The 107049-nt window shown below is 50.7% G+C and overlaps 1 protein-coding gene across 1 annotated transcript; it reads right to left on the bottom strand.

The window, feature by feature from the left end:
- Positions 1-36863: 36863 nt before the first annotated feature.
- LOC140394556 (uncharacterized) lies at positions 36864-96128 on the bottom strand. Its single transcript, XM_072481915.1, has 18 exons — positions 96027-96128; positions 95775-95928; positions 93796-93913; positions 91991-92109; positions 91267-91466; positions 88891-89010; positions 87715-87859; positions 86570-86668; positions 86341-86469; positions 72718-72857; positions 70731-70893; positions 64203-64320; positions 59604-59722; positions 55292-55491; positions 51310-51432; positions 46254-46398; positions 41062-41160; positions 36864-37145 (listed from the first exon to the last, which is right to left on the bottom strand). The coding sequence occupies exons 1-18, from the start codon at positions 96080-96082 to the stop codon at positions 36978-36980; spliced, it is 2415 nt and encodes an 804-aa protein (XP_072338016.1). The 5' UTR covers positions 96083-96128; the 3' UTR covers positions 36864-36977.
- Between the last annotated feature and the right edge of the window lie 10921 nt (positions 96129-107049).

Here is a 107049-nt window from a genome sequence, read left to right as displayed (position 1 = left end):
CATCATGAAAGGGATTATGTCGGCCCCCCCATTTTGTTTTCTCAATAACCGAGGACTGCAAACAGGTATCATAAAAACTAAACAATAAAAATAAAATCATTAACACATGCCTTCTCTGTGATTGAAATCGATTCTATAACTTCAAATATCCTGTCATTCGGCTCCTTGACCTTTGTGGTCATAACCACCCAAAGATATCTATAATTATCCACACGGGAGCTGAATGAAAATACTTAACAGAGCAGCTAATATCTCCCAGAATGCATTGGCCTTGCTCTGCCATGTCCCAGAATGCTACATAAGATGCTCAAGGGGGGAAAATTGTGTCAACCATCAACCTGGCAGGTTGATGCCCACACGCTTTGTGCAGAAAGTTCTGCTCTGCGAACACTACTTTGTAAAGTTCATCAAAGAATACGAGTCAACGACAAGGGGCTGGATTTTCCGCTCCTGCGTCTAAGTGCTGACGCCAACCGAGGATCCGTGGAGTTCCGCGACGGAAAAAGTCGGCGCCACACCCACACCGATTCCGCTACAGGTGAGGGGCTAGCACTGGCACCGCGCTGAGCACCCACGGAACATGCAAAAAACGGTGGGAGAATCGGCGGGTCCGTGCTGGACACGCGCAGGGCCCGTGCTGGACACGCGCAGGGCCGGTGCTGGACACGCGCAGGGCCCGTGCTGGACACGCGCAGGGCCCGTGCTGGACACGCGCAGAGCCCGTGCTGGACACGCGCAGGGCTGGCAAGCTGCAGCCGTGTGTCCACTTACACTTCCCACACACGCACCGATTGCGCCCGAAAAGGTGGCACCGGTTGTGCTGGACCGCATACCCGGCCCCACAGCCCACCTCCTGGCCACCCCCCACTACTCCCCACAGCCCCGGCAGAAGCCCTGTGGCCACTGGCATGACTGTTGCCGACGTATGGCGGTGCTGGACACTGTCCATACGCCCTCTCTCTATTGCCCACCACGCCAGGCTCACGACTGTTGCGACCACACTTGGCCCGCGCCGTCGGGAACTCTGCCCATCGGAGGCAGAGCATCGTGGGTGGGCCTGATAGTTAAATGCGAACCAGTCGCAACTACAATGAAACTGATTTGGAGGGGGATGAGCATCGCGAGCCGACGTTAAACCAGCACCTGCCGTGAATTCGGCGGGGATAGCTATTCTCCGCCCGATCGCCGGTCCCAATTTCGGCGTCGGGCAATGGAGAATCCGGCCCGAGGATTCGCTCTTAAACTCAGTGCGATTCATCCCTTTTATAGACGGACTCGCTCAGCCTTGGATCCAATTGCATTTTTGATCCCAGTTTATTGCAATACCTTACAAAACATTCCAAACATCCCTCACCTTTCAAATAGATAAACAGTGGGCCGAAAATCCACAAGCACAATCTGTGCATATGCCAGGATGTGCCTAGTCATCACTTCCTGTGCTAATCCCACCAGATAATGAGGGATGAGCAGTGAAGACTCTGATTGGTGGGCTCTTATACCACCAGAGGCATTAGGGAGCTAGAAAGATCATGGCGAGAAGCTGAGAAGGTGGAACCCCTGACCCTCACCTCCTTCCCTTTAAGTAGAGGCCAGAAAGCTTTAAAAACTTTCAAATCTTCAGGGATTCAGGCCAAGCCTCAGGCATTGATGCCCCAGGTAGGCCCCACATCTGATTGCCAGGCTACCCCTGATTTTATCCAGTTCTGCTCGGCCAGGGGTGAGAATCTTTGACCTGAGGATCCTGGCCCTGACCAATCCCCCACCCCACCGCTGATGCCACAGTCCTCACTTGGGATAGATGGTGTTATATCACTCTTTGGTAATAAATCGTTACTCTTTGCTTCGCAATCCAGAACGGTCTGATGGTGTGATTATAAATAAACCACCAATCTCTAACTTGAAGCAAAACTGATTTATTGAACAATTATTGATTAATATTGAGTTTGCAGACTCCACAGAACTATAACTAGTAATCAAGTAATCTATATTGAAGTAATAACTAATTTAAACTACATATGCTGCCTTAACTATGCTGTGATCTATCTCTCTTACACTCTGCTATCTAGACTCTCCTGGTTAGAACTACCCAAGATCCTCTGAGTTCTCATATTTATAGTGGGAACTAGTGGTGCCCTCTGGTGGTTGTGTTACACAGAGATGTAATAACTAACCCTTTACTTGTCTACATATATACATATCATTACAGATGATAATTCCCAAACCATTCTTCCATGGTGCTGTTGGAGTTGTAATAGAGACAACCTGCTGAATTTTAGCCCATCCTTTCTATTGTCTATATTAAATCGTCGGTCGCACTGGCAGCACAGTAGCACAGTGGTTAGCACAGTTGCTTCACAGCTCCAGGGTCCCAGGTTCGATTCCCAGTTTGGGTCACTGCCTGTGCAGAGTCTGCACACCCTCCCCGTGTGTGCGTGGGTTTCCTCCGGGTGCTCCGGTTTCCTCCTCCAGTCCAAAGACCTGCAGGTTAGGTGGATTGGCCATGGTAAATTTCCCTTAGTGTCCAAAAAGGTCAGGTGGGGTTACTGGGTTACGGGGATAGGTTAGAAGTGTGGGTTTAAATGGGGTGCTCTTTCCAAGAGCCGGATGGCCTCCTTCTGCACTGTAAATTCTATGACTTTACAATAATAATTACATTTTCTATTGCTTGTAATGCTTTTTCGAATGTTCTATGGTCACGATAAGTGTGACATTCATGCAGAAGCCCCTGTATATAAAATGTACTGTTCACTAATTTCAATTGTATCCTATCTGCTTAATTTACTTCAAAGAGTATATTGGGTTTATTTGATCAATAACATTTATTATAGGTCAGTGAAGTTTCCATTTAAGCTTTTCTGTGCAGCGTGAATTTCTTTAATCTTTCCCCATAACTCATTCTCTTTGAAATGGGCAAGTGGCAAATTAGCGACCTGCCAATAGTGATCTACCTGAGAAGATAACGCTTTCAGAAAAGTAGGTAAATGTCTGAACAACTTTCATTATTCCTGAAGGTTTTACTGCTGAACACAAGGGCAACTTATTTGAAAATTGACCATTTTACAGGAAACAAACCTTACTGAGTGGTCACACCATAATTGGTGAGGGTGACGGTCATCGGTTCAAAATCTATTGTGGAAGTTGAGTGCGTGATCCCTGGGCTGAAACGGCAGTGCATTCCTGAGAGACTGCCGTACCTCACGAATGTTGGTCAGCTGTGAGAATCCCCGATCACCTCTTCAGATGGATGCCAAAGATCCAATGGCACTATTTTGTTACGATTAGCAACGTTCATCCCCTAAATGGTTGTGGCAAAAGACATAGGGCTGGATTCTCTGATTTTGTGGCTATGTCTGGAGGATCTTTGGCGTTTTACGTGGGAAAAAACGGTGAGGCCTCCGCACCAATCCTCCAACCAGGCATGGCGTTACCAATATAAACAACCAGAGAATGGCCGGGTCCGTGGCTTCGCATGCGCACGGCGGCGACCTGCAGCGGTCGTGCCAGACAACATGGCACTGGCCGTACACGGATTCGACCGGCCAGATAGTGCCCCCCTGGGCACCCCCTCACCACCCCTGAGCCACCCCACACCAGTCCCCCCAGCCCTCGCCCACGCCCCACACCCCGGCCAGCAGGACGGCTCCCGCCCGACTGTTTGCTGCGCTGGACACTGTCCGCAGTCGCCCCGTCGCGTTCCTGACCGCTGAGGTTACATGTCAACCGCACGGTCGGGAACTCGGCCCAGCGGGGATGGAGTATCGGGGCACCGTCCTGAGGCCGTCCCAACGGCGTGTGGTGTAGGCCTCGATCCCGCTGTCTTGGAGGGGGCGGAGCATCCAAAAAAAGGCACCGCCCACGATTCGGTCGCTAACAGAGATTTTCCGCCCGATTGCCAATTATAGTGTGGGGGTGGGCCGGCCGGTCACAGGACCTCGCTATCGGGCTGCCCACTCACAACGAGCCGGTAACTGGATTTCCCGGGAATCCCTCATATTCCATGCTGTGCATAAATTTGCATTGCAAGGAATATTGAATTTCGCGCTGGTTTGTGTATGGGTGGGGGGGAGGGGGGGGGGTAGGTCTGAAAGGGGGGGGGGGGGGTGGAAAGATCGGAGCAGCCAGACAAAATGGCGCCCCGATCTGCGAGGAGCCTTTGCTGCTGGGCCCACCAGCCGGAAACGACTCCTGTCCGGCCTTGGCTGAGAGAAACTCCCCGAGACCAAAAACAAATGACAGATTGCCGTTGAATAGCGAGGTGATTCTTGCTGCTGCTGCTGCCAATAAACACCCCGTTAAACAAAACCCGACATAGATTTTTTTTCCATTTAAATCGCGTTGCATGTTTATCCAACTGCAAGTTAAGGGCATCAAAACCTGTTCCCAAATCTACAGCTGAGGATGACATCTCGGCGAGTTATCAAAAGAGAAGGTTGCTGCGGATCAGTTTTAAACCTCTTGCATGCTCTACATTTCTAAGGTGCCAGAATTCCTTTAAGAATTAGTCCACATCTCAAAGCGCTGCCAATGATTGGTCACGTGGATATTCATTTCAAATTCTATAATAATCATAGATTCAAACACTAGGGGCAGGTTTCTCTCAGCCCGGGGCCGGGCCGGAGAATCGCCGCGACCGGCGGAAATCACGCCACGCCGCCCCGATGACAGGACGCGATTCCCAACCGAGCGGAGAATCGGCGCCATTGCGCGGCGCCGGCTGGGGATGGGCCGAGCGGCCGTACCGAAAAACCTGAGTCCCACCGGCGCCGTTCTAACCTGGTCTTACCCAGCGAGACCTCAGCGTGGAAGGGTCTGGGGGCGGCCTGTGTGGGGGGGGGGAGGGGGTGTCCGACCCCGTGGGGGGGGCCTCCGCTGTGGCCTGGCCCGCGATCGGGGCCCACCGGTCGGCGGGCCAGCCTCTCAGGCTGGGGGCCTCCTTTGTTCCGCGCCGGCCTATGTCACCCTACGCCATGTTGTGTCGGGGCCGGTGCGGAGAAGGGAGACACCGCACATGCGCGGAAATCGCGCCGGTCCCGCCCACATGCACCGACCCGCGGCGCCCACCTGATGCTGGTTCGGCAGCTGGAGCTGCGTGGGTCGCTCCAGGGCCGTGCTGGCCCCCTGTAGGGGACAAATTGCTGATCCTGAGGCCGTGTTTACGCCGTCAAGAAACACGACGGCGTTTACGACGGCCTCAACACTTAGCCTCAGGATCAGAGAATCCCGCCCTAGAAATCCTAATAATTGTATTTATTGTGCTCTCGCTTCTTATTCCTTCTATCATCACTTGTTAAATAATGGCAAAAGGAAAAAAAAAATGTTTCTTTTTTATCTTAATGCGCGCAGCATGCAAAACAAAATGGATGGGTTGATAGCACAAATGAAAATAAATGTGTGTGATCTGATAGCCTTTACAAAGACATGATGGGTTGCAAGGTGGCCAAGGCTGGGACCTAAATATTAAAGGATATTTGACATTTCGAAAGAGCAAGTAGATAGGAAAAGGTGGCGGGGTAATTCTGTTAATTAAGGATGAATTTAGTACAGGAATGAGAAATTATCTTAATTCAGAAGATCAAGATGTAGAATCAGTCTGGGCAAAGATAAGGAATAGCAAAGGTGAGAAGCCATTTGTGGGAATCGTATATAGGTCGTATTACCGTGGCTGTACTGCAGTACATTCTAGTGTTGACCGTTGAACAGGCTATTTTAGTCCTGGCAATGAGCAATGAGACAGAATTAATTAATGACTTATAGTAAGTGCCCTCTAGGCAACAGTGATCATAACATGAGAGCATTGCACATTCAGCTTGAGGGTGAGAAATGTGAGTTTAAGATTGGTGTTTCAAACTTATCTTAAGATAATTGCACGGGTATGAAGATAGAATTGGCTGAGGTGAACTTGGAAAACCGGTTGAAAGGGCAGGCAGGAGAAAAGAAGTGGCAGATGTTTGATGAGATATTTCAGAACTCTCAGCAAAGATGTGTTCCATTGAGAGGGAAAGATTCTTTGGAAAAGATGTACCATCTGTGGCAAGCTAAGGAGATTAAGGATTGTATCCAATTCCAGGTCATCCTGCCTCTCATAAAGAGAAGAGACCTCACGCAAGGACACCTGCCACCTTCTCCAGAATCATTCACATTGCTGCTTTGGATGTATTGAGGCACCCATCTCTGGTATTTATATGAAGTATTTGACAAAATAATAAGCAAGGTCAATAAAGGGGAACCTTTGAATGTGATGTACTTGGTTTTCCAAAGGTATTTGATAAGGTCCCACATCAATGCTTACTGCACAAAATAAGGGCTCATGGCATAGGGGGGTCACCTATTAGCACGGATAGAGGGTTTGTTAGCCTCAGGAATCAGCACTGGCACTTCAAATTTTACAGTCTATACCTGTGACTTGGCTGAAAGGGCCAAATGCATGGTAGCTAAATTTGTCAATTACAACAAAATAGTCAGGAAGGTAAGTTGTCGAGGAGGCACAATGGACTGGAATTTCAACTGCGAGGTGGGAAGGAGGAGTCGGGAAATTTCCCAGCTCAGAGCGCCCTTATCAGGAGTAAATGCCTACCAACGTGGGTTTCCATTTCAATGGCAGCCAAGGCTTGTTAAAAGGCCTACCTCGGTGATTTGGGTCATAGTCCCAGTTGTAGTAAAATAGAGTAGAATAAAAAACTGCCCTGTAGCCCACACTCCTCACACGCTACTCACCGTCTTAGACACTCCCACGCCCAATTCCTGCAAACTCATGGCCCTTCACCCATCTCCAACAGCCTATCATATCTGCCTTGTCAACTCATGCCCTTCTACTCACCTCCATGATCCGCCCACACGCTGTATGCCAACCTATGCCCTTGCACCCACCCGCAATGGCCCCTCATACCCTCCATGCCAACCAAAGGCACTTTCATGTCTATTGACCCAGTATACTTACAGAACCAATGAACCCTATAGGAGCAACTGTGTGTGTGAAAAAGCCGTAAAAAGTCATTCATTCATAATTTTCTCAACAAAACTTCTTTTACCCTAGGTTTCAATAATCCAGACATGTAGGGCGTGATTCTCCCCCCCCCCCCCATGCCGGGTGGGAGAATCACCGGGGTGCCGCGCAAATCGCGCCACGCCGCCTCGACACCCGCACCCGATTCTCCCACCCCTCCCAAACCAGCGGCGCGCGATTCGCGCCGGGCCGCTCGGAGAATCGGCGCAAACGGCGAGCGGCGATTCTCTGGCCCGAATGGGCCGAGCGGCCACTACGACACAACAGGTTCCCGCTGGTGCCGTCCATCCCTGGTCGCTACCGGCGGGAACTCTGCGGGAACGCTGGGGATGGGGGCGGCCTGTGGGGGAGGGAGGGAGGGCCTCCGATAGGGTCGGTGGGCCGGCCTCTCCCCCCCCGGGGCCTACCTCCTTCCACGCGCGGCCCCAGAACACCGGCGCCATGTTGGTGAGGGAACAACGCGTGTAAGAAGTTCCCCGCACATGCGCAGGATGGAGCGGCCCAACTGCTCGTGCGCGGGTTGGCGCAGCGCCCATTTGCCGCCGCGTAAGGAGGCTGGAGCGGCATGAACCGCTCCAGTGCCATGCTGGCCCCCTGTGGGGGCCAGAATAGGTCGTGCTCGGGTCCTGTTCGCCCCATCGTGAAACGCGACGGCGTTCACGACGGCGCGAGCACTTAGCCCCGGGAGCGGAGAATCCCGTCCGCAATGTATCGGTAACAGAAATTACAAGCACATTGTACAATTGACGAAATTGATACAAGAAAAAGAATTAATCAAGCAACAATAATAATAATTTTTATTGTCACAAGTAGGCTTACATTAACACTGCAATGAAGTTACTGTGAAAAACCCCTAGTCGCCACATTCCGGCGCCTGTTCGGGTACATGGAGGGAGAATTCAGAATGTCTAATTCACCCAACAAGCACGTCTTTCGGGACTTGTGGGAGGAAACCAGAGCACCCGGAGGAAACCCACGCAGACACGGGGAGAACGTGCAGACTCCACACAGACAGTGACCCAAGCCGGGGATTGAACCTGGGATCCTGGCGCTGTGAAGCCACAGTGCTAACCACTGAGCTACCCTGCCGCCCACAAACTCCGTGAGCCTGGCGGTTTCTCTTGAACACATTCATAATGCTCCATTCTGCATTCTTGGCGGAGAGCCCAGGCATCCTTTAGTCTGTTGAAACGGTTTCACTCAAAGGAACCTAGGGCGTCATCATAGCATTGGGAAGTAATCTTTATTGGATCATGAATTGCAGAATTATTCCGGGTGCTACTGACGTGATCGCAATTTCAGGTTAAAATGCAATTTATAAAATAGCTTATAGAAACATAGGAAATAGGAGCAGGAGCAAGCCCAGCCCCCACTGCCATTCAGCAGTATGATGGTTGATCCCCTATCTCAGTTCCATACTCCTGCACTCTCCCCATCGCCCCATAGCCTCCCCGGCAGAGAATTCCACCGGTTCCCCCCTACTGTCTCCGCAACCTCTCCCCCCCTCCGAGTGAAAAGGTTTTTCCTCATCTAGCTAAGTGGCCAACCCCATCTCGTGCGACTGTGACCCCCTTGTTCTGGACCCCTCCACCCCACCCCAGCCAGAGGAAAGGTCATCCGGTGTCCTCACATTATCAATGTTTACCATGCATACATATCTAGACAATTTTATGTTGAGATTTGCTGATTATAAAAAATTAAAAATAGCTACGACATTCAAAATATATATATAACCGATTGTCACTCTCTAATGGTTCTTTGTGACTAATTACTGACTCACTTAGTGGGTGTTGCATTGATGATAGTTTCTGATATTTTCTGAGATATTGGGCGGAATCTTTCCAAAAATTGACAAACTTTCCTGGCGAGAAAAACGGAGAGAATCGGGATTTCACGTGGAATCTTGAGCCCCTTCGAAAAAAAAGGTGAGTGGGCATAATTAACGCCGCCACTCTGGCGAGGCGGGGTCCCTTAGAGGTAGCAACCAGCTGCAACCAGACCAGGGCATCAACTTTAAAGGGCGTTTGAACTAGCGGTGCAGGAGAACGGCCCCAGGTCACATCTCAGAGGCCTCGGGGCTCTCCACCCCCCCCTTCCTGACAGTCATCGCTAGCAGATCCCACTCCCATGTCTGCTCTCACCCCCTGCCCATCACACATATATGCACCCATCCCCCCCAAGGGGGCTCCTGGCACAGGTTGGCCCAGTGCTAACCTGGATTCCAAAACCAGATCACACCGGAGAGAATCACTTTTTTTGATTCATAAGAACATAAGAACTAGGAGCAGGAATAGGCCATCTGGCCCCTCGAGCCTGCTCCACCATTCAATGAGATCATGGCTGATCTTTTGTGGACTCAGCTCCACTTTCCGGCCTGAACATCATCACCCTTAATCCCTTTATTCTTCAAAAAACTACCTATCTTTATCTTAAAAACATTTAATGAAGGAGCATCTACTGCTTCACTGGGCAAGGAATTCCATAGATTCACAACTCTTTGGGTGAAGAATTTCCTCCTAAGATCAGTCCCAAATCTACTTCCCCTTATTTTGAGGCTATGCCCCCTAATTCTGCTCTAACCCACCAGTGGAAACAACCTGCCCGCAACTATCCTATCTATTCCCTTCATAATTTTATACGTTTCTATAAGATCCCTCCGCATCCTTCTAAATTCCAACGAGTACAGTCCCAGTCTACTCAACCTCTCCTCGTAATCCAACCCCTTCAGCTCTGGGATTAACCTAGTGAATCTCCTCTGCACACCCTCCAGTGCCAGTACGTCCTTTCTCAAGTAAGGAGACCAGAACTGAACACAATACTCCAGGTGTGGCCTCACTAACACCTTATACAATTGCAGCAGAACCTCCCTAGTCTTAAACTCCATCCCTCTAGCAATGAAGGACAAAATTCCATTTGCCTTCTTAACCACCTGTTGCACCTGTAAGCCAACTTTTTGTGACTCATGCACTAGCACACCCAGGTCTCTCTGCACAGCAACATGTTTCAATATTTTATCATTTAAATAATAATCCCTTTTGCTATTATTCCTACCAAAATGGATAACCTCACATTTGTCAACATTGTATTATATCTGCCAGACCCTAGCCCATTCACTTAACCTATCCAAATCCCTCTGCAGACTTCCGGTATCCTCTGCACTTTTTGCTTTACCACTCATCTTAATGTCGTCTGCAAACTTGGACACATTGCACTTGGTCCCCAACTCCAAATCATCTATGTAAATTGTGAACAACTGCGGGCCCAACACTGATCCCTGAGGGACACCACTAGCTGCTGATTGCCAACCAGAGAAACACCCATTAATCCCCACTCTTTGCTTTCTATTAATTAACCAATCCTCTATCCATGCGACTACTTTCCCCTTAATGCCATGCATCTTTATCTTATGCAGCAACCTTTTGTGTGGCACCTTGTCAAAGGCTTTCTGGAAATTCAGATATACCACATCCATTGGCTCCCCGTTATCTACCACACTGGTAATGCCCTCAAAAAATTCCATTCAATTAGTTAGGCACGACCTGCCCTTTGTGAACCCATGCTGCGTCTGCCCAATGGGACAATTTCCATCCAGATGCCTCGCTATTTCTTCCTCGATGATAGATTCCAGTTGTCATATGAGAGTACTTTTAAGACATGGATGTTTAAGCAATGTACCTTTCAGAAACCAGTGATGGCAGAGAGTGGGTGGAGCTGAGGTCAGGTCAGCCATTTTGCAGTTTAATTTTGCAGGTTTTTAGTTTCAGTTTAAAAAACAGTGTGTGTGTGTCTGTGTGTTTCCAGTGAGCTGCAAGTTTTGAAAAGAGCTGAGTGGGTGTCTGTGTTTTGCAGGGAACTGGATAGCTGCCATGAAAGACTATTCCCTTGCCTATCCTTCAGTGGGCCAACCCTTTCCCTAGTCAGGGAAAGGGTTGGCCCACTGAAGGATAGGCAAGGGAATCTATGTGTGGAGCCAGAGGAAATGGGCGAGGTACTAAATGAATACTTTGCATCAGTATTCACCAAAGTGAAGGAAATGGTAGATGTTGAGTCTGGAGAAGGGTATGTAGATAGCCTGGGTCACATTGAGATCCAAAAAGACGAGGTGTTGGGCGTCTTAAAAAATATTAAGGTAGATAAGTCCCCAGGGCCTGATGGGATCTACCCCAGAATACTGAAGGAGGCTGGAGAGGAAATTGCAGAGGCCTTGACAGAAATCTTTGGATCCTCACTGTCTTCAGGTGATGTCTCGGAGGACTGGAGAATAGCCAATGTTGTTCCTCTGTTTAAGAAGGGTAGCAAGGATAATCCATGGAACTACAGGCCGGTGAGCCTTACATCAGTGGTAGGGAAATTACTGGAGAGAATTCCTCGAGACAGGATCTACTCCCATTTGGAAGCAAATGGACGTATTAGTGAGAGGCAGCATGGTTTTGTGAAGGGGAGGTCGTGTCTCACTAACTTGATAGAGTTTTTCGAGGAGGTCACAAAGATGATTGATGCCAGTAGGGCAGTGGATGTTGTCTATATGGACTTCAGTAAGGCTTTTGACAAGGTCCCTCATGGTAGACTAGTACAAAAGGTGAAGTCACACGGGATCAGCGGTGAGCTGGCAAGGTGGATACAGGACTGGCTAGGTCATAGAAGGCAGAGAGTAGCAATGGAAGGATGCTTTTCTAATTGGAGGGCTGTGACCAGTGGTGTTCCACAGGGATCAGTGCTGGGACCTTTGCTGTTTGTCGTATATATAAATGATTTGGAGGAACATGTAACTGGTCTGATTAGTAAGTTTGGAGACGACACAAAGGTTGGTGGAATTGCGGATAGCGATGAGGACTGTCAGAGGATACAGCAGGATTTAGATTGTTTGGAGACTTGGGCGGAGAGATGGCAGATGGAGTTTAATCCAGACAAATGTGAGGCAATGCATTTTGGAAGGTCTAATGCAGGTAGAGCATATACAGTGAATGGTAGAACCCTCAAGAGTATTGAAAGTCAGAGAGATCTAGTACAGGTCCACAGGTCACTGAAAGGGGAAACACAGGTGGAGAAGGTAGTCAAGAAGGTATACGGCATGCTTGCCTTCATTGGCCGGGGCATTGAGTATAAGAATTGGCAAGTCATGTTGCAGCTGTATAGAACTTTAGTTCGGCCACACTTGGAGTATAGTGTTCAATTCTGGTCGCCACACTACCAGAAGGATGTGGAGGCTTTAGAGAGGGTGCAGAAGAGACCTCTGTGGGGTCGGAGAATGGCCGTTGGCCGCCGTGAATCCCGCCCCCGCCGGTTGCCGAAGTCTCCGAAGGTAGAAAAGTCGGCGGGGCGTTAATGTCGCCGCTGACGGAGAATGGCACGGGTCTGCGCAAGGCAGCCGATTTTCGGCCTGCTGATATTCTCCCATCCGGATGGGCCGAAGTCCCGACGACGTGATGACCGTTCACGTCAACGTAAATTAAACCTCCTTTTCATCGGCGTGACCCTGTGCCGACCAGCGTGGAGGTGAGTGACGGCCTGGGGGTTGGCTCTGGGCAGGCGATGGCGAGGCCGCAGTCTGAATGTGTGAGGAGAGGTGTGTCTCGGGTTTTGTGTGTGTGTGTGTGTGGCGGGGGGGTGGTGGTTAGAGTGGGCTGGGCTCCGGGGGAGTGCCGGGAGGGGGCTCCGTGCCGGGGAGGGTATGGGGGGTCCGTGCCGGGGAGGAGGTTGGGGGTTCCGTACCGGGGAGGAGGTGGGGGGGGGGGGGTCCGTGCCGGGGATGAGGTTGGGGGGGTCCGTGCCGGGGAGGAGGTTGGGGGGGGGTCCATACCGGGGAGGCGGATGGGGGATCCGTGCCGGGGAGGAGGTTGGGGTGCGTGCCGGGGAGGAGGTTGTGGGGGGGGGGTCCGTGCCGGGGAGGGGGATGGGGGGTCCGTGCCGGGGAGGAGGTTGGGGTCCGTACCGGGGAGGAGGTTGGGGGGGGTCCGTGCCGGGGAGGGGGATGGGGGTCCGTGCCGGGGAGGAGGTTGGGGGGGGGGGTCCGTGCCGGGGAGGGGGATGGGGGGTCCGTGCCGGGGAGGAGGTTGGGGGTTCCGTACCGGGGAGGAGGTGGGGGGGGGTCCGTGCCGGGGATGAGGTTGGGGGGGTCCGTGCCGGGGAGGAGGTTGGGGGGGGGGGTCCATACCGGGGAGGCGGATGGGGGATCCGTGCTGGGGAGGAGGTTGGGGTGCGTGCCGGGGAGGAGGTTGGTGGGGGGGTCCGTGCCGGGGAGGGGGATGGGGGGTCCGTGCCGGGGAGGAGGTTAGGGTCCGTACCGGGGAGGAGGTTGGGGGGGGGGTCCGTGCCGGGGAGGGGGATGGGGGGTCCGTGCCGGGGAGGAGGTTGGGGTCCGTGCCGGGGAGGAGGTTGGGGGGGTCCATGCCGGGGAGGAGGTGGGGGAGGGTCCGTGCCAAGGAGGAGGTTGGGGGGGTCCGTGCCGGGGAGGGGGATGGGGGGTCCGTGCCAGGGAGGAGGTTGGGGGGGTCCGTGCCGGGGAGGAGGTTGGGGGGGGGGTCCGTGCCGGGGAGGGGGATGGGGGGTCCGTGCCGGGGAGGAGGTTGGGGTCCGTGCCGTGGAGGAGGTTGGGGGGGGGGTCCGTGCCGGGGAGGAGGATGGGGGGTCCGTGCCGGGGAGGAGGTTGGGGTCCGTACCGAGGAGGAGGTTGGGGGGGGGTCCGTGCCGGGGAGGGGGATGGTGGGTCAGTGCCGGGGAGGAGGTTGGGGTCCGTGCTGGGGAGGAGGTTGGGGTGGTCCATGCCGGGGAGGAGGTGGGGGTGGTCCGTGCCGGGGAGGAGGTTGGGGGGGTCCGTGCCGGGGAAGAGGTTGGGGGGGGTCACGGCCGGGGAGGGGGATGGGGGGTCAGTGCCGGGGAGGAGGTTGGGGTCCGTGCCGGGGAGGAGGTTGGGGGGGGGGTCCGTGCCGGGGAGGGGGATGGGGGGTCCGTGCCGGGGAGGAGGTTGGGGTCCATGCCGGGGAGGAGGTTGGGGGGGGGGTCCGTGCTGGGGAGGGGGATGGGAGGTCCGTGCCGGGTAGGAGGTTGGGGTCCGTGCCGGAGAGGAGGTTGGCGGTGGTCCGTGCCGGGGAGGAGGTTGGGGGGGTCTGTGCCGGGGAGGGGGAAGGGGTGTCCGTGCCGGGGAGGAGGTTGGGGGGTCCGTACCGGGGAGGAGGTTGGGGGGGGGGGGGGGTCAGTGCCGGGGAGGGGGATGGGGGGTCCATGCCGGGGAGGAGGTTGGGGTCCGTGCCGGGGAGGAGGTTGGGGGGGGGGGGTCCGTGCCGGGGAGGGGGATGGGGGGTCCGTGCTGGGGAGGAGGTTGGGGGGGGGGGGTCCGTGCCAGGGAGGAGGTTGGGGGGGGGGGTCCGTGCCGGGGAGGGGGATGCGAGGGCAAGTGAGTTGGTCCACCTGGCCAGGTGCCAGCCTCCAACAGTTGGACCCATGCGGTCCATGCCACCTGGCTGGGGGGAGGAGGGGATATGGGCAATGATGACATGTCGTCGTTCCCCTCCCCCCCACCAGGCCGTCATGTTTTCTGATCATCCATCAATGTTGGCCGCCGTGGCGGCAGCCGCTAATGTCTATGTTGCCCTGGATGAGGAGGAGGAGGAGGAGGAGGAGAAGGAGCGTGCCAGAGAGGCGGCGCAGGCTGCCGCAGAGGGACAGGCGGCAGCCGCCCAGGCTGGAGGGACACCTGACTTTTCTCCTTGAAGTAGCGTCTGGGAGATTAATCTTTCCTCTCTGGAGATTCCAAACAATCCTGGGTGATTTCTAACACTAAACAGGACAGATGTGTAAGATTTCACAGTGAAATTAAATGCCATCCTTTATGTGCCAAGCATTTTGATCCCAATCTGCACGCACCCGAGCTTGTCCCTCGCCGATAGTGAAAGTCTTGAACAAATTGATTTGTGTTAATGTTTGGCGCCGGTTCGCTCGATGACAGTGCAGATTGCCTCGGTCGGAGATGGCGATTGAAGACGGAAACCAATCCAACTTCAATGACTGAAAATAGCTTCAAAGGCAGCAAAGATCAGGAAGAAATGATCATCTGCCCAAGTCTGAAGGAATTCGGGAAAAGTTTGAAAAAGCTAGAATGTGCTACAAATTGGGGGCAAAAAAATGTCCAGATGCCGGTGCTCTGGGCCGGCAGCTCCTGGTTAAGCTTTGAAATGTTTAAAAAGTCTCAGTTTGGTAAATTAAAAATGATTTACGGCAAGTAGCTACAACCCAATAAGGATGGCCTGGGGTAATTTAGGCCTAACCTTGCAGCCGTTCACGGCTGCGGAATCTTCCGGACCTGCCAACGCCACCCCACTGCCAAGGGTTTCCCAGCGGCGAGAGGGGCGTTCACCAGGAGATCCCGTTGACAGTGGAGAGACCGGAAGATCCCACCATCGGCTAATGGTGTGCCGTCTCCCACCGCCGCGAAGCACGCAGTGGGTTGCCCGGTAAATCCCGTCATTAATGTCTGTACATTCCAGAGGCAAGTGGATGTTCAGGCATTGAGTATATTCAACGGGGAGACCGATTGACTTCTGGAGGCTAAGGGAACCGAGGGATATGCAGATTTGGCAGGAAAGTGGTTGAGGCCAGGAATCAGCCACTATCTTATTGAATAGCGTATCAGGCACAAGGTGCCATCTGCCCTACCGCTGCTTAGATTGTTTGGGCTGGATTCTACGATCCTGCGACTAAGTGCTGATGACAACGGACGATCCGTGGTGTTTCACGCGCCACACCCGCGCCGATTCCGCTACCGGCGAGGGGCTAGCACCGGCTCCACGTGAAACACACGTGGAACACGCGAAACGTGATGGGGGAAACGGCGGGTCCCTGCTGGACACGCGCAGGGCTGACAAGCTGCAGCCGCGCGTACGCCTACACCCCCCCACACACGCACCGACCGCACTGGAAAAGGTGGAATGCATACCCGTCCACCTCGACCCCAAAAATACACCTCCTGGCCACGCCCCCCCCCCCCGCGCCCTGGCACAAGCCCCCCGCCCCCCCCCAGCCAGCGGCACGCCTCTCGCGGAGTGTGGTGGTGCTGGACACTGTCCGCACGCCCTCTCTCTCTCTCCGCAGCCGCCACGCCAGGCTCATGACTGGTGAGGCCACACGTGGCCCGCGCCATCGGGATCTTGGCCCATCGGAGGCGGAGCATCAGCACCAAATCGTTAGGCCACAATTAAGGAAAAATTGATCTGTTTGATCCGGACCAATATGTCAAAAGGGTTTGATACATTTTCGCTACCAATGAAACAACGGCAGACGAGGAACAGAAAGTGACGTTACTTACTGTTTGTGGCCCACAAACATGCAACCAATTGCGAAACGTAACGGCCACTGATTCCCCGTTTTGTCCAGGTGCAGGGCCAGTTTTGCTGTCATGGAAGTCCACGAATCCTGCCACAGCATCAATGCAGTCTCAGGAAAGGAGAATCCAGCCAATGACCTTCACTTAATTTAAAAGCCTGTGACATCTCCCTCCCACCCTGAACCCCTGACCCCCCGACCCTTGGGCAAAGGTTCCTCCACTGCAGTTTCTCAGTATGCGACCTAATTGTTAAACACCTCTTTTGGTTGGTGAGCTCAGTTGGCTACATGACGACAGTGAGGTGTACAACAGCTTGGCTTCAATCCTTGTCCTGACTGAGGTCGTTCATACTGACTGTGGTGGTTCCCTGCCTTGCCCACTCTGAATGGGGAGTGGAGCCGTCGAAAAGGCTTGAGGATCAATATCACCTTTCACCAGTTGCCACTGGTCACCCTGGCCAGGCAGCTTCCCCACAAACAACGACACCAGCAACCCTCACCCTGAGTGGGCCGTGTGAAGGGACAGGTCCCATGACGCCTGATCACTCGTCTTCCTTCTAGACCCACTGACCAGGCTTTTAATATATATATTTTTGAAGTTACAAATGGAATTTGCTATCCCGGGAGAGGGGGCCACTTAATAAAACTGAGGCCGCGTTTCTTCGTTGCGAGTCCGCTCCTCTACCGCTGCTAGCGAGGACGGAGAATTCGGCGCTCACCGAAAACTCCCATTCACTGCAGTGGGACCGAAGAATCCTGTTGCCGTGAACGGACAGAGAATCCTGCTTCCGGGAACGGACGGAGAATCCCGCTGCCGGGAACGGACGGAGAATCCGGCTGCCGGGAAGGAACAGAGAATCCCGCTTCCGGGAACGGATGGAGAATCCCGATGCCGTGGGACCGGAGAATCCCGCTGCCGGGAACGGACGGAGAATCCCGCTGATGTGAACGGATTGAGAATCCCGCTGCCGGGGAACGGACGGAGAATCCCGCTAGAGTGAACGGACGGAGAATCCCACTGCCGTGAACGGACGGAGAATCCCGCTGCCGGGAACGGACGGAGAATCCCGCTGGAGTGAACGGACGGAGAATCCCGATGCCGTGAACGGATGGAGAATCCCAATGCCGTGGGACCGGACGGAGAATCCCGCTGATGTGAACGGATTGAGAATCCCGCTGCCGGGGAACGGACGGAGAATCCCGCTAGAGTGAACGGACGGAGAATCCCACTGCCGTGAACGGACGGCTAATCCCACTGCCGGAACGGACAGAGAATCCCGCTGCCAGGAACGGACAGAGAATCCCGCTGGAGTGAACGGACGGAGAATCCCGATGCCGTGAACGGATGGAGAATCCCAATGCCGTGGGACCGGAGAATCCCACTGCCGAGAATGGACGGAGAATCCAGCTGCCGAGAACGGACGGAGAATCCCGCTGCCGGGAGCGGACGGAGAATCCCACTGGAGTGAACGGACGGAGAATCCCGATGCCGTGAACGGATGGAGAATCCCAATGCCGTGGGACCGGAGAATCCCACTGCCGAGAATGGACGGAGAATCCAGCTGCCGGGAACGGACGGAGAATCCCGCTGCCGTGAACGGACAGAGAATCCCGCTGCCGAGAACGGACGGAGAATCCCGCTGCCGGGAACGGACGGAGAATCCCGCTGCCGGGAACGGACAGAGAATCCCGCTGCCGAGAACGGACAGAGAATCCCGCTGCCGGGAACGGACGGAGAATCCCGCTGCCGTGAACGGACGGATAATCCCGCTGCCGGGAACGGACGGAGAATCCCACTGCCGGGAAGGGACGGAGAATCCCACTGGAGTGAACGGACGGAGAATCCCGATGCCGTGAACGGATGGAGAATCCCAATGCCGTGGGACCGGAGAATCCCACTGCTGTGAACGGACGGAGAATCCCGCTGCCGAGAACGGATTGAGAATCCCGCTGCCGGGAGCGGATTGAGAATCCCGCTGCCGGAAGCGGACGGAGAATCCCACTGATGTGAACGGAGTGAGAATCCCGCTGGAGTGAAGGGACGGAGAATCCCGCTGGAGTGAACGGACGGAGAATCCCGCTGGAGTGAACGGACGGAGAATCCCGCTGCCGAGAACGGATTGAGAATCCCGCTGCCGGGAGCGGATTGAGAATCCCGCTGCCGGAAGCGGACGGAGAATCCCACTGATGTGAACGGATTGAGAATCCCACTGCCGGGGAACGGACGGAGAATCCCGCTGGAGTGAACGGACGGAGAATCCCGCTGGAGTGAACGGACGGAGAATCCCGCTGCCGGGAACGGACGGAGAATCCCGCTGGAGTGAACGGACGGAGAATCCCGCTGCCAGGAACGGACGGAGAATCCCGCTGCCGGGAACGGACGGAGAATCCCGCTGCCGTGAACGGACAGAGAATCCCGCTGCCGAGAACGGACGGAGAATCCCGCTGCCGGGAACGGACGGAGAATCCCGCTGCCGGGAACGGACAGAGAATCCAGCTGCCGAGAACGGACAGAGAATCCCGCTGCCGGGAACGGACGGAGAATCCCGCTGCCGTGAACGGACGGAGAATCCCGCTGCCGGGAACGGACGGAGAATCCCACTGCCGGGAAGGGACGGAGAATCCCGCTGGAGTGAACGGACGGAGAATCCCGATGCCGTGAACGGATGGAGAATCCCAATGCCGTGGGACCGGAGAATCCCGCTGCCGGGAACGGACGGAGAATCCCGCTGGAGTGAACGGACGGAGAATCCCGATGCCATGAACGGATGGAGAATCCCAATGCCGTGGGACCGGAGAATCCCACTGCCGAGAATGGACGGAGAATCCCACGGCCGAGAACGGACGGAGAATCCCGATGCCGTGAACGGATGGAGAATCCCAATGCCGTGGGACCGGAGAATCCCACTGCCGTGAACGGACGGAGAATCCCGCTGCCGAGAACGGATTGAGAATCCCGCTGCCGGGAGCGGATTGAGAATCCCGCTGCCGGAAGCGGACGGAGAATCCCACTGATGTGAACGGATTGAGAATCCCGCTGCCGGGGAACGGACGGAGAATCCCGCTGGAGTGAAGGGACGGAGAATCCCGCTGGAGTGAACGGACGGAGAATCCCGCTGGAGTGAACGGACGGAGAATCCCGCTGCCGAGAACGGATTGAGAATCCCGCTGCCGGGAGCGGATTGAGAATCCCGCTGCCGGAAGCGGACGGAGAATCCCACTGATGTGAACGGATTGAGAATCCCACTGCCGGGGAACGGACGGAGAATCCCGCTGGAGTGAACGGACGGAGAATCCCGCTGGAGTGAACGGACGGAGAATCCCGCTGCCGGGAACGGACGGAGAATCCCGCTGGAGTGAACGGACGGAGAATCCCGCTGCCAGGAACGGACGGAGAATCCCGCTGCCGGGAACGGACGGAGAATCCCGCTGCCGTGAACGGACAGAGAATCCCGCTGCCGAGAACGGACGGAGAATCCCGCTGCCGGGAACGGACGGAGAATCCCGCTGCCGGGAACGGACAGAGAATCCCGCTGCTGAGAACGGACAGAGAATCCCGCTGCCGGGAACGGACGGAGAATCCCGCTGCCGTGAACGGACGGAGAATCCCGCTGCCGGGAACGGACGGAGAATCCCACTGCCGGGAAGGGACGGAGAATCCCGCTGGAGTGAACGGACGGAGAATCCCGATGCCGTGAACGGATGGAGAATCCCAATGCCATGGGACCGGAGAATCCCGCTGCCGGGAACGGACGGAGAATCCCGCTGGAGTGAACGGACGGAGAATCCCGATGCCGTGAACGGATGGAGAATCCCAATGCCGTGGGACCGGAGAATCCCACTGCCGAGAATGGACGGAGAATCCCACGGCCGAGAACGGACGGAGAATCCCGCTGCCGTGAACGGACGGAGAATCCCGATGCCGTGAACGGATGGAGAATCCCAATGCCGTGGGACCGGAGAATCCCACTGCCGTGAACGGACGGAGAATCCCGCTGCCGAGAACGGATTGAGAATCCCGCTGCCGGGAGCGGATTGAGAATCCCGCTGCCGGAAGCGGACGGAGAATCCCACTGATGTGAACGTATTGAGAATCCCGCTGCCGGGGAACGGACGGAGAATCCCGCTGGAGTGAACGGACGGAGAATCCCGCTGGAGTGAACGGACGGAGAATCCCGCTGCCGGGAACGGACGGAGAATCCCGCTGGAGTGAACGGACGGAGAATCCCGCTGCCAGGAACGGACGGAGAATCCCGCTGCCGGGAACGGACGGAGAATCCCGCTGCCGAGAACGGACGGAGAATCCCGCTGCCGGGAACGGACGGAGAATCCCGCTGCCGGGAACGGACAGAGAATCCCGCTGCCGAGAACGGACAGAGAATCCCGTTGCCGGGAACGGACGGAGAATCCCGCTGCCGTGAACGGACGGAGAATCCCGCTGCCGGGAACGGACGGAGAATCCCACTGCCGGGAAGGGACGGAGAATCCCGCTGCCGGGGAACGGACGGAGAATCCCACTGGAGTGAACGGACGGAGAATCCCGATGCCGTGAACGGATGGAGAATCCCAATGCCGTGGGACCGGAGAATCCCACTGCCGAGAATGGACGGAGAATCCAGCTGCCGGGAACGGACGGAGAATCCCGCTGCCGTGAACGGACAGAGAATCCCGCTGCCGAGAACGGACGGAGAATCCCGCTGCCGGGAACGGACGGAGAATCCCGCTGCCGGGAACGGACAGAGAATCCCGCTGCCGAGAACGGACAGAGAATCCCGCTGCCGGGAACGGACGGAGAATCCCGCTGCCGTGAACGGACGGATAATCCCGCTGCCGGGAACGGACGGAGAATCCCACTGCCGGGAAGGGACGGAGAATCCCACTGGAGTGAACGGACGGAGAATCCCGATGCCGTGAACGGATGGAGAATCCCAATGCCGTGGGACCGGAGAATCCCACTGCCGTGAACGGACGGAGAATCCCGCTGCCGAGAACGGATTGAGAATCCCGCTGCCGGGAGCGGATTGAGAATCCCGCTGCCGGAAGCGGACGGAGAATCCCACTGATGTGAACGGATTGAGAATCCCGCTGGAGTGAAGGGACGGAGAATCCCGCTGGAGTGAACGGACGGAGAATCCCGCTGGAGTGAACGGACGGAGAATCCCGCTGCCGAGAACGGATTGAGAATCCCGCTGCCGGGAGCGGATTGAGAATCCCGCTGCCGGAAGCGGACGGAGAATCCCACTGATGTGAACGGATTGAGAATCCCACTGCCGGGGAACGGACGGAGAATCCCGCTGGAGTGAACGGACGGAGAATCCCGCTGGAGTGAACGGACGGAGAATCCCGCTGCCGGGAACGGACGGAGAATCCCGCTGGAGTGAACGGACGGAGAATCCCGCTGCCAGGAACGGACGGAGAATCCCGCTGCCGGGAACGGACGGAGAATCCCGCTGCCGTGAACGGACAGAGAATCCCGCTGCCGAGAACGGACGGAGAATCCCGCTGCCGGGAACGGACGGAGAATCCCGCTGCCGGGAACGGACAGAGAATCCCGCTGCCGAGAACGGACAGAGAATCCCGCTGCCGGGAACGGACGGAGAATCCCGCTGCCGTGAACGGACGGAGAATCCCGCTGCCGGGAACGGACGGAGAATCCCACTGCCGGGAAGGGACGGAGAATCCCGCTGGAGTGAACGGACGGAGAATCCCGATGCCGTGAACGGATGGAGAATCCCAATGCCGTGGGACCGGAGAATCCCGCTGCCGGGAACGGACGGAGAATCCCGCTGGAGTGAACGGACGGAGAATCCCGATGCCGTGAACGGATGGAGAATCCCAATGCCGTGGGACCGGAGAATCCCACTGCCGAGAATGGACGGAGAATCCCACGGCCGAGAACGGACGGAGAATCCCGATGCCGTGAACGGATGGAGAATCCCAATGCCGTGGGACCGGAGAATCCCACTGCCGTGAACGGACGGAGAATCCCGCTGCCGAGAACGGATTGAGAATCCCGCTGCCGGGAGCGGATTGAGAATCCCGCTGCCGGAAGCGGACGGAGAATCCCACTGATGTGAACGGATTGAGAATCCCGCTGCCGGGGAACGGACGGAGAATCCCGCTGGAGTGAAGGGACGGAGAATCCCGCTGGAGTGAACGGACGGAGAATCCCGCTGGAGTGAACGGACGGAGAATCCCGCTGCCGAGAACGGATTGAGAATCCCGCTGCCGGGAGCGGATTGAGAATCCCGCTGCCGGAAGCGGACGGAGAATCCCACTGATGTGAACGGATTGAGAATCCCACTGCCGGGGAACGGACGGAGAATCCCGCTGGAGTGAACGGACGGAGAATCCCGCTGGAGTGAACGGACGGAGAATCCCGCTGCCGGGAACGGACGGAGAATCCCGCTGGAGTGAACGGACGGAGAATCCCGCTGCCAGGAACGGACGGAGAATCCCGCTGCCGGGAACGGACGGAGAATCCCGCTGCCGTGAACGGACAGAGAATCCCGCTGCCGAGAACGGACGGAGAATCCCGCTGCCGGGAACGGACGGAGAATCCCGCTGCCGGGAACGGACAGAGAATCCCGCTGCTGAGAACGGACAGAGAATCCCGCTGCCGGGAACGGACGGAGAATCCCGCTGCCGTGAACGGACGGAGAATCCCGCTGCCGGGAACGGACGGAGAATCCCACTGCCGGGAAGGGACGGAGAATCCCGCTGGAGTGAACGGACGGAGAATCCCGATGCCGTGAACGGATGGAGAATCCCAATGCCATGGGACCGGAGAATCCCGCTGCCGGGAACGGACGGAGAATCCCGCTGGAGTGAACGGACGGAGAATCCCGATGCCGTGAACGGATGGAGAATCCCAATGCCGTGGGACCGGAGAATCCCACTGCCGAGAATGGACGGAGAATCCCACGGCCGAGAACGGACGGAGAATCCCGCTGCCGTGAACGGACGGAGAATCCCGATGCCGTGAACGGATGGAGAATCCCAATGCCGTGGGACCGGAGAATCCCACTGCCGTGAACGGACGGAGAATCCCGCTGCCGAGAACGGATTGAGAATCCCGCTGCCGGGAGCGGATTGAGAATCCCGCTGCCGGAAGCGGACGGAGAATCCCACTGATGTGAACGTATTGAGAATCCCGCTGCCGGGGAACGGACGGAGAATCCCGCTGGAGTGAACGGACGGAGAATCCCGCTGGAGTGAACGGACGGAGAATCCCGCTGCCGGGAACGGACGGAGAATCCCGCTGGAGTGAACGGACGGAGAATCCCGCTGCCAGGAACGGACGGAGAATCCCGCTGCCGGGAACGGACGGAGAATCCCGCTGCCGAGAACGGACGGAGAATCCCGCTGCCGGGAACGGACGGAGAATCCCGCTGCCGGGAACGGACAGAGAATCCCGCTGCCGAGAACGGACAGAGAATCCCGTTGCCGGGAACGGACGGAGAATCCCGCTGCCGTGAACGGACGGAGAATCCCGCTGCCGGGAACGGACGGAGAATCCCACTGCCGGGAAGGGACGGAGAATCCCGCTGCCGGGGAACGGACGGAGAATCCCGCTGCCGGGGAACGGACGGAGAATCCCGCTGCCGGGAACGGACGGAGAATCCCGCTGCCGGGGAACGGACGGAGAATCCCGCTGCCGGGAACGGACGGAGAATCCCGCTGCCGGGAACGGACGGAGAATCCCGCTGCCGTGAACGGACGGAGAATCCCACTGCCGTGAACGGACGGAGAATCCCGCTGCCGTGAACGGACGGAGAATCCCACTGCCGGGAAGGGACGGAGAATCCCACTGCCGGGAACGGACGGAGAATCCCGCTGCCGGGAAGGGAAGGAGAATCCCGCTGCCGGGAACGGACGGAGAATCCCGCTGCCGGGAACGGACAGAGAATCCCACTGCCGGGAACAGACGGAGAATCCCGCTGGTGTGAACGGACAGAGAATCCCACTGCCGGGAACGGACGGAGAATCCCGCTGGTGTGAACGGACAGAGAATCCCACTGCCGGGAACGGACGGAGAATCCCGCTGGTGTGAACGGACAGAGAATCCCACTGCCGGGAAAAGACGGAGAATCCCGCTGCCGGGAACGGACAGAGAATCCCACTGCCGGGAACAGACGGAGAATCCCGCTGCCGGGAACGGACAGAGAATCCCACTGCCGGGAACAGACGGAGAATCCCGCTGCCGGGAACGGACAGAGAATCCCACTGCCGGGAACAGACGGAGAATCCCGCTGGTGTGAACGGACAGAGAATCCCACTGCCGGGAACAGACGGAGAATCCCGCTGCTGGGAACGGACGGAGAATCCCGCTGGTGTGAACGGACAGAGAATCCCACTGCCGGGAACAGACGGAGAATCCCGCTGCCGGGAACGGACGGAGAATCCCACTGCCGTGAACGGACGGAGAATCCCGCTGCTGGGAACGGACGGAGAATCCCGCTGCCGTGAACGGACGGAGAATCCCGCTGCTGGGAACGGACAGAGAATCCCGCTGCCGGGAACGGACGGAGAATCCCGCTGCCGGGAACGGACAGAGAATCCCGCTGGTGTGAACGGACGGAGAATCCCACTGCCGGGAACGGATGGAGAATCCCGCTGGTGTGAACGGACAGAGAATCCCGCTGCCGGGAACGGACGGAGACTCCCGGTGTCGGGGGCGGAGAATGGCGGAGCGGGCCTCTGGCAATGGCCCCAGGTAGGTGCTGCTCGGCGTACTCTCTGGGAACGCCTGCTTTTCGGGGCCCACAGAGTCGGGGAATGGGCGCCGGTCCCGATTCCTTGCGGGAAAATGGATTTTCCGCCACCGCGCCGGCCGCCATTTCAGCGTCGGGGTGTGGAGAATCCAGCCCGTGGTCTTTTATGCTAGGAAACCCGCCGTCAAAAGGTCGCAGATTCACAGCCCTCCAGGGGGCTGGCAGGCAGCAGCCAAGGAGCTCACAGCTCCAGCTGCTGATATGGCCCCCCGCACTTCCGGGTCAGAGGCTGCGTATGCGCACGGCGGCGGCCTCCAGCGGCCACGTTCTTCTCCATGGCGGACTTGGGCCACCAAAATAGTGCCCCCGATCGGCCGCTCCGCGCCCTGTACCGCCCGGCCACATTGCCCCCAGTCCCGAATGAGGCCCCCCTGCCTCCGACCGCCTCCCCCCTCCAGCCACCCCCCCCCCCCCCCGCCCCCTCCCCTCTCCCCCCCACCCCCCGACTGAGTGCGGTCCCCGAACGGCAGGGCCAGATTGGATCCATGCCATCGGGAATTCGGCCGGTCGGGGACGGAGAATAGCGGAGCGGGCCTCAGACAATGACCTTGGGCGTCATTCTCCGCCGGTGGGGGTCTCCGTTTTGGCGGCGCCCGGGGGTTTCCCGACGGCGTGGGGCTGCCCCACAATGGGAAACCCCATTGAGCGGCCGGTGTTACGGAGACTCCCGCCGGCCGGTCGGGGCAGAAATGTGGCGGGGCGGAATGGAGAATTTCGCCCCTGAAGCGATGGATACTCGGCGCGGTGTACTCCCCCCGAGTATGCTGCTTTTCGGGCGGCGGAGAATAGCGGAACCGGCACCGGTCTCGATTTCATGCGGGTAAGCGGATTCTCTGGCCCCGTCGCTGAACGCGATTTCGGTGTCGGGGTGCAGAGAATCCAGCCGCAGCCACCCTCTGGTGAATTTACAATTTGTACCTGTTGTGCAGCCAATAAATGGATGCACAGTTACTGACTCAGTGGGCGGGATTCTCCGACCCCCTGCTGGGGGCTGTCGTGGATCCTGCCCCTGCCGGTTGCCGAACTCTCCAGCACCGGATATTCGGCGGGGGCGGGAATCGCGCCGCGCCCGTTGGCGGCCCCCACCCCGCGAAGTCCCGCCGCTAAAATGCCTGTCCCACCGGTGTAGATTAAACCACCTACCTTACCGGCGGGACAAGGCGGTGCGGGCAGGCTCCGGGGTCCTGGGGGTGGGCGCGGGGCGATCTGACCCAGAGGGGTGCCCCCATGGTGGCCTGGCCCGCGATCGGGGCCCACTGATCCGCGGGCGGGCCTGTGCCGTGGGGGCACTCTTTCCCTTCCGCCTTCGCCACGGTCTCCACCATGGCGGAGGCGGAAGAGACTCCCTCCACTGCGCATGCGCGGGAATGCTGTCAGTGGCCGCTAACATCCCGCGCATGCGCCGCCCGGAGATGTCATTTCTGCGCCAGCTGGCGGGGCAACAAAGGCCTTTTCCGCCAGCTGGCGGGGCGGAAATTCGTCCAGCGTCGGCCTAGCCCCTTAAGGTTGGGGCTCGGCCCCCAAAGATGCGGAGCATTACGCATCTTTGGGGCGGCGCGATGCCCGACTGATTTGCGCCGTTTTGGGCGCCAGTCGGCTGATACCAGAGAATTCCGCCCACTATCTCTTCAGCAGTTTTTGTGCTGAGGAATAGCTTATAGCTAAATCTTTTTCAGTGAGGAAGAATTTAAAACCATGACCTCTCGAGGTTTGTGCTTTCAGAAATCTCAGGTAGCTCACGGGGGTATATATTTAATTGCTATTTGACAGTTTCTCATCGACTGGAATTTAACACATGAGTAACTTTATTCGGTGTTATCCAATTTCCATTGTCGCTTGAGCTATGATACATTCAGCACATGAACATATTTCCACCTTGAGTCATTTATTGCACAATCTTATGAATTCAGAGAGACTTCCCCTTTCTGGCCCCAGTTTAAAGGTTCACATCTTTAGCGTTACGTTTTGACTTGCGTGACTAAAATTCTAAGTGGCAGAAACCTGGTTGTCTGATTTTCACGTGGCTCAGTTGTGTTCCAGGCACCCATCTAGCTATTCACTCTTCTCTTCGTCATTGCTTGGAAAACATTTTAACAAAATATTCTTACAAAGACAGTAACATTTTGACAGTGTTACCGGACCCTGGGGATTTAATCATAATTTTTTCAGTGTGTCTTTTTACAGTACTGTCTACTCTCATGCCCCTTATTGGCACGTCGACTGTGTGTGCATCAAAAATGATTATGTACCGCGTGGATGAGGGTCTTTCTTATGTTTATAAATGGGACCATTTAAAATATAGTCAGATGTGTTTTTCTGATTGGTTCGACACTGCAGTACCAAGGTAAGGAGCCCATCCAGGGCCGAGAATCGCCGGGGGTGGGGGGGGGGCATAGAGCGGCCCTCTGACTGGCGCTGCGCCAACCGCACCAGCGCCAATGGCGCCGATTCTACTCTCCGAAGAATTGGTGGACCGGCGTCGTGGCGGCGTGGCGCGATTCGCGCCGGTCCCGCCGATTCTCTGGCCTGGCCCCGGGATGAGAGAATCCCACCCAAGGTTCTGGCTCTCAATCCAAATGCTCGTCAGAACTCCCCGTTGTAGCGAGAGATTGGGACGCCGTTTCTAAATGGCGTCCCAATCTCTGGGACCCCGAAAAACCAGCAGAGGCTGGTTTAGCACACTGGGCTAAATCGCTGGCTTTTAAAGCAGTCCGAGGCAGGCCAGCAGCACGGTTCAATTCCCGTACCAGCCTCCCCGAACAGGCGCCGGAATGTGGCGACTAGGGGCTTTTCACGGTAACTTCATTGAAGCCTACTTGTGACAATAAGCGATTTTCAAATGTCCCCGACCACCCCCCCAACCTGAACACAGGTGGCACTGCCAGGGAGCCAGACTGGCACTGCCAGGGTACCCAGGTGGCACAGCAGTGCCAGGGCACCACCCTGCCCAAAGGGCATGCAGCTGGGGCCCTCCAATCCCCTGGGAGACCCCCACAAGTGTTGTTCTGTCTGGTCCCGTTTATGGAGACCAGTACCAACGTGCTTGCCCGAGGTCCCCGAGGCGAAGGGATTGACTCCCAAAGCCTCAGGTACCTCCGGAATCTGCACATTAGAGTGAGGCTTTCTGCCTCGCTCTAATATGCAGATTTGCCAATAACTGACCCCGCCGATTGTGGGCGGGATTCTCCTTGCAACGTCTCACGGCTTTCACTGGCCACGCCGAGCTGCTTTTCCGGCTGACCGTGGCCGGACGATCGCATCCACAATCTTCATCCCGAGACCTGATTCCATCCCTTTAGCCCAATCTTTCCCCAGAAACCCAAACTCCTCACCCCATGGCCAATCTCCCTGCAAGACTGGACCTCCGCCAATATCCCAATCTCTCATCTCTGAAACACAATCCCCCCCCGTTGTCCTCAAGTCAAAGTACCTTCCACCCAGAAACATGATCACCCCTCCCCCAAGACTGGATCTCCCTCCAGGACACAAGCCCCCCCGCGCCCCCAAGACCTGATCTCCATCCTGAGACCCAATCTCCTCCCTGAGATCCCATCCGCCCTGCCCCCCACCCCGAGGCCTGATCTCCCACTTCTTTGAGACCCCCATCTCCTCAATCCTATTCTCTCCCTGGCGGCAAACCAACTTGATGTTAATGAGGCCCCAGTCCTAATGCAAGGTCCTCTCAGAGCTCAGCATCCCGGCTCGAGGCCAAATGCTATGCCTCCTCCACCCGAATCCAAGTGCCCAGAAGTGAGCACACCCAAATTCCTAGTTCTTGGAGTTTTGAAATCCTGAAATGTTTGTTCTCTTCTTCTCGCATTTCATCGATCTACGGCTACTTCAGCAACAAAGAAAGTGAACTGGATCGAGTGGGTTGCTAACCACGTGGATATTTGTTCGTTAAGTAGGTCCATGTCATGTTAACTGCTAGACTTCTAGAGCTGACTAAAGAGGCGTGTTATGGGTCAGGGTTTAGAGAACCCGAAAGCGTATCATGGAGTTCACCTGACCCACAACTTTTAATAGATTGTGGTATGGGGAGCACACGCCTCACTCTACAGGTGTGGGACAGCAGAAATGGACAAGTATTTTTAAAAACAAAACAATGTTTATTCTATGAACTCAAGTTAACCTTTCCAAAACAAACAGTGAACATCTTAGCAACCAGTAAATCAAATACACCCCCCAAAGAATACAACACTAAGTAATCTGTAGGCTGTTCTTTTAACATCCAATAAACTTAACAAACCTCCAAACAGGAGCACACCAGGGTTTACATTCAAGACTGAAAACATTTTACTTCTTCTGAATTCACCAAATGATCCATAGATAGTCTTTGGATGGCAGAGATCAACGGCAGTGCAGCTCACAGACATACCCAAGCTTTTCTCAAACTGAAACTAAAAAAGCAGAAGTGGAGCTCAGCTCCACCCACACTCTGACATCACTCCAGTAACATGAGCAGCTCCATTTCTCAAAGGTACATTTCTTAAACACCCATTTCTTAAAGGGTGCTCTCACATGACAGGCGCAACAACTTGCATTAATATAGTGCCGTTCACAACCTCCTGATGTCCCAAAGCGCTTCACTGGCTATGAAGCTTTAAAGATCTAATGCACGGCCGTCGCCATAAATTGTTGAAGATTTGATTTTGGACTGCTTAAAAAAAGGGAAAGAAATCTACCTTGGAAACCTGAAGGTGTTGGGCTGCAGCATTAGGAAGAAATAGATGCAGCAGCTGACTTTCAGGGAAGGATCAGAGTGGAGATATAGCAACTGTGACCATTGAGTGGAAATATTGAAAGCCACAGCTGTGCAGTCCGTCTGCGCAAAGAAGGCGCCATCAAACTCACTAAATAATGACAAATACGAATTAGACAGCAAAAGTAGGCGGACTTAAACCGGTTCAGCTTATACTTTTAAAAGAATGGTGCTAATAATAAAGATAAAGTCATGGGTTCAATCCCATGCTGGCCAGCTGCTCTGCCTGGACAATACTTTGCTTTCAGGTACTTGGCAAAAGTACCAGAGAAGAGCTGAGGAGAATATTTCTTCCACGGAATGTTATTCTGTTCCGGAATGTACTATCTGAAAGGACGGTGGTGACAGATTCACCAAGAACCTTCAAACAGGCAGTTGGGTAAATATCTTGAAAAAGAGGCAAAAATTGCAGGCCTGTGGCGGAAGAGCAAGGGGTTCAAGTTGATTGGATAACTCTTTCAAAGAGCTAGCATAGACACATGATGGACCGAATGCCCTCCGCCTGTACTTTATCATTGGAAGCATAAGCAGTTGGTGTGCACTCAGGGAAAACGCAGCAGTATTTCGTTCTTGAAAATGATTTAACTTGATGAGCACAGGCGGTTCATTCCCATGAATAAAGAAAGGGTGAATCCAGAGCAGAGAGGCATCAGAAATAGGAGTTGGAGTTGGCCATTTGGCCTCTCGAGCCTGCTCTGTCATTCAAGAAGATCCAGACCGATCTTCCACCTCTTCCCTTTCCTGCCCCAATTCACAGACCACTGATCCCCCAAGGGACCCCCCAAAAACTCATTGATTTCCGTGCTCAATAACAAGAAAATACTGTGTAAAATTTAGAAGTGTGATTGGACGATGGACGGGATTTTCCAGCCGCACCCACTGCCAGGATTGCCTGGTCCCGCTGAAAGCCAATGGACCGTTGATTGCCTGGGCCGCTGAATCTCCTGTGGCGGGTCCCACCACGATGAGATTGGAAGATCCCAGCCTGTGGGTGAGGTAAGCAGGAGGAAGAATGGGAACCATGGATTTTGGTGATTAAAAATTAAGATTAAGAGGCTGGCTGTTGGGCTGGAAAGCCTGCGGTTGAAGGCCTCAGCAGGAGAACAGCAATTTTGGAATGAGGTATGGAGAGGCAGAGATCCCTGGGGAGGGTTCAAGAGCCCATGGATTGGTGCGGAATGTCTGGGCAGGTTCAAGAGATCACGGGTTGGGCGGAGATCATGGGAGGACATTGATGAAGTTGGGTGTTGGGGGGTGTGGTATTATCATAACTGTCAGCAGTACAAGGGTTGATGTAGTACCATGAATAGCCACTAGAGGGAGCTGCAGCGACAACCATATAAAGCAGTGATGCTAGACCTCAGGGGAGGGGTGTATGCAAGAGACGGCTAGTGAAGGTCAGAAGAGCGGGTAGTGTGAGAAGGTTAGATTATAGTTTATACCAGTATTGAAATTAACAGTAGATGAGTGTAGTTAGATGTTATTGATCAATTCTGTATTCTAAGTGCCGAAACCCAGTTTAGTAGTGTAAATAAAATCATAGCTTTGTTTAAGTAAAAGCCATACCTTGGCCTTTGTGGAACACTACGCCTACCATCCTAAATAAGCAACATAAAGAACATCACAGGGGGAAGGTTAGCAGTCACAAGGGAGATAGTGAAGGAAGGGCTGAAGAGCTTAAGCGATCAGGGATATTGGCAGGGAGTTTGCCTGGTGGTAAAGGGATGGGATCACAGGAAGGATTGATTAGAGATTGGGACGTGATTGATTGTTGTGGGGATAGATCACAGGGAGGTTTGGAAAATTGGTGAAAATTGGTGATCAGGAGGGAAATTATGGGGCGGGGGAATAAAGAGGTTACAGGTTGGGGGAGATCGGGAGAATGTGTGTGGAGGGTTTTGGGGTGTAAGGGGAGGACAATCAGGGATTTGGAATCAGGGAGCTTTGGATTGCAGGAAAGGAGAGAGTGAAATGAAATGAAAATGAATGAAAATCGCTTATTGTCACAAGTAGGCTTCAAACGAAGTTACTGTGAAAAGCCCCTAGTCGCCACATTCCGGCGCCTGTTTGGGGAGGCCGGTACGGGAATTGAACCATGCTGCTGGCCTGCCTTGCTCTGCTTTAAAAGCCAGCTATTTAGCCCTGTGCTAGAATCATAGGGAGGGAAGGAGGTCTATAAAATAATGAGGAGCATCGATAAGGTAGATGGTCGACATCTTTTCCCAAAGGTAGAGGAGTCTAGAATTAGAGGGCATAGGTTTAAGGTGAGAGGAGAGAGATACAAAAGAGACAGAGGGGAAAGTTCTTCACACAGAGGGAGGTGAGTATCTGGAAAGGGCTGCCAGAGGCAGTGGTAGAGGTGGGTACAATTTGTTCCTTTACAAAACGGTCAGACAGTTACCTGGGCAGGGTGGGTATAGAGGGATATGGGCTAACTGTGGGCAAGTGGGACTAGCTTAGTGATAGAAACTGGGCGGCATGGACCAGCTGGGCCGAAGGGCCTGTTTCCAGGCTGTAAACATCTATGACTCCTAAAAGCAAGTGTAGCATCACGACCACAAGACAAGTTCAAGACCAGCGATCGCTACCAGACGGACGAGCCCAGCAAAAACGAAGTCACTCTATGAGGTTAGCTTGAGGTGTGGGGAAAGCAATTCTGGAAAGGCATCTGGATCCAGTCTTTCTCACCTTCCTTCAGCCGTTGGGTTATCTGACTTCTGGAGGCATCAGACCTTGGACAACCACAGCACGGCTCAAAGTGTTTCACAGGCAATGAAGTGCTTTTGAATTTAGTGAATGTCAAGAAATGTAACATCCAATTTTGTGCAAAGCAGGGTCCCATTTCCCCAGCCTACCTCTACCCTCTTAAAGTCTTAAGATTTGTATCATGTACAAATTTCAGAACTTCCCCCATTCTGAGCCTCTCTGATCTCCCCCATTTCTGACCCCCAATCTCTCCATTCCCAATCTCCCTGATCTCCTCCATTCCCAGCACTGCACCACCCCGCCCCCACTGCAATCTCCAGCACTCTCTGGTTCCCTCGGATGTCCCCCCGTCCCCCCTTGTAGCCATCTGGGATGGCCACTTACAAAGGACCCTGAGAAATATGGCCACCTGCAAAGGACCGTGGGAACTATGGTCAACCCAGGACTCAGACGCTCAGAGCTTATGTATATTGGCAACTCAGATAACTAGACGCTACCGAAACACCCAGCTACTTTGCATCCTAATGGCCCATTTCCCCAGAACAAAAGACCTGTACTCAGGTAATAGATACAGAAACAGACTCATCGGTGCCACTCCCTTTGCTCAGGGAGCCCAAACAGCCAAGGTCAATGACCGCTCAGGACACACCCCGCCATCAAGACACCCGCCCCTTTATTGGCCAAAATCCAAGGCAGTAATCGAAGCCTGCCGAATTATTGGGTCCAAAGCTAAGGACCGCCCAAAAGAGCTCAAAACCCCAGAATGATAAAGACAGACACTGCCATGTGTTCAGTCTCTCTTGGCCCCGACCTACGCCTAAAACCAAGTGTAGCATCACGACCACAAGACAAGTTCAAGACCAGCGATCACTACCAGACGGATGAGCCCAGCAAAAACGAAGTCACTTCTCCAGGGCCAGCCACGCAAAATCCGAACAAAGGCCTTGTTCCTCTGCATAAAGCCGGGTGGCTGAAGTCAAGTACAGGTTGTTGTAGTGTTAGGTGTAATTTAGCTTGTAGTGTTTTATGTTGCCTGTTAAAGTAATTCTTGTGTGTAAATAAACTATCATTGAACTTGAACTAACTAACTGGTTGTTTGGTCTTTGATCGTTATCTGGGAAAACCTTGTGGTGGTATCATTTGATACCTGGCGATTCTGAAAAGCAATATCATCGTTAATAACTGTCATATCAGTATCCAGTTAAAAAGAGCAACATTATTGGCGTCTCCGGTGCGAATTGGCAACACCCCCACTCCCGACTCTCTAATCCCGCCAATCCCTGAAAGGCCCCTGCCCAAGACTCCACCACTCCAATTCCCATCCCATTCTCCCCCTACCCCCAACTCTTGATCCTCCCGTCATCAGACCCGCCCTCTCCCCTCCTCCCATGTTTCGGGACCCTGATTCCCAAGTCCATGGCCCACATTCACTGGCTCCAACGCCTGACCTCGGACTCTCTCCTGGCCATTACAGGCACAAAAATACAAGGTACATCAAGCTGGAGATGCCTCCTTCCAGTTTCTGTCTCATTATTAATCATATCTTTGTATGATTTAACATGAATAAGCACAAAAAAGGACGATAGATTCTTGTGGTCAATGTACAATGTGTTATTCAACAGCATTATCTTTTCTCAGTGAGGGTTAGCCCTGACTATGCAGCAGTTTGTCTAATAAATGATACACACAGCTGTGACAAGATAACACTGGTGTTAACATATGGCCCTAAAACAGATAACCCGCTAATGTGCCTGGCAGAGTTCCATGCACACAGTGAAAGAAGATACTTTAATTGAAGGAAGAGATGATAAACAAATAAAACAATCATGAAGACACTCAGAAGCATCATTCACACAATGAAGCTTTTAATTTAACCCCAAGGAAACCAAGAGCTCCTGTTTTTGGAGCTTGCGACCCTTGCAGAGTGCAGTTTAAAACATTGAAACATTAGTCAAGGGACCAAGGACAATAACCGTGGACGTGGAAGGGGTCAAATTATTACGTGCAATATTAGCATACTCCTTCCACTTCCCTTTCGAACAGAAGCATTTGAAGAAATAACAGATAAAGAGGTGTTAACAAATATTTTCTTAGTGCTCCCACTTTATTCCAGTCCATTTGTGTGGGAGATGCTCTTGAATTTAAAGGTTTTGATAAGTTCAGTCCACATCATGACCCCAGAGGAATTAGGTGGCACCTATTCTTTATCCTCTTTACCCTTAGCCCAAAAAAAGAATGATGTGGAGATGCCGGCGTTGGACTGGGGTGAGCACAGTAAAAAGTCTTACAACACCAGGTTAAAGTCCAACAGGTTTGTTTCAAATCACTAGCTTTCGGAGCGCTGCTCCTTCCTCAGGTGAATGAAGAGGTATGTTCCAGAAACATATATATAGACAAATTCAAAGATGCCAGACAATGCTTGGAATACGAGCAGGTGATTAAATCTTTACAGATCCAGAGATGGGGTAACCCCAGGTTAAAGAGGTGTGAATTGTGTCAAAAAGATAATGGTAAGAGATTAAATCAAATTACCATATTGTGAATTTCCTAATGGTAGTCTATGGTTAGACACTTTCATCTTATGGTCCAACTGCTTGTAATACAATTATAACACTACTTATTATATCAGTTGATACTTTTTAAATATAAAATAGCAATTAAATTATTGGTGCGCAGAAACCCCCACAATTATTTTTGAAATAATAGAAAGGTATTAGGAGTTAGCAGAATGCTATAATTAAATCCTATAATTCGGAAAAGCCCATGATTATCATCATTATCAAGTGTAAAAGTTCCCTTTGTCTTCCCATTTGTGCTGTACTGTCATTAGAGATTTTGTTGTACACTTCTAGATTCCTCTCCCAATCAGCCTCCTATTCCCTTTTTGTGTCGCCACAGTCATCCTGAATTAAACTCCTGCTAAATTTTACTGCTGCCAATTTCTCAAGTCTTTCCGTCTCACAATCTCTGCCCTCAGATGCGTCTCTGTGGTGCACTGCTCCCATAACCGGCCACCTGTATGCTTAACAGTGCTCTGCCCCAGGATCCCAACACAAAGTCGTGCGGCCCCTCTTGAAAATAGTGCAAGTTAAACAACCGAGGACATAACTGACGTGACTCAAATTGCACCTCCTTATTTGAACCAAGGTCATTTCTTCCGATTGCCTACCCCATCCCACCTACTCTGGCTCTCCATCTGACATTGTTATTCACGAGAGTTTGAATATGATGATGAACCAAATCTCTGGAAGACCAATTGTGATGTGATAAGACAGTGAATTAATAAAGGGCGGCAGGGTGGCACAGTGGTTAGCACTGTGGCTTCACAGCGCCAGGGTCCCGAGTTCGATTCCTGGCCTGGGTCACTGTCTGTGCGGAGTCTGCACGTTCTCCCCGTGCCTGCGTGGGTTTCCTCCGGGTGCTCCGGTTTCTTCCCACAAGTCCCGAAAGACCTGCTTGTTAGGTGAATTGGACATTCTGAATTCTCCCTCAGTGTTCCCGAACAGGCGCCGGAATGAGGCGACTGGGGGATTTTCACAGTAACTTCATCGCAGTGTTAACGTAAGCCTACTTGTGACAATAAAGATTATTATTATAAAGTAGTTATGGAAACAGGTCCACGTAATGTTGATCCGTGATTTTAGCCACGAGCACATGACGGCTCAATGCACAACAGCAACAAGATTTATATGAACGGGTTTCCATAAAATTATTAGGAAAACCATTTGCTGTCGCTGGAGCGTTGTGATGCACTGCCGACCAGGCTGTGAAAGGTCCAGAGAAAAATCTTGTTGTGTGGGAGGTAGTTGCAACGAAGAGAATCCCCATTTATTCTGATTTATCCTTTAAAGGGCAGCTTGATCCAGATTTGTGGCCATGAGAGTGTTCGAATGAAATTCAAAGATGATTGCTTGACATTTTAGTTTTAAATTCTCAACTTAGTAAATTAAAATCATCCTGAGGGAAGGAGGTGACTGATCCGTGAATTTAGAATTTCTGAATGTGATGTGTGGATTGATGGCAAAGGAATGTTGCTGTTTTCTAAATTGGGAGTGGGAGGTTATTTTAAACGTGCATCGTCACTGGACTCTCTGTCACAAATGTGAGCACAGTTGTGAGCGATTGTCTGTGCCCTGAAATGTTTTTAAACAAATTCCTTTAAAAGAAAACCCAGAAGGATATCAAAAACCACCGTGAGATTTCTCAGCTGTGGTTCAGAACAATAGCAATGTGGCAAAACATTGACAGAAGGTTTCAGTTTTGAATATTAAAGCTTGAACAACCTCCCCTCCCCCCCCCCCCCAACACAAGCATTTTTAATATTGCATTAGAAGTGATGACACAGATTAAATGTTTTAGCAATGTTCTAACTAACTGCAATCCATCCATCCGTCTGAACCTTTACACCGGGACATCACGGAATGGATTTAGCCAGCCCCACTCGATTGTTTCCTCTGTCGAAAACAGCATAGTAATAGCCGATGAAGACATCGCCCAGGATCCAGAGCGGCCCAGCAGGGGGAGGGAGGTCCATGCCTTGGAATCCACTGCTGCAATAAACTCGCCCCCATTCATCCTGTTCCTATAAGAGGGATACAGTGGGTTAATAACAACTATTTCAATCAGAGAGGATTTTGCATTCATAAAGCCCGTCCAAGATCTTAGGAAGTAAGCTGCTTCATCAATGACCGGCCATCCATCATAAGGTCAGAAGTGGGGTGTTTGCAGATGACTGCACAATGTTCAGCACCATTCGTGACTCTTGAGAAAATGAAGCAGTCCATGTCCAAGTACAACAAGACCTGGACAATATACAGGCTGACAAGTGGCAAGTTACATTCGTGCCACACAAGTGTCAGGCAATGACCATCTCCTACAAGAGAGGATCTAACCATCGCCCCTTGACATTCAATGACATTACCATCGCTGAATCCCCCACATTCAACATCCTGGGGGATACCATTGATCATAAACTGAACTGGATTAGCCACATTAATATTGTGGCTACCAGGGCAGATCAAAGGCTAGGAATCCTACAAGTAACTCACCTCCTGACCCCCCCAAAGCCTGTCAACCATCTACAAGGCACAAGTCAGGAGTGCAAAGGAATACTCTCCACTTGCCTTGATGAGCGCAGCTCCAACAACTTTCAAGAAGCTCGATGCCATCCAGGACAAAGCAGCCCCGCTTGATTGCTCCCCCTCCACAAACATTCAAACCCACCATCACCGACGAACAGTGGTAGCCATGTGTACCATCTACAAGATGCACTGCAGTAACTCACCAAGGTTCCTTCGACAGCACCTTCCAAACCCACAACCACTACCATCTAGAAGGACAAGAGCAGCAGATACCTGGGAACCCCACCACCTGGAGGTTCCCACCCAAGTGTCTCACCATCCCGACTTGGAAATATATCGCCGTTCCTTCATTGTCGCTGGGTCAAAATCCTGGAACTCCCTCCCTAACAGCACTGTGGGTGTACCTACATCTGAAGGACTGCAGCAGTTCAAGAAGGCAACTCACCACCACCTTCTGAAGGGCAACTAGGGATGGGCAATAAATGCTGGCCTAACCAGCGACACCCACATCCCATAAATGAATTAAAAAACTAATGCAGTATTCTTTTCTGGAAGTAGGTCACTGCTGCGAAGTAGGCAACGCAGCAGTCAATTTGTGCACAGTGAGATCCCACAAGCAGCATTCAGCATCTGCGAATAGTGGTGTAGATTGAGCGATAGGTATTGGTCGGCACACCAGGAGAACGCCCCTGATTTTCCTCAAAATAATGCCTTGGAATTATTTTACATCTACCCGAATGGGCCTCTGTTTCAGGTTTAATCTGAAAGAAAGCCCTTCCGATAGTGCAGCAGTCTGTTGGCACTGCACTGGGTTGTCAGCCTAGATCATGTGTTCAAGACCTGGAGGGGACCTGAACTCCATAAGCCTCCAGAGTTGTTGGCTTGAGTTATGTCATGATATCCACATCAGCATATCATGGTGCAATCACACACACACTGATGGACAGGCAGTTGGACCAACCAGCACACACACAACATCGCAGCCAATCACCAGTGAGAGCTCACGCACTATAAAACAGGGAGCACCACAGTTCCCGCTCATTCTACCAGGAGATAGCTCAGAGCACAGAGCTCACAGCGTGACACTCAGACATAGACCATGTGCTGAGTGCCTCACTAAGATAGTGATAGGGCTGGGTCCACAGGTTAGCTGGTGAAGCACGTACCCAAGCCAGCAGTTAGTTGTTACTGTTGATTAGACAATAAAACAGAGTTGTACCATCTACAGCCGTGTTGGATCATTTGTGCATCAGAACACACAACACGACAAGTTAGTCCCATTCTGACGTGAGGTTTTTCTTTCATTTGTGACGTGATTTGACTTGGACAAAATTGATTTGCCGACATTTCTCAGTTTAAAGTATGTTTTTCAACCAGGGCATGATGCTGATTGGTGCCTCGGCAGGATGCATGATGTATGTAATCCAGCACACGCATGGTGTATGTAATCCAGCACACGCATGATGTATATAATCCAGCACACACTTTGCTCTTTTCCTTCCTGATCCAACCCATTGCTGCAGGTGATTGGCTACTTCAGAAACTGGCCTTCCAGATCCACTCAGTCATTGGTTGAGCTACTTGTCATTTAGGGGCGGCCTAAGAGCCAGGCTTCCCATTCCCTCCTTCCTCACTGACTTCACGGGTGGAGCAGTCTCCTTGTTGGCATCAGTGGAAACACACAGAGGTCGAGGACGTAACTCCAACCCATGAGACAAAGGAAGAGTTTCTGCCCATCTTCCACCAGCATACATTGTCCACCCCGAAGCCTGAACACAAAAACTTCCCATGGCTGCCCCCAACCTGACCCTATGACTTCCCTGGCCCTTCAGTGTTCAGCCCTGGCATGAGCTTTCTTTGGCCACGTGCCTGAACAGCAGAGGTGGAATGGGGCAGGGAGGAGGGATAGGGGAGAGTGACAGGGAGAGGAACAGAGGAGAGTGACGGGGAGCAGGAGAAGGGATGACAGGGAGAGGGAGAGGGGAGAAGAGAGAGGAACAGGGGAGAGTGGCAGGGGAGCAGGAGAAGGGAGTAACAGGGAGAAGAGGAAGAGCGAAGAGGAAGGGCAAGGGAGAGGGAGAGGCAGAGAAATATGGATTGTTTGAGGGGTGGGGAGAGGGGAACAGGGAGAGAGGCAGGGAGAGACACAGGAGAGAGGACAGGGATGGGGGGGGGGGCAGAGAGGGGAGTGAACAAGAAGTGAGAGGGCAGGGGAGCAGAACATCAGCACACAGGAGTGTTAGCTCAGCATTGTTACATCTATAACATATGGTAACTGCATTGAATGCTGAAACATTGAGGCACTTTGTGAATTGCTTTGCACGTAACACTTGTATTGCTCTGGCAAGTTATAACACAATTATGTCATTGGCAAAAGTTACATCATTTGTCAGAAGACTTCTGGAAGTTTAGCCACAAAGGGAACAAAAACTTCTGACTCAACAGCAAGACAGCTACCACCTAGTCACAGCTGACACCATAACAAACAAGACATGACTGTCATTGGAAACCGTCAGTCATATACAACTTGCAGGCAGTAAAAGATTTATTTATACAAGAGAACAAGGATGAAAGAAATGTACAGCACAGGAACAGGCCATTCGGCCCTCCAAGCCCGTGCTGACCATGCTGCCCGACTAAACTACAATCTTCTACACTTCCTGGGTCCGTATCCCTCTATTCCCACCCTATTCATGTATTTGTCAAGATGCCCCTTAAATGTTACTATCGTAACATTTAATGTTGCACTATATTTTCTGTTATTTCCTATTATTGCCGATTTTTGAATCTGTGATGTAAGTGGTCTAATGGTACTCTGATAATGTGCAATTTTGCATGTCACATGCTAAGAATACGCAAAGGTCACTTCACCCAATTTGCAGCCCACATGATTTTTCACCATTAGCGGGCGAGGGCTGAAAGTTGGGTTTGCTGATCTCAGCACTGGCGTTCCAGACATGCGCTCTTGCCCTGAGAAACTGTACGTTTGGAATAGTCAATCGAAATTGAATCCGAAATCCAGTGCTGTCAATATTTCAGCCAACCACGGTAGCACAGTGGTTAGCATTGTTGCTTCACCGCGCCAGGATCGCGGGTTCGATTCCCGGCTTGGGTCACTGGCTGTGCGGAGTCTGCACGTTCTCCCTGTGTCTGCGTGGGTTTCCTCCGGGCGCTCCGGTTTCCTCCCACAAGTCCCAAAAGACGTGCTGTTAGGTGAATTGGACATTCTCGATTCTCCCTCATTGTACCCGAACAGGCGCCGGAATGTGTCGACTAGGGGCTTTTCACAGTAACTTTATTGCAGTGTTAATATAAGCCTACTTGTGACAATAAAGATTATTATTATAAAACAGTTCCATTCTACTTTTCTGTTGCGTCAAATAGTTCTTTCTTTTTATAAAGTAAATTGCCAAATACCTGAAGTGTGTAGGCCTGAGGAGGAAGAACATACTCGACTCCTCCTATAGTGAATGTCACGTCAGGCATGCTGGAAAGATAGCCACAATCGATGGAGTACTGTAAATAAAAACACAACTGTGTCCAGTTACTGAATGAGCAACTTGGGCAGGAATAAGTGCCTATGAACCTCTGAGTCCATGCCTCACTTTAATATCACAGGCAAGCAAGGCATTTTAAACAATACTCTGATCTATATGAAAGCGCCAGCAGAATTGCTCACCCCGTGGAGAATGCAGGTGGTTTGTTTGAGGATGTAGGGCCAGGTACACCAAGTGCCCAGGTAAAGGCGAGCAAGTGAGTGAAGGAGCAGGAACAGCTATGTGTTGCCACCTATGTCCTCTTGAATGTTATGAAAGTCCGCAGAGTGGTGATCCCGGGCAGTCATATCATTCTGCTGTTGTTACTCAGTGAGAAAAGACACCAAAATGTTGGTCCAGTGTATCAGTCATCTGTTTGATACATTAATGAGGCAACTATTGACCAATACTGCAGCAGGCCCCTTTGCTAACCCGGGAAGTGGCACAGATTAATGAGTTGGTGGCTAGTGGCATATGAACATACAAAGGTACAAACATACAAAGTAGGAACAGGGTTAGCCCATCCGGCCCCTCAAGCCTGCTCCAGAATTCAATAAGATCATGGCTGATTGTAACCTCAATCCCACATTGCCACCTACCCTCGATAATCATCCACCCCCTTGTTAATCAAAAATCAATCTGGCTCTGCCTTAAAAGTATTGAAAGACTCTCTTCCACCGCCATTCGAGGAAGAGAGTTCCAAAGACTCACAACCCTCTGAGAGGAGAAATGTCTCCTCGTCTCTGTTTTAAATGTGCCGCCCCTTATTTTAAACAGCGACCAGGGCGACATTATCCCTGGTGCGGAGGTTGGTTATAAGTATTCTGCCTGCAGACTCCAGGGATGGCTCTGTTGATTCCTTTGCCAGTGACATAAAGCTTGCAACGGCAGTGACCTTGGCTATAGCCCGATGATGTGTTAAGACCCGCGGTTAGAGTTGCTGGCATAATGGTGCCTTTTACCGCATCCCATCACTTTGAACAAAATCACATAAATGTGACTCCCACAGCTTGGAATAACTTATAGTTGGAAAAAAATGGTTTACAAAAAAATCCCGACCAGAATTCTCTGGTCGTCGGGATTCTCTTTTCCCGCTGGCAGCACAACCTCCCCCGAGGAATTCCCGGTGGCGTGGGATGGCATCAATAGAAACTCCCATTGATACGCAGCGGGAGTAGAGAATCTCGCCGCAAGTGAGCGGCACAGCGCTGGGGGTCTGGAGAATCTCGCCCATAGTTTAAAATACTTCCTGCCCTTTAACTGATTGTTTTTAACTGGGCAGATTTATCCCTGGATGGGAACGTGCAGGGGAAATATGGGATATTGACGGAAGCATCCCCACTCATTTAGAATTTTAATATCTGATGAAATTGATTTGAACAACAGGCGATGTCACTGGGGAAAACAAATTTGGGATTTTGCGTGGGTGCGCAAAGTGAGTTTGGAGCCGGCAATTTCAGAACTCACAAATTTGCAGCTCTCCTTACCTGGCACTTCTATCAGCTGAAAGATTTGCCCTCACATTACTGAGTCACCAGTGCCTCCTGGAGATCCACTCAACTGAAGACATGGGTTTGTATTACTTTGTAATGACTTTTGTAAGAATATATCTATTTGTGGCTTCACGTAACTTTAACAGAAAAGGCAGGATTTGTTCAAAGCGTGCTGGATCAGAATGATTTTTCAGAAGGAATTTTAATTGCAGCTTAGATGAGGTGGAGCATTTTTTTGCAATAAAGATTGGAAAGGATAAGGCATCAAGAATGCACGCAATAAGGGATAACAGCTTATAAACTGAACAGAAGCAATTCAGTCAACTGAATAAATGATAACTTATCCGCATTTGTCCTGATAGTGAAATATATAAGAATGGAACTCACGGAAGCTCAGTGGGAACTTTACTCTCCATGTGACATGCAGTGAATGGCTTTAAATAAGTACTGTTTATGATTCCAGGGCCTCTTTACACACAAGTTTCTTGACTTTGGGGTTGCTTGTACTGCTGTATGCAGTCTTAAGATGGATATTTACATAGAATCATAGAACTATCGAGCACAAAAGAAAGCCTTTCAGCTTGTTCTGTCTCAGGTCTACAGCACAGAAAAAACCCTACGGTCCATCGTGTCTGCACCGGACAAAATCAACCACCTAACTATTCTTATTCCCATTTTTCAGCACTTGGCCCACAGCCTTGTATGACTTGATATTGCAAGTGCACATCTAAATACTTCTTAAATGTTCTGAGTGTCTCTGTCTCCACCACCCTTTCAGGCAGCGAGTTCCAGACTCCCCTCTGGGTGAAAAATGTTTTTCCTCACATCCCCTCTAAACCTCCTGCCTCTTACCTCAAATAAGTGCCCCCTGGTCATTGACCCCTCCATCAAGGGGAAAAGTTTCTTCCTGTCTACTCTATCTATGCCCCTCCGTTTTATACATCTCAATTGTGTCTTAATCCCGCCACCCCCCCCTCCCTCAGTCTCCTCTGCTCCAAGGAAAACAACCCCAGCCTATGCAACCTCTCTTCATGACTAAAACTCTCCAGCCCAGGCAACATCCTGGTCAATCTCCTCTGCGCCCTTTCCAGTGCGACCACATCCCTCCTACAATGTGGATTCCAGAACTGCACACAACACTCGAGCTGTGGCCTGACCATCATTTTATACAGTTCCAGCATGGCCTCCCTGCCCGTAAACTCTATGGGCAGGGGAGTCTGGCCTCCCAGCCGTGTGTTTCACGGTGGCAGGAGGCAGCACTGTTCACTGGCATCCTCTGCTGCCGGCGGCAGTGTATCCCCCGCCTGCGGGTTTCCCATTGTTGTGGGATGGCCTTAATGATAATTCCCATTGACAGCGGCGTGAGCAGCGATTCCCGCTGCCTGCGAATGGCGTGATGTCTCCCACTGTCGAGAGACACCCGGCTGGGTATCCGAAGAATCCCGGCCTCTATGACCTAGAATATTGAGCTGCCAAACCTGCCCCTCTCTCAGTAGCAGCAACGCCCGCATACCCCCAGGTTTTAATTGGCGCCCCCAGCTCATCTGCTTTGTTCGCCTGTCCTGGCTCTTTATCAAACTTTCAAATTAACCCCACTCCCCTGTTCTGTTCCCTTGTTTTCCCCTCAGCCCATTGCAAAACTATAACAGCTCACTGTGTAAATAGGCTGGGATTGTCCGCTCTCAATCCATCCCGTATCCGCTGCCAGCGAGGACGGAGAACTTGGCTCTCAGGCAAAATTCCAATCACGGCAGCGGGAACGGAGAATCCTGGCCATAGCCTTCTCTGGAAGAAATCTCATTTTGAAATTATTTTTCAAACAATAACGGATTAATCGTCGGGCAAATTACTGTCTCTCGCATTTTTAATCCGTCAGGGAAAGGTGAAGGATTTGTGTTATTTCCCCGACAGTTTGGTGTAGGTGGTAAAGCATCAGTCTGAAATGCTTTCACTAGACTCTGGGGTGGTCCCGGCGGATTGGAAATTAGCAAACGTGACACCACTGTTTAAAAAAGGAGGTAGGCAGAAAGCGGGTAATTATAGGCCAGTGAGCTTACGTTCGGTAGTAGGGAAGATGCTGGAATCTATCATCGAGGAAGAAATAGCGAGGCATCTGGATGGAAATTGTCCCTTTGGGCAGACGCAGCATGAGTTCATAAAGGGCAGGTTGTGCCTTACTAATTTAGTGGAATTTTTTGAGGCCATTACCAGTGCGGTAGATAACGGGGAGCCAATGGATGTGGTATATCTGAATTTCCAGAAAGCCTTTGACAAGGTGCCACACAAAAGGTTGCTGCATAAGATAAAGATGCATGGCATTAAGGGGAAAGCCGTAGCATGGATAGAGGATTGGTTAATTAATAGAAAGCAAAGAGTGGTGATTAATGGGTGTTTCTCTGGTTGGCAATCAGTAGCTAGTGGTGTCCCTCAGGGATCAGTGTTGGGCCTACAATTGTTCACAATTTACACAGATGATTTGGAGTTGGGGACCAAAGGCAATGTGTCCAAGTTTGCAGACGACAGTAAGATGAATGGTAAAGCAAAAAGTGCAGAGGATACCTGAAGTCTGCAGAGGGATTTGGATAGGCTAAGTGAATGGGCTAGGGTCTGGCAGATGGGATACAATGTTGAAAAATGTGAGGTTATCCATTTTGGTAGGAATAACAGCAAAAGGGATTATTATTTAAATGATAAAATATTAAAACATGCTGCTGTGAAGAGAGACCTGGGTGTGCTAGTGCATGAGTCGCAAAAAGTTGGTTTACAGTTGCAACAGGTGATTAAGGAGGCGAATGGAATTTTGTCCTTCATTGCTAGAGGGATGGAGTTTAAGACTCAGGAGGTTATGCTGCAATTGTATAAGGTATTAGTGAGGCCACACCTGGAGTATTGTGTTCAGTTTTGGTCTCCTTACTTGAGAAAGGACATACTGGCACTGGAGGGTGTGCAGAGGAGATTCACTAGGTTAATCCCAGACCTGAAGGGGTTGGATGACGAGGAGAGGTTGAGTAGACTGGGACTGTACTCGTTGGAATTTAGAAGGATGAGGGGGGATCTTATAGAAACATATACAATTATGAAGGGAATAGATAGGATAGATGTGGGCAGATTGTTTCCACTGGCGGGTGAAAGCAGAACTATGGGAGCATAGCCTCAAATTAAGGGGAAGTAGATTTAGGACTGAGCTTAGGAGGAACTTCTTCACCCAAAGGGTTGTGAATCTATGGAATTCCTTGCCCAGTGAAGCAGTTGAGGCTCCTTCATTAAATGTTCCCGTACCAGCCTCCCCGAACAGGCACTGGAATGTGGCGACTAGGGGCTTTTCACAGTAACTTCATTTGAAGTCTACTTGTGACAATAAGCGATTTTCAAATGTTTTTAAGATAAAGATAGATAGATTTTTGAAGAATAAAGGGATTAAGGGTTATGGTGTTTGGGCCGGAAAGTGGAGCTGAGTCCACAAAAGATCAGCCATGATCTCATTGAATGGCGGAGCAGGCTCGAGGGGCCAGGTGGCCTACTCCTGCTCCTAGTTCTTATGTTGTTATGTTCTTATTAGATCAGATTGTTTTCTACATACCATTCCATCTCTGCTGGAGGCTGCACCGATGAGGTGCTGGAGCGCATCAATATCCTTGGTCGGCCCAGTGAGGAGAGATGTGCCAGTGTCCACAATGGCTTTGCATCCATTTTCACAGAAAGCAACAGTTCCACCAACCTTCACACTGAAAACGTAAGAAGATCAGAAAGAGGAACAGGAATAGGCCACGCACCGACTCAAGCCCATTCCGCCAGTCAGTAAGATCGTAACTGATCTTTTCCCTCACCTTCCCTGTCCTGCCCTATCCCCATATCTCTGAATTCACCTAGAGTCTAAAATTCTATCGATCTCAGTGTTGAATATGCTCAACAACTAATCCTCTGGACTCGGAAATTCCAAAGATTCATATCACCCTCGCAGTGGACAGATTTATCCTCATCCCATATGAACATATGAACATACAAATTAGAACACACAAACATGGATGATCTGGTTGTAACCTCAACCCCACATTCCCCCGGATAACCTTTCACCCCCTTGTGAATCAAGAATCTATCCACCTCTGCCTTAAAAATGTTCAAAGGCTCTGTTTCCACTGCCTTTTGGGGAAGAGTTCCAGAGACTCACCACCCCCTGAGAGAAAACAATTCTCCTCATCTCTGTCTTCGTTGAGCCACCTCTTATTTTTAAACAGTGACACCCCCCCCCACCAGTTCTAGATTCTCCAACACGAGGAAACATCCTCTGCACATCCACCCTGTCAATCCCCCTCAGGATCTTAAAGGTTTCAATCAAACCTCTTCTTATTTTTCTAAACTCTAGTGGATACAATCTCAATCTCTCTAACCTTTCCTCATAAGCCAGCCTCTACCGATAAGACATTCCTGGTATTAGTCTAGTAAACCTTCTCTGAACTGCTTCTGACATGTTTACATCTTTCCTTAAATAAGGAGACCAAGACTGTACACAATACTCCAGATGTGGTTTCACAAGTGACCAACACAACTGAAGCATAACCCCTATACTTTTGTAATCAATTTCCCTCACAATAAACAATAACATTTTATTAGCTTTCCTAATTACTTGATGTATCTGTATACCAGCCTTTTGTGATTCCTGCACTAGGACACCCAGATCCCTCTGCACCTTAGAGCTCGGCAATCTCTCACCATTTAAATAGAACATAGAACATTACAGCGCAGTACAGGCCCTTTGGCCCTCGATGTTCCACCGACCTGTGAAACCACTCTAAAGCCCATCTACACTATTCCATTATCATCCATATGTCTATCCAATGACCATTTAAATGTCCTTAATGTTGGCGAGTCCACTACTGTTGCAGGCAGGGCATTCCACTCCCTTACTACTCTCTGAGTAAAGAACCTACCTCTGACATCTGTCCTATATCTATCTCCCCTCAATTTAAAGCTATGTCCCCTCGTGCTAGCGATCACCATCCGAGGAAAAAGGCTCTCACTGTCCACCCTATCCAATCCTCTGATCATCTTGTATGCCTCAATTAAGTCACCTCTTAACCTTCTTCTCTCTAACGAAAACAGCCTTAAGTCCCTCAGCCTTTCCTCATAAGATCTTCCCTCCATACCAGGCAACATTCTGGTAAATCTCCTCTGCACCCTTTCCAATGCTTCCACATCCTTCCTACAATGCGGCGACCAGAAATGCACGCAATACTCCAAATGCACGCACCAGAGTTTTGTACAGCTGCAACATGACCTCATGGCTCCGAAACTCAATCCCTCTGCCAATAAAAGCTAACACACCGTACGCCTTCTTAACAACCCTATCAACCTGGGTGGCAACTTTCAGGGATCTATGTACATGGACACCGAGATCTCTCTGCTCATCCACACTACCAAGAATCTTACCATTAGCCCAGTACTCTGTCTTCCTGTTACTCCTTCCAAAATTAATCACCTCACGCTTTTCTGCATTAAACTCCATTTGCCACCTCTCAGCCCTGCTCTGCAGCTTATCTATGTCCCTCTGTAACCTGTAACATCCTTCCGCACTGTCCACAACTCCACCGACTTTAGAGTCATCTGCAAATTTACTCACCCATCCTTCTGCGCCCTTCTCCAGGTCATTTATAAAAATGACAAACAGCAGTGGCCCCAAAACAAAAGATAATAACGCTTCTTTTCTATTCTCCTGCCAAAATGAACAATTTCACATTTTCCATCATTTTACTCCATTTGCCAGATTTCTGCCCATTCATTTAACCTGTAGCCTCCAAATGTCCTCTTCGTAATTTACTTTCCTACTTATTTTTGTGGCGTCAGCAAATTTAGCAACCAGACGTTCAATGCTAAAGGCTGACCCCTTATGGGTGGGATTTTCTCAGCCCGGGCCCGGGCCGAAGAATCACCGCGACCGGCGTGAATCGCGCCACGCTGCCCCGATGCCGGTACGCGATTCTCCGCAGAGTGAAGACTCGGCGCGGCGCCGGCTGGAGGCCGCTCTACGGGGCCACCCCCAGCGATTCTCGGACCGGGATGGGCCAAGCAGCCACAACAAAACACCCGAGTCCCGCCGGCGCCGTTCACACCTGCTCTCAGCCAGCGGTACCTTGGTATGGAAGGGTCCGGGGGCGGTCTGTGGGGGAGGGGAGGGGGGTCTGACCCCGGGGGGGGGGAATCTCCGTTCTTCCGCACCAACCCATGTAGCCCAACGCCATGTTGCGTCGGGGCCCGCGTGGACAATAGAGTCACTGCGCATGCACGCGTTGGCGCCGGAGCCACTGCGCATGTGCGGACCCCGCAGTGCCCAGTTGACACCGGGATCAGCAGCTGGAGCGGCGTGAACCGTTCCAGTACCGTGCTGGCCCCCTGTAGGAGCCAGAATTGCTGATCCTGAGGCCATGTTGACACCATCGGGAAACGCGACGGCGTTTCCAACAGCGTCAACACTTAGCCTCAGGATCACAGAATCCCGCCCTATCGCTCCTGGATCCAAACTCTTCAGCCGAGGAGAAACAGCCTCTCAGCATCTACCCCCGTCAAACTCAGTCAGTATTTTATTTGCATCAATTAAGTCACCTCTCATCCCTATGAACGCCAGAGCAGAGAGATCCATTCTAGCCAATTGCTCTCATCCCAGATGGCACATGGTAATTGGGCAATTTCCTAGCATTTAGAATGTTTTATCAGTGGGTGAATTTTCAAAGGTACAGAGGAAACTTTTGAGTTTCCTTCTGTAATTACCTAATTTACATGCGGTTGCATAATTTACAGCCTAATTGTTTTGTTCTCTGAACTCTTAAGTGCCTGACTGAAAAGAATTGAACTCTGCCCTGATGCCAGGAGAGCGAGACTGGTCACGGTGATCGGTTTGACCTGCAGATCAAATGTTCGCTGTAACCTCCTGATCAATGGAGACGGTTCCCCACTTGAACTGTCACTCGGTGAGGAACCACACTTTCAACAGTTGTTTACGTCTCACCATCATCTCTCAGTCTTCTCCCCTCAAAGACAAATCAACCTCGTTCTCCCCGCTATAGTCCCTAACCAACATGAAGCAGAATTCAGTTTAAAGCACCTCTGAGCAGCTGTTATGGACGAGCCGATCAGTAAACTGTACAACCCCTTATTTAGCCTTTGTCTATTTTCTGCAAAATCTCTTTTTGAGTGATTAAAATGGGTAGCACAGCGGCTAGCACTGTTGCTTCACAGCGCCAGGGTCCCAGGTTCGATTCCCGGCTCGGGTCACTGTCTGTGCGGAGTCTGCACGTTCTCCCCGTGTCTGCGTGGGTTTCCTCTGGGTGCTCCGGTTTCCTCCCACAAGTCCCGAAAGACGTGCTTGTTAGGTGAATTGGGCATTCTGGATTCTCCCTCTGTGTACCCGAACAGGCGCCGGAGTGTGGCGACTAGGGGCTTTTTAGGGTAGCTTCATTGCAGTGTTAATGTGACACTAATAAAGATTCTTTATTTATTTAATAGGATTGATTTTTGGCAGAGGTTCGTCATCAGGATCTTCGAATGGTCGTTTAAGAAAAATCCTCGTGATCAAGTTTCCTCCGCGGCCACAGAACGTCAAGGGTTGTAGAGCCCTCTGTTTGTTTTAGGAAGCAGTTTTTATAACATCTTTAGATAAAAGGCGAGGTTGGTGTCTGGTCGCTGATGACCATTCCTGGGCCCTGGGAGGGTGTGTTTGATAGGCTGAATGCTGTTTTCTTGTTCGGAAATATTTCTTATATTTATCAGATAACAGTTTGGATCTTATCACCCTCATTATGATGAGAATTGCGCAAGACTTTGTGGCTACTATCCCCTGCAGCCCATGTCAAATCGCAGATCCTGCACGGGAGATAATATGAACAGCACTGTAATAACCTCCAATTGGCATTATTGGTTGGCCAATTGGAGTATGAGCTCCCTCAATGATAGCTCATTGAGGGGGCCCATATAAGCACCTGTGTAGGCTTTGTGAGGCAGTCTTAAGTTGACTGGAATGCTAGCAGCACTGTTGGGAGCTGCTCTTGTATAGAAGTTATTGCAAATAAATACTGGTGTGGTGACGGTACCCCTGCCTCCTGTGGATCATTACAAGCACAAAATCAGGCCATTCAGTCCAGCAGGTCTATGAGCAAACTCCCACCTTACTTAAATTCACCCGGCCTGTTGAAATAACCTTCTATCCCTTTCCTACTCGTGCAATTAGCTAATTTCCCCTTAAATACGCCACTGCTATTCACCTCAAGTTACCACGTGGAATTTCTGCTTTCCTCTAATCTTGGTCAGTTTTCTAACAGCTCGATTTTCTAATCGTGAATTCCTGTAGAAATGTAGGAACTGACTTCTTAACCTGTCACGTGAAGGCCCTTCTGAGAAAGTCTCTCTTTACTATCTTGCTTGATTCAAAGATCAATCTGTGGCTGGCCGTTCATCTCACTGTTTTCGCCACCACACGCCCGTCCCCCACCTCCCCCAAGCCCACCACGGGGAGTTTCCTGTCTCACGCCAAAGTGCTATTGAAGGGTTGATCCGCAGGAGGCATGCTTTGACCGCCATCTAATGGTTGGGCGAAATACTACACTTGACAGTGCCCCACTTGACAGGGTCAGCTCGCCCAGGGTTACCTATCTAACTGGATTTGCCAGTAGCTCTGAGCGGTCACAGGGATCCAGTGCAGTTCGCCAGTGAAGTGCGAAGTATCGAATCCGCCAAAAATGATTTCGCTCCCGACCTCATCATTTGGATTCCTGCAAAACAAAGCCAGAAGAGAACCTGTTGGCCTTTGGTCAAAGTAAAATACGGTTTGGTTTCTGCAGAATAAAACGCTCCAGAAGTGGCAGCAGGATGCAATACAAAACAATTAGTTTAAAAAAAAAGCATAGCTCAAGGGTTCATCTGTTGAAGATCGTGATGAAATTGTAAACTTGTCCATTAGACTCGACACTGGGGATTGTCCCCTCTCTCTCCTGTTACGTGGTCTGCCGGTGAAGGCAGTTGAATGAGTTTGGTCATCTTAATGTGATCGGCTCCTCTGCACTGTGAAAGCATTGGGCAAAACGCTTGTACTCCCCAGGGCTATTGGAGAGGAAGGTCACAGGAACTCTGAGGCAGGCCACGGGGTCCAGGATTCTGAAGGAGAGTCAACGAGGTGGGATTCTGAAAGCCCAGGAACATTGGAGTTTGGCTCAAGGTCACCAAACGCTATGATGTGAATCCAAAGATTTGCCAGCTCGGAGATGGTGTGGGACAGTGGGAGGTGAGTGGGAAACCCCAAGGAAGACTCGGGAAGGGGTTTTGAGGTGCATTGGGGTTTGCTGGGACCGGGTAGCGTAGGGAAGGAGCCCTGTTGACTGAAGAAGTCAACCGATAGTCCTTCCAAAGTGTTTTGGAAAAAAAGACAAGGTAACGATTTAACCACCACGGCGTGCCCAGCGCGGATCTGGGCAGGCCGGTTAAATAGCGGGAGAGGCCAAAATCGAGACTCACGCCGGCCCGCTCCCGATGGTGAGTTCCGGACATCGCCCAAGTGCGATGAGCATATCATTAACCCACATTTGCATTAATTTCCATCTCATCAGCAAGATTGAAGTCGAATGCAACGGCCTCCCGGGAATTGACTAGCTCCCCAGCGACATATCACGAGGGCGTTGTTTAGTACTCCTTTTTAAAAACTTGAAGCTGGCGCAATGGCTGCTCAGGAGAACTGAGGAGGTGAGCAGCCAATTCCATTTTCTGGCGACAGCTGAAGGGCACCGGAGCTGATGCCTGGAACGGGCACCGTTTAGTACTGGTCCACAATGGTCAGCTCCGCAGTGTTGAAAGAATTTCTGGGCGCTGAGCATGGTGGCACTCTGGCCCTCCAGCTGACGCCTGGGCAACTTGGCACTGCCGCCCGGGCAAATAACAGCTGACACAAACGGGACACTTTTTTGGGGCGTTAAATCACGCCCTCTAGGTTGGGTTTGACCCAGGTGAAACTCCCCAGGGCCCCACAAAATGACTAAGTGAGGTTGAATAGTGATGTTGATATCCCCCAAACGTGGACAAGAAACACGCTCCCAAACTCACCCAAAATGACACTTAAATCTTTTGGTTGAATTGCGGGAGAGTCGAAAATCGGAGCGGCTAATAAAACCTTAACGTGACATTGTGAGGCACAAAAGACAACTGAATAGATCAATCTAATGATTTGAATATGAAATTTGCAACTTTGTTTTTCTTTAGTGCAGAAGGAGGCCATTCGGCCCATGGAGTCTGCACCAGCCCTTAGAAAGAGCACCCTACTTAAGCCTATCCCTATCCCTGTAACCCAGTAACCGCACCTATCCTTGCGAACACTAAGGGACAATTTATCGTGGCCAATCCACCTAACCTGCACATCTTTGGACTGTGGGAGGAAACCGGAGCACCCGGAGGAAACCCACGCTGACACGGGGAGAACGTGCAGACTCCGCACAGACAGTGACCCGAGGCTGGAATTGAACCCGGGTCCCTGGACCACTGTGCCACCCTCATTTGGGTAATTTGCTTAAACCTTAATTATGGACATTTGTTACTGAGCAAAATTAACAGCTGAAAAATGTGCAAGAACGTAATGAACACAAACAATACTGTTTGATCACAGTGAGAGGTGATATAGGGAAATCCATTGTAATTGGAGATGTGGAATCCTATGAGGGAGAGAGGTTGAAACTAAAAAGATTGAGAGAAATATAACAGCAGGAAGTGTGGTTCGAGAACGAAAGCAGATAAAACATCTTTATCATGGATATGGTTTACTATTTTCAATCATTGTCGTGACTGATCATGTGAGAAAGAAAGGCTTATAATTATATCACGATTTTGACGATCACAGGACGTCTAAAAGCACTTTATCGCCCATAAAGTACATTAAAAGTGTCATCACAGTTTAATATAGGAAAGACAGCAGTCAACTTGCATACACTAAGTTCCCATAAACCGTAATGTGAAAATGATCAGATAATCTGTTTTCGTCATGTTAATTGAGGGATAAATATTGGCCAAGACACGAGGGATAACGCCCCTGCTTTTAGGAACATATGAATTTGGGGTGGCACAGTGGGTAGCACTGCTGCCTCACAGCTCCAGGGTCCCGGGTTCAATTACGGCCTCGGGCGACTGTCTGTATGGAGTTTGCACTTTCTCCCCGTGTCAGCATTGGTTTCCTCCAGTTTCCTCTCACAGTGCAAAGATATGGCAGGTTACGTGGATTGGCCATGCTAAATTCCCCCTTTGTGTCCAAAGATGTTAGGTGAGATGGGGCTATGGGGTTATGGGGGATAGGGTGGGGTAGTGGGCCTAGGTGAGGTGCTCTTTCAGTGGGTCAGTGCAGACTCGATGGGCTGAATGGCCACTTTCTACACTGTAAGATTTCTATGACTCTCTGAACAGGTTTACGGCCATTCAGCCCATCGAGCCTGCTCTGCCATTCAATACGATCGTGGTGGATCAGACAGTTCAATGCCTTTTACACTCACTATCCCATAACCCTTCATATATTGTCAATCAGAAATCTATCAATCTCTGCTTTAAACATACTCAGCTTCCACAGACTTCTTCAATTTAGTGCCGTAGCTTTTTCTCCATCCACCCGAGCAGACAGGTGGGGCTTCAGTTTAACCTCTCATCCTGTACGCCTGTAGTACTGTGTCAGTGTCAGCCTTACATTCTGTGTTCACACCCTGGAGTGGGACTTGACCCCAGAACCTGGGTCTTAGAGGAAAGGGTTCCCCCCGAGCGAGCCACAACTGATTCCACACATGCAAATTGTCCCAGTGTAATATTAATTTCTGGGTGTTGTCACGGTAATTCTTTGCACAGTTTATTTTAATTGCAGAGCAACATCCCTCTGAAATACCTCATCGTTGACTCTTAAATGTGTACACCTGGCCATTTCCAGCAAGACTACCCCAGAGTGATCACCAACGGATTGCTTCGGCTTTCCCCTTTGTTCCCTGGACCAGTTGCATTGAAGTCAATTCCCAAACATTCTACTCACAAAACACAGCCCAGGAAACAAACCCAGGAGATTCCCGATTTGCTTAAGGTCTTGGTTACACCCTGTGCCCAGTTGAACTCGACCTTCACTGGGCAGTTGTTGGGGTGGGGGAGCTGCGGGGGTTGGCAATGCTGGCAGTGGTGGGGAAAGGAAAGAAAGATTTATACAGTGTCATTCATGACCTCAGGAAGCCCCAAAGTGCTTTCCAGCCAATGGAGCAGATTTTTTTGGGTCGCATTGGCATGCAATTTCAGTCACCTTTCAAACATTCCCACAGGATTGTGACATATTTTAGTTTAAACAGAAGGGAGAGGGGATATTGAAAACAGGAATACGTAATAATGGATTGATTTTGGTCCACAAATGTCAAAATTGGTATTGATGGAAGGATTAATATTCCGGGCTGCATTAACCAAATGTTTAAACATGTTCTATTGAATTGGAACTTATGAGTAAAATTCCAAATATTCTAATCTAGAATGTTGTGTGCTACACGTCGTGTCAAAGAAAGGGAACCTTTATCTCAAAGATATGCATTCCAAATATTTAATCTAACTTCTTATAAGGGCTCCGAGATAACGCCCCACCTGCTGAGGTACACCGAGAAGAGGGGTAGGTCCAGCAAGCCCTGTGTCATCATGTTGTCAAACACAGGTGTGGCATCTGCTGCTGCAATGGAAGGGTAGGCCAGTCCCAGAATGCCATCAAACGGGGAGTACAAAAATGCAGTGCCAGGCTCTGTCACACTCTCACCGAATTTCTGGTTCGCAACGGATATACCTTCAACCTGAGGAAGGAATAACAATTATTTAGGGTCATCTCTGAACACACGGCACCCCAAAGAACTTTGCAGCCAATTAAGTACTTCTGAAGAGTAGTGACTGTTGTAGCGTCGGAAACACTTTGGCCAATTTTCAGACTATAAGCTCCCACAAACGTCAATGAGATAACAATTCGGGCCAAAATCCTGCAAATCCATTCCTAACGGTTTTGTGTGGCCGGAATGTTTTGCTGCGGGTTTCCCAACGGCGAGTGGTGTGTTCGACGGGAAACCCTGTTGACAAAGGCGGGACCAGAAGTCCCCACCTCCGGCCAATGGCGAAACATGCGACAGGTTTCTCAGAAAGTCTCGCCCTGAGTCTTCCTCCAACCATGGACTACAGCGGTTCAAGAAGTTAGCTCATCACCACCTTCTCCAGGGCATTTAATGATGGGTGATAAATGCTGCCCTAAACAGTGACACATCCCATGAAGAGATATAGGTCGAGGGATAAATAATTGCCAGAACACTGACGTTAACTCCCTGCTTTTCATTGAACTAGTGCCACGGGAGGCTTTGTTTCCACACCTCTACTGAAAGAACGCACCTCCGGCAATGCCGCACTCCCTCAGTACTGCACTGAAACATGAGCTAATGGGCAGAATTCTCTGCTCCTGCCAGCAGAGGGAATTGTCGTGGGCAGAAGCAATTAATTTGGAAAATATCCTCTTTCCCGACGACGGGATAAACTGATGGGATTTTTCTCACCCGAATTTCAAGGCGGATTAAAGGTGAATTGAGCTTCCCACGAACAATATTGGGAACCCCATTTGCATTCATTAGCATCTCATGCGTGCTCATTAAAAGGTGACCTCACCAGAATTAAACTCCCCCCCCCCCCCTCCACATTAAGTTGCTCACCAGCACGGATTTAGAAAGCTCAGTTTAGAAAGGTTTATCGAGTTTCCGGGGTGGTGGAGACAAGCGGAAAAGTCGTTGTATGAAGCTCCTTGTAGATGTCTCTCCTCACCCTGGCCCAGGAGAGATTTCTCCATGCTCATTCGTGTACTAATGGGAGAACACCCACCTCTGGCCTTCCAAGATATCCTTTTCCTGGAAGTGGGCTGCCTTCTCTAGCCGGAGGCCAGGTGAACGACTTAGCACTTGCCTGCTCGCTTTGAGATGGAGGGAAAACTAATGGGCATGCTCACTTAAAGTATCACTTCAATTCATTCACACATCCACTGGGGCGTCGCTGATGCAGGCAGCAGTCAACCCTGCCTACGGAAAGGCTCTCATCCTGATGTGGAGAAGAGGGGTTGGCACAGGGCCAGGGGGAGCAAGGGGCTGAGCAGCAAGAGGCAGGAGGGCCTCTGTAAAATCTGTAGGCAATGGACTGTCATGATATGCAAACATGCAACCAATGAACACTCAGAATAGGACACAACCAATGGGCAGTCAGGACACTCAGAGGTGGCATCACCACAAGGAGGCATGACATAAACACTATAAAAGGGATGAGGCACTCACACCCTGCCTCTTTCCACAGACAGACATCGAGAGAGTTAGACAGGGTTGATCAGCAGCATCACACCCCAGCACGTGGCTTAGAGCAAGCTGCTACAGTTAGACGGAGTTACTACAGTTAGATTAGCAGAGAGTCGAACTCATTTGAGAACTGTGTTAATAATTCAATAAACACAGTGAACTCATTTCAGAGTCGGGAGCATCCTTTAGTTAAGACTGCCTCAAGTAGCAGCCTGTGTTATCCGAAGCAGCATAACACAACATGGCCCACTGCAATGGTGAGCATTGGCCCAACTGCAGGTGTATTGCCGGTGGTGTTGTTACCTAGGGACGAGGGAAAGGCAAAGTCGGAACCGCCCTCATCTGTCCTGGGATGTGGTTGCTCAGATTCGCAAGCTCCTCTGTATGAACTGTAGTCGTAGGACGGCACGGTGGCACAGTGGTTAGCACTGTTGCCTCACAACTCCAGGGACCCGGGTTCAAGTCCGGCCTCGGGAGACTGTGTGGAGTTTGCACGTTCTCCCCGTGTCTGCGTGGGTTTCCTCCGGGTGCTCCGGTTTCCTCCCACAGTCCAAAGATGTGCAAGTTAGGTGGATTGGCCGTGATAAATTACCCTTTAGTGCCAAAAGGGTAGGGGGAGTTACGGGGATAGGGTGGAGGCGTGGGCTCTTTCCAAGGACCGGTGCTGACTCGATGGACTAAATGGTCTCTTTTTGCACTGGAAATTCTATGATTCTATGATTCTGAAGCGATGTGAAGCTCTTGATGTACATTAAGTGACTGCTATCCAGTTCCCCTTTAAATATGTCGCCAGGACTTTCAACACCAGAGGTAATGGCAAAGGCGGCAACTTCCTTCCTGACCGGGCACAAAACCTGCTGAGCTCCTCACTGATGCACAATTAATTCGCGGAAAAGCAAAAGATCGTACGTGTTCACCGTCCCCCACCCTCGCCCAGTGGGAACCACGCCAAATTTCCCAACGACAATCAGACTTAGGGTGGGGCTTTAATGCCCCTCCCACCAGCAGGATCTTCCAGTCCTACCGAGGTCAATGGGGGGTTAAATGGATCGTTGCATTTGCTACCGTCAAATTTTCCGTTCCGCCCGCGGCGATTCCTGCCGCGCGGGGGCCTGTAAAATCCCTGCCATGGTGTTAACATCTCAGGTCAATAACCTACCGTATCGACTAATTAAAGCCCCAAAAGCAATTTTCTCTTGAACCTTCTGGGTTATACTAACTTGATCTACTGGTCCTAATAAATATAACGGGCGGGATTCGCAGTTGCCTGCGCCGTTATCATAATCGGTGTTCGGGCGGAGACTCCCTTCCATCGCCCAAAATCGGGGGCAGCGCCGGTTTGACACCAGTCTTCGGGTCACCGCACCCTCCAAAAATGCAGTTGGAAAGGCGTTGGCTCATCATCAGAAGCCCCTACCCTGGTGCTCCGTCCCCAATGGGCCAAGTTCCCGATGGCACGGAACATTTATGCTATTTTTTTCCATTGACCGCGCGAGGCAGCTGCAGATGGTGTCCAGCGCTGCCACAATCGGGGGGGGGGCCGAGCCGTTGGCCGGGGGGAGGAGCGTGCAGCTTCGGCGAGGACTGGGGGGACTGGTCGGGGGGGGGGGGGGGGGTCCAGGGTGGCAAGGGGGGCTACTGGGAGTCATTACTCGGCAGGCTGGCTCCGCGTGCGGCTGGTGCCATGTTGCACGGCGCAGCCGCCGCAAGCCGCTGCCATGCGTGTGCCCGGCCACAGACCAGGCCATTCTCCAGTCGTGGGAGCCGGGAGCTTTACCCAGCATTGCTGCTAGCCCCCCGGAATCGGTGCAGCTGCTGTGCCGTTTTTTCTGGCATAAAACACCACTGTTCCCACGCCGGCGTAAGCTCTTAGTCTCAAAATCAGAGAATCTCGCCCAATGTTTCTCAAGCAATATCATGCAAGCACTGTACCCCTCACCAGGGGCCAAATTCTCCGGAAACGGCGCGATGTCCGCTGACTGGCGCCCAAAACGGCGCAAATCAGTCGGGCATCGTGCCGCCCCAAAGGTGCGGAAGGTTCCGCATCTTTGGGGGCCGAGCCCCAACCTTAAGGGGCTAGGTCGGCGCCGGACGAATTTCCGCCCCGCCAGCTGGTGGAAAAGGCCTTTGGTGCCCCGCCAGCTGGCGCGGAAATGACATCTCCGGGCGGCGCATGCGCGGGAGCGTTAGCGGCCGCTGACGGCATTCCCGCGCATGCGCATTGGAGGGAGTCTCTTCTGCCTCCGCCATGGTGGAGACCGTGGCGGAGGCGGAAGGGAAAGAGTGCCCCCAGGACCCCGGAGCCCGCCTGCGCCGCCTTGTCCCGCCGGTAAGGTAGGTGGTTTAATCTACGCCGGCGGGACAGGCATTTTAGCGGCGGACTTCGGCCCATCCGGGCCGGAAAATCGCGGGGGGGCCCGCCAACCGGCGCGGCGTGATTCCCGCCCCCGCCGAATATCCGGTGCCGGAGAATTCGGCAACCGGCGGGGGCGGGATTCACGCCAGCCCCCGGCGATTCTCCAACCCGGCGGGGGGTCGGAGAATCTCGCCCCATATTTCAGATTCCTCTGTAGAAGAACACAAAAGCTCACCATTACTGTGTCGATTCCAATTATCCCTGTCAGGCTCCCTGTTCCGTAATGGATTGAGAAGGGGCGCCCGTCCCTTGTGTAAGTCGAAGATTTATCCGGAATAAACTTGTCATGGTCTTCTGTAAACGAGAACAACCTTCGCACTCAGGCACAGTTGTAGGTAACAATCTGATCATTTTAACCCACCTCATTTAATATTTCCGCTAATACAATTTTTACATCCCTTACAAAGGAAAAGTTTACATTCCCTGTTGGTATGATATGGTGCGATTAACCCTCATTATCATAGAATTTACATTGCTACAACATCTGTATTCCTTGATAAATAAATCAGTGCACAGGTTTTTGGAAGGCTAAGAAGAGAGGGCAAGTTTGGATCCCGAAATGGCAGATTTATTTTGAGGAGATTCCAGATCTCCGGAGTAGGGACCTGGCAGTGAATGTTACTGATTTGGTTTGCGCACTATCCAACTTCACAGGGTCCCTTGCTCATTTTGCTATGGCCACAGTTTGGATAGTTGCAAGGTTGGAAGATAGATAGCTAAGAGTGATGGTGGTTAGAGAGGTGGCAGATTAGAATCCAGATGCCAGTGGAGGGCAGTGATGTGGGTGCTGTTGGGTTGGATTTGCCGGCTAATCCCAGCGGCGGGATAATAAATCATAGAATCCTGACAGTGCAGAAGGAGGCCATTCGGCCCATAGAGTCTGCACCGATACCTAGGCCCAAGCCCCCACTCTTATCCCCGCCCCCCATCTAACATTTTGGGCAATATTATCATGGCCAATTCACCTAACCTCCACATCTTTGGACTGTGGGAGGAAACCGGAACACCCGGAGGAAACCCACGCAGACACGGGGAGAGCGTAGAAACTCCACAGACAGTTACCCGAGGTCAGAATTGAACCTGGGTCCCTGGCGCTGTGAGGCAGCAGTGCTAACCACTGTGCCGCCGTGCCGCCTATCCAACTCTGCTGAAAGCCAATGGACCTTTGACTTGCCACCACACCCCGCAGTGCGTCCCATGATGGCAAGGCCAGAAAATCCTTCTGATCTTTATGAATGATTTGGAGGATGTAATATTGTCAGAGGTGTCTATGTTAGCCAATGACACTAAACTAGGTGCAATTACGAATGATAAATCCCTGACAAACTCAAACATTTCACAGCCAATGAGCTATGAAGTCAAAGAAGGGGCAGGGTGTGGGTGGACAGGATTTAGATCTGGCATCTTGAACTCTGAGCTGGAGGTGGAACTAACAATTTGGCATCACCCACTGATATTCCCATTAATCCCTCATCCCAACCATAATCTGATGAATTTGCAAGATACAGGTGTACAGTACATTTCAGTGGTGGTAGAACAACCCACAGGAGTGTTTCAGGCAACTACCAAGGGGCTTGAACTCCTGACAAATATCTGACACATCCATTATGAAGTTGTCTTCACAGAGAGGGGCTGATTGGCTCTCGACCCAGCTGGACCTCCTGACTCTGCTGCCAAGCAGATGGGTACTTTGCATTTTGCCGATGCCCACCCACCCTGCCGCACCCATCCATCGCGTTTCACCAGTTGTGCCAGCGCTGCTTTGAGCCCTCACCTACAACTGTGTGAATTGTCTGATCACAGAAAAACAGACAGAATCAGGCACTTATCTCCTGGACGCACGCACATTCCATCCCATCATTGTGTTCAAGGTTTTTGAGGCCTCTATGTTTAATCCTTACAATAGCTTAGCCTCCAAAAATAACAAGAACTAGGTTCACCCCAATATCCCCTCTAGTACATATGTGGAAACAGACAGAAACGTGCATATTATAAGTGAACGATAACCTGGAGTATCTAAAAGGAGTACCTATCTGAACAGGAATTTTGGAGATTAATCTGGGCCCAGCAAGATTCCTAGAAATGGCTGGAAATCCTACTCAGCATGGTCCATTTTTGAGGAGGACAGAACTGGGGTTGGGCTGGGTTTGTGCATGTGCAGTTCCAGCTGTCTCCACTGAAGTGGGATTTTGGTAGGTCAAGAGTGTGAACAATCGTGCGCAGGTAAGAAACATCAGGTAAGAGCAGCTCTGAGCTTGGTGGATTCATTTGTATAACCAAGGGTACAACTTTGGAGAGGTACGTTACCCCTTTGGATCTGATCTAAGGCCAACTTTGCAAGAGGCAAGGCACCCTTTGGGGGAGGTTATGCACCCTTTAGGATTGTTAAAAGTAAACATGATTTTTGCACAAAAGGTGAATGCACTCAAAGCTGTCAAAGAACTGTCAAGCTATCAAGCAACTGACCAGGTGTCAAAAACTGTCAATCTGTCAAAGAACTGTCAAAAGTAGGTGAGTCGGGCAGCACTGTGGAGCAGTGGTTAGCACTGCTGCCTCAAGGTGCTGAGGACCCGGGTTCAATCCCGGCCCCAGTCACTGTCCGTGTAGAGTTTGCACATTTTTCCCGTGTCTGCGTGGCTCTGACCCCTACAACCCAAAAAGATGTGCAGGGTAGGTGGACTGGCCACACTAAATTGCCCCTTAATTGCAAACAGTGAATTGGGTACCCTAAATTTATTTTTGAAAAAGTAGGTGAGTTGGTATGAAGCGGTTAAGAACAAAGGGTGGTGGGCGGGGTTCTCAATTGATATGAGTTGGCACTAAATTGGCATACAGGTTATATAAGACCATGGGGTTGTAGTGCATAAGAGGGGCCACGGAGGCTGGATAGAGGGGCATGGGTTAGCGCAGAGGGATGAAGGGGCTATGAGGGTAGGTAGGGGCAAGAGGTGGCATGTTGATAGATTACAGGTTTATTGATTTACAAATGGCTTCATTGATTTATTTGGGACCTTTAAGAATTGATGCAGTATAATTTTTAAATTCAGTACTTAGACAGAAAATGGAATATCCACAAAGCCAAAGTCATGATTTCAGATAGAAATTTGAGAACTGCTGGTCAAAGCCAATATTGTTTCAAAAGACTCTTTCAGAAGGCCTTTGTAATGAATATGTCATTCTTCCACAATACTTTTCGGAATAAAAATGTATCAAAAGCAAGGTTAATGCAAGCACCTTCTCTGTGTAGAAATGGCACACATGGCAGATGCATGTAGACATTTTGATGAACATTGGTCAATTTTAAGTAATGACCAATGCCTGGATAACAAATCATGTTATGAGTGACAGACAGTTGATTGAATAAATCAGAAAGCCTCAGCTGAGAATTAGAAGCAATGAAACTAAGGTAAGGGGCTAAAACCAGATAAGGATTCCCTGAAGAATGTGATCGGTATGACTGATTAGATACAAGAGTTTTAGCCGTCCGAGATCCTTGATGCATTCGTGAAAATTACTTTTAAAAAGGCCTTTTGTTGAAATGACTTTTAATTTGTAAATCTGGAGTCACTTTTATCTTGAAGTTTTTTTGCTTTCACTCCTCAGTATCTCAAGGACATTTCAATGTACTAACAGAAAGTTTGGCGATGTAATTTTGTGCAAATGTACCAAATGAATTCTTGAAGAAATAAAGAGTGCTTTATACTCCTATTCAACCTGAGGCCTTGGCCGGGATTCTTCGACCCTGCGCCGGGTCGGAAAATTCCCGGGGGGGGGGGAGGCGCGATTCCCACCCTATGCTCCAGCACCATTTTTCGGGTGGGGGCGGGATTCCCAGCACGCCGGTCGAGGACTGTTGACAGCGCCACCACCCACCCCCCGCCGATTCTCCGGGCCCGACGGGCCGAGCGCCGTCCATTTTTGGCCAGTCCCGCCGGCGTGAATTATTCACCTCACGCACGATGGGCCCTGGCAGGTGAGTGTCCGGGGGTGGTCCTCGGGGGGGATCCGACCCAGGGGGGGGCCCCCACGGTGGCCTGGCCAGCGATCGGTGCCTACCGATCTGCAGGTGGGCTTGTTCCGTGGGGGACTTCTTTCCTCCGTGCTGGGCTCCTGTAGAGCTCCACCATATTGCCCGGGGGCCGGCGCGGAGAAGAGAACACCCGCGCATGCGTGGAAATACGCCGGCCGGTCCGCGCATGCGCGAGATCACGCCGGCCTTTCCACGCATGCACGAACTTGCGACAGCCCTTCACGCCGGCTGGAGTGACGCCAACGACTCCGGCGGCAACCTAGCCCCCTGGAAAGGTGAGAATTACTCACCTTTGGGGGCCACTGACGCCGGAGTCGTTGCCACCGTTTTCCCACCGGCGTGGGGATATAGCCCCATTTTCAGAGAATCCCGCCCCTGATCTATGAGCGAGAGATGAGGGGAATATTACATATGGGCTGCGTTGGATGGAAAGAGCATCGGAAGAATATGGGGAGGGCGGTGAGTGTGTTGAGGGCTGGGGGGTTGTTTTATGTTTTATTCTTTTTTAAAAGTTTAATTCAACACAGTGTCGAAGCACAGGAGCTGGAGCGGCTGGTCTCCACAACTGTGAGGCTGCAACACTCGATCTGGGAGTGGTGGGCCTGCCTTCTAATCCAGCCAAGCCTCTCCCGTCCCGCCCCCAACACAGATCAAAACTCCGACACTGGGCCCCCATTTTTAAAGGAATTCTCCCACCTCTGCACACCCAACCTGGGAGACTCCCGCAAATCTGGTTATACTTACTGCATGCTCTGCTGTAGCAATAAGCTGAAGGTACCCATAAATTGGAGGAACCAGTGTCAAATACAACTGTGAAATTCTGTGGAGGGGTGCCAATGAAAATCTCCCCTCCGTATTGAGCCTGTTCAGAAACATGAAGAATGATATGAATGTAGGTGTCACCAGATTGCAGCGCAGTCAATGTCTATCCAACGAAATCCTTACTGACCCACCTGCAATGACACACAAGATGCTCCAATTTATAAACTTTGAACAACTTAGAGTGTAAATCTTTTCCCATTAAATTCCATCCATGCAAAATAAATATTTTCCCGGCACTCTGTTGAAATCCCGAGGAAAACCTTGCTGAAGCCTCGTTAAAGTGAGGCTCTACGAGATCATTCATTGCAACAAGCTGATGTTAACGCGGTGGAAAGGTGTGGAATCGGACTTGCGGGGGCCAACCTTGGAAACATGCGGCACAGGACATTTTAATCTCTGAAAGCTTTAATGAGTTGTATCATCAGCAGATGGGAATCAAAACCAGGAGGGGGCACGGGGTGGGGATGGGGGGGCCTGGGGGTGTGGGAGGTGGGGTGCGGGTGCGGCATGAATGACAAATGCTTTCATGTGGAATGGCGAAGCACTCCTGTTCCATCTGGTCCACAAGTAACCATTATTTAGATCAGGCATTGTCAAACCGGGAGTGCGACCCACGGGTGGGTCGCGGAGCCATCCGTCGCGGCGCTCCCGATCGCGCAAACCTGTGCGCAACAGCCATAGCAGCCGGCTTTCAAAATGGCCGCACCGCGCATGCGTGCCAGATCATCAGCGCGCATGCGCAAAACTATGCGCATGCGCACCAATGATCGGCCACGCATGCACAGTACGGCCGCTTTTCTTTAAACGGTCGCAGCTTTTTGTTTTACAAGTTCGGGGGGGGGTTTTATTCATTTATTTTATTTATTACATTTTTTTTTTTCATTTATTTTATTCATTTTGTTTTTTTTTACAAGTTCGGGGCGGTTTTATTTGATAAAATTTTACAGGAAAAAAATGCAGAACTTTGGACAGATGGAGACTTCATACTGTCCGACATCTGAAGGTTTCACCTTCACCCAACAGGTTCCATTGGAGGAGCGAGTACGAGGGACCCAAAACCATTTCCTCCATTTTTGTCGGCAGCAAACAAGGTAAGAGAAAATCATGGGTCGCGCAGGTCGGCCGGCGTGGGTCGCGAAGGTAGGCCAGTGTGGGTCGCGCAGGTCGGCCGGCGTGGGTCGCGCAGGTCGGCCGGCGTGGGTCGCGAAGGTCGGCCGGGTTGGGTCCCGAAGGTCGGCCGGCTTGGGTCGCGCAGGTCGGCCGGCGTGGGTCGCGCAGGTCGGCCGGCGTGGGTCGCGCAGGTCGGCCGGCGTGGGTCAAGAAGGTCGGCCGGGTTGGGTCCCGAAGGTCGGCCGGGTTGGGTCGCGAAGGTCGGCCGGGTTGGGTCCCGAAGGTCGGCCGGTGTGGGTCGCGAAGGTCAGTCGGCGTGGGTCGCGAAGGTCAGTCGGCGTGGGTCGCGAAGGTCGGCCGGGTTGGGTCACGAAGGTCGGCCGGGTTGGGTCGCGAAGGTCGGCCGGGTTGGGTCCCGAAGGTCGGCCGGTGTGGGTCGCGAAGGTCGGCCGGCGTGGGTCGCGCAGGTCGGCCGGGTTGGGTCGCGAAGGTCGGCCGGGTTGGGTCACGAAGGTCGGCCGGGTTGGGTCCCGAAGGTCGGCCGGGTTGGGTCCCGAAGGTCGGCCGGTGTGGGTCGCGAAGGTCGGCCGGCGTGGGTCGCGCAGGTCGGCCGGGTTGGGTCGCGAAGGTCGGCCGGGTTGGGTCCTGAAGGTCGGCCGGGTTGGGTCGCGAAGGTCGGCCGGGTTGGGTCCCGAAGGTCGGCCGGCGTGGGTCGCGAAGGTCGGCCGGGTTGGGTCGCGAAGGTCGGCCGGCGTGGGTCGCGAAGGTCGGTCGCCGTGGGTCGCGAAGGTCAGCCGGGTTGGGTCCCGAAGGTCGGCCGGCGTGGGTCGCGAAGGTCGGCCGGGTTGGGTCGCGAAGGTCGGCCGGCGTGGGTCGCGAAGGTCGGTCGCCGTGGGTCGCGAAGGTCAGCCGGGTTGGGTCCCGAAGGTCGGCCGGCGTGGGTCGCGAAGGTCGGCCGGGTTGGGTCGCGAAGGTCGGCCGGCGTGGGTCGCGAAGGTCGGTCGCCGTGGTTCGCGAAGGTCAGCCGGGTTGGGCCCCGAAGGTCGGTCGCCGTGGGTCGCGAAGGTCGGTCGCCGTGGGTCGCGAAGGTCGGCCAGCGTGGGTCGCGAAAGTCGGCCGGGTTGGGTCCCGAAGGTCGGCCGGCGTGGGTCGCGAAGGTCGGCCGGCGTGGGTCGCGAAGGTCGGCCGGCGTGGGTCGCGAAGGTCGGCCGGGTTGGGTCCCGAAGGTCGGCCGGGTTGGGTCGTGAAGGTCGGCCGGCGTGGGTCGCGAAGGTCGGCCGGCGTGGGTCGCGAAGGTCGGCCGGCGTGGGTCGCGAAGGTCGGCCGGCGTGGGTCGCGAAGGTCGGCCGGCGTGGGTCGCGAAGGTCGGCCGGGTTGGGTCCCGAAGGTCGGCCGGGTTGGGTCGTGAAGGTCGGCCGGGTTGGGTCCCGAAGGTCGGCCGGCATGGGTCGCTCAGGTCGGCCGGGTTGGGTCGCGAAGGTCGGCCGGGTTGGGTCGTGAAGGTCGGCCGGGTTGGGTCGCGAAGGTCGGCCGGGTTGGGTCCCGAAGGTCGGCCGGGTTGGGTCGTGAAGGTCGGCCGGGTTGGGTCCCGAAGGTCGGCCGGGTTGGGTCGCGAAGGTCGGCCGGCGTGGGTCGCGAAGGTCGGCCGGGTTGGGTCCCGAAGGTCGGCCGGGTTGGGTCGCGAAGGTCGGCCGGCGTGGGTCGCGAAGGTCGGCCGGGTTGGGTCCCGAAGGTCGGCCGGGTTGGGTCGCGAAGGTCGGCCGGCGTGGGTCGCGAAGGTCGGCCGGGTTGGGTCCCGAAGGTCGGCCGGGTTGGGTCCCGAAGGTCGGCCGGGTTGGGTCGTGAAGGTCGGCCGGCGTGGGTCGCGAAGGTCGGCCGGCGTGGGTCGCGAAGGTCGGTCGGGTTGGGTCGCGAAGGTCGGCCGGCGTGGGTCGCGAAGGTCGGCCGGGTTGGGTCCCGAAGGTCGGCCGGGTTGGGTCGCGAAGGTCGGCCGGGTTGGGTCGCGAAGGTCGGCCGGGTTGGGTCGCGAAGGTCGGCCGGGTTGGGTCGCGAAGGTCGGCCGGGTTGGGTCGTGAAGGTCGGCCGGGTTGGGTCCCGAAGGTCGGCCGGGTTGGGTCGCGAAGGTCGGCCGGCGTGGGTCGCGAAGGTCGGCCGGGTTGGGTCGCGAAGGTCGGCCGGGTTGGGTCGCGAAGGTCGGCCGGCGTGGGTCGCGAAGGTCGGCCGGGTTGGGTCCCGAAGGTCGGCCGGGTTGGGTCGCGAAGGTCGGCCGGCGTGGGTCGCGAAGGTCGGCCGGGTTGGGTCCCGAAGGTCGGCCGGGTTGGGTCGCGAAGGTCGGCCGGCGTGGGTCGCGAAGGTCGGCCGGGTTGGGTCGCGAAGGTCGGCCGGGTTGGGTCGCGAAGGTCGGCCGGCGTGGGTCGCGAAGGTCGGCCGGGTTGGGTCCCGAAGGTCGGCCGGGTTGGGTCCCGAAGGTCGGCCGGGTTGGGTCGTGAAGGTCGGCCGGCGTGGGTCGCGAAGGTCGGCCGGCGTGGGTCGCGAAGGTCGGTCGGGTTGGGTCCCGAAGGTCGGCCGGGTTGGGTCGCGAAGGTCGGCCGGGTTGGGTCGCGAAGGTCGGCCGGGTTGGGTCGCGAAGGTCGGCCGGGTTGGGTCCCGAAGGTCGGCCGGGTTGGGTCCCGAAGGTCGGCCGGCGTGGGTCGCGAAGGTCGGCCGGCGTGGGTCGCGAAGGTCGGCCGGGTTGGGTCCCGAAGGTCGGTCGCCGTGGGTCGCGCAGGTCGGCCGGCGTGGGTCGCGAAGGTCGGTCGCCGTGGGTCGCGAAGGTCAGCCGGCGTGGGTCGCGAAGGTTGGCCGGTTGGTAAAAATGGGTCCCCGGAAAAAACGTTTGAAGAACACTGATTTAGATCCTTCCTCCAGAGAATGTTGCAGACGGGCCCCAAACTGTATATGCCGTGGTCACGCTCACAGGTAAAATGGCATTCCATCTCCCTCACAGTGATGGCCTAGATGCTGTTTCTGTTTTTTAATTATGTTTTTGTAACAAAAGGCTTGTGAGAGGGAGCACTGTGCCCTCTCTGTTACTTACCCTTTGCTACAGACTGCTGGTCCTCCAAAACTGGAAGGCAGCTGTTTGAACCACTTCTTCAGCACCAATCTGCTGCCCTTAAATGTACAGTTGGGCCTGTCTCATGCCTGCAGCCTCATGCCCTAGCAGTGACACCCGGGCAACCTGGCAGTGCCTACCTAACACTGCCAAGGTGCCAGGGTGGCACTGCCAGGTCTTCAGGGACAATTCCAGGCTGGCAGAGTGCCCTGGTGCCAGGTTGGCACTGTCAGGGATGGGGCCTTATCAGGTTGGGGAGGGGGTCAAAAATGGCAGGGGAGGGGAGGGGTGCTGAAAGGGATGGGGAAAAGATTGGGGAAGCCAGGCAGAATGGTGCCTTGATCTGCAAGGAGAGTTTCCCGCTGGGCCCGCCAGCAGGGAATGACTCAAGTGAGGCCTGGGCGGAAAGAAACTCCCCGAGGCCAAAAATAAACAGCGGGATGTTCCCCGGCACTGCGGTCACAGGGAAACACCCCGCTAAACACACCCAAAACCAGACAAAGATTTATTGCCGTTGTATCGCGCCCAGTTGTCTCAAAGTAAAGTGAAGATGCATCGACTGTAACATGTCCTGAAAGACAAATAAATCAGTAAGAGCGATATTGGTTTCAGAGAATCTGCCAGTGAAGAAATCCAGGTAATTAAAAAAATTCAATTTGGTTAACATGCCAAATAGAGTCGGGGCAAATTGTCAATAACCTTAAATCTTTTCGCCGCAGACTATACCAAGCCTCTTGCTTTATGAACACACCTCTGACAGAGCCAGTCAGCTTGTGGCAAGTTGGTAAATTCTGCTCCCATTGAGCAACTAGGAATAATTTTCAGCTTTTCGGGGCTGGACAGCATAACCCTTGACCAATGTCCCTGATCGGGTGTTGGGAATTATGGCACAGGCTGCTTGATATCCATACAAAGGATCTAGAATAGCGTTTATTTGACATGTATTTGCCTAATAACTATTTTGCTTTGTACTGACAGAGATGGTGTGGTAAGTCTGAGTGCTACACATACCACCATCTTCCTGAATAAACTAAGATACATCCCTTCAGTCCCAACGCACATCAGGTCTCATTGACCACAAGACCATAAGACATAGGAGCAGAATTAGGCCACTCGGCCCATCGGGTCTGCTCCGCCATTCAATATTTTCTCATCCCCATTCTCCTGTCTTCTCATAACCCCTGATCCCCTTATTAATCACGAACCTATCTATCTCTGTCTTAAAGACACTCAGTGATTTGGCCTCCACAGCCTTCTGCGGCAAAGAGTTCCACAGATTCACCACCCTCTGACTGAAGAAATTCCTCCTCATCTCAGTTTCGAAGGATCATCCCTTTACTCTGAGATTGTGCCCTCTGGTTCTAGTTTTTCCTACAACTGGAAACATTCTCTCCATGTCCATTCTATCCAGGCCTTGCAGTATCCTGTAAGTTTCAATAAGACCCCCCTCCTCATCTTTCTAAATTCTAACGAGTACAGACTCAGAGTCCTCAACCGTTCCTCATACGACATTCCAGGGATTATTCTTGTGAACCTCCTCTAGACCCTTTCCAAGGCCAGTACATCCTTCCCCAGATACAGGGCCCAAAACTGCTCACAATACTCAAAATGGAGTTTGACCAGAGCCTTATACAGCCTCAGATGTACATCCCTGTTCTTGAATTCTAGCCCTCTCAACATGAATGCTAACTTTGCATTTGCCTTCCTAACTGCCGACTGAATCTGCACCTTAACCTTAAGAGAATCGTGAATAAGGATTCCCAAGTCCCTTTGTGCTTCTGATTTCCTAAGCATTTCCCCATTTAGAAAATAGTCCATGCCTCCATATCTCCTTCCAAAGTGCATGACCTCACACTTTTCCACATTGCATTTCATCTGCCACTTCTTTGCCCACTCTCCTAGCCTGTCCAAGTCCTTCTGAAGCCCCCCTGCTTCCTCAATACGACCTGTCCCTTTTCAGATCTTTGTATCATCTGCAAACTTAGCGACAGTGCCTTCAGTGCCTTGAACCCGGTCAAGAGGCCACTTCTTAATTTCCCACTCAGGCTGAAAAACAATAGGAGCTACAATTTATGACTTGACTTCCCTCTGGTGATCGCCGTCCTCTGATTTAGCGGCACAGAGGTGTTGATGACATCCTCCCAGTACGCATGGAGATTTCCTATTGCTGCATTCCCATTCCCAATAGCAACTTCACAGGTGATTAAATCTCGTGATCAGTGATACAATCGTCAGGACAGACTTACATCCATGTAGTTGAGAAGAGGCTCAGTGGATCTTTGAATGGCGGAACATTCCTGAGCTTGACCCAGCTGTACCATATCCATCTTATGGTGCTCCCAGAAATAAGAAAGTATCCCTTTTTCTTTCATTGTTTGCTTGATAGACTTGTGCTTCTTCAGTGGAATTCTGTCAAAGTACATGCGGAAAATCAGATGAAGCCACAATTATTGGTGCATCACTGGTTCACGATCGCCTTGCTCAGCATTAGCCTGATAATGGTTGAATTTTCATATGTCTACAAAGCATGTCTCTTAAATTATTTTATTCATTTGGCTGTAGGATGTACAAGCACGAAGAACGGTAGCATTGAGGGTAGCACAATTGCTTCACAGCTCCAGGGTCCCAGGTTCGATTCCGGCTTGAGTCACTGTCTGTGCGGAGTCTGCACATCCTCCCCGTGTCTGCGTGGGTTTCCTCCGGGGGCTCCGGTTTCCTCCCACAGTCCAAAGATGTGCAGGTTAGGTGGATTGGCCATGATAAATTCCCCTTAGAGTCCAAAATTGCCCTTAGTGTTGGGTGGGGTTACTGGGTTATGGGGATAGGGTGGAGGTGTTGACCTTGGGTCGAGTGCTCTTTCCAAGAGCTGGTGCAGACTCGATGGGCCGAATGGCCTCCTTCTGCACTGTAAATTCTATGATAATCTATGAAGAAGGGAAAGATAGCTAAAATTTGGCTGGCTCATCCAAGTCTTTGGCTCTTAAGCTGTGCGGCATTATCCACACTAAAATTCCACCCCTTCCCGCACACAACTGACCCATGGAAAATGCCAAAGAAACAGGAAACACCATCGGGTTAGACTCCACTTCTAACTTTCACCGTCTGGCTTTCTGAACTGTAACGACGTGCCATAATACCCAAGTATAGATCCCAACCTCAACTGCGGAAAAGTGCCTTCATTGCACAGCTGTGAGATTCCCACAATGGCCAACCTCTTAGCTTCTCAAAGTATGACTTAGTTGAGAAATGAAAAATGAAATGAAAATCGCTTATTGTCACGAGTAGGCTTCAAATGAAGTTATTGTGAAAAGCCCCTAGTTGCCACATTCCAGCGCCCGCCTATTCGGGGAGGCTGGTACGGGAATCGAACCATGCTGCTGGCCTGCCTTGGTCTGCTTTAAAAGCCAGCAATTTAGCCCAGTGTGCAAAACCAGCCCCTATTAGGGGCAATTAGGGCAATACTGTGTTATGGGACATCAGGTGACGAAACCAAGGGGATATGTAAACTGATTGTAACACCGTTAGCTAGTTGAGCTTTCCCAACCTAAAGGAAAAACCATCAAGGTTTTTTAAAAATTAAATATTTTTATTCTCCTCCTTTTTCACATTTTCATCAAAATTTACAACAACAGATAATTGACAATAACAACAAACACAACGGCAACCCCCCCAGCGAACAATCCCCTCATCCCACCCACCCTCAAACAGCTCCCAACATTTTGAATGAAAAACACCAATGAGAATAAATCATCGATAACTTATACAAACCATCGAGGTTAATGACGTTTTATTAAAAATAGAAGTTGCGCCTCAGACCTGCTCTATCATTCAGTAATTTTCTACCTCAATTCCACTTTCCCACCCTATCCTCACATCGTGGGATTGCATTTGAGTCTAAAAATCTTAGTCTTAAGTACGCTCAATAATCAAACATTCCAAAGATTCACAGGCCTCGGAGTGAAGAAATTTCCCCTAATCTCAGCCTTAAATGGCCCAGCCGTTCTACTGAGATTGTGACCCCTGTTTCTTGACTCCCTGGTGAGGAGAGTTGTACAAGGTGCCCTGGTGAAGGGTTAACCAAACACACCAGGTGGGTCTGGCTGCTCATAATGCTGAAAGCAAGAGCTAAAATTTAAAGAAAATTGACACTTAGATACCCCGGTCTGTCCTGGTTTTTCTCCACTGATTTAGAACAAGAGCATAACTTCTGAAGAAAACGTCCTGCTTTGTTACCTCGTAAGGCATTCCGAAAGATGGAGACAGCAAAGAGCAAGGATTATCCACTTCATACTGTGTTTCAGATCAGGACCAGCAAGTTGAATCCAGCCAGTGTTTGAGTGCTCGTAACCCTTTAGATGAAACGCGCCTTCGTTTTAGGCTCTGGTTAATGTAGACCGGAAAACGATGTGATGTCCAACCCCAAGTGCAAAGTCGCAAGGAAAGCAAATAAGCTTTTCACTTTGTACAAATTATCAGCTCAGCTTTGTTTAAATGGGCAACTTGAGAACATTCAAGCCAATTTTATGACAGAGTTGATCCTTTTCTAAGCCAAAACCAATTGGAAAATCTAAAGCTTTACTATTACTCACTGTGAGAAACGTGATATAAAAGTGTGATAGTCACACCCAGTAAAATAATAAGTGGCTTGTGATAAGAGGAACCTGGAACCAAACAGGTGAAAGATTTAACTGAAGTGCTTGTGTTGCCAGCTCAAATAATTATTGTTATATGTTTCATAATGTTGAATGACTCAACCCCTATTTGCCAATGTGAGGGCACAGATGGCTAAATAAGTATTCATCATCCAGTCAACCAGAGAAATAAAGACTGTCCAATGGGACTGATGGTCATCTTATTTCTCTGGGCATCTCAGAAGGTCTGCTCATGCACAGTTTTTAGAATTCCCGTCCAGAGGTCATAATGAAAAGTCATATACACATCACCTGGAGCCTGCAGTAGGTTCAAAGAAAGCTTCAAGTTTTTAGGTGTCCAGATCACCAACAACCTGTCCTGGTCCCCCCATGCCGACACTATAGTTAAGAATGCCCACCAACGACTCTACTTTCTCAGAAGACTAAGGAAATCTGACATGTCAGCTACGACTCTCACCAACTTTTACAGATGCACCATAGAAATATTGTTTTCTGGTAGTATCACAACTTGGTATGGATCCTGCTCTGCCCAAGACTACAAAAGGACATGAATGTCGCTCAATCCATCACGCAAACCAGCCTCCCATCCATTGACTCTGTCTACAATTCCCGCTGCCTCGGAAAGGTAACCAGCCTAATTAAGGACTCCACGCACCCTGGACGTACTCTCTTCCACCTTTTTCCGTTAGGAAAAAGATACACAGGTTTGAGGTCACCCACCAACCGGCTCACGGTAGCATAGTGGTTAGCACTGTGGCTTCACAGCACCAGGGTCCCAGGTTCGATTCCCAGCTTGGGTCACTGTCTGTGCGGAGCGTGCACGTTGTTCCCGTGTCTGCGTGGGTTTCCTCCGGTTTCCTCCCACAGTCCAAAGGTGTGCAGGTTAGGTGGACTGGCCAGGATAAATTGCCCTTAGAGTCCAAAAAAGGTGAGGGGGATAGGGTGGAAGTGAGGAAGTGAGGCCTTAAGTGGGTCGATGCAGACTCGATGGGTCGAATGGCCTCTTTCTGCTCTGTATGTTCTATGCCTATGTCTACTACCATCAGACTTTTGAATGGAACTACCTCGTATTAAGTTGATCTTTTCTCTACACCCTAGCTATGATTGTAACATTACATTCTGCAGTCTGTGCTTCCTTTCCTATGTACGGTATGCGTTGTATACCATGCAAGAAATACTTTTCACTGTCTACTAATACATGTGACAATAATAAATCAAATCAAATCAAATCAAATCTAAATCAATAGGTCAGTTAACACTCTGAAATGAAAAGTCAGGCAATGGACGTGCACCTTTCAAGTCGACACTGCCAGGGGAATTTTCAGCTGGTGGCTGCACATGGCTGGAATTTCCGATCACAAATCGTATCCCGATAAGCAGCATTGCGCAAACGTTCAAACTTTACCACCTAGGAGGACAAGAGCAGAGACACATGGGAATACCACCGCCACCTTCAGGTTCCCCTCCGAGTCACACGCTTTCCCCACACGAAAATATAGTGCCGTCCCTTCATCGTTGCCGGGTCAAATTCCCGGAGCCCTTTGCCTATAGCGGCAGGAGTACTTTCACCATCTGGGCTGCAGCGGTTCAAGTAGATGGATCACCATCACCGTCCGGGGATAATAAAGCTATCTTCCTCACAACAGTTACATTCAAGGAATTAATTTAAAATAATCACTGCCGGATATGTACAACCAGTGGGCAAGGTACCTTGTCAGCAGCACATCATCAGAAATCTCACTCTATACCCATAATGTCCTGCCTTGTTTTTATTTTATCCAAACCACTCAATATTATGTCAGTAAAGTGTCCCTGACATGTCTTCTCCAAGGCTGGAAATTGACGTTGGAATGAAATGTATATGGTCAGGTTAGTGAAGGGTTAATTATTACATCTCTGTGTAATTCAAACCCTAGAGGGCACCACCACTTCGCTGTATATAAATCAGACCTGAGGGAATTGTGGGTGGTTAGTGAAGGAGAAAGCATGAGAACAGCACTAGGAGACGGTTTGATTAGACAAGAGTGAACACGAGGTTGAATCATAGTATGGTTAGTGACTATTTTGATTATTGAGTACTGCTAGACAGATTCAATATTCCTTTATTATTAATTGTAGTTCAGTAGAGTGCGCAAACTTCATTTAATTAATAGCTTTACAATAAATTAGTTTTGTTTCAATCTAATGATTGGTGGATTCCTTGTCATCAACACATCGGATCATTCTGGAAGAAAAGACAAAGAACATAAAATATTACCACCAAGGGTAATATAACTGACCTATTTTATCTTTTCTTTCTAGATTTTGACGTGGAATCGTGCGTTTCCTTTTCCTCACCGGATGGTAAACGAAAGTGGTGATATGTAAAGTCACATCCCACTGGAAAGGAGTTTCATTGAAGATTTAATTCAATCAAGTTATTCAAAGAAATCAAATAACCCGCAGTTGCTGATTTGTTTCTTTATTCTTTCACATGGCATCGTTGGCTGGGTCGACATTTGTTGCCCATCCCGAAATTCCCTTGATCTGAGAGGTTTGCTGGGGCTATTTCAGAGGGGCGTTTCTCAGTCGACCGCATTGCTGTGGCCCTGGAGTCACATGAGGGCAGACCAGGTACGGAGGCAGAGTTCCTCCCCCAAAGGGATTAATGAACCAGATGGGTTTTTCACCCCAATCCGATACTTTCAGGTCACCATGACTGAGACTAGTTTTATATCCCAGATTTATTCATTGAATTTAAATTCCACCACCAGCCATTGTGGGATTCGAACCTTTGTCCCCAAGTTGTTGCCTGAGCCACTGGGTGTCCAGTCCAGTGACTATGCCACGATCGCGCCATAATAATATCAGCACCATGCTTTCACATTGAGACTTACGCACATAACCTAGGCTGACATTCAGTGCAGTACTGAGGGAGGAATGCTCAGTCAGATGTGCGATCTTTCGAAACCATCCGAGCTGGATATAAAAGCTCCCATGACACTATTCAAAGAGGAACAGGCAAATTCTCCAGGTGTCCTGGGCAATATTTATTTCACAACCAATCTCCTTAAACAGATGATAAGCTCATTCGTTTTGTTGCTGTTTTTTGAAGCTTGCTGTGCACAAATTGACTGTCTGTCTCTTACGTCACAATAATGACTGCGTTTCACAATTGACCATGAAGTATTTTGGAATATCCTGAAATCTTAAAGGTGCTGAATGAAGTCTTTCTTTCCATTTTCCTCTATGATATGCTGTTTTTTGGCTACTAAAATAAAATAGTTGGGCCTCTCGATATAACATCACGCTCAATGGGGGTAGGGAGAATGAAAAAACTGAAGACCAGCTCTACCTCACAGAATATCAACAGTCACACAAGTACATTGACGAGCGCCCGAAAAGTAATCTATATTTTTCCATCTTAAGGCAGAAGAGTTAAAGAACCGGATTTCAGTTTTTGCCTCGCTTAGGTATGTCTTTGAGATTTCCAGCCCGCCGGTGAGTTGGCATGAAAAACACATTCACCTGTCCGCCAACCTCTGTCCAGGTGGATGTGGAGAGGATGTTTCCTCTTGTGGGGGAGTCCAGAACTAAGGGGGCACTGTTTTAAAATCAGGGGTCACCCTTTGTGGGCAGACATGAGGAGAATTTTTTGTCTCCAAGGGTTTTGCAGCTTTCAAATTCTCTGCCCCATAAGGTGGTGGAGGCTGAGGTCACCCGAATATTTTTAAGGTGGAAGTGGATAGATTCTTGTTGGGCAAGGGGTTCAAAGGTTATTGGGGGTAGATGGGAATGTGGAGTTTAAACAGATCAGCCATGGCCTTATTGAGTGGCCAAGCAGGCTCGAGTGGATGAAAGGCCTACTTCTGTTCCTATATTGTACTTGTGGATACTAGCAAGGTATCCAGGTAGTTGAAGGCGGCATGCATGCTGCCTGGATACAGGCACAGAAGTGCATGATGTGCAGCTGGTAGTCACACACCAACTGTGTGTTGATATACAGTAGCAGTGTATAAGAACATAAGAACTAGGAGCAGGAGTAGGCCACCTGGCCCCTCGAGCCTGTATAGAACAGTGTGTATAGTCTCCGACCACTAGGTGTCATACAAGAGGAACAGGACACTGAAACCGGACAGAAAACCAAGTCATGGACAGAGTTACAGAAGCTGTTAGTAGCATGGTTAGAAAATCCACAGTTTGGTTAGCACTAGTTTAATCTACCCATAGTGTATTCAACATTAAATAACTGATCTTGAACGAGATGTTCTGCCGTACACTGATTCATTTATTGTCGTGGTACACGAACACAACACGGTGCCGGGAGTGACTTGAGTCGTCAAACAAAGAAGAAACATTGCTGCAAGAAAAACCCCCATTGGCTGAGCGGGATTCTCTGTCCCGCTAGCCAGCCAATGGGGGTTTCCCATTATCCACGCTGTTGGGAAATCCCCGTGCTGCCGGCGAAATGGAGAATCCTGACAGCGGAGAATCCATCCCGTGGTTCTGCAAATGGAAAGTCTGAAAGTTCCAGCACAGCTTCAACTTGCTGGTAATGTGGGTGGAAATTGGTGCACATTTAAGCAGCACTTCACACTGTGTGTCTCAGCTATTGGGTTGCCGGCACAGCCGGACGAGAGACAAATTGCGTTGTTGCTCACGGTAGCACGCTCGCTGGCGATTTATGCATTCGCGTATGAGCAAGAGGAAGGCAGTAAGAAATTTGATGCTGTGATCAAAAATATTTGACGAGCGTTGTCCACCTAAGAAAAGTGAAACAAATGAAAGGTTCATTTTTCGAATGCGCACTCATGAGACTAGCGAATCAGTCAATAGTTTTCTTACTGACCTGAAGCTGAAAGCGCAGACATACAACTTCCTGACTCTGAAATCCTCCATGTTTAGAGACCAAATTGTTCTGGGATTGAATGATACTAAGGTGCGTAAGTGCCTTTTACGAGAAAATAATTAGAAGATGCCATCAAAATTTGCCATGCCAACAAACTAGCAGCACAACGTGTTAATACGTTTAATGCAAGACGTTTTGGTGTGAATATTGTGACGCACTTAGGAAAGCAACGTGCACGGGCGGGATTCTCTCAGCCCACACCGGGCTGGAGAATCGCCCGGGCCGGGTGCGAATCGCGCAACGCCGGTCCACTGATTCTCCAGTGATCATAGATCATAGAATGTACAGTGCAGAAGGAGGCCATTTGGCCCATCGAGTCTGCACCGGCTCTTGGAAAGAGCACCCTACCCAAGGTCAACACATCCACCCTATCCCCTTAACCCAGTAACCCCACCCAACACCAAGGGCAATTTTGGACACTAAGGGCAATTTAGCATGGCCAATCCACCTAACCTGCACATCTTTGGACTGTGGGAGGAAACCGGAGCACCCGGAGGAAACCCACGCGCACACGGGGAGGATGTGCAGACTCCGCACAGACAGTGACCCAAGCCGGAATCGAACCTGGGACCCTGGAGCTGTGAAGCAATTGTGCTATCCACAATGCTACCGTGCTGAGTGTCGGCGTGTCGGCGCAGCGCCGCTCAGGGGATTCTCCGCCCTAGATGGGCCGAACGGCCGCAAAAAATGTCCGAGTCCTGCCAGCGCCGTCCACTTGTGGTCTTACCCGGCGGGACCTCGCCGTGCATCCTTTCGGGGGCGGCCTGGTGTGGGGGGGGGGGGAGAGAGGGGGGGTCCTCCGCTGTGGCCTGGCCCACGATCAGGGTCTACCGATCGGTGGACCGGCCTCTCGGGCTGGAGGCTTCTTTTGTTCCGCGCCGGCCCCTCTAGCCCTACGCCATGTTGCAGTGGGGCCGGTGCGGAGAAGGAAGCCACCGCGCATGCGGCAATCGCGGCAGTCACGGTGCACATGCCGCATTCACGCCAGTCGCAGCACGCATACGCACAAACGCGGCGCCCATTTGAGGCCGGTATCAGCAGCTGGAGCGGCGTGGATCGCTCCAGTGCTGTGCTGGCCTCCTGTAGGGCTCGGGATAGCTGCTCGGAATCGCGTTTTACGAGGGCGTCAACACTTAGCCTCAGGATCAGAGAATCCCACCCTTGGTCTCAGGAGCCATTCTAAACGGTCTGAACAAACAGCCATTGCATGTAAACGATGTGGGCAAAAGCACCTACCAAGGCAACGGGCAACGCGGCAGCACAGTGGTTAGCACTGTTGCCTCACAGCTCCAGGGTCCCCGGTTTGATTCCCGGCTTGGGTCACTGTCTGTGTGGAGTCTGCATGTTCTCCCCGTGTCTGCGTGAGTTTCCTCCGGGTGCTCCGGTTTCCTCCCACAAGTCCCGAAAGACGTGCTTGTTAGGTGAATTGGACATTCTGAATTCTCCCTCTGTGTACCCGAACAGGCGCCGGAATGTGGCGACTAGGGGATTTTCACAGTAACTTCATTGCAGTGTTAATGTAAGCCTACATGTGACAATATAAATTATGGCATAACATGTCCGGCTTTTGACAAAATATCCACAAAGTGCAAAGGGAAGAATCACTTCGCGAAACACTGTTCCTCAAATAAGAAAATTATTGCAGGGCAGTCGATTAACGTGATGGATGACACTAATTTAAGTCACACATTTTTCATTGGCCTGGTGTCGGATGAAGACATAGTAAATGAAGCTATACCGAATAAAATGCCACCCAGCAGTGCTGAAAGTGATATTGCAGCAGTAACAAGGGACAAATGGACCGTACCTTTCAGATTATCAATCAATCAATGGCTAATTACTGTTAAATTACTGTTAAATTAGATACTGGTGTAAAGCAAACCTAATCAGTGCAAGTGATATTAAGACCATGTAGCTAAAGTCGAGAATTCAAAATGAACCGTTCTTACTTAAAGACTACAATGGTAAGAAGATTGACACTTTGGGTATGTGCGAATTAGACGTGCAAGGAACAAACAAAGTGCACAAGCTGAAGTTGTCAATTGTTGCTGAAGGTCGTGAATGATTACGATACTGGTCTACCTATTCCCCAAAGCCCCCGTCCCACTCTTCACCCAGACACACACAAAACAGACACATGGTAAGCGGAGGATAGGGGAAGAAATATATTTACGTGAATGGCAGGAAAAGGTTTGAGATGAATCTTCGCTGCTATAGTTGTGGCCTCTGTAGGCTTCGGTCGTCTCTGAATGTGACCCTCTGGGGAATGGATTGAGACAAGAGATTCAAGTTGGTGCAATTCTATCTGTTGACCACCAGATGGAGCCTCTGCCTCCCTGAGATATTGCGAAATAAATAAAATAAATAACCTTTTATTTGTTGAAAAAATTATAAGTCAGCACTTCGAGTTTTCACCAAAGGTCCTTTATTTAACACGAAGTTCGTGGGCGGATTGGAGAGACCACAGTCATTCCAAATGTCCCCACTTTACAGAAGTAAGGCAGGCAATTTATATGATACAATAAGCAATTTCTGGGACAAAATGCATTCTTTAGATTAGTAAAAAGACAGAAAAGCGAGCAGTCCGGAGTTAGAGTTTAATAACAGGCCTTGAGTTCCTCGCCTAAGAAAAATAATAATTGTCTGCTGTCAGCAAAACAATGTGCAGCTGTACGCTTGTTTACATTGTATGACCTTCTGACTGTTTCACACAGAACTTCTTGACAAAAAATAAGGCTAAATATCCATCATGCTTTGCCAAGTGCCTATTTCCATGAAATATAGTCAAGCAGCCGGTTAAAATGAATACAGAGTATTAAGGCAACTAATCCGCCAACTAAAGTCCCTCCTACAATTGCCACAAGTAGGCTCACATTAACACTGCAATGAAGTTCCTGTGAAAAGCCCCCAGTCGCCACATTCCGGCGCCTGTTCGGGTACACTGAGGGAGAATTCAGAATTCTCAGCTGGTACGGGAATTGATCCCGCTGCTTTGCTCTGCATCAAAAACCAGCTGTCTAGCCCGCGGAGCTAAGCCATGCGAGGTAACTATAGCCCCTGGAGGAATGAGGGACATGCCCATTCAGTGCCCTGGCAGTGCCCCCTGGTGCAGGTTTGCTGACAGGTTGACACTGTAAGGTTTGCCTGTAAGCTTGACACTGCCAGTGGAGCCACCAATCCCTCCGTTGTGGGGGCTGGGTGCCGTTAGGTATCAGTGCTGATCAGGGCGTCCCGGCTGTCACCTCTATCAGGCCCTGCCCCACCAGAGTGACGGTGTGAACTACGCCCCCATCTTTTATTTATTCACGAGGCTCAAAACTGGAGAGTTGCACGCCAGTTTTCAGCCTGATCCTGACACTTTTCCAAATTCTGGTGAGTATCCGCCCGGAGTGGGAGGTGGCTCCAGGAGTTTGGCCCAGCAATAGTGAATGATCGATAATACAGTTCCATGTCAGGATGGTGTGTGAGTGTGAGGGAAATCTGCCCTTGGTGGGATTCCCAGTCACCCACAGCTCTTCTTCCCCCAGGTGGTAGAGGTCTAGAGTTTGGAAGGTAGAGCAAAGGAGCCTTGGAGAGTTGCTGCAGTGCATCTTGTAGATGGGTCACACTGTGTGCCCATTGCTTGATGGAGTGAATATTTAATGTGGTGCATTGAGCTTCTTGAGTGTTGCTGGAGCTGCCCTCATTCAGGCAAGCGGAGGGTATTCCATCATACTCCTAACTTGTGTTTTATGGGTGGTTGACAGACTTTGGGAAGTCAGGAGAAAACTAACTTGCTTTACTTTTGTATCATGCATATCTTTGTTGCGTATCATAGATTTTAATTTTAACCAATCACACTATCATAAAGATCTATTTCATGGCATTTACAGGAAAAGTGTTCCACAATTTCATAAGTGACAAAGTGGATATATTGGTGGGTCCAGTCTCGGGCGACGTTCCCCCAAAACTTTTGGGCTGGAATCCTCCAGTTCGCTGGTCCCGCAGGCAGGGCACCCCCCACCCCCCCCACCTTCCCCCCCGCCCCCACTGGTTTCCCGTGGTGTGGGGCGGCTTCAGAGGGAATTCCCATTGACAGCAGCAGGAGCAGGAAATCCCACTGCCGGCGAACAGCGATCCGTCTCCCATCGCCGAGAAACACATGGCTGGAGATTCCCGCTCTTGGTCCAGACGAGAACTCCTTGATTTGTCACAGTCGAGCTGGGATACCCCCAAATGCGGGTGAGGGGGGGATGACTGGCTTCATGTCTTTGTTCAATCCACCTTCTCCTGGTAACAACAAATTTAATCTAACCAGGTTCCCGTTCCCTTGGATAACTTATCCAGACTCAATGGTTGTGTTTAAAAAGAGCCAATTTAACCAGACTTTCTTGATTATGATAGGGGAAGTTTATTAACAACTAAATAGGTAAGGAACAATGGTAAAACACAGACATCTACATTTGTACGAATTAAACGTAAGAATTGAGTCCAATAGTAAGTAAATATAAATAACAATTTATCTGGAACGGTTCTTGAGTTGAGAGAAGTAGATGTTGACGCATGTCGCTACTACAAGTTGATTTGTGGATATTTGCCTTCAGCAAGCGAGTAGCTGGTTCCTGGATTAAAGTCTCCTTTCTGCAGGGACACTGCTTCTGGTGCTGTACCACACACTTCAGTGTGGCAAACCTGCACTACTTCTCATCACAACACACACACCCGTGCACCGACAGAGAGGCAGTACGGACACAGGCAGGCAGACAGAGTTTGGGGTCGTGGCCCTGGGAAGAGCTGAAGAGGCTGCCATGCTTGACGGTGGGCTGGGAGGAGGGCCTTCCTTGCAGTGGGCTGGGAGGAGGGCCTTCCTTGCAGGTCTGGCACTGTGCTCAATATTTACAAACAATAAATAAAACACCAAACAGCCCTCATTCTTCAGCTCCGTACATTCTTCCCATGTCCCACCCATGCCAACCGCTGCTACCCCAGGCCCTTGGAAGGTAGCCCTTTCAAGGATCCTAATGCCCCCCCATGACAAGGTGTGCCCCCTAAATGAATACTATAACCCCCCCAAAAACAAGCATACAAACCTATGCCCCTCCACCCTTGGCTACCTATACCTTCCATGCCAACCTAAACTGCTCTACCCACCTCCATGGACTTTATTAACCCAACAACAATTTAGTCCCCACTGGCATCAAACTATGATCCACAAAAACCACCCTTTGTTCTTACACCAGAAAGAGCAGGTGTTCTATCTGAGTGCTGGGCCCGCACCTTCTCTTTCCATGAAGCTCTTAGAACAAAGAGAGAGCCTCTTTTAAAAAACTGCAGTTAGAAAGAACAGCAGCTCAAAATAGGAAGTGTTTCAGAGTTAATGGACTCCTGTACAGCTATATAAATAAACAACGATAAACCTTCCTTTCAAATTGCCTGGACCTGCCAATCCAGAGACTTTTCAAAGACAATGGCCCTTGAAATTGAATGTAAACAATACAGTTCAAAGCTTTTAGACTTTTATTGCTTGGAGCGAGGCTTGCAGAAAGGGCAAGGAAATTGACTGCGGTAAAACCACTTCAATGGTTTCAACCACTTTAAAAGCAAGACTTTTACCTTAATCTCACTGATCTTTGAACCTGACATTCAGGGAGACTGTTCAAAGGTGTTCAGCCTACAGGTGGGAAGATTTTACTTTCTTCTCACAGATCTTTCTTATTGACAAGCTGAAAAACAGTTTAAAGGGATTAAAGGTTGCAGATGGGAAAACAAGCCAAAAGACCCCATCCCGGAAAGATTCCCGGCTTGAGCATTCCAGCCTACCCCAAGTCCATCCTGAACCAGACCTCCCCTGAAGGACCCCCTCAGCACCCTGGAGGCAAGTGTTAGGAGGGCACATACCCCCTTTCACCCCTTTGAGAGCAAGGAGCCAGGTCGGCACTGCAAAGGGATGGGACCTGAGGGGGAGAGTGAGGGGGGTGCTGAGTGGAATGGGCTGAGGGGGCGGTACTGAGGGGGGGAGCTAAGGTGGATGGGAGGGCGAATGACGGGGGACTTTCCTGCGGTTGTGGGGGGGGGGGGGGGGGGGGGGGAGGCCTTTCTAGCGAATCGGGGGTTTTCTGCAACTTTATTCTGAGATCTGGGCACCCTTTCAAAAAATTAGTCGGTGCTTTCTATTATTACTGTGTGCAGGCTGTGGTGTTGCCCTTTTCGCTGATGGATTCATTAAACATCACTGATTTGTCATGAACTTCAATCTGTTCCTCACTATTCTCACTGTAAAGAATGAAAGGTGATCTTATTCTAATGTATGAGATTCTGATAGGGCGGACAGGGTAGATGGTGGGAGAATATTGCCCCTCCTGGGGCAATCCAGAATCACGGGGTGCAGTTTCAAAATAAGGAATCCCCCATTTAAGAGAGAGACGAGGAAGGACAAGTTTTTCTCAGAGGGTTGGCTACTCCGGCGGCTGCATTATTGAGTATCATTGAGCCAGAGGCACTCTGGCACAGTGATTAGCACTGCTGCCTCACAGCGGCAGGAATCCAGGTTCAATTCTGGCCTTGTCCGTGTGGAGTTTGCACATTCTCTCCATATCTGAGTGGACTTCCTTTGGGTGCTCCGGTTTCCTCCCACAATCCAAAGATCTCCAGGTTAGGTGAATCGGCCACGCTAAGATGCCCCTTAGTGTCCAAAGGTTAGGTGTGGTTACGGGGATAGGGGGAGGGAGTGGGCCGAGGTCCACATATTCTAAAATGGCCAACAATATTTCCCAAGATTCTGAGAAACAATTCCCAAGATTCAGAGTGTCGGTGCAGACTCAATGGGCCAAATGGCTTCATTCTGCACTGTCGGGATTCTACGATTCTCTGATTTTCAAGGCGGAGTGAAAGAGATTTTTGATATTCAAGGTTGTTAAGGGCTTTGAGGGGCGGAAAGGCAGGGCCGTGGAGTTGAGGCCACAATCACTTCAGCCTTAATTGCATTGAATTGTGGAGAGGTCTTGAAGGGCTGACTATCCGACTATTAGTTATGTTCTTATTTAGTAACATCGCTGGCCTTGGAAACAGATTATACAGGCAACTCAGTGGAAAGAAGTTGCTGCTTTTTATTAAAATCATTCAGAAGTTTTAGCTCTGGGATTTTTGATTCGACTTTAATTCCATACACATCTGCCAATTTGTATTTTGCTTTCTGTGCATTGCTTTAAATGTGAGTTATATTTCCTACTTTTTACTTCCTGCATTGCTGTCTGTGACAATCCTTCAATGTGATTGGACGATCAGCCTGCCTGTTGCCTGCCCTGTTTCTGGATGCCATACATCCCCTGTAGAAGTTTGAAACTGACTTTTTGGAAAACAGGGAATCTGCGTTCTCGAACTGATCAAATCCATGTGGATAACTTTTATTCAGGACACAGCCAAAACTATCCCATTGCTACTGACCTGAAATTATGGGCTATCGTTTCTCAGAACATTGGGAAACATAGTTGGCCATTTTAGAATATGTGGACCAGGGTCACTACAGTTCAATCTGAAATGGACATAGATCCAACATCTTAAACAACGGGGACTTGTATTAGAATTATTCTGAGACATAAATAGAACCAGAATGAAACTTCATCAGGCCATGTCCAAGCCCCTGTAAATATTATTTAACAACAACTTCTAACATGAAATGAGTTGATCATCTCACAGGACAATTCAAATGTGAAATGAATTCATGCTCTACCCACACACAGATGTCACAGGATAAAGAACATGAAACAGGAAAACTGGGAGTGTGAATTTCATAATTATATTTTATTGAGCAATTTTAAGAACTATTATAAATGAAGAGATTCCAAAGGATAGAAATGGCTGCTGTATGATGTTAGGATCACATTTACATCAAATCTGGTTTCACTGCAGAGGTCATCCACCTTCAGCAGAAATGTGTGTCTGTCTCTGGAGTGAATCATTGCACCAAGAATATATCACAGCTGAAAGTCAGAATCAAAAGATGGCTGAGTAAGAGTGCTTCACAATCAGAGAGGGAATAGAATTAGACCGAATTAACATCCACAACCAGTGTTCTTAACCTGTTCCTTTAGAAGCCCACCCTGACAAGGCATTTCTTGAGTTCTTACTTCTATTTTCATTGCTTTCCAGCTGTGACTTGGTGCAATGTGCTGCTGAACACAAACCACAGCCAAGTAGCCAATGGTACGCCTTTGTTTATAGCCATTCTGGAGATGGTGACTTGCTCAATTATACTGTCCTGCACTGGGGAACCATGTGACGGCTCCAAATGCAAATCGGGGTGTGCTTTTAACGAGAACAAAAATAAAGAACTTAGACAGCCTGAGCCAAGCCCACGCGGTTGTTCCCATGGTCGAAAATGGTGTAATATCCCCCAATGAACACATCTCCCAGAATCCAAAGGCCTCCACCACCTCCACTAAATCCACTGGAGCAGGAGTAAGAGTTCTGTAAGGTAAAGGAGAACAATTAAATTTAACAACTATTCCATTGCAGCTTCTGACATGTTGAGTGTATTCTCGCAGCCTATTGCTGTGCAATAGCATACCTGCAATGTATAGACTTGTGGGGAAAGAGGGAAGTCCATTCCATTGATTGTGAAGACCACATCGGGCATGCTGCTCAGGTTGTTGCAATTTATTGAGGACTGTCGGAAAATAGAAACAGTACTTAGTCATTGTGTCAGTATATGGATTGACAATAAATCATTTGTGGTGCAATGGTTTTACAAACTGACCATAACTCAACTTAGTAGGAGGTGACATTCACATACACAAGCAGGTTAAATAAAGTGGTTGAAGAGAAGATTTGGAATTCCCCAGGGTATATTTAATTTCCATTTGGCAACCTCACCTCAAAACATTTCGAAACATCAGTGTCACCTCAATGGTAAACCAATTATAGGATTATGCACTTATTCTTCTGACACTGTGTTCTATTTCAGCAAGAATATTTGTCCTTCAATGAGAAGGTTCCAAAATGTAAAGAGTCTTCACCTTAATTTTGTTACAAATGGTGATTCATTTGCAGATATTTCTGGGGCTGGGCGTGCAAGCTGTAGTGACTGCCTGATATTTCATTTATTTCATAGATTTCATAGAATTTACAGTGCAGAAGGAGGCCATTCGGCCCATCGAGTCTGCACCGGCTCTTGTAAAGAGCACCCTAGCAAGGTCCACACCTCCACCCTATCCCCATAACCCAGTAACCCCACCCAACACTAAGGGCAATTTTGGACACTAAGGGCAATTTATCGTGGCCAATCCACCTAACCTGCACATCTTTGGACTGTGGGAGGAAACCAGAGCACCCAGAGGAAACCCACGCACACACTGGGAGGATGTGCAGCCTCCGCACAGACATTGACCCAAGCCGGAATCGAACCAGGGACCCTGGAGCCGTGAAGCAATTGTGCTAACCACATTGCTAACGTGCTGCCCATATTCATGGAATTGATTTGACCACCACTCCATGCTCTCACTCACACCGTCCACTTCTCCTTTCCTACCCGCACCCCCCATCCAGCAAGAGGCTGAGGGCATTTTGATGGAGAAAATCCCATGTGACAATTTGCAATATTTTTACAATCGTATCTATTTGTACTTCGTAACAATTTAAATGGTCTGCTACATGCTGCATGAACAGTCACTCAGACACTCCAACGCCGCACCCGGTATTGAAACAGGGGTTTACCTGGCCATAGTAACTTTCGGTTGCTCCAATATACTGATTAATTGTGGCGATGCCGGAACTGGAACCCACAAGAAGAGAAGTGCCAGTATCAACAATGGCAGCACACCCTCCACTGCAGGCCACAACCTGACCATTGATGGTCACTCTGAGGGAGAAACATACATGAAGAGTTAGTCAAAGACCTGAAACTGCCTCATGTGTAAGGCAATTGAACAAATAATACAAAGTTGAGTTTCCTCGTTAGCTGAGACAATTATACTTTTCATTAATTCTGATTTAACTGAGAACTTTGCTTTTAGTTCATGGCCAGAATTCTCCGCTTGGGAGGTGATGTGTTGCACCGGGACCGAGAGTGTGTGATTTGCACTTCTGTTGAGGACGCGATTCAGTGAATGGGTCAGGAGATGCAAATGGGCCCGCAATCTGCCGGCGCGATATAAGATCAAATCCCGGCCCAACGGTGTTGGAACCATTGGAAAGCTCACCAGGAGGAGACAGCTGGTGATCCTGAGGGGTGGGGTTCTCTGGTGAGGCCTCTGCCCGACAGGGGCAGAGAACCAGGGAGGGTTCCAAAGGCCATGCATTTAAATCACATCCTGCGGCAATGGCGGTCTGAGCCAGGCCACCCCCGATCCCGAGGGGTCACCCCGAGTCCACGGACTTGGCACCAAGTCATTCGCCGCTGCTGCCCCTGGGATGGGCCTCGATCGCCTCGCAAGCCTGACAATCTTTTGAGGGTTTTTCACTGCTTATTTAGCCTCCCGCACCCAATCCGTAGCCATGGCGCCCAGTCCCCGCTTGTAAATAGTTGCACTACCTCCCGCCCACGAGAATCCTGCCTAAGGGGGAAGAGCAGCGCGGAAGGGTGGAACATGCAGTGTCCAAGCCGTTAATGATATAGAAGTCCATGCAAATGACCACTTTACATGGATCTGCTGGTGCGTGGCACAAACTTCAATATTGCCACCTGCGAGGGGCGTCGGAATCAACGTCGGGCACAAAGCGTGTCTTTGATCACCCGCGATTCTCGGGCCTTCAAGATTCGCGATTCCAGCGTCATGACGCAGAAAATCCAGGCCCATATGTTTCCGTATAGTTTGGTAAAATCATTATCTCGGACTTCAGTGGAGAAGCAGAAAATATCCATCCCAGTTGCAGACGAGGGAAATCACTTACCGATCAATGTTGATTTGCCAGTAGGCCTCACGAGTGACAGGAACCCAGTGAATTTGACCGGTGTAGTGGCTTGAATCAATACCGCCAAACACAATTTCACTTCCATACCCACCATTCTGTCTGTGAACAGAAAAGAATTATTAAAAAGCTCAAAAACTGACGGTTTTGTGGTTTAGCTGTTTTGTATTTAGTGATGTGACTGCCTATTGGATATCGTATGTAAAATAATCAACTTCCTTAATAAGCAACAAAAAGACACCGATTGAACCATTGCCAGAATTTTTAAAAAATTTATTTAGAGTACCCAATTCTTTTTTTTCCAATTAACGGGAAATTTAGGGTGTCCAATCCACCTACCCTGCACATCTATTTGGGTTGTGGGGGTCAGAGCCATGCAGACACGGGGAGAATGTGCTAACACCACAAGGACAGTGACTGGGGCCGGGATGGAACCCGGGTCGTGGGCGCTGTGAGGCAGCAGCGCTAACCACTGCTCCACCGTGCTGCCCCTCCATTGCCATAAAAACTAATGATAAATTCAGGATAATAAATTCAAACTCAGCAACTTGTCCTTTAAATGAATCATGCAGAACATAACCTGGCTTTGTTTATCGGTTTGAATTCTGCATTTGGTTGGTTTTACCACACGACAGATTCAAGGTTCAGAACCAAATCACTTTGAGAGAAAGCACTAGGATTGACCTAGTGTCTTTCAAATCCTCAGGGTGGCCTTATCTTCTTCTCAATCAATTAATACTTTCAAATTGTATTTAACGTTGCAGTGCAGGCAAATGTGGCTGGCACTTTGTGCAGAGCAGGATCCCACAGATAAGCTGACGGAGCTCAGTGGAAAGGTACCATGGATTTCACTTTCCTGCCTGCTTCCCGTATCCTTCGATTCCCTGAACAATCGAAAATGTGTCTCTGTCAGTGTTCAGTGAACGATGGAACATCCGCTCCTCTGGGGTGGAGAATGCTAAAGATTCAAAATGTCCTGAGTGAAGGGTTTGAAGGATGGAGAGTGATCGCCGCTCACTGTCCCGAGATTCAGCATCTAACCTGCAAACGTCAACTCTCGAACTCACACCAGCATTTAACGCCCACTTGGGCACTGATTGGCAGTGGGGGGGACTTGTCCACACCTGGAAGGAAGTCCCACCCATCAGAGTTTTTGGCCAGGTACAGCGCCCCAGTGGACAGAAGAGGTGTTTCAGCCTGGCACTGAGTCCCAAAACTATTGCAAAGTAAGTCCCACGATCCTGGGGTTGGGAGGGTAGTGGACAACCTTGGGGCTCAAGAGAGACCTGATCACAGTATCATGGAGACAGCCAGGGGGATAAGCCCTGGGTGTGAGGCACCCCCACCCTTCCCAAGTTGGGGAAAGGTTTTATTGTCACGTTACCTACCATCCAGTCACACCGCTCCTGCCAGACTAAAAATTGAGGCTGGGCAGAAAAAGTAACTGAAATGGCCATTAAGTGGCCACTTGGGTGCCTTTATAGGTAAAATGGCAGGAGTCCCACCCGAGGACCTGCCCTCCCAAGAGTTTGGGTTTCGGGGGGTGGGTTCCCGAGGGAGAAACCCATCCATTCAATGTTACAATCCTGCCCCCCCCCCCCCATGCCTCCGAACCCACCTTGGGGACAGCGTAAAATTCTGCCTCAATGATTGGCTGCTTATCCTGAGACTGTGTGTCCCTGTGTTCCAAATTGCACAGCCAAGAAAAAAACCTCTCAGGATCAATCCAGTCGAACCCCTTCAGAACCCTGAATGTGTTTCACAGAGACTGTTGTATTTTGTGCCTTGGAGATACGCAGAGATGACTCACCATTATCCACGTGTTGAAGATAAGGTTTATTTACAATGATTGAAAGATGTCCGCCTGTATGTTTGCAGCAGCCGACTGCACTCCAGTTTCTCCCTCTTCAAGTGACCTCACCTAAGCTTAACTAGTCGCACACTGTGAACATTCAACTGAGACACCTAATCAAATGCCGAACAATTGAACACTGCTGCGATCACCTCTAATTCTTCCAAACTCCAGAGAATATAAACCAAATCCACTGAGCATCTCATCAGAGGATAGTCCTCTCACCCAGGGACCGATCCAGTGAACCTTTGATCTACTGCCTCCCATACAAGTACACGTGTCCTTAGATATGGGGACCAACATTGCACACAATACCATGGGGACAATGCCACACTTAACTATTATTGACTGACACAATGTGCTCAATTCTCACATTAAAATTGAACCCACAACTTTCTGACTGAAAGACAAGAGTGTGAACAACGAAGGCAAGACAATGATTCGATTAAACCAAAATAAGCCGTTCGTGCTTCACTCAGGGAAATGAGATCAGCAAAGTTGTTTACCTCGTCAGGTAGACGGAGAAGAGAGGCTGATCCACCAGGTTTTGCGCCATCATGTTATGAAATACGGTTGTGGCTCCCGATGCTGCAAGAGATTGATAGCCCATGCCGAGAATTCCATCAAAGTTCACGTGGGCGAAGAAACCACCAGGTTCACTTGTGGCCAGACCAAATTCCTGATCCCGGATCACCATGTTTGAAATCTGCGAACGAGTGACAAATCATGAGGGATTAAGCAGAATGTTGTCCTGTGGATTGCAAGTTCCCCAGTAAATTAGGTTTTCCCACACAGCCAATTGTGAGCACCAATGGGACAGATGCCCAATGGAACGTTTTCTTCAGAAATCCTGGTTCATGGATACATCTTGGAAAAGAATAGAAAAGAAGACACTCCTTCTTCATTGAATAGTAGCCTGGGATTATTTGCACCCCCCTGACGGGGCTCCTATCACACCATGGCACTGTCAATCCGGATTATCTGCACAAGTGGGATGGAACTCACATCCTCGGACTCAGAGTGACACCACTGAGCTCAGGCAGACAACTAATAGAGATAATATCCCACATTCAACACATATAGACACAAGGTTGTGAGTCGAATTTAATGGCTGAATAAAGGGAGCATTTTCATCAAATACTTTTATCGTTATCTGGAAGATCAAACCTCCGACATCAAAGATCACTGCTATGTGATTTACTTTATTGATGAAGACTACAGTCTACTTACTCTGACTGTATCATATCCCAGTATTCCATCCATGGCACCTGTACCATACTGGATAGATACACCCTGGTTTCTGGAATAGTAGGTTGAAGAGCTGCTGGGGTCGAATCTGCGATGCTTCGCTGCAATGCAACATTCATTTAATGAAGTTTATGTAGGAACTTAGTTTTGCACAAAAATATTCTCTTACTTCACATTTCAAAAGGTTTCCATTTTAACAAGAGTTTCAACCCATTTTCTTTAGCCTCCCACGGTGATACTAGTTCCTTTTGCTTGGAGGCGCTCCTGAGAATGTGATGACGATCAGAAAGCTGTCTTCATGTTTGCATGAGCTGTATGTGTCTGTGCATTTGAGTGTGTGTATGTGTGCATGTGTGTGTATGTGTGCATGTGTGTGCATGTGTGTGTATGTGTGCATGTGTGTGTATGTGTGCATGTGTGTGTACATCAGCAAATGGCCATATCTCACACTGGACTGGAAGAGGCCCTCTTCTTGGCCTACGCTTCGGATAGGTTTAAACTGAATCAAATTGAACTCCGCACCAAACTGGTTGCAGAGCTGAGGGATTTTAGCTACTAGGTTACGGTGAAGAAAAGGAGATTGATGGAATATTTTACAGAGGTGTAGAAGATTAAAAATTAAGACAGTTTTAGATAAGGTAGACAAAGAAAAGTGGTTCCCACTCACAGATCGTTCAAGAACCAAGAGCATAGATTTATGGGTTTGGATAATGGTGCAGGGGGATATTATTTTACTATTTATTGCACTATTTATTAGTGCAGCAAGTGGCAGTGAGCTGGAGGTCGCTGGTGGACGTACAAATAATCAATGATTTTAAGCGCAAATTGGGTGAACTTGAGGAAATAAACTAGCAGGACGACGGGATAGAGGCAGGGAATGGTGCTGAGCAAATAGCTGCGCAGTGAGGAATGGGCCCGATGGGCTGAATGGTCTCCTTCTCTGCAACGATGACTCTATTGGCAGGATATTCAAACCTCCCCCGCTCCCCCCCCCCCCCACCACACGGTGTGTTTGGCCTCCTGCGGGATCTTCCTGCCCCGCCGATGTCTACGACGTTTTGTGTGGATCAAACTCTCCGCTGACGGTGAACCCGCCGCGAGGGTTCTCCATTGGAGGAACCGGAAGACCGGCCAACGGTAACGGCCGGAAGATTCAGACCTATGACTCTATGGCACAGGGTTCAGGGGAATGAACCTTCTCTGTACACTCGTGATTTGTTGAGTTTACTGATGAAGCTGAATGATCATTAAGTATCTTTCTAAATTCTTCCAGGTTTCCAATCTGATCAAGGTCTCCACCATCCGTTATCTTTGGGTGGTGTAACCATCCTACCCAGGAGTGTGAACTGGATATTATTTTACACTGATGCTCATTTGGTTTATGGTAAATTCATCTGAAGATTTACCCATATCCCGAGGAAGACAAAGAACCACAGCGAAAAGGTCGGAGAAATCAAAGCTCTGTTTCAATTCTCTCCAAACTCAGAGCGAAATTCTAGTTTCACCCAATCTTACACAACATGCTTTTCAACTGTGATTATTCTGGGAAAATGACTTCCTCCCTATTCCGTAACATAATAATAATAATAATCTTTTATTGTCACAAGTAGGCTTACATCGCTATGAAGTTACTGTGAAAAGACCCTCGTCACCACATTCCAGCGCCTGTTTGGGTACAGAGTGGGAGAATTCAGAATGTCCAAATTTCTTTAAAATACCAACTAATATTTGCGAGAAGAAATGTCACAGAGGGAAGCATGGTGAAGAGCAGGGTAATGTATACTTACTGCATGATGCTGCATAGCAGGAAGTTGATGGGACCCAAAGGTTGGATGAGCCAGTGTCAAAGATGACAGTGAAACTCTGTGGTGGGCTCCCAATGCTGATTCTTCCGTAGTATGACACCTGTCAGAAAAAAGGAAAAGTCCAAAATACATCAACTGGAAATGTATCAGTGCATCAGGTGTTATTAGGCTTAGTTTCCTCAAGATCCATTGGAAAATCTCAATCTCCCTAACCCTCCTTTTCCAATCACATGATATGTTTCATCTCAACTCCAACTGGTGCTAACAGCATTGCCAGCGTTGTCACAAATCCACCCATAAGCTTTGCTCATTTGGGGTACCCAGAAACATTGGCCCTCTGTAAACCCTCATCATTTGTGAGGCAAGCAGCTGCCAGTGAGTGGATCGCGGGGAAATCACCAGGAACTTCTCACGATGAATCAGAACATTCAACTGCTGGTCTAAACCATTCACTGATGTAATCACCAGTTTTTCATAGAATCAAAGAATGGTTGCAGCACAGAGGAAGCCATTTGACCCATCGTGACCTCCTGGCTCTCTGCAACAGCAACCGAGCTGGTCCCACGTCACCCGAGCCCTGAAAATATGTTCTCCTGTGATAACTGCCCAACTTTCTTTTCGAAGCTGCAATTGGCTCAGAAATCTCCAGCCTTTCAGTCAGCACATTCCTCATCCTATCCACTTGCTGTGTACAAATGGTTTTCCTGCATGTTACAATTGGCTCTTTTGCCAATCACCTGAAGTTAGTGACCACTCGTCCTTGCAAATTCTGCCGATGGGAGCAGTTTTTCTCTATCTATTCTGTCCAGGCCCCTCAAGATTTGGAACCCCGCTCTAAATTATGCTCTTAAACACCTCTTTCTAAATTGTGGTGCCCAGAATTGGACACAATGCGACAGTTGATGCCGAATCAGTATTTTGTAAAGATTTATTACAATTCCCTTGCCTTATCCTCTACGCCCCTATTCATAAAGTCCACACCTGTTACATTAAAACTTGATCTGCCGCGTGTTCGCCTAAGACACAAACCTTTCTATGTCACCTTGATGATTCTCACTGATATTCTCACAGCTTGCAATACTTCCAAATTTTGTGGTGCCTGCAGATTTTGAAATTGTTCTCTGCCACACCCAAGTCATTAAGCTAGATCAAGAAAAGCCATGAAGCTAAAACCGACTCATGGTGCAAACACTCAGACACTGTCCTCCAGTCTAGAGAATGACCATTGGCCAGTGCTCCCTGTTACCAGTCAGTCAGCCATCATTGTATCCTTGCTGCCACTGACCCTTTTATTCCACGGGCTTCAGCTTTGCTGACAATCCTGTAACGTGACATTTTAGCAGATGCCTTTTGGAAGTCCATGAATACCGCATCAGCCACATTACCCTGATCAACCCCGTACATTTACCTCATCAAACAATGTAATCAAATGTCTTTCACGTGATGTTTAACAAAAGATTTCCCAATTAATGAGCAATTTAGCGTGCCCAAACACCCTACCTTGAAAATCTTTGGGTTTTGGGAACGACTCCACGGGGAGGATGTGCAAACTCTGCACAGACAGTGACCCGGAGCTGGGATCGAACCCCAGGTCCACAGCGCCATGAGGCAGCAATGCTATTCACTGCAGCACTGTGCCATCCCATTTCACATGATTTCTCTGGAACAATTCCTTGTCAACTTTCCTTACTTAATCCATATTTGTCCAAGTGACTCTCAGCACCCATCAATAGCCCAAGCTAGAACAACTGAATTCCATCCACAATCACTAGCTGTGTAAGTTATTGCAAGTTAAAGATTACAACATATGATACACCAGCCCAGTTTTCCATGCTACTGAATTTATTATCCTGAACTAACAATTGGTTCTGGAATAACATGAAATACGAGCGGATGGTTTAATGAAGGCGAGTTAAGATGTAGTTTTACCTTTTGGTTTGGAAAACTGACAGGTTACTTACATCCATGTAGTTAGTCATTGGTTCATTTGTAGCCAGGGATGAGGGTCCTTCAAACTTTGAGCAGGGACGATATGGGTGTTTCTCCAGGAAGTCTTCCAGCAAGCCTTTCTCCTGAAGAACATCCCGAGCAGATTTGCCCTTAAACAGGGGCATTCTGCAAAGAAATAAAGAAAGTTAGAAATTTCATCCGCTTTTCCTATTCCTTGATAACAAATTATTTTTCCCCTCTCTTGCCCTGTGATGATTTCTTACCTGAACAGGCATTCAGAGAGCTGAATGCAAGCGAGGGTGATGATCAGCCACTTCATCTTGCCAGTTGGGTTGGTTCAGGGACTCTTCAGAATCTGAAGTTTTGGGGTCTGAGCTGCAGTATTTATAGCCACTCTGAGCAAACCATTCCATTGTCACGAGGACTCAGATACGATCATTCAACATGAGATGGAAATGTTAATGTACTCGTGATTAGTTTATCTCAAGTGTAATCTCTTTCATTAAGGACAATCTTCAACTTACGTAGTCAGTAATTGAGAGCATTTGGATTGTAACAAATAATGTTAAGTGTTGTATAATTAAAACCTTGTGACTGATAAAACAATCATAAATATACCTGCAAATTGGGCTAAAAACAATCATATCAGAATCACAAAATATCAATGTCACAAGTGCGCCAGAGAATACGTTAACTGGTTTCGTGCCAGTATAACCGTTAACGAGATAGCAACTTTGGAGGTTGAAGCCTGTCCGATGGTGAATTTCCTGGAGGGTCCGACTTTCTTTTACTTTAATTGAGGGGTATTAATTGACATCATCAGCTGCAAGAGTGACGCTCTGCTCAGTTCGAAAAGTCATTTGACTCCAGAAAGATACATTTTCCATGTGACATTTCGAAATACACTCTTCTGTAGATCTTGGTCTAGTGGTAGAAATGTTACTTTAGAGTCATGGCATTCTAGTTTGGAAAGCCCCAGCCCAGGACTTGAAACATGTGATCTCAGCTTCCGGGTAAATGGCCACGTTAAAATATGGACCTTCTGCCTGTTCAAGTAAACTTTATGAGGTCAGACCAGAGGGATTTACCAAATGATCGACCCAATATTCACCCCCTCAACCAAACCCAGCAAACGAGCTTTTTCAAATTGTTCTTGGGATGTGAGTGTTTCTGGCCGCTCTATCATTTATCCCTTATTGCCCATGATAACCTATCACCTTCTCTGCTGTGGGATGATGCAACTGAATGGTTTGCTTGGCCATTTCAGAGGACAACTGGAAGTCGGCAACATTGCCCTGGGTCTGGAGTCACATGTAGGCCAGACTGGGTAAGGGTGGTAGATTCCTGCCCGTGAAGGACATTAGTGATCCCGGTGGACTTTTCACAATAATCCAATTGTCAATGATTATTACTAAAACAAGCATTTATTCCAGATTTATCAATCAATCGAATTTCAATTCAACCGCTTCTATTGTAGGATTTGAAGCCATGACACTGGACCATTAGTTTCAGTGTCTGGATTGTAAGATCATGCAACTGAGCACTCCCATCCAAACAATCCCACCCATTGTTACTTGTGGGATTTTTCTGTCTGAAAGCAGCCTGCTGCATATCTGTGCAAACCCAGTTGTGCCCGTGCTTCAGCGATAACTGATTTAATCCGTGATGATGCTAGTTATTCCAGTCATGGAAACAGGGAAGGTTCGTGCTGCTGTTCCCTATCTGCTGGACACTGTGGATTGTTATATCTCTGGACACTGCGAAAGGACAAGATTGCAAACTGCAGTACCCGCCATCGTATCCAACAACCCACTCGCTTGAAATGCTCAAGTTGAGAAAAGGTCAGTGGCCTGAATTCAGCAGTTGCCGACAGAAGAAAAACTCCACATTTGCTGATAATCTTTAGGAATTAAAGTCACAGTCAAGAACTTTTGGTTTGGGAACTGGACCTTCTATATAAAATGTTGCGACAGGTACTAGTACATTATAAACTTTGTCATAATACCCTGGGCTAGTGCTTGGCCAATTACAACCCCTCTTAATATGTAGTCGCAGCACAGGTGAAATTAGATATATTAAATATCCAGGGTCCTGGGTTGAGCCGAACAACTACAGTCACCGGCACACAAGTAACCTTTTATTAGGCACTGTATTATAATTAAACTGACAGAAAATGTAACTGAATATCTACTATCCCTTTCCCATATTCCCCTTCCTAATTCACCCCACTCTCTAGACACACACACACTGACAAACAAATTAGAGGGGGAAGAATGGTCAGAAGGGAAATAAAATATTATTAACAAAATAACGATTAGGATCTTTGGTTCACTGGGATTACGTCCAGTCAATGTCTTTCTGAAGTTCACACTTTTGTTTTGGTACTTCTTCTTTCCAGCCTTGTGATGGTTTTGTCTGGCAAGTTTATCTACTTTTTCTGCAAACTCGGAATCGTTTCAGCTTTGCAGGAAAGGATGTGCCAGGCACTCACTGCTTTCAGAACAATAGAGCAATTATTTCCCTTCAGCAAGCAGGAGAGAGAGGGTGCGAGCTTCCGGCCCTATTTCGCTCTTGTTCGAGCGTCACGAGGCTGGTGAACACCGGGAGAGGCCGGAAATGAGAACCACACCAGGCGTCCAACAGTTTGCGAAGCAACCGGCCCGTTCCCATAGGCAAATCTGGGATTTCTGGCTGTGCGGCTGAAGGCTATCGCGAATAGGAAATTGGCAATCATGGTTGAGTGAGCACGTCACACAACCCAAGTGGATTCCCGTGGGTGGGCGGGTCATGTTGCATGTGGAAGTCATTGTCCAGCATCCCAATCAGATCATGATGCCTGAATACTGCAGGAAGCAACACCGCACTCGTAGCAGCCAACATCCAAACACCCAGGGGATGGGACACAGCGCCGGGGACATGTCCACAGCCCTGGGGCCCAGCGCTCGTTCCAGGTGGAGCTATGGGCGAGGTACAGGATTTGGGATCCATTGAGGGGGCCCGCTGCAACCAGGAGTGTGTGGGCTGGGGGAGCTCTGGGCATGGGGGAGGGCGGTGGAATCAATGGAGGAATGGAGGGACATGGCAGCTACATCTTGGGGCAATCAGACGTCCCTGGCCTCTTTGAGGAGCACCCCAGGATGGTCGGCTGGATCTTGGGGGAAAAGGGTACCCGCTGAGGACCTGGCTAATGACGCCAGTGCGGAGGCCAGAGAGCGAAGTGGAGACCCGATACAGCAAGGCCCATGTGGCCACCCGGGCTGTTATTGAGCGGTGCATCAGGTCAGCTAATGATACGCCAACGGCGTTTACTGTTGTGCATTGACGCTGCTGTCGAGGTACTGGAAAATTGCGATTTCACGTGAAACCGGCGCCCGCCACGATTTTGCCATCTACACCAACTCTCCGCACAAGCACATTTCCCAATCCGGCGTCGGCAGACAGAGAATCCCGCCCATGACCTTTGCGCACAACCAGGGACTGGACGGTACAGAAAAACATTGACGTGCGCATGACTCCAATGTCTTGATCCAGGCATTTCAAGAACATTTCAAGGTTAACACACCACGTGGTAATTGCACAGGAGATTGCTTGCAGGACTGAAAGAGGTTATCTCAACCTTAAAGAATTAAAGGTTATTGTCTCAATGGTGCAACAGGCTAAACCTGATGCATTGTTTCGTTCACCTGTTGTCTCACTACATTTAGCACCACTGACTCACAGAAAGTGCAACAATCTAACTTGGGGAAAACAAAGGGGTGGATTCTCCGGTGGTGGGATTCTCTGTTGCGTCGGCAGCACCCCCACACTCAGGCTTTTCCCGATGACGTGGGCTGGCGGGACAGCGAATCCCATCCAAAGTTTGCGAAATGTAGGACCTATAAATTACCAACATATGAAAGAAACAGCTTTCATAAGAACAGGTTCTCCCACCATACCCTGCTCTGAACTATTCCTCTGCCTTGTTGGGTCAGGCACGTAATGGATATGAACTGGAGCGATAAATAGTAAGTTAAACGTTATACATTGCAGAAGGAACAACAAGTTATCAAGTTGTTATAATTTGGCAGTTATGTGGAAAGCGAATCATAGATTATCATAGAATGTACAGTGCAGAAGGAGGCCATTCGGCCCATCAAGTCTGCACCGGCTCTTAGAAAGAGCACCCTACCCAAGGTCAACACCTCCACCCTATCCCCATAACCCAGTAACTCCACCCAACACTAAGGGCAATTTTGGACACTAAGGGCAATTTATCACGGCCAATCCACCTAACCTGCACATCTTTGGACTGTGGGAGGAAACCGGAGCACCCAGAGGAAACCCACGCACACACGGGGAGGATGTGCAGACTCCGCACAGACAGTGACCCAAGCCGGAATCGAACCTGGGACCCTGGAGCTGTGAAGCAATTGTGCTATCCACAATGCTACCGTGCTGCCCAATCAGTTGTCTTGAATGGAAAGAAAAACCTTCTCGAGGTTTTTGGGCAACAGAATAATACAAGGTGACCAATTGCAACCAAAATAAGTTCAACCAAAGACATGAGGAGTAGGAAAACAGAGACAAAATGTTAGCGAGGTGGATGGGGATTTCCCAGGGTTCTTCAGTCTGGTTTTAATGATGAAAGAGAATGAACTTGGCTGTTCATAATACTAATAATAATAAGCTTTATTAGTGTCACAAGTAGGCTTACATTAACACTGCAATGGAGTTACTGTGAAAATCCCCTAGTCGCCACACTCCGGCACCTGTTCAGGAACACTGAGGGAGAATTCAGAATGTCCAATTCACCTAACAAGCACGTCTTTCGGGACTTGTGGGAGGAAACCGGAGCACCCGGAGGAAACTCAGGCAGACAAGGGGAGGATGTACTGACCCCGCACAAACAGTGAACCAAGACTGGAATCAAACTCTGGTCCCTGCCGCTGTGAAGCAACAGTGCTAACCAATTTCCTCCTGTGCCACCCAGAATGAAGTTTCACTCTGGTTCTATTTATGTCTCAGAATAATTCTAATACAAGTCCCCGTTGTTTAAGATGTTGGATCTATTTCAGATTGAACTTTAGTGACCCTGCTCTACATATCCTAAAATGGTCAACGATGTTTCCCAAGATTCTGAGAAACGATAGCCCATAATTTCAGTAGCAATGGGACAGCTTTCTCTGTGTCCTTAATAAAAGTTATCCACATAGATCAGTCCCAGAACAAAGATTTCCTGTTTCCCAAAGTCAGTTTGAACCTTCCACAGGGGATGTATGGCATCCAGAAACAGGGCAGGCAGGCTGATCGTCCAATCTGATTGAAGCATTGTCACAGACAGCAATGCAGGAAGTAAAAAGTAGGAAATATAACTCACATTTAAATCAATGTACAGAAAGCAAAATACAACTTGGGAGATGTGTTTGCGTCACAATTCAATGCGGTTATGGCTGACTTGAATGTGACCTCTGGAATGTTTTCTATGTTCATGGATAGCGATGTCTTTGTGGTTGAATCAATTAGAGAACGCAATGCTTTGTTCAAGAACAAAACTATTTGTTAACTAACCAAATACTATAAAGGTTTCTACGATGTGAATGATAAGTACAGTTGGATACTGTAGCGCACAAAGACTCCGTGAGACGAATAGAGTGAAGTCGATGAGGCTTTATTAAGCGTGTCTGTTCCCCCGCAGCTCGATAGTAGAATGGCCTGCGGGGGAGGACTCCGGCTTCTTATACTCCGCCTTCAGGGCGGAGCTAGAGGTCAACGGCCAACCAGGACCCGGGATCTGTCAGCCAATGACATTAGGGCTTCCAGTCCCACATGACCCCTAATACATACTACCACAGATACTATGGCTAAATACAAATAATTATAATTAACTAGTATTAATTACTATTGACTAAGGAGCTACTCGATGTGTGACTGGAATCTATGCCTGCTATCCACGTTCTGCTGCACACCTGGGGCTGGGTTCTCTGTTTTGGGGCCAATGTCCCCACGCCGTCGTAGAAATTGTGGAGTTTTATGACAGAAAACCTGCGTGAAAGGACCACATATTCCTAGCCCTGCAGGGGGCTAGCAGTGAATCAGCGTAAACCAACAGCTTTTGCTGCAGTTGCGGGCCCCCACACTCCCGGGTCAGGGGCCGCGCATGTGCACAGAGGCGACTTCCAGCAGTCCGCATCGTGCTCCACTGCGGACTCAGACCGCGGAGCTGGACCTTAAACATAGTGCCCCCGATCGGCCGCGCGCCCGACTCTGACCGCCCACCCAAAACTGCCCGGCCGCATATAAGGACTCCCCTGCCCTCCGATCAGCCCGCCCCCGACCAGGGCAGCCGCGGACTGAGTGTGCAGCCGCCACGCTAGTATCCCGACCGGCCGGACCGTGTTAGATCCACGCCGTCGGGACCTCAGCTGGTTGGGGGTGGAGATTGACGGGGCGGGCCTCCAGCAATGGCTGCAGGTAGGGGATATGCTGCGCAGTGTACTCTCCGAGTACGCCGCCTTTTGGGGCCTGGAAAATCGGGGAACCGGTGCCGGTCCTGAGTGGAGCCCTACAGGGGCCGGCGCGGAAGGAGTGCCCCTACAGCACGGGCCCGCCCGCAGATCGGTGGGCCCCGATCGCAGGCCAGTCCACCGTGGTGGGCCCCCATGGGGTCTGATCCCCCCCCCCCCCCCGCGCCAACCCCCCGCGCCCCCCGACCGCCCCAGGGAACTTACCTGGCAGGTCCCGCCGGTACGAGAGCTGAGTGATGCACGCCGGCGGGAATGGCCAAAAGCAGATGGCACTCAGCCCATCGGGGCCCAGAGAATTGCCTGGGGGGGGGGCCCGCTGCCAACGGTCCCCGACCAGCGTGGCGTGATGCCCGCCCCCGCCCGAGGAATGGCAACGGAGAATACGGCAGCCAGCCTCGGGGCGGGATTCGCGCTGCCCCCCGGGGACTCTCCGACCCGGCCGTTGGGGGGGGGGGGGGGAGCGGAGAATCCGCCTATGACATTTTTAAAATGGGTCAAATTGTATACATGCAAATTTTCTTTAAAGCATTCAGTATTATAAAAAAATCTGTATCAGTCTGTTGGCTGATTTTGCTGTTTCACGTCTTCGATGTGCAGGGTGTTCTTTGCCTTGAGCTTGTGGTGTTTAAATGGTTTACTGGCATTTTGCGCCAGCCCAACTACCCAATTAAGTTTTGAAGGAAGTGTCTCTGTTTTATTTGGCTTCCGGGGTTTCCTTGCTTTTCCAGGGCTCACTATTGCACTGTTCAATATCGGCTGGGTATCCATGTGCTGCAAATGCAGTTACATTTTGAAGAGGGTACAAAAGATCTGTGCATCCTGCAGCCAACAGAATTCGTACCATCATAAAGATGCGAACCACAGGGCTCAACCACAACCTCAGGGGGCGTTGTGCCTGCCTGTGGCTCCTCTTTGTCTGTGTGTCCTTGATGCTTTAGGTGACAGAACTGAATGTAATATCTCAAAATTTGCAGAAGACACAAGGCTGGGTGGGAGGGTGAGCTGTGAGGAGGATACAGTTCTTTCAGTGTGAATCGGGCAAGGTGAGCGAGTGGGCTAATGCATGGCCGATGCAATATAATGTGAATAAATGTGAGGTTATGCACTTGGCAGCAAAAACAGGAAGGCAGATTATTATCTGAATGGCTATAAATTGAGAGAGGGGAATGTGCACCGAGACCTGTGTGCATCAGCTGCTGAAAGTAAGTAAGCACGTGGCGTGTTCATAGCGAGAAGATTCGAGTACAGGACAGGGATCTATTGATGCGAATATGCAGGGCCTTGGGATATTGTGGGAAGTTTTGGCCTCCTTATCTGAGGGAGGGCGTTCTTGACCTAGAGATGATGTGGAGATGCCGGCGTTGGACTGGGGTGGGCACAGTAAGAAGTCTTATAATAATAATATAATAATCGCTTATTGTCACAAGTAGGCTTCAATGAAGTTACTGTGAAAAGCCCCTAGTCACCACATTCCGGCGCCTGTTCGGGGAGGCCGGTATGGGAATTGAAACCGCGCTGCTGGCATTGTTCTGCATTGCAAGCCAGCTGTTTAGCCCACTGTGCTTCTTACAACACCAGGTTGGAGTTCAACAGGTTTGTTTCGAATCACTAGCTTTCGGAGCTCAGCTCCTTCCTCGGGTAGATGAAGAGGTAGGTTTCAGAAACATATATATAGACAAATTCAATGATGCAAGACAATGCTTTGAATGCGAGTCTTTGCAGGTATTTAAGTCTTTACAGGTCCTGGTGATTCAAAACGAACCTGTTGGATTTTAACCTGGTGTTGTCAGACTTCTTACTTGATCTAGAGAGAGTGCAGAGAAGATTTAACAGACTGATTTCTGGGACAGCAGGGTGGACATATGTGGCGATATTGAGTAGGTTAGGATTCTATTGGCTGGAGTTCAGAAGAATGAGGGGGGATTTCAGTGATTCTTATAAAATTCTAACAGGACTGGTATAGCACAGGGCTAAATCGCTGGCTTTGAAAGCAGACCAAGGCAGGCCAGCAATTCCCATACCAGCCTCCCTGAACAGGCGCCGGAATGTGGCGACTAGGGGCTTTTCACAGTAACTTCATTTGAAGCCTACTTGTGACAATAAGCGATTTTCATTTCATTTTCATTTCAACAGGACTAGACAGGGTAGATGCAGGAAGGATGTTCCCGATGGAATCCAGAACCAGGGTTACAGTCTGGGGACATGGGGTAGATCATTCAGAACTGCGATGGGGAGAAATTTCTCCGCCCAGAGGGTTGTGAACCTGTGGAATTTGCGACCACAGAGAGCAGTTGAGGCGGAAACATTGTTTGCGGGGTTCTCCGCCCAGCGACGCCAGAATCGCGACGAGCTGGATAATCGGGCGTCAGCCGAACATGGAGGTCGGTGCCGGGCGCCCAACGGAACGGCATGCCAGGTCCGGCACATCGATAGCAGCGGGCATGCGTTCCACACTGCGTGCTGGCGAGGGCATGAGAAATGTACAGCAGCATTCATTAACATCTCATTAACGGGCCCAACACAATAGTCTCCGGCCTCCCATAATGCAGCATGTCTGACAGGCGAAAGTGATGATGACGCAGTTCACCTGTGGTATTTAAAATCCGGTAACGGGCACCATGGATGCTGAAAGAGACGGCAGTTAGGTCTCCCTGGGTTGGGGGAAGTAGCAGAAGCGACCAGGCAATGGGTCGTGGGGTTGCGGTGCCCAGGCACGGACCGCCAGTACTGCGGCCCACAAGGCAGCATCTGGCTCTGCACCCCGCTGACTGCCCCAGCCAACCCATCAAAGGGTAGGCGTGGTCCAGCGCAGTCCTTGGCCCACCAAGTGCTGGCGCACCTCAGTGTACCAATCCGAGGCATTGCCCCACTGCAGGAGCAACAGGGGGGCCATGAAGCCTCGACTGGCTGACTGCCGACATCCACATGGCACAATGTACCTGGCAGGGCTGACGTCCTGCCAGTGACACCATCAGTTGGCACATCCCCGGCTGTTACCAAACCCTGCCTAACCACTGCACCCATGCCGCCATTCAACCTGCCCGCAGGCAACCCGTGCCCGCACATAGGATCCACAGGACACCGCCCCAGGGAACTTACCTGGCAGGTCCCGCCGGGACCTGCTACAGTCCCAACAGGTGCCCACCCCCTCCGCCCCTCCCGGCTGAACCCCACCTGTGGGTCCTGCCCACATGCATGCCACCAAGCACGGCGTAGGTCAGTGGCTCACTGCGCCCAAATGACCCCCAACATCCAGGTACTAGCCCACTGGCAGAATATCACATGGCCCATCCAAGGCGAACCCCCACAGTCTACCTCACAGAAGGGCGCAGGGGCCGCAGAGCATACCACTGGCATGGGTAGCAGCAGTCAGCAGTACCCCTGCTGGCAGGGATGTATGGTGGGGTTAGTGGCTCTTCAGTGTCAGGCACCAACGGAACCAGGGATACAGAGCAGAAGGCAAAATATCGGGGGCAATGTCCGGGGTAGGGTGCAAATGGGAAGAGTTGGTGGGGGACATGCGGGAACAGAGCCTGCAGTGCGGAACAGGGCCACAGTTCAGCCCATTGGGCCTGATTGGGGCTGAGTATTCACCATGCTAACATGTCTGCCCTTCACCACCTGCAGAAGATGAACTTTGGTGTTGAACCAGGAGTCGTTGGCATTTGCCTGGCTGCCGCAGCCTTGGCGGACGCATTGAGGCTGCACGGGCAGGAGCTGCTCCAGGGAAGGCCCTGCAGAACCAGAGCCTGCCCCAGAGGAGCAGGAGTCAGCTGGTGAGGATGGAGAGCCGGCCGCCCAACAGGCCGAGGAGGAGGTGGGAAGAAGGTGTTGCATCAGGCCTTGTGTACACCGGCAGCGCCTGTCCCAAGAAGACCTGCCAGCACGGGTGTGCCGCTGAAGACTCCGGCTGACCAGGGAGACTACATGTCACATCTGCCGGGTCATGGCACATCTGGAACTGCGGGAACATGGGGGAGGTCACCTGCTCCTGGTGGCCATCAAGGTGTCTGTTGTCCTTTTTGCCAGAGGGTCTTTCCAGGTGCCGAATGGGGACCTTTGGTAATGCTAGTAGGAACCTCAGAGGGTGATGTGGGAGCATGGGTGGGGGTGTGAGAAGCTGGGACATGGGAGAGTGTGAGTGGCTATGGGGATATATAGGCAGGTGGGACAGGGAGGGTGTGCTGCTGTTGGCGAGGCCCCCTAGTGGGTGAACCTGGAGACAATGAAATTGTCCCGTGTGCGGATTCCCTGGCGCGCACGTTGGATGGCCTCCTGTGCCTGCTCTGGTTCTAGGCCCCGGTCCCACTGGCCATCATCCATCTCCTTATTGTCCGATGAGGCCTGGCATTCATCCTCTCCCTCCAGCATGTCACCCCTCGGCTTGGTCACACACCAACTGCATGTTCAGGGAGTGGAATCCTTTCCTGTCAATGAAAAACACCCCCTCATGTACCAGTGCCCGTCGTTGGACATGTGTCCCATCGATCACCCCCTTGACCTGGCACATGCCAGTGAGGCGGTGAGCCCTGCTGCCCGGGAACCTTGTGAGCCAGGTCCCGACTGAAGATAATGAAGTCAGCTGCCCTGGAATAGAGGGCGTCCGTAACAGCACGGATGTACGGATGCACGGATGACTGGGATATTCCAAACAGGTCCCCAATCGGCGCCAGGAAAGATCCCGAGGCAATGGTGTTCGGGGCGGCCGTCGACTAGACGTCCACCGACAGCAGGTGTTCTTTTCCAAACCCCCGCGGTTCCTGGTGTGCCATTGGAGGCACAG

This window comes from Scyliorhinus torazame, chromosome 17 (genome assembly GCF_047496885.1).
Source record: "Scyliorhinus torazame isolate Kashiwa2021f chromosome 17, sScyTor2.1, whole genome shotgun sequence".
Lineage (NCBI taxonomy): Eukaryota > Metazoa > Chordata > Chondrichthyes > Carcharhiniformes > Scyliorhinidae > Scyliorhinus > Scyliorhinus torazame.
Note: the sequence above shows the minus strand (reverse complement) of the source record. Positions and strands in the feature narration are given on the sequence as shown.

Coding starts and splice junctions, on each gene's coding strand:
- LOC140394556 (XM_072481915.1), bottom strand. CDS start 96,082: ATGAAGTGGCTGATCATCACCCTCGCTTGCATTCAGCTCTCTGAATGC. Junction 72,858..86,340: donor GCGTGGGCTTGGCTCAGGCT/GTCTAAGTTCTT, acceptor ACCAGAGCCTAA/AACGAAGGCGCGTTTCATCT. Junction 70,894..72,717: donor CTTTCGGAATGCCTTACGAG/GTAACAAAGCAG, acceptor GTACTTTGACAG/AATTCCACTGAAGAAGCACA.